At 44.9% G+C, this 109,706-nt stretch overlaps 16 protein-coding genes across 16 annotated transcripts; 6 read left to right on the top strand and 10 right to left on the bottom strand.

Moving 5' to 3' along the window:
* Positions 1-16,909: 16,909 nt before the first annotated feature.
* On the bottom strand, positions 16,910-21,065 carry LOC128727843 (protein ERGIC-53). The gene is made up of 7 exons (XM_053821790.1): positions 20,999-21,065; positions 20,201-20,546; positions 19,624-19,778; positions 19,371-19,543; positions 18,198-19,064; positions 17,996-18,124; positions 16,910-17,901 (listed from the first exon to the last, which is right to left on the bottom strand). The coding sequence occupies exons 2-7, from the start codon at positions 20,406-20,408 to the stop codon at positions 17,865-17,867; spliced, it is 1,569 nt and encodes a 522-aa protein (XP_053677765.1). The 5' UTR covers positions 20,409-20,546; positions 20,999-21,065; the 3' UTR covers positions 16,910-17,864.
* A 3,474-nt stretch (positions 21,066-24,539) lies between these two features.
* On the bottom strand, positions 24,540-27,048 carry LOC128726398 (zinc transporter foi). Its single transcript, XM_053820203.1, has 3 exons — positions 26,581-27,048; positions 24,775-26,505; positions 24,540-24,689 (listed from the first exon to the last, which is right to left on the bottom strand). Exons 1-3 carry the CDS (start codon positions 27,046-27,048, stop codon positions 24,540-24,542), a joined length of 2,349 nt encoding a protein of 782 aa, XP_053676178.1.
* A 10,363-nt stretch (positions 27,049-37,411) lies between these two features.
* LOC128722451 (type 1 phosphatidylinositol 4,5-bisphosphate 4-phosphatase) lies at positions 37,412-41,225 on the bottom strand. The gene is made up of 5 exons (XM_053816114.1): positions 41,150-41,225; positions 40,328-40,494; positions 39,538-39,747; positions 39,280-39,444; positions 37,412-39,205 (listed from the first exon to the last, which is right to left on the bottom strand). The coding sequence occupies exons 1-5, from the start codon at positions 41,223-41,225 to the stop codon at positions 39,074-39,076; spliced, it is 750 nt and encodes a 249-aa protein (XP_053672089.1). The 3' UTR covers positions 37,412-39,073.
* Positions 41,226-42,649: 1,424 nt separating this feature from the next.
* On the top strand, positions 42,650-46,335 carry LOC128723595 (choline transporter-like 1). Its single transcript, XM_053817352.1, has 6 exons — positions 42,650-42,778; positions 43,253-44,330; positions 44,399-44,678; positions 44,757-44,919; positions 44,998-45,219; positions 45,297-46,335. The coding sequence occupies exons 1-6, from the start codon at positions 42,671-42,673 to the stop codon at positions 45,513-45,515; spliced, it is 2,070 nt and encodes a 689-aa protein (XP_053673327.1). The 5' UTR covers positions 42,650-42,670; the 3' UTR covers positions 45,516-46,335.
* Positions 46,336-46,377: 42 nt separating this feature from the next.
* On the bottom strand, positions 46,378-47,510 carry LOC128723765 (zinc finger matrin-type protein 2). The gene is made up of 2 exons (XM_053817531.1): positions 47,402-47,510; positions 46,378-47,335 (listed from the first exon to the last, which is right to left on the bottom strand). The coding sequence occupies exons 1-2, from the start codon at positions 47,505-47,507 to the stop codon at positions 46,851-46,853; spliced, it is 591 nt and encodes a 196-aa protein (XP_053673506.1). The 5' UTR covers positions 47,508-47,510; the 3' UTR covers positions 46,378-46,850.
* Positions 47,511-47,898: 388 nt separating this feature from the next.
* Positions 47,899-49,740, bottom strand: LOC128727769 (peflin). Its single transcript, XM_053821711.1, has 3 exons — positions 49,618-49,740; positions 49,164-49,410; positions 47,899-49,087 (listed from the first exon to the last, which is right to left on the bottom strand). Exons 1-3 carry the CDS (start codon positions 49,627-49,629, stop codon positions 48,717-48,719), a joined length of 630 nt encoding a protein of 209 aa, XP_053677686.1. The 5' UTR covers positions 49,630-49,740; the 3' UTR covers positions 47,899-48,716.
* A 1,904-nt stretch (positions 49,741-51,644) lies between these two features.
* Positions 51,645-52,774, top strand: LOC128723728 (survival of motor neuron-related-splicing factor 30). The gene is made up of 3 exons (XM_053817494.1): positions 51,645-51,766; positions 51,861-52,264; positions 52,337-52,774. Exons 1-3 carry the CDS (start codon positions 51,725-51,727, stop codon positions 52,605-52,607), a joined length of 717 nt encoding a protein of 238 aa, XP_053673469.1. The 5' UTR covers positions 51,645-51,724; the 3' UTR covers positions 52,608-52,774.
* A 252-nt stretch (positions 52,775-53,026) lies between these two features.
* LOC128722725 (mediator of RNA polymerase II transcription subunit 10) lies at positions 53,027-53,836 on the top strand. The gene has a single exon (XM_053816403.1). It carries the CDS (start codon positions 53,081-53,083, stop codon positions 53,471-53,473), a length of 393 nt encoding a protein of 130 aa, XP_053672378.1. The 5' UTR covers positions 53,027-53,080; the 3' UTR covers positions 53,474-53,836.
* A 28-nt stretch (positions 53,837-53,864) lies between these two features.
* On the bottom strand, positions 53,865-57,250 carry LOC128722724 (solute carrier family 12 member 8). Its single transcript, XM_053816402.1, has 5 exons — positions 57,219-57,250; positions 55,632-57,114; positions 55,254-55,541; positions 54,981-55,159; positions 53,865-54,900 (listed from the first exon to the last, which is right to left on the bottom strand). The coding sequence occupies exons 1-5, from the start codon at positions 57,248-57,250 to the stop codon at positions 54,741-54,743; spliced, it is 2,142 nt and encodes a 713-aa protein (XP_053672377.1). The 3' UTR covers positions 53,865-54,740.
* A 918-nt stretch (positions 57,251-58,168) lies between these two features.
* On the top strand, positions 58,169-59,879 carry LOC128723517 (selenocysteine-specific elongation factor). The gene has a single exon (XM_053817271.1). It carries the CDS (start codon positions 58,169-58,171, stop codon positions 59,750-59,752), a length of 1,584 nt encoding a protein of 527 aa, XP_053673246.1. The 3' UTR covers positions 59,753-59,879.
* Positions 59,880-61,194: 1,315 nt separating this feature from the next.
* Positions 61,195-64,252, bottom strand: LOC128723358 (syntaxin-6). The gene is made up of 5 exons (XM_053817089.1): positions 64,224-64,252; positions 62,293-62,462; positions 61,542-62,178; positions 61,362-61,456; positions 61,195-61,271 (listed from the first exon to the last, which is right to left on the bottom strand). The coding sequence occupies exons 1-5, from the start codon at positions 64,250-64,252 to the stop codon at positions 61,195-61,197; spliced, it is 1,008 nt and encodes a 335-aa protein (XP_053673064.1).
* LOC128723360 (chymotrypsin inhibitor-like) lies at positions 63,266-63,771 on the top strand. The gene is made up of 2 exons (XM_053817090.1): positions 63,266-63,361; positions 63,444-63,771. The coding sequence occupies exons 1-2, from the start codon at positions 63,304-63,306 to the stop codon at positions 63,644-63,646; spliced, it is 261 nt and encodes an 86-aa protein (XP_053673065.1). The 5' UTR covers positions 63,266-63,303; the 3' UTR covers positions 63,647-63,771.
* Positions 64,253-65,790: 1,538 nt separating the features above from the next.
* LOC128726981 (UDP-N-acetylglucosamine--peptide N-acetylglucosaminyltransferase 110 kDa subunit) lies at positions 65,791-81,915 on the bottom strand. The gene is made up of 8 exons (XM_053820835.1): positions 81,802-81,915; positions 80,803-80,998; positions 79,854-80,064; positions 79,558-79,741; positions 79,410-79,478; positions 74,639-74,835; positions 66,976-69,078; positions 65,791-66,886 (listed from the first exon to the last, which is right to left on the bottom strand). Exons 1-8 carry the CDS (start codon positions 81,913-81,915, stop codon positions 66,622-66,624), a joined length of 3,339 nt encoding a protein of 1,112 aa, XP_053676810.1. The 3' UTR covers positions 65,791-66,621.
* Positions 81,916-84,074: 2,159 nt separating this feature from the next.
* Positions 84,075-86,241, top strand: LOC128723426 (uncharacterized). Its single transcript, XM_053817166.1, has one exon. It carries the CDS (start codon positions 84,075-84,077, stop codon positions 85,170-85,172), a length of 1,098 nt encoding a protein of 365 aa, XP_053673141.1. The 3' UTR covers positions 85,173-86,241.
* A 743-nt stretch (positions 86,242-86,984) lies between these two features.
* LOC128723467 (protocadherin-16) lies at positions 86,985-99,036 on the bottom strand. Its single transcript, XM_053817212.1, has 7 exons — positions 98,838-99,036; positions 92,595-92,738; positions 90,503-92,495; positions 89,003-90,369; positions 88,691-88,932; positions 87,177-88,606; positions 86,985-87,113 (listed from the first exon to the last, which is right to left on the bottom strand). Exons 1-7 carry the CDS (start codon positions 99,034-99,036, stop codon positions 87,002-87,004), a joined length of 5,487 nt encoding a protein of 1,828 aa, XP_053673187.1. The 3' UTR covers positions 86,985-87,001.
* Positions 99,037-102,820: 3,784 nt separating this feature from the next.
* On the bottom strand, positions 102,821-105,304 carry LOC128726765 (mucin-2-like). The gene is made up of 2 exons (XM_053820591.1): positions 105,223-105,304; positions 102,821-103,891 (listed from the first exon to the last, which is right to left on the bottom strand). Exons 1-2 carry the CDS (start codon positions 105,223-105,225, stop codon positions 102,821-102,823), a joined length of 1,074 nt encoding a protein of 357 aa, XP_053676566.1. The 5' UTR covers positions 105,226-105,304.
* Positions 105,305-109,706: the final 4,402 nt, after the last annotated feature.

Raw genomic sequence — 109,706 nt, forward strand, 5'->3', positions numbered from 1 at the left:
ATCGTGTTATTTGTTGCATTTTTTTCTGCTTCGAACGCAAAGTATCCAGCGATCTGAAAATGAAATGGCCTATTTACTACGATTAAAATACTTCATAGTACTCATACGGTTTAAAGCCCATAAGCGCCATTCAAGGCAATCCACTATGCAGATATTACTCGCCAAACCGCATCGAAGCAGCCCGGTCATTGACACGCCTGCTCGAAAGTGCATGTCTAGGCTCCAAAAACGGACGTGCATGTGGAACGAATGTGTCGGGGCGAGCCTTTATTGGAAGATTTGTGGCACAATAAATTGGCAATAAAAATTTGTACTGCAAATATTGCCCCGGTGCGCATGGTCTCCGGTCCGGTTTTCCCATCGTTAAGAAGGCGAATCGTAAAAAGAAAACGGCCCATCCCCACGCGAACAACGAATGCCCAGCCCAGTCCCAGATGGCGGCGAATCGCGACGCCAATTATTGGTGTGAAGAGTTGTCAACGATTTAATTAACATTCACCAAGGGACTGGGATTGCGCCCCGCACGTCCTGGGAAGGGAAAGAACTTACCAAGAATCGCCGTACGCCGATTCCAGTCGAGCCCAGCGTTCTTCCAGGGAAGCCTTTTTTTTTATTCTGTCTTCTTACTCCCATTTCGAATGCCGGGCTGGGAGGAAAGGCCGAGGTAAAAATGACTCCCGCAATCACGTGAGTGGTATTTTAAATTTTAATCAACTGCATCGACCACGGCCACGATTTACGATGGTCGTGCGGAAATTTATGTGTACCGAGGGCAGCGGTCGGCACGGTACCGTTGCACGGATCCCCGGCTGCAGCTTGTGGTGCGAGAGTGCGGTGAAGGTCCCTTGGGGGTGGTGGAAAACATTTTCATTTCAACCATTCCTTGCGGCTCGCCGTCGGAGTGCGTTAGTCACGCACGGGCGTTGTAGTCGCTTCGTTGACAAACATTGCAGCGGCACGGTACTGCAGGGGAGCGATCGTACACACGTGGCGGGTTTATACTGTATGATCGATCGAGTGGCGGATGAAATTGATTTCGGTCGGCTGGGGTGCGGAGATTATTTACTGGAGTATTTAAAGGTGCGTTTGCGCTTGATCGACAAACGTCGAGAACTAGACGCCTTCGGGTCTACTTTGTTGTTTCAGAAACGCATATTTAAGAATGATTTATTAACGTTTTTCCTTGTAGACGGTTACGGTTTTCCATCCAAGTGTGCGTTGCTTTGATCGCAAACAAGAAACGACAATAAAAACCCCATCATATGCTGATTTTCCGGACGAAAGTCGCCACAAATAAAGCAGAAAAACGACGAATATCAAAACAAAACCCAAAGCGCCATTGTGTGTTCCAGGAATAGATAATTGCGCACCGCTCGGGCTGCAGCACCACAACAAAAAGGCCCATCCGGACAACTTCATCCGCACACACTACGACGCTTCGGCGGTAAATTGGGGCCAAAACGGAACACCGAGCCCCAACGGCATGGCCGCACCATATTAGGATGGCCGTTCCGGGCAGAATTTACATACAATCCTACCCGGTGCGGTGGTGTAAATGAAAAAAAAGAAGAAAAACACAATTTCCCTGTGCAACACATGGCCTTCTTCGCAGCAACCTTCCGCCCGAACAGCTCCTTCGAGAGGGAGAAACGCAAGGTTGTTGTATTTTTTTTGTGTGTGTCTCTCGTACTGCTACGCGTTCGTTCCGTGTGCTGCTTAATTTTCGATACATACCGAGCGGCTGGCCACTTGCGCGCACAGATGTTGCCCAATTAATCTCCACCCATCGTTCGCGTACGCACTTAACGTACGCACGCGGATCGCGCATGCACGCGCTACCGACGCTTTTGCCGCCATCGCGCCCATAAACGCCGCCGAGCGATCGGGTTGTTGGGGTTTTTGTGTGCTTTTTTTTTCTCCTCTTTTTCTCTCTCATTCCTCCTTGAAGCTCCGTGGGGCTTGTTCTTGGCCAGCTTCAGCCCCGAGGGGCCACGGTCAAGGCATCCTCTCCAACCCACCGAGCTTCCGCACTGGACCCCGGCAGGGATGAAGCCGTTCTACGAACCGTTTCGATCTGCCCTCGGGGGTTTGCTGAAGTCCGCCTCTTCCGATCGCACCGCAGCCCCGGCTCGGTGGGGGCAGATAATAAAAGAAAATAATCGTACACATAATGAACAAATCGTTAACCTTTTCATCAACGCCTACGATCGCCGCCATCGGGCTGCCTTAGTGGATGCGGATTTTGCGCCGTGGATATTCTCGAGAGTCATTCTAACACCGCCCGCTGGTTCCATCACCCCTTGGCATCCTCCAAGACCTGGTTTTGTGTCGTATTCAATTCGTGCCTACGCACACGAAAAAGCTCGTCATCGCGACCAGCATACGAGGGCAATGTCGTGAAGTGCCGTCCCTGGTGGCCCTTGAAAGGGGGATGGGACGTCTTCGAGATGGATTTTCTGACATTCTGGCTTGGTCGATCGAAGCGTGGGGTCGCGCTAGTTACGCCGGTCATACGTCAACGTGCTGTGATGGATGCTGCCAGCAAAGAGCCGGGACCAAGAGCCTGCACAATTAGGTGTGCACAAACGTTCCGTTCCGGCACTAACTGACTCTAGTGTTGCATATTCTCGATGCTATTTTTGATGTATTAAGCACCTAATCGAGCTCGCTCAAACAAAATATACAGAAGCGCCACAATCTGGGCAATATTCTCCCTCACGCAAGTAAACCAAACTGATCAAAATCTCACCAACTCAACCCGACTTCGATTCCTTGCCATAGTATTTGCAGAAGGGTGGGATTACGCGCTTATCCCTTAAGCCGCGAGAGTGCATAGAAAATAGAATATGCCCTGCTCCCGGCACGGCGAGAAGCAATCCATCCGAAGACATTCACCGACATTCATCTTCCATTATTTCTTAAAGGAATGATTAATGCCCGCCCGCATTAGAGGCGTACCATTATTATTTTCACCGACCCAGGGCCAACCACGGTGCCGATGCCCGACCGATAGGGCCAGCAAAGCCATCCAGCAAAGGATCGACCCGAGAGTGCGAGTGGCACCTCCCGGAATGCGGACGGAGCCGGGAGTATCTCTTAAGTTGACGTCTTGAGTGGATCAACGGGACGTCCCTTTGCTTGATCGTCTCGCGCTCGATGACGTTCGAGATCGTTCTTCGCTCCTAGGAATGCTGCGTGGTGCTGCGGCTAGAAAAAGGAGTAAAGAAATGAAAAAGAAACCCCCGTTCACACACACACACGTACGCACACACAAAATGAAGAGCTCGCTAAGTGTAGGAGGTGCCGGAATGCTCCATCCGGGATCGGGTCGAAAGCAATCGGCTCCACTGTTCGAGGCGTTATTTATAGCCCTTTTGCGGGTGGATTGGGACGAACTCACGCCATCCCGGCACCGGGGCGAGAGCGCTTTATTACGCCTGCCAAAAAGGCGCACGGGTCGAGAAGTCAACAGAATGCCCTCGAACTTGTGGCCTCTTCCTGGGTGAATTCAATTTAATGGCCGCTTGAAACGAATATTTCCCCCCGAGCCGTCATTACGGGGCGGCATTGAATGGCGGATCGAATTACGAATTACGATCGGATTAGCCGGTCCACAACAATGCGGATTGATATCCTTTCTGCACGCATATCGGTTGGGCGATGCTCACGGTAACACTCGTGCCAGTGAGAAGGGCGTTGGCTATTGGGAAGGGTCACTTTAGAAACCCAACACAAGCTGTGGACGATCGTTGCGCGTGATTACTTCGAATCGTATTCGTTACGAGAGCGTGTTGTTATGTTTAGCTTAATTGAATACTATTTAAAAGGGTGCAAGGTTTGTACGGGGCTCTTACTTTTATATTTTTGTTATAGCTCTCGAATACGGTGCTAATAAATGTATCGTTAAATTATGCATCTAATAAAGGACATTGGGGTAGTAGCCTGTACGCTTTTTATTTAAACAGTTCCCATATTGTGCGCTTTACTAAGAAACGTTTAAAGTTCAACCACACCTGATATATTTTCCCTTATACCTTCCATCCTGTGTGGTTATCCTTTTTACAGACCCGATTGCAGTGTCAGATTTGCAGCGATCTCTTTACCTCCCGGATATTGGTACGTTGACACCTCTATCATGCACCCAAGATCTTCTCGCAAGCCGGATATCTGTCCCATATAATCGATCGCATCCGTCGAACGGTGAACGTATAACTGGTCATTTTCGAGCACTTCCGGGACCCGCGAAAAGTCTACCCCTGAAAACAATCACCGCCAAACTGTCCTCGTCGAGCAGGACGCAGCACCAAAAACGCGAAATGGATTTGCAAAAACCCTTAACGATCGCAGCTTTCGCGTCGTTGGGGAAACATTTTCTCTGAGCCTTCGCCGCGAGAAAACAACGGGGCCAGGATCTTTCGCTGTGGTTGCACGTCGTGGAGGAAGCACCTCGGAATCTTTTTTATCGAAGAGAGCGAGAAAAAGAAGTAAAACATAATAAATAACACACATTAGCTGGCCGCATCCGGCTGGCAAGAAGGATAGGTTTTGTTTAATTTTTTCCTTTCGCATTTTGTTGTTGCTGTTGAGTATTTTGCAACCGAGTCTGATACCGGTTTTTTCTTCTCCCGTACCTCTCTCTACTCCAGCTTCTTCGCTCGCCATGCCCTTTGGCTGCGTTGTCAAAACGTTGGCAAAATGGCGGCAACGGTCCCCCTTTCGACTTTTCGCTGCTCGTCCGTCGCACCGTTCGGTCAGCGCCGGTGAGCGATAGTGAAACATGATAGCATTTCTTTCGTTCTCGAAAATGTCAAGAATGCGAATGCAGCCGACCCGGGAGATGTTGCTTTAATTTTTCCCTCACCAAACGGTGCCCACCCAGCGTAATCGTACCCGAAATAAGCGCACCACGTACCGGTTGGATTCGAGTGGTCCAAGCGGTACGATCACGACAGCGTGGGATCGACACATTCGTGCGACGTTTTTGGATCGCATAGCAACAACAAGGAAGCAGAAGGCAGAAGTCGATCGCACCGAGTGCGCCCGGCCGGTTGTCGTTTTGGCAGTGTTGGCGAAAAAATAATTCGGTACCCTGCCCCGATACCGGTTTCCTTCGGTCGGTTATCGGTTGAATTAATGCCGGTTCCATTCGCGGACGCGCAAGACTCGCCTTTCCGCGCAGTGTCATGCGATTAAATCGCTCGCTTCACGGAACGGTTCTGTTTAACTGTCAATTGATGCCTTCCTTACACGGACCGCCCTACCCCAGGATCGATCGGGGATGCTGTCCTTAAACTTGAAGTATTCCATTTCGACTTTTAAATTGCATCCCACCAACGACCCGAAACACGGCAATAAAAAAATCGCATTCATTCCGACGCTCGAGCGCACGGGAATACGAAAGACTTCAACGCCCGGCCGGGTGGCGGTTTTTGCTTCAATTTCTCAAGCGACGAACCCGCTGTCTCGCGATACTGCTACCGGTTAAAGCGAACCGATCACAATCAGAAACCACCGAAACCGTTGCCTTAAAAAGGCCATAACATGAAATTTCCATTTTGGACCGATTTTAATTTCATATGTTCTCGTTCGCGCATTAAATTGATTTCGGGTGTCCTGCGTGTTTTTTGCCCTTGGCCTTTCGGGCGCAACGGGAAGAACCGGCAGCCGCAGGAAACACCGTGACAGTAAAGCGCCTTCGATTTTCACAGCACAGTGGGGAAAACGTAGGCGAAAGGTACGCCGGGCAGGAATAGTGAAAAAGGAAATAAAAGAAAAACGCACACACACCGGCTCGTAAGGAGGAATCAAATCTTTGAACACCAAAAATAAATCTAAAGGGGCATCAACAACCAAACAAAAAACAAAAAGCAACAACATTTCGCAAAAGGCTCGCAAAAGAGAAACGAAAACGGCAAGCCGGCCGGCTTATAAAATTATAATTTCGCCCATCCCGTCGTCCCGTCGTGAAAACGTGTTCGAGCGGTCGTCCCACGAGATGAAACCGTGCCGTGCTGCGAAGAGGCCACACCACGCCGGAAGGGGTTAAGTGTCAGAGGCTAAAACAGGACAAACAACGAACGCACACATGCTCACAGATCTGTTTGCTCTTGCTCTCACGCAACGGGGTGGAAGGTGGGCCGAAGTGGGGAGAGCACCATCCTCTTGTCACACCCGGAAAAGGTGGCAGGACAAGCGGGGTTTGCCCCACAGGAGACCGGAGTGAAACACGTTCTTAAAACACGGTTTGATGCTGTTGGGAAGCTTCAGCAGCAGGGTGGAGCGATAGGAGCCTTAGGAAAAGAGTTGATACCATCGTTCTTTTTGCTGTCGGCCAGTGAGAAGGTGCAGCTTGCCACAGAATTAAAATACCACCAAAATTTCCAGCACCATGTACGGATCGATATGAAAGACTTCAACAGTCGCTAAAGCGACGAACCCTAGGTAAAACTCAAAAAGACCCATGAATTGTGTTTAACGATGTTGGGGTGAGTTTTTTTTTGCATTTTCACCTTAAAATAAACTCAACAATAACTAAAATAAATCTCTGAAAAAATGTTCCTTAAAAAAAACAAGCGCATTCTACAGCTACTTCCAGTTCAGTCCACTCAATGCAACGCGCCAGCACGGTTTGTTTGCTGAAACAATTGTCTAAAAAAATAAAACCATCCCACCACCCCCAACGAACCCATTGAAACGATCTGTAAGTACTTGCGCTGTAGCTCCCCCAGCAAAGGAGACGTCGTACCGCAATAGAACGGAAGAGAATGAAACGAAATTTCATCCCCAAGCGTTCAGTCAGTTGCTTCGCGTACTGCCGGCGATCGCTCATGTACTTTATGTGCGCACACATTCGTGCCACTCTGTCCATCCGAGGGAAGTGGGAATAAAACTCGCGGAGGATGATGTTATATTGGGGATGTTCGGCTGTACGTCCGTACGGTCGAATTACCCTCCAACCGATGGTAACAACAGAGCGTGGGCACTGGTGCAAGTGTGTGGTTTGTGGCCGATGTAGAGTGTTGTTTCGCAGGTCGTAGCATCAACTCGACGTAGGCCATCGGAGCCACAACCCGCTGCGGTTGTTGTAGAGAAGGTGCGTCGAGATGGAGCCTGCTGCTGTGGAGGAAGTGGTCAGAAGTAAAGCAAACGATGCTTGGTTCGTGTGTTTTTCGCTCTTCCAGCATCATCGTTCTTTATCCACTGAAGATCGCGTCGTTTCTTACGCTTCACAGAGTTTCCCACACGTTTTAGGGGTTTTTTTTTTAAGTTTTTAAGTATCCCAACCTAAACTCAGTACACTAAGTTATGATGTGCTTAGATTTTTGTTGATCACTGATCAGAACGATGGGCTTCAGCGATCAAAAAGAATGGAGAAGTATGAAATCACGAATATGTGCTTAAATCAAAATACAAAACGTTTGCCACAAAACACACACACACACACCAAATTTGGAAGTCACAAACGCACGTGAATTCTAGGACATTCGCGACCAACCGCTAGAACGCTCATTCCTTTTACGGAAACCCTGCACCGTAAAAGAAAGACATCGAGAGCGCTGGGCGAAGGAGCCAGCTTGAAGGAGCAGGAGGAAAAAAAAAAGTTAATGATACAACAACCATCCTCCGCATGGACGACACCGGGCAGACGAGAAGGGAACACGAACGAATGTCCCGGAGACTCCCCAAAAACCAACCCAACCCTCCACCCGGGTTAAGATGAGTTTTGACGATCGTTGCTCGCCTTTTTTTCTCGCTCCCGCTGGCAGGCAACGAGTAAACGGGTTGAGCGCAGGATCGGGTGGTAGCTTCGAGCTTGGGGTGCTCCCGGGTGGACGTACCAGGCTTAAGCTCCGCGTTTCCACGTGGACGAACCGCGAGCAGCACGCCACAAAATGGCCACCATGCGGCTAGGGTGGGTTTTCGGGACGGGCGATGGTTTAAGCCTTGACGAGATTGCACCCTTTGTTGTCTCTCCTCGACCGTACGTGTGTGTATGTCTGGTTGTGTGGATGTGTGGTTCGTGCCAACCCAAACCCCTGGTGGGATGCTGCGGTGAAGCTGGGTGTGCCTGGTTTTTTTTTCCGTGTATATGCTGTCTGTTATTTTCTTCTTGCAACCGATTCTTCTACCACCGTAATGATTCCTTTTCCATATCTGCTGAGGGTGCTGCCTCATCGCACGATGCTTGGCGTCTCTTTTAGCCGTTCTTTAATGGGTTGGGTTGTTTCATTTTTCCATCCTCCCCCTGAGCCCACTTCGATTCGTGCTCCTCTGTGCCTCCGCGTGCCGTGCCTCACTTATGTTGCCATGGGTCTGTTCTGTTCTTCTGCTGGCATCTCGGCCGGCCCCGGCCCCGGCCCGATCCGCTGTTCGTTTTGATAAAAACCTGTTTTTATATTTTTACATTCAAAAGTCAGTCAATTTATTGTACAAAATCCCTTACACGAGAAACGAGTTCCCTGCCGTTCCGGCGCGGCAAGGCAGGGAACTTGATCGGGGATTGTGCCCCTTAGTTTTGACTTTGCGCGCTTAATCCGTTTCGTTTCGATCCGTTCGAACGTTCGTTTTCGGTTGCGTGTTGCTTGGCTTTCGGTGCCTTAATGCCGAGTAAACGAACAGGAATCCACCCGCTCACGCCAGCCCCGAATTGAAGGGGGATGGTTTCTTTTTCGGTATGGGAAGCGATGTAGTATAACAAATTCTCAAGACACGAGCTATCGGCTGAGCGAATCTCGGTGAAGTGATAGGCAAGGGCTTGAACGAGGTTTAGGAAAAAAAAAATTGAGAAATATAAAGCGAAGCACATATGCAACCGGAGGGGATGCTTCTATTAGTTGCTTGTTTGCTTACGGAGCTCAATCGGATTGAGAATGGGATTCAAAAAAACAAATACAACGCCGTTCCACTAATCCATGCCTCACGAAAGACCAAAAGAGTTTGGCTTAACATACTAAAATCTAGAAAATATAAAATTTAACTGAATCATTTTTTAATTGCTAATTGATCCCGCGTCAATATTATGAGATTGTATTATTATGTTTTTGTATATATATATCACCTGATTCCAAGCATCTTTCTTATGTGTATAGATAATGAAAGAGTTACTAAAAAGAATAACGAACGAGCAGCACACAACGAAAAACGTTTTGCAGCAAGAGCATGAAGTAGCTCTTTGATAGATTGTATAAAATTTGATATGCTGCTCATTATATCCACCAACAGGCATCTCGCAATGCAGCACCAGCGGAGGCACCAGCATCAGTCAAAGTTTATAATTTATTTGTACACATTTTTCATCCTTTCGCGAGGATATAAACACCGCCTGCCAGCTTTACCCTGTGGCCCAAACCGCATCCCTCGGCGAAGAGCAAAGGGAATCTTTCGCACCTAAAAGCAAATTTTGCGCAGCCTCCCGTGTACGGCCTCCCGGAAGGTTTGCTGCGGGTTTTGCGTTACCCACACGCATAAATCTGGCCCACTGACAACTCAAGGTTTGCTCTGCAAGCACACAACGCGTCACTGCAGACTTCCGACCCATCCGCGATCGCATTAACAGCCAGAACGCTAAAACCCCATTTCCCCTACGCCGCCACGGCAAAGAACGATCGCAACAAACAAAGTAGATCGGTGCTGTAGTTTGCAGCGCGGCGATAAGATTTATTTCGCATCCAAAACCACCGACACAAACGCTGGCGATGAGTTATTGCTGGATTGGCCCGCCCCAGGATTCTCGCTAGCAGACAGGCCAGGCTAGTTGGTATGAAAACGAAAGCAGCGCGATCCTCGGACGGGATTATCTCGATGCGACATCAAGGACACCGTTGTGCTTGCCATGCCAAGGCTGATTGCGGGACGAGATCACCGAACGATCTGACTCCAGCCAGACAGCTCACCGCAACTACACAAGCTAGCCCTGTCCTGCTGATGCCCCGAGGCAGGGAGCTTGTTAATGGTTGCAATAATTATTTATAGATATGCTTAATGAAATTAATGAAACAATTTCCCAGCCACTGGCACCACACGCCTTACATCCTTCCCCAGTTGTCCTTCGATTGCGCCGCATCACGGCCCGGACCGATGCAATGGATCGGTTGATGCCTTTGTGCTGCAATGGCGGTTAAAAGGGAAAACGAACGCGAGGATAATGGAGAAACCCGTGCGGATGCAGTTAATCCGCAAGAGCGGCAGTGCGAAGGGGACGCATTGGTCACCCTTTTCTGCATGGTCTTGAAAACGAACCTACCTCGCAACGTTGCGCTTGCAGCATTCGGGAGGGGGTTCGTCGCTTGAAAAAATCGAACCATCTCCGGTCGTTGAAGTCTTTCGTTCTACAATCGCCTGCGGAAGGCCTTCGCCAAGCACGTTGTTGCTGGTTTCAATGACGGTGTGTCCTGTTTGCAAAGGCCTATTGCATTCTCTCCTCCCGCGTCCCTCTTCCCCCTCACTTCCTGCCCATTGACTGCATCTCCTTGTCACTTTTTGTGCAAATAAAAACGAAACGAACAGCGGCAGGCGTGATTGTTCCCCGTAAGCTATCTCGTCTGCACACAAACTAAAACACACACACACACACACACACACACAAGCGCGCGCGTGATATTCCACCAATTCCTCGCGTTTCCGCCCGCTACATCAACAGAACTTGCCAGGATTTGTGTCACGCTCTATGTAATGGCAATCAAGGAGATTTGCATTTTCGCTCAGCTCCGCTCGGCTCCCCTATCTAGTAGGCCCTGCTTTTTAAGATTCGTTTCCGTATGAACAAATGGTTCGAGATGCGTCTCCGGTTGCTGCTGCGCATCGACGAAGAGACGATGGGAGCGATTTTGTTGCTGCTGTTGTTGTTGTTGCTCGTATTATTTTTGCTCAACCATTGTGCGCAGCATCGGCAGGTCGACACGAGATAACCGCATTGCCGGGCTATTTGCATATCGGTGCGACAGTGAAAGGATACGGTGATGCGCGGGATAAACGAACCCTTCGGGGACCAGAAGGCGGAGGATGGTACGAACGAAACGCCTCCCGGGTCCGGCAACAAAGGCGAGAGTGTCTGCTTAATGATTCGAGTTCGAGGGGTTTTATTTTCATTTTCTTTTGATTTATTCTTTCACTTAAACGGCGACTCCTTTCGCTCTGGCCTCAATCTCACTCTGGTGGAGAGGAGTGCACAATGGAGAGGAGCGCACGAGGAGGTGTTCGAGGAAAGATTGTAATCCTTTAGCCAATGGTAAGTGGAAACGCCTTGCTTCATTCTTGGTTGAATCGATTTATTTGCACGGCTCATGCAACAAACCGATGGCCACCAGAAACGAGCTAGCAGCCGTATTTTACTCAGCTTTATAATTAAAATAATATTTAACAGCCTCATATAATGTGCACAGCTGGCGGGGTTTAAAACGTAATTAAAAGTTGCATGTATCCTGCAACCCGGTAATTCGTTACCTAATTGACTCCCAGAAGCAATCATACTTACATTAATCCCTTGGAATATCCTTGCGGAAGGAAGCCTTCCTTCAAGCACTGAAGGTAAACATAGTCATTAATTGTAACTAACAGAATGCAGTTAAATGTTAAATCGTAAACGAACCCATTCTCCCTCAGGTTATTGCTGGCGTCGTGATTCGCTCATAATGCGTTAATTTATATACAAAAGAAACGAAACCATCAAACATCATGCTCGTGTACTTACAAGAAACAATATCTCGATCTATGTTTTGTCTTCGAGCAGTGCATTTGCATTACAATTAGACTACCATGTAAAAAGCCATTCTGCATAATGTGCAAAATGTTGAGCTTAAGAAATGGTGTAGATTTTGCATGTATGTACCTGCAAGGAGTTTGCATAAAAGCATAGATAAACATAAAAATTGAGCTTCTGTGAGCACAAACAAAATCTAGAAGCCGTGCCTTCTGCTCTCGAGCCGTTATTTCCCTCACATTCCTTGTACTGAAAGATTTACGGCTGTCCCAATGCCTGGATCATAAAATTTGCCAATTTCCAGGGATCAAGGAGGTCAGAAATCAAATTGTCTAAGACTTTCCAGCAGTCATCATCAGCAACCGGCACATAGGATAGAACGTTTATGCCTCCGTCAGAATCCTGAAGGTTCGCTCGTTCACTTTTAATGACCAAAAATAACTTTTAAAACAACGCCCTTAGCTATCTTCTTCGCCGTGCAGGACATGCAAGGTTCTGCCGGAATCGATGGGCCTGGTTTGTTGGGCTCACTAAAAGTGGAACCCATCATAAAACGTCTCCCCGAACCGGTGTACGTAACCGGTTGCCCGAACGAGGCTCCACAAACCGCAATGGCATTTTTGTGGGGGGCTGTAAATTTGATGCCGCGAAATTCTTCGAAGGCGCAAAAGGGGATCCAGACGCTGGCAGCGGACAGCAATCCCGATCGCGCCCCTTCGTCCGATGGGATGGAAAATTAAAAATTCACGACCGCAAAGAGGTTTTAATTACGGTGTTATCACCGCAAAACAAAAAGAAAACACGCGTACACAGACACACCCCGGTGGAAGGGGATACACTGCTCTCCGGTTCGCTTATTGGGCGTTGTTGTGCCTTTAATTATTCTGCCATCATTCCGTGTGGCTCTTGACTGTGGAATCCTTTTTTGACTCCCATTGCCCTTCATTCGAGTCGTTTTGTGGAATTCGTTTATAGCACCAACCCGGAAAGGATCCTTGCGAGACACGGTCGTTGAACTACGTATAGTATTTAGTTCGTAAGTGATATAAAATTTATGCGCCAAGCGTTAAGCAAGGTTTGTCAATTATTATGATCACAATAGCACTCTTCTACAGCCACGCTGTGGACGAATGTATCATCGTTAAAAGTGTTGTAAAAGCTGTCAAGCGGTAGATGTACGGTTTATCGAGATTACGGCAAGGATTCCTTGTTAAGCTTGTGCTACTTTTGCAAACCATTGTAACAATTCTACACTATATTTCTGGGTTACCTCGAAAAGGAAAAGACAAAACTAATTTATGAAGTGTAGACCGCTCGATGGTTCTGCCTTCATGGGAAAAGGGAAAAGATCAATTGAACACCACACTGTGTGTAGTAATATTAAATGTCGAAAGGTTACGATGTAAGCCATAAACCAATAAATGTAAGTCATCTACGGGTCGGTTTCCTTTTTGCAAACATCGCTTCAAGAGTCCCTGTCGTAGATGAGTACCCTTGAGCAATAAATCTGTATAAGGTTTGTACCTCGCCAATTGCAGGCAAACGACGGATCTTTACCCATTAAGTCCTCATCTTTTACGTACGTGTCGGTGTTATTTCACCGTCCTATAACCACTGCCCAATGCCATTCGAGGGACCGATCGAATATGACAATTAAACGTCCCACATCCATAAATATGCAACCTGCACGAACTCCCCGACCAGTGAAAGTACAAGACTGCGCCAGACCTGTGTCACGAATCGTCACGAATTCCACCGCTGGCTGCCAGCCCAAGAACTAATCGCCCATTAAACTAATTGCCTGCCATCGTACCGTCCATCCGTGCGGCCTACAAGGGAGCGAAATTCAAATTTTCGAATTAGTAGCTCACCGCGACGGGCACTCATCAACGTCAGGGCGATAAGCACCTACTGCAGCGCGGTTAAACACCGCGTCCACTGGACGGTCGACCCAACCGTGCATGAGTGCGAGCCTTTCGACTCATAATTGCGCCTTTCGAAGGGTTGTGCCACGATGAATCGAGCTGAAGCAGCCTCGCACTAATCGTCTAATCGTGCATAACGGTCGAGGACGGTGCCGGTGCCAGGTTGCGGTGGAAAACGGAGAGGGGTCTATTTTAAGGAACGAATGCTACAACGCCCAGAAACCAGCCACATCAGTTCTGTTCCAACAGCTCGCTGGTCGTCGACCTACTGCTACTTAATTAAACATTTCCCAACCCAACGAACAACGCGCATAGGCCGTATAGGTTCATCTCGGCTGTCCCTCAAGATTTGGGTTGATCAATAACCGATTAGTCACCCGGCTTGAGGCTTTAACCGGTAGGGAGTTCGTGTGCGAAAAAGGAAAAACCCCAACGTGACGGTCAATCGAGTAGCCACAGGGTATAATGGTCGAAGGTCCACCGTGGGTCGCCTTTCCACTGAGATATTTAAACGAAACAGCCACCAAAATGGTCCCCAAACTGGACCGTGACTAATTCCTCGGGCAGATTGGCCCGTACCGGCATTCAATCCGGTTCCGGATCGAAAAAGTACACCCCATGAGGAGAAAGGTTGGCTTGTGGCGACATCGCGACACCCCGAAGTGTGCCATGGAGCTATTTTTCAACCGCCAAGATCTCTTTCTCTCTCTCTTTGCCGTTGGCGAAGATCCTAGTAGGCCGTTCGGATAGCACGGCGATTTGTCTTGTTTGGTAGTTTTCTTCTTCCCGCTTAATGCAAAAATTGGTCGCCCCGGTGGGGCGTTCAACGCACGCGTATAAATCACCTCACTGGCCGCCCCGGATGTGCGGGAATTCGATCACGCATTGGGGCTTGGGGTTTTTTTTTGGAGCCAGCACCCCCAGGGAGATCGGTCCACCGATGATCGATCGATTGGGCTTGCGAGAGAAAACGCGAAGGAAAAGGCGATCCCCTCCATTCCTTTCCTGTCTTTGCTGTGGAACCTGGAACGGGATCAATTGGAGGAAGGATGGGCTCTACCAGCGTCCGGCTGTGCGTGCTACGAGCTCGGAGAAGCTTTATCATGACCGGAGCGTGCAGAGACCGGTCGGTATGAATTTTGCGAAAAGGTAGGTATCACGCAAAGGCATAAGGAAAAAAGAAGAAATATCGCAGGATAACTTTTGGCAACACCGGAGAGGATTTTCCTCGTGCAGGAACAGTAGGGACACGCACTCGGTAATTGATTGGACGAGAGGTGGTGGGCGGGTGAAGGTAGTAGGGTCAGCAAGCCTATCTCACCCGAAATCTGAATGGCCGCCAAAGGGCACGGGCGGACGACGAGACTCGGACACCAGCATAAAGCATCGAAACATGATGCCGAAGGAGGAAAGTCGTGCCGGTGATAAAGGGAACAAAAGGGTTTGCAGAGGGATCCGTTGATTGGGCTTCGGGAAGGGAGGCTTTTTTTACGTGCTGCTGGTCTGCTTCATTTTGGCTTACGCGTTCCCACCCGGGAGCCGTTGCAAATCTTGCGTTTCATGTCGAGGCAGACCCGCGTGGACGTTGTGTGCTGCGGGGTTAGGGTTTGAGAATATGCACGAAAAAGATTAAATACGGCCACAAAGCGACGGGCCGTGGCTGAGGTGGCTTGATAGCAAAAGGGCATTTGGGGCTTTTTTCATTCGTTTGGCTTTGGTCACGTTTGGGAGGTGATTCCGATTGGGCATAATACTCGATCCTGATAATGGATCGTCGATCCTGGCAGGAAATGGCTGATTTGAGTTTTGGGTGGCTTTGACGTTTCACTTTAGTCGGTGATTTTAAAAATTGCTAAATTTGAACCAGACATCTGATAATATTCTGTTGGGTTTTATATCTTCAGAGTCGTAAAATTAACAAAAAAGCATTTTCCTTACAACCTTCAAAAGATCCAAAAACCGTTTTCAAAGTGTTACTGAGTAAATAGGAACAACATCCCATTCGAATAAATTTTTTGTCCGAAAATGAGCAACCACACTAGCTTACGGGCATACGTAAACGAGTTTTCCTTCATAATTTAAAGTTCTCATTCGAACCCGCCCACCTGCATCCCTCCCCGAGGGTGATCGAGGATCGGGACCCAGAAGACGACTGCCTCGCAATACCAGTTTCAGAGTCTTGCCATAAAACTTTTTCACTAATTTCTGCCATATCCGGAAGTCATAAACTTCATCAACGCTCGCCCGGTTCTCGTGGCTTTGGGGTACCACCGGTTTGACGTCAGTTTTCGAGTACCTTCCCATCTGAGGCAGACGCGTTAGCCGGACCAACATCTTGGAGCTGATTATAATCGTCCGTATCTTGCTCTATCGCCCCGATGCCAAGGAAGCTTGGTTCGGTAGCAATCCTACCGGTTTACCATTCTCGATAGTGGATCTCTATGCCTCCGATGCCTACACGTCGGTCCATGTCAGCCGCGAGCATCGACGGTGAGATCTCTCGGCAGATTAAGCCAAAACCGTGGTGAGACCACGTTTTACATGTCGCTTTAACGAAGAGCATATCGGTTTTTATGCGCCGTTTTTAGTCATCGCACTACTCCGTCGAATGTTGGGTGTTGCTTTAGCATCTCTGAGATACTGATAGATCGTTGGTGCTGGCTGGTTGGCGTAGTTGCCTTAATTGGCTATCTTATCTGACCATAGGCAAACTAATAGCACCAGAGCCACGATGCAATGATATTGATCCTACGAGCAGACGAGCACTCCAATTTGGATGTCGCACGTTTCGTGGTGCGGCAAATATATAATTTTTTCTGCAGCTCAAATAGGAATCAGCTCAGGATACGACTACAGTACAACCTAAAGAAACTTCCCACGATAACCTATCTAGTTAATGTCGATCGTTTTGTGGATGCAACGAACCGTGATTTGATTAAATTGGTCCTCCCAACAATAAGCCCACACAAAATGCATAGTTTTGGGCAGTGGGTCCGAAGCAAGAATTCTGTGAAGGTAATCGAAGACATCTCATTGAAGATTATTAATTTATGCACCCCAAATTTGAAAAAATCAGCTTCAACATGTGCAGAACTACGATACATGAGATGTAGCGGGAAGTCACAGCTTACTTGCGCGCAAGCGTTGGATCGCACATAGTGTACGATCCGCGTACAAGGCTGGCGGATGAATTGTATGCAAGGCTTGTTTGATTTGATCGAATTGCGATTGTTTCGGGTCAGTTGAATCTTTATGCAACACATTTATGTATATTTCTCCGTAGACTGTTTATTACATTTCTTATGACTCCTGCAAACGAATGACAAAATACTTTTGCTACTCTAATCACCAACAGAAAAACGACCGATAAGAACCAAAACACGTGGTATTAATCAAAACCGTTTCACTACGGTACTATGGTAACGCTGGTGGATAATCGGTATAAATTCTTGTTTTCATTTTTATCAGTATATACTTTTCTGGCAGTCGTACGTAAGTCTTTCTTTTAAGTACATTTCAGCAGTACATGTGGTGAAAAAACGATTAAAATCGAATGCGATATCGAAACATTGCTAGTTGTAAAACATGCATATCAAAGGTTCTTTTGTTAACTTTTGCGTTACTGTCGGTTTGCCGAAGGAACCGAAAGAAACATCTTTTCGAGCTCGGAACGAAAGTTGCTGTTTTTAAAGAACTAACAAAACAAAAATACCCACAGTGCTTCGTTACAAAGAATTTCGTATATTTTCGACGTTTTTACTGCTATATCTCACAATAGTCTAAGCCAAGTACACGAAAAATAACCGAATAGCGACACAACCGACTGGTCACATCGAATGTACTACATCGTTGCTAAAACATTCACAACTTTTCTTTGCACATATTAATAAATGCACTTCTTGCCGGAGAAAAAAAATACTTCGCCAAGGACACAACCGGAACAGAGTACAAATCGATTGAACAAATATGTAGTTGACTATGATGCTATAATTTGAAAAATACACCATTTATGTCACTTTTAACGCGCCAAACCAAAGAAAAAAAACTCTTGAAAAGTGACCTTTGAAAAAATACGTCGTTATGGTTGTGGCTGGCGTTTACTCCCTCGAAACGACTGTTATCGTGCAAAATAGTGCACTCCGAGTTTGCTGCCTGTATTACATTAGCTTTCGATGGATTGATTGATCATTGCCACACACATTACGTTCTCACGATTAACGTTCAATAGGATATTTTGCTATCTAATAAAACTTTTTCGCCTGAGCCTCTCGGCTATCCCTGTAACGCGAAGCAAAGGCAGAAAAGAACGAAAAAAGACAATAAATTTTATTAGAAAAGAGGGCAAATCACGCCGTGTCGTGATCATACTCACCTATACATACTGTAACCTAGCATCACCAGCAGTTGCACCACAATCACTACGAGGAATGCCGTCATACTGAGACAGTTTTGCGTGGGACACGGTCCCGAGCCTTGCCCCTGAGGTCCATTCGACTGCAGTCTATAAGTTCGAAGCAAGCATGTTGATATAAAACATACACACTCCCCAAACGGGCGCTGAGAGTAGTAATTACCTTTGGGCCATTCCTGCCATACCTTGCCGGACTTGATTCATTCCATCGCGCATCTCATTCATCAAGCTTTGTACATCATATCCACCGGCCTGTACTTGCGCCGTTGGTGCACGTGCCTGATTGTTCAAGATGCTGTCCGTCCGGGCGTGCACCTCGCCAATAATCGAACGGATTTCGCGTACCGTCTGCACCATCACGTTCTGGTTTTGCAACAGAGCGTCCACTTCATGGCGCATGATCGAACTTCCACCGGCACCTCCACCGACAGCAATCTGCGGCGGTGGAGCTCCACCTCCGCCAGCCTGTGCCGACACGGAGAGCAGTCCCAGCGTACGTTCCTGGCGGCCGATCACTTCGTCCAGCTTGGAACTCAGCGTGCGCAGCTGCTCAAAGGTGTTCGTTTGTGCTTCCCAAATTTGACGTAATTCTCGTTCGTTAAAGTCTTCGAACAGGCTGTCTAGGTCGTCCTTTTGCTCGTCGGGATGTTCCTTGCGGTACTCCTCCTTCTGCAACTCAAGCTTTTTCTGGTAATCCTGATATTCCTGCGTAAGTTTGGCCGAGTCTTCGCCCTGAGCGGGTTCCTCCTTAAACTGGCCAGGAATGTGCAGAGACGTGGTAAGGAAATGGAACACGTCATGATCGTCTGCCAATCCGCCTGTGGCAGCCGACAATCCGAAGTAACCCATCTTCGGAAGCACCACATTCTCCGCCCGGAAGCACATTTCGTAGTTCTGATCGTTGTTAGTCATACCATTGTGGAACAGAACCGTCAGAATGTTGTTATAATATTCAATCTTCGCTCGTGTTGGGAATGGTTTGTTACGGAAATCACGCAAACAGCCGGAAAGAAGCTGCGTAGAGCCGTCACTGAAAGAAATTTTTATAAAAATTAGTTTTGAAGAAAATTTGAACATAGTGAGACTAATTTTACTGAATTATACACAATTTATAAAGCTCTCAACCGAAATAATTCAGGCCCAACAGATATACCTATCCGTCGACAGTTGCAAACATAACAAGACTCCATTTAAAAAGAAAAATAAAAACGGAAATAAACAAACAAAAAGCAGCTGACCGCAGCAGGTTTAAAAACTTTCATTCAAAACATATGCACCATAAATAACCATTTCTATAGCGTTTTAGCCCAGACAACCCGAGGTTAAATGTACTTACTTTTGATGGTCGAACTCGCGGGTACCATCATTCAATACGGCCGAAATGTACGGATTGTTGTGCTTGTTATCATTATCGAACGAATCGAAGAAGATACCCAGACCAACCCAACGATCGGACGATCCAAACACGTCTCCAAGGTAGTTTCCTTTCTCGGCCGTGTACCAGAAGGCCTGAAATGCAAGAGCGCACACGATAAAGGTCAGGGAAAGAGGTACATTTTCAAAGAGCAGGCTTGTTGTCCAAATCTTACCAAACCGTCAGCACCGATACGACCTCGGCCCGACACACGGAAAACGACCTCTACCTCCCACCAGTCAAAGTTGGTCTTTTGCTTGGTCCAAATTGCTCCCTTTTGACTGCGTAACGACGGCGCAATGCGCACGTTTTCCGAACTGGCAATTGCATCTGAAATTAAAGAAAGGAGTAAATAAAACCTCAACAAACTGAACCAGTAAAATAAGTCAACAGAGTCCGTTGTAGGAATCTTTGCAAGGACACCTTCACTACTGGAGCTTTCCCCGACAAGTGTGCAATATATTGGCTATCTGTGAACTCTGATTAACGACAACATTGGGAGTAAAAAAGTATCGAACAGATTACCGGACGGTACCGAATTTTCGCCACTTCTACTCTGTGCACGTTACTTGAGAAACTCGGAAAACCCTCTGACGTGTAACTGATTGCTACTTCACCAACTCTTATGCTATCTCGCTCTCACATTCGGACCAGATCCATTTTCGGCTGGCTGGATGCCGAAACAGATCCCCCTCCCTCCCCCCCCCCCCTTCTCCACTATCACGCTACTCAACGCTGGGGCAGATACTTACGGCCTCCATACTCCCAGAACGGAACTGTGCCATCCTTTTGCGCTAGATAGGGCGGCTTGAATGAGTATTTGTACTCGAAACGCCGGTGCACGAGTCCCACGTCGCCACTGGCACGGTCCAGAACGGCGCTTAGCGCAACGAACAGCGCTATCAGCAGCAGGTTAGATGTGGAACCGCCAATGCACCACGTCGACTTTTTCAGAGACATTTTCGGAGAGTGCTGTTCTTCTTCTTCACTGTGCGAAGTTGAAGGATGTAGCCTTCTATATAAGAGAAACACGTCACCACTTTCTTGTTGGCTATTCTTCTACCAACTTAAAGTCATATAGCAGCCACCTGTTTCTTCCTACAATGCAGAAACGCTATGTTATAGTAAACCACCACGGGGAAGCTGCCAATTACCGGGATCAAAATTGCTTTTGCTTTCTGTTGGGCACCATATAGCGAGTACCACTAGTCGATACTAGACAAACTGCCGGAATTCCGTAAACCTAACCTAGCACAATTTCGCGGCAACCTCCAATTAGGCTAAAACAGGTAGCTTTATTGAAGAACGGACCGGATGAGGTTTTTGATACAAAACAACATAGCCCAAAAGGCAGCAAAAACAATTGAAAATTGTTGTAAAAAAAGATATAATGGAAAACAAAAACCACAGGATTCCGCACTACCCCCAGTTAGTAAAAGATTTAAATTTTTTTATTCACTATATAAATTATTTTGTTAACATGCTTTAACGCTCAAACCCAATCCACTACACGGGAAAGTGATTGAATTAATACTACATTTAAAAATTACAAAACTTCGCTGCCAACAATTCGGCGACCAAAACAATCGCGCATACACTTACGTTGGCACATACATTCGCACCCTTTGACAAAATCTTTGACGTAACAAGGAGAGCCAAGTGACACGTCAGCTGGCTTTCAAACCCGTGGTTACAACCCGTTACATGGTATGCACTTTTGATACTAATGTAAATTAATAACAAATGTGTTCTGGAATGAATCAGGACTACAAAAAACATTTGCTAATAACATAAAAGCTAACATTTGTACCTAGGATATTTTTTGAAATATATCTACCCCGTATACGGCGTGGAAATCTCATTAAACGCCCTGATATGATTCTCGTTTACTTAGATTAATTCACTGGCACAAACACATTGTTTTAAGAATAGTAAAACGAAAAATTACATTCTAATAAACCATAAAAGAGTTTTCGCGCTATAAGTTTACTGTCATACGTGCAAGAAGAGAAGGAAAAACGTTTGTTTATATATCTCTCTCATTTCCTAAAGGTCTCCTTAAGCTTCGGCTTCTTTTTCTTGCCCTTCAATATCCTACTGAAAATGACAAGTTCGAAAAAGAAACTAACTCTCGATGGCTCAGTGAAATATGCTAAAAATTGTAAAACTCAATTGTCTGTTACATTAAAGGATATGCTTTTTTGAAGATTGGCTCTGGACGCGGCATCCCGTGAAGAATTTAGCCGTAATGCCGCCCAAATGCACAGAAGAAGCATGGCGGTCCAAGTTGATACAGGACAATGGCGTGACTGGTTATATAAATGAGAGATATTTTGGAAATTCAAAGAAATGAATATTGCATTTTTAAAATTAGAAAAATAAAGTAAATTAAAATATCTGGATTGTATTTAAGCGATAATGACTATGGTTTATAATGGCCAGACTTGTCTATCATTACAGGCGGTGTGGATATGGGTGCATGTTCCTTGCCTCTCACGTGTACAATATCGCCCATGCAAGCTTCACGTTTCAGCATTATCGTAGTACATTTATTCGTTGTCTTGGATTTTTCAACCGGGAGAGTTAGCAGTCCGACACGTAGTGATCTACTGTCCGATTCTGGTGGCTTCAGCTGAGCTACACGTGTTGCTCTTATTTTTTCCTCCAAAGCTAGTAAACTTTGGTCGATAATGCGATCCAAATGGTAGTATTGTTTCAAAACTACAAAATTCTTCACGGCATTTACCCAGCAGGATATTTCCTTCAATACGATACCAAGCTTCTCCTTCAGGTGATATTCGGTGGCAATGTCCTGCGCCCGTTGATGAACAATGCTCAATTGCATCCACATTTGCGTTGTGGCGCGGCCAAGCGTTGAATTTGCCAGATTGAATTGCGGTGATATTCCTGACCGAACGCTTTCAAACATTTGTTTGTAAAGCCACTTCTTCTCCGGTGGTGCTGGTGGCTGAAAACTGTATTTTCTGTAATTCTGTTTCGCCGGACCCGCAACACGGTTCCACTTTACCGTGGACTGCATGGCAACAAGGGCAGAATCGCCTAACAATCTGGACATTTCGAACAAATTTGGAGCGTGTAATTTGAAGATCAAACGATTCAACTGTTCCAATTACCAAACTGCGATGGCTACTATGACCACACGAGTTTAAAGGAAAAGTTACATCTATGAATGAGAAAAATTATTTGATCCATCATTGCAAAGTCCACATAAAACGAAATGGTTTAGCTGATCTCTTTATTGTTCGGTATGATTTCGTTACTTTACCTCGCTCTCTTTTTCTGTATTATTGCCCGCTAGTTTTCAAAAGCATAAAAAAACTTAATAGAAGAAAAAACGTAATGAAAAAAAAACACATTCTAATACTAAAACCTACAAAAATTTGTTATTCTACTTAATACCTAAATTGAAGAATAGTGTTTGTTACTGCTTCTGTTGACATGTAGGCATTTTCTTCTTTGCTAATGAACATAAAAATAGTGTGTTGCATTGTTGAATATTTAAAAAATCGCTTCTAATTTAATACGACAAAATGTACTTAAAACCACACCGAGACGCATTCATGTATACCTGCTAAATGCATTTCGTAGATCAAAACCATACGAAAAGAGTAGCAAAAAATAGATCTAGGAAACAGCGGCATTTTAAGATTACTTATCAAAAACATGTTATGTACAGTTGAGAAGAAAATGCCATAATTCGACAGTTGTTGTATGTTGTACAAAAGAGTCTAATAAAAAAGATAACTATCAACTATAAGATCCCTTGTATGAAACTATTAAAGTACAAGCTAAGTACCGCTGTTATACTGCAAACCAATATGAATAACACTTCGAAAGGATCCGACAGCTCCATGCGATTTACATCACTTAAAAATCAAATTTCAAATCATTCGTAATATGTAATACAGAACGAAAATGAAAAAAAAGCACCCAACTCGAACACTATATGAAAGCGAAATAAAAGAGACATAATTTTACGCAAATCGGATGATTATGTGAAACTCAATTGGCAATTAAAGAAAATGATAATTCTCGTGAATCTGTATCCCAATAGGGAAGTATGAGACACATGTTCCAAACCTTCATGTTTCTTGTCCGTCAGTGTAACATACATTGGGTTCAGTAATACTTTTCTTGTTATTTATCTCCGCTTGGAGAAGCATTACGTATTTATATTTAAGAAAACTACCGTCTACCATGCTATCGAAAGGAAAATAAATGTACGAGTTCTATGAATTTGACGCAAATGATGCCCGCGTGATCCCTGTTCAACAATTTTTGATTGAGCCCGGGGGCGGTGGAAACATTTACAATATTCCCAATATTCAATCACATCTATTGCCTAACGTTTGACCAATCGCAAAAACACCACCACCATACTTAGAGCCGAAGAAACACTAAGATAGTACTGTACACAGACCACAGGCTGTACCGCTGACATTCACCTACCCGTTTTTGCTACTTTCATTCAAAATTTCAGTTCCAGGTTCGCATGCATTTGCTTATTTAGTCAGAAGATATTAGATGTCTCACTGTCCTGTTTTATCGAAATGATCACTTCATTAATGACAAGAAAAAACAAATTCTATTTCCACGACCTTATACTGCTCCTAGTTACTTCCATGATATCATTAGATTCCGCAGAGTGACTACCGTTAGACCATTCAGGCGTTAAGATACATTGTGTAATATAACATCACACTTCCTTTCTGGGCCATTTTTCGAAAACTGTACATTACAGGTAATATAGGCGTGTGAGAGTCGATGCGAGTCTAGGACAAAAACTGACGAGCTTAGGAATTAGATTTCTGCCTACGTTAATACACTTCAGAAACCACCACACTTCAAACACTTCACAAAGCACGAGACAACGCTTTGCGTCGACACAATTGTAGCGAGGAACTGATAATAAGCCATAAAATGGATTTTGTTTCGAAATTGGGCTTGGTGGCATTATTTACTCTCTTCCTTTCTTATTCTTTACATTCTCCAGTTTCCAGTGGAAGAAGCTACTCAGACCGTCGTGCATGTATCACTTTTGAGAGCTCTCATCGAAGGAACTTTAGCAGCTTAATCTACAAATAGCTCCATTAGATCGTGCTCATACATGGCTATTATCATCATGATGCTGAATCCGACTGTTAATCCTAGAAACTGCAGCAAAAATTCGGAAGTTTTACAGCGTTTCTCTGCACCGTGGGATGATGTGAGTTCGGGTATCTGTGTGAAAGAAAAGCATGTTTTGATACGGTTCGAAACAAGGCATCATTTCTGTTTTGCCCCTTACACTCATCTGGCCACTTACCATATCCACCATCGCGATGTACAGGAACATGCCAGCCGCGACGGCAAACACCCAGGCCGAAGCATCCGGCTGGTGGCCGACAATGATACCGACTACCATACCGAGCAGGCTCAGCAGCGAAGATAGCAAATTGTAGTAGACCGCCTCTCGTGCCGACATGCCTGCCTTCAGCAGAACAGCAAAGTCACCAAGCTCGTGGGGTAATTCGTGACAGAACACGGCGATCGCCGTCGAAAAGCCACCCGCAATGTTGTTGGCAAAAGCCGCTCCGATCGTCATGCCGTCAGTAAAGTTATGTAACCCATCACCCATTACCACCATCCATGCCACGGCCGACAACGACCCCGGCGGGGAATGCACGTGCCCGTGAGTGTGCGAGTGTCCATGGTGTTTAGTTTCGTGCTCGCGTAGAATGATGGTGTAATTCTCCGGACGAAGCTTCCCAACTGCCGTCTCAGAAGACTTGCTTCCCTGCCGGGCACCGTGGTGATTGTTCACCTGTTCGCTTTCGATGGACCCATCGTCCAGATTCGTCGACACCGTGTTGTTGTCGGTAGCATCTTCCCGCTGCGACTGGTGGTTGTTCATGCCCGAATACTCAATACTATGGTCCGTGGCTAGCTCCCCATTTTGGTGGCGGTTGGCGCACTTTGCCAGCGCGCTGTTATGATTTTCATTCGTGCCCGTATTGTGCTCGTGGTGATCGTCCTTTGTGTCCATCGCAATCTCGTCATAGCAGTACGGGTAGGAGCTGTACTTGTGCTTGCACTGCTTTTCACCCGCACTCGACGCATGTAACGACGTCGATTCTGGATCGCGCATAACTCGCACGCGAGAGGGTGGTTTGTCCTTTTTCGCGCGCGTCTTGTTCCATTCTGCGATCACATTGAGAAAGCGCTCCATAAAGTAGAAAAACACAATTCCCAACACCGCAGCCAGGCCCTTGTACATCATCAAATCATGAGCATTGGCATTGCTCACGGAAGATATCATCGCGTGGGGAAGCAAATGCAACAGCGCATCTCCGCACAACGTACCGACCGCCAGAGCTACCAGGAACTGTAACACGTGGTGGTAGAAATGCTTATCCATGCACGGTATCACAGCTACACCGAGGAGCCCACATAAGCTCACGCCCAATATCGCGACGGAAGAGTAGATCCAGACGGCCGCCTCCGACGAACCGCCCTCGCCGTGATGGTGATGATTATGGTGAGGGTCGTTGTGTTCCAACAAGCTGCTTACTTGTAAGGACGGTACACTGTCCGCATCGTAGCAGCCCGCTCGTTCGAGTGGCTCTTTCGAAAGAAGATGCGCCAATAGCAGGGGACACACATTGTACAGGTCACGTTCACCGAACATGGCAGTCGATTGTACCGCTAGGGGGAGACTGACCGTCGAGTCGGTTTTGCTACTACTGCTATTGATCTTATCCTCGGGCACGTGTACATGTACGATCATGCGTTCATCGCTGCTCAGACTACTGCTATTACTATTATTACTAACGTCACCATTAGCATTAGTATTATTGCTACTGCTGGTACTGTTGCTAAAGCTTAAGTTTAAGTTTTGTATTCTTTCATCCGATACGATTGGTGGTGTAGAATTGCTGCCTTTCTCATCCGTTTCGTTACTACTTGTATCACTTCTAGCTGCCATTGCCTCCTCCCATTCTTGTGATCGTATCCTCGGTGGTGTAACACGTCGTAGAAATTCACTACTGTTAATACACTGAAAATAAAAAAAGATGCAAAACGTTCAAAAGGATTAATCAAATTCCCGGAGCATTTTTGCCTGTAAACTCACCTTAGAAGAGTTTACTTCCAGCGGCTGGTTGACTCCCGATCCAACATCCAGCTCGCTAGCTGCTTCGCCTCCTGATACCAGTCGGTACATGTCCAATTGACGCATCATGCTTTCGAAACCTTTTACACCCATGGTCATCGTTTCCGGATCACCGTAATCGGTAAAAATTTTCAGTACAAACTGCTCTACCTTCTCCTTAAGCAAACGATCGAACTCTGTCGTACTATCGCCCGTTTTCTCGGGCTCTTCATCGTGATCATGATGGTGATGATGTTGATGCCGTTTCACTATCCGATGTTCCCGCTCGTTATGCCGATTCACCGATGCACTCCCGAATGTGGACGCAAGCTGATACTCCCGGTCTCGTTCCATCGATTGGCCACCGTCATCCGAAAAATGCTGCTTGCAGGGCACGTGATCAGCGCAAAGCAAGCACACGACACACACGGCCATTATGTGACGTGCCATCGTGATGCTCTGAATTGACTCTTGGCTGTTCGCAGCCCCACACTTTTAGCTTCCCTTCTAGTTTCTCCTCGCGGGGTGTTCTAATTGAAGCCAAGCGATACACGGAGGAGTTTTCCTGATCTGGATCTACGCCACACCACTACCAGCAGCTCTACCGTTTCTCCAGCACCAGCAATGCAGCTCTCCTGCAGGAACCGCGCTTTCAACACTAGAATGCTCTCCGTAAACCTCTGCTTCTTATCCTCCAGGTGCGTGGTTGCTTCAATTCCATTTATTGTCCGTTGGAATCACTTCAACACTAATCACTACTGTACTCGGAAACCGCGTGAAACAGACCTGCAATGAAGACAACAAAACTACAATAACGTTTTTGTTTTTCACAGATTTCAGAAAACAGATTAAAATTTGTACAATATTCCTTGGTAAGTTTGAGTCGATAGAACACTGTATTGCGTTGTACGAAGAACGTTCCTTTACTATTCGTGTAATCCATGTAGAATATACTTGTAAAGGATCAAACAATCTAGTCGATAAATTTTAGGTTCAATTCAGAGGCAATTTTTATTATTGAGACCCATCACAAGCGAGAACAAGGTGACAACAAAACATAAAACAACAATGGATCCGCGTGATAAATGATCGGCGGCAACATCATGCTTGAGACCAGTCGTGGTTCCCAAAAACGCAATATATTTCATACAAACTGTTGGAACAAACTGAAACACGGTCATTTTCGATCGATGAAACTTCTTGGGACTCGATTAACCACTAAAACACCAAATTCCTACCCTCAACAGCTCGTTACATTCTCGCGATTTTCTCTCATTTTTTTCTTCTCGAATAATTCACTCCAACCTAATCTCACTCGTTATTTCACAAAGTCATCGACAGGGTTTAGCGGGCACCATGCAGAAACTAAACACCACGCATTAGCCAGCAGCGCTGGATCCATGGAGGTAACGTTCCTGCTGCCTATTCGTCGGTACCTCACGGGAGGGCCATTATTTTCGGGCTCAGGTTTACATTCAACAACTCAATAACCTTGACAGTGGTGGCGAAATCGTTGGCGCAAAGGCCATACCCAACCCGTTGCCCTTTTAAGGACCGAAGGAACCGTACCAACAAGGACCCTGGCATTGCCAATCGCGTGCGTGTCCCGGTGGTGGGTGGAATAATTCCGCGCAAGGAGCAGAAAATGAAAGGATGAGGGATATCCTTTCGGGCGGGAGAAATTTGTTTGATCAAACTTTCTGAAACTGTTGTTTATCGTGAACCAGAGCGCAGTGCAGCAACACACATACAAATCGCTGCCTGGGGGAGTTAGCGAACCCTTTCGCGAACCTGAGGGTTGTATTCGTCAGGTGAAAGAAATTTGATGTGTCTGTTTACGAGCAACCCATGGCCATGTTGTATTCAAGAGCCTTCCTCTAGAGCAGATCAAACCTAGTCCATGTGGTTCAATGTAATGTAAATCTTTTCTATTACAACATGGAGTTTATTCGATATCGCTAGTACACTCACAGTCACTTAGCAAATCTCTTTTCATCACAAGGAACTTTAATCAAATTAGCAATACAATACTGACTGATTTAAGGACATCTATCGATAAACCTACTTGTTCCTTGACAAATGCGATTCATACCAATGTGATCTCAACACACACACACACACACGACACGATCGACGAAGGGCGTATGTCGTTTGAAACGGAAACTCAATGGTTCTACATTCACGACCGGCACTGTACCACCAACTGCACCTAACGCCGGCCGTTACCCGTCGTTTTATAATGAAACTCGGCCTACCCACGAATCAGAAACTCGTTGCCAGAATGCTACAGCAGTACCAAAAACTGATGCCAAAACAGCAAAACTCGTCCGCTTAACGACGGGGCGCTTTATACGGAGCCGAAATCGCAACGGCTCCACATTTCACCGACACCAGGCGTTGATCCCTTGCTTAAGCGCACGCGTCCCTACATGTCCCTACAAAACGGTCGGTAGCTCGGTACGCAGCCGGTTTTCTAGACAATGGTTTAAAATTTCCCTCCAGCACGGGCCACTTTGGTTCAGGATTTTGGCCACTCAGCACTACTCAACCGCACACCGTGCGAAGCGAGCTGCATCACGGTGGGCAAAAAAAAAGGATTCGAGCATGCATGCTGTGGGAACGAAGCGCACATTACGAGGCAAATGTTTTGCCGGTTGGCAAAAAGAGGCAAAAATGTACAACGCCGCTTAACGGTTTGCCGTTTCTATGAATTTTTGTTTGCTGCGGCGTTAAAAACATAACACAAGAACGGAGCACCCCGCCCGTTTCGTAGGTTGGAATTTAAACATAAGCAAAAAAAACGGTGCCCTAACAGGCAAGGACAGAATTTCTGCAGGTATCCCTTAAAAATAATTAGGGATATTTCGTACTACCCCAAGAGGGAAAAGTAAAATCAAATACTACAATACATTTTGTACATTTACGCATTGGAAATTTTAATAAAAACAATAACTGCCTGATTGTTCATTTTCTACGGGAATATTAGTTTTATGTAACACATGTAGAACGTGTAAACATGCAATAACGTATTAAACATAAAAATGAAGTAAAACATCCCCAGTATAATAACAAAAAATACACACATACACACACGGATGGCGGGGATGCATTTTGTATTATTTTGCAATCAGCGCCGAAATATGATCGATGCAAAAATTCCTCACATCCCAAGCAGTTTCATTATGAATCAGATCCTACTGAGCCATATCTGGCCCCATGCTGAGTAACATCATTTGGAAAGAATTGGGCCCTGCTGGCAATCCTTGAGGAAGGCAAGATACGACAACGAAAATCGTAAAATATGATGTGCGCCTTAGCAAGGCGGGACAAATCCCTTGTGGTGAAATATATCACGCCACCAAGGGGAAATATTTCAAGGACTATTCTTTCGAGCCCTTTTGCTATGTTTCCGAATATCCTTCCCCAACAGCAAGTAACAACGACCGGAAGACGAGAAAAAAAATTACGAAAGAAATTTTAATTACCTTACGCAAGCACAATCTGAATCACACCGGCCGCAATTAATATGCTGCTAATACGAATTTCGACTCTGGTATATTTATTACTCTCTTAAACCGTCGGGAGGTTCTGATAAGCACACGGGCACGGTTCATAAAACGATATCATAATAAACAACGTTGAGATTGCGACTTGCTCGTTGAAGGGGTCTTAGATTACAGGCTACCGATTGAGAGCAACAAGTGCACCGAAGAGTTAACTAAAACCACCTTTAGCATAAGCTGTAATGTGTGTGGTTAATTTGACTCATAAAAGCTGTTGTTTCACTTCATCCATTTTAAATAAATATGTTGTATGGAATACTATTTCTAACACGTGCATCAAGTGCATAAGTTATCATATCACGTGATAAATTTGTGTTTGACGCTATGGATTACGTAGCACTGGTGTTATTCATAGCATTCTGCGTCTCGGATGAATGACATTCTGTTTCAGGTGTTAACGACACAATAAGAAAGCCTTTCATAAAATTGCTGTTGAATTAGTAAATTAGAAATAAAAAAAAACACTTCAACAAAAAACTCTTTTAAATCAACACACTTCACTCGAAAATTGAGATCGTCATGCTTTCGTCACTGTGCATATGATCAACAAAAACAAAACCTGATGGCACCATTTACACTCGAAGCGTACTATCAACACTGAGTCCCATATTTCCTGCTGGTAGTGATAACAGAAATTACGGTGTTACATGGAGGTTACGCGCGTTATCACATGTGTAGAACTCGACTAAACAGTCCTCGTTCGATGAACAGACCGGGTTCTGAGTGCTTTAAACAGCTGCCAGTATACCGGTACGATGGGCTGCATGGTGCAACCGAACTATCACGGAAGGCATTATGTGCCACGTTGGGACGCACTCAATCGTGACCAAAGGAAAACATTTTGAATGGAGGCATGCAGTGTCTATGCCACCAAATACAATGGCTTCTAGTATTCATCCACCGCCATAACCGCATTAGCGCATTATAGTTCGTTTTCCACCGACCAACCACGTGCCACACTACGTAATATACCGAGTAGTGGCCGTCGTTTGGAGTCGTTTAATTTGTTATTCATTGAAAATGAAACACCTTTTTGTATCGCGCGGCATTGTGCGCAATTTCGTGTCACAAAACAGTTCACCAATCAACTATTTATTCCGACAACAATACAAACCGACAAGGATATGTCCACCTCTCCCACTGTACACTCGATTAATTTGAAGCTGGTCAGCTAGATCGCACCGAAAAAGGTAATCGAATCGGTGTGTTTCGCGCGAACTAAACTCGTACTGACGCACGTGCTTCGTCCGATTGGCGCGCTTTTAAGACGCCCGTGTCCGGAACGCGTTCGTAGCTACACTTTTGGACATTGATCGCACACGCGAAGGTGTCCACGGGCGTACTTAAATGGTGCCCAACACCCGCATGTTCGAAAACAGCGTCCGAATAGAGGAGTTTGTTGGTTCCAAACCGTCACCTTCTCGGACAACTGCCTTCTCCATGTGATCATGCAAATTTGACGTCCCGATCATCACCACCCAATGGCAGCGGAATGGGGCTTGAAAATTGATCACAATTTAGCACATGACGACTCATTTTACATGCATCCGCTGCTCCCTCGGCACTTCTCCGGTTTAACAACACGCGAGATCAAAGATCACGTGGGCAAGATTGGCACAAAATAGACAATTCATAGCTCGCATTCTACCACCACCATCATGGTCATATCTAGTGCATCGCTCCTCGTCAGGGCAAAGAAGTTACGAACCGAACAATTAGCACAAATTAGTTCCGACTAATCAGCGTTATTGGGGTAACGCTTCCGCGGTTTTTCGGTACCGAATCAATGCCTTTTAACGGTGGCGCCAAACGAAGAATTTGTGCGCGGCCAATGACTACTCGCTATCCCATTGAGCAACAGTCAAGGCTGTCCTGTCCCGGGAGACGACGGCTTTGTCCACTCTCAATTGGTATCAACAAGCCTTAATTCGGGTGCTTGGTACGCTCCGGCATTCGTTTATCTACTGCTCGGTGGCCGGCTTTTCAATGGACAAGAACCGCATATCGATCAACCCCCAATCTTGTTCCTTCATGGCACTTTGATAACGGAGAACCTAGCGTCTCGTAAAAATGCTTCGTTCAGGTACGGTCCTAAGCATAACCGGATTTTATTTCAGACCGATGGTACCACATTACCATGACCCTGTCGTGCCGCCGACGCTTGCATTATATTATTAGCTTCAGACACGCAATGTTGCGGGCGAAAGGCAAGAACGTCGTGTATCCGTTCACTCCCTAGCTCCTTACGCGGGGTTTTCGTGTCTCCTTATAAGAGCAACAGTGTGTCAAACGGCGTCGTTTGCATGCGATTGAAACAGGACAACGGGTTGGTGTTGGCTGCCTGGGTGCTTCCCAGGCCGCTACCAAAAAGGACTACTGCGCAAATGTTTGTCTGTTTGCCCTGTTCGATTGTTTGATCGAAGCATTGCCGGTACCGGTTAGTGTTCAGGTATAACTGTAGGTCGGCATCACTTCCGACGCAATTGCGGCGCGCCCGACGATCAGGTTTCGGGCCTTTACCACCGGATAAAATATTAAACATAAACGATGGTTTATAAAACGAACGAAAAAAAAGACTCTTCAAATCACTATCAGCTGCCAAAAATAGGTCTCGTCATTTTCTGCCCCACTCTTTTGTCTTATCATTATGCTACCCGTGCTCTGCACATGTCGGTTGTGTAGTTTGTTTGAACATAAACTTGAAAATAGAGAAACACCCGCTGGGCATGTTAGCTCCAACATCATTCGTGACTACGTATCCTTTTCCTACAATCAAATCAATACACGAACTCTGGCATTATTTCACCGTTTATTTTTGCATGCAAAATAGCTTTAAATATAGCAGTGGTGAGCTTTAGCACACACCTTATGACAATAAAATCAGACTTCCAGTGCCACAGAGCGGTTGAGGATCCGTGCGTCACTACACCATATGCTGCTGGGTGTGTTTGCTGGGAAGGATGCAACAACCCACATTGTTTCGTCTTCAGACGAGATGGGTCATTATGGCGAATTTAAGAGGCATTACACCGCTGATAGGTGGATGGAAATGGCGCTGCCGATGCCGCCGGTTGGAAGGAGCTCAAGGCAAACTTCACACCACCGCACCGCCCCCCTAGTGGCAGGCCAGTGCCCCCCGCGTAATAGCAAACCCCGAAACCACCAGCACACCACCCCAGGCGTATTATCAACCTATCATCCGTCATTGAAGCTGCATGCTGGTGGCCATCAATATTAAATAACATTGCGTCGATTGGTGGATGAATGTGGAATGACTGCAAATGTGGTCCGTGAATACGGTGTGCGGCTTAATTCTGTCGCCTTGTGGAACGTTTATGGCACGAAGTTAATGCAAATTTAATAGGTCACAAGTTTCGCTTGTTTTGTGCATATCAAATAGTATGCAAATAAGAAATCTCAGCATATAGGAGAAATGGAAGAAAGAACAATGGCCTTCAAACGTGCAGAATCAACAAAAGTAAACTACTTTTACTCATCTGCATATATGTTCAACAAAGACAAAGTAGGCGAATATGCGCATTGCTACGCATCGACACGAAACAAATCATAGCCTCGCCGATTACATTGCCCGATCTTTCGAAAGGAGAAAGTACATTTAAACTCTACCAGGCGCTTGTCGGTAATAAAAAAAAACACTAGAGCGGTCACGTGCCTAGCATATTCCTTACAGCCCACGCAACTACACGTGGTATGCTTCGGTAGTAAAAATAATAGCGTCATGCAAACCCGCCAACAGCCACGCAACGAGCAACTAATAACACCGGAAGTGTACCTATTACCATTAGCAAAACTTTATCGACCATAACCAAACGCCAGCGCAAACGTGGCAAGTTAAAAAAACGAGTAACCTTTAGGAGGTGAATTTTTATACACTGTTCAGTTGTTTTACTAGGTGCTAGATTGGCGCAACATTTTACAGAAAATGTTTTCCCATTGCGTGGGAGGATCCTCGTGAATGCAGTGGTTCTGTTCGGGTTCCATGTCACACGTGTTTTTCTTGCGTATAAGAACCAATTACGCACAACACTACGTAGCGATATAACAATCGAATTAATGCTCCCATTTTCTCCCCACCAATGCGCTACATTTTCTTTCTGGAAGTGAGCAACAACAACACGGGTGAAAATAGGAAGTTACTGAGTTGATTCACGCAACCAGCGCGCAACACCAGCTGAGCCGAGCGTGGTACGATGATGTGATCGTTCGTTTGCATCAGAGAAAGATCAGGAGGCCAGATCGAAAATAGAGTGACACGGATTTAGCACCGACCGTGTACCATCGCCACCTCTTTTTCCGTTCCATTTCCACGCTTCCAACGCACTCTTGTGGCAAGAGGGAAATGAGATTTTATGATCCAGGGGCACAAATTTCGTTCAAAAACGAAACACAATCACTAAGCGCACTAATTGATGGTGTGCTAATGGTTAATTTACAATCTAATCGATTGGTCAACCGTACGCTCGATCACTCGAACCGTTGCTTGATGTGGCATTAAAACAAAGAATTCTAGCTTCTTCACAAGTTTTCTCCAGAACTTGTGAGAAAGCTAGAGTTCTCAGAAACACATACATTCAATCCAGTAACACATTAATTTAATCATAAAGCCGTACACTGATTCATTCTCTACTCGGAAATTCCCCAATGGTTTAACGTTCCCGTAGGTTAGGTAAGGAGCACTAGCTACTGCGGCAAACAGACCATACCTAGAAAGATGTGACGCGAAAGCAAAAGTTGCAACCGTTTATAGCATCGATGCACCAATATGGACCCCGTACATTTCCCATTCTCGTAAGTGTGACCAAAGCCTTCCTGCTTAGCTACCACTTTGGCGAAGGGCTTTCACTTTCCGTTTCGGTCAACACATGCTACCGGCCATCCCTACCAATCACGGTTATAATAATCCACGCGGTTCCTTCCTACTCCCGGTGAAATTATACACTTTTCCTGCTTTGCGTCATATCGATGCAGCGGACTTTGCTGCCATTGATGTTGCGTTATGCTTCGCTCCTTGCACATAACAAATGCCCGCGCTCACTCTCTATCTCTTTCTATTTGCTTGCATGCATAGCGATGCAGGATGCTTTCTTGATTCCCACCGGCAAGACCCGTTGCACATATCCTGAACACTTGGGTCAGGAACTCTTTCACGATTTTCATTGATGCACGGGCGTAGGAACGTGAACTTAAATCGTACAATTATATCACTCCTATTACGAGTGCGTATCGGTACACTAGGTTAACAACTCGACAAAACGACTCCATTTTTTACGTTTGGGTTTGCATCAAAGAATGTTCTCCATTTTTAATGCGCTCCTTTCTTTCGCATCTAACTTTGAGAAAAATACCAGAAAACCATCGAAAGCACTCTACTAAGAAGCTCAAATTAACAATATCAAAAACTCATCGGTACATATTAGAGTTGCCTGCAACACGTTATTTTCTTATCGTTATTTTAGGACACACCGCATAAAACACGAGGTCACTGGCTAGACACAGCACCGAGTGGGTGAGAAAGAACAGCACTGAACATATATGGCAGCAATGATCCGGCATTCAGCTGTTCACGTTCAGCGTTTCGTTACATAAAACACCATGCTTACGGATACTTTTCACGCACGATCATCGCGAACGGATGCCACCTGCAAAATGGTTGCCGTAAAGCGGTGGAAATATTTACATTGCACCGCATTCGCAGAGCCGATTTGCCACCATTCTGCGGGTTTTATGATTCTTCTTCTTCTTATTTGATTCGGCTTTTCATTTAAAAATTACACGACAAAGGATTGCGCCAGTTAGAATTTGCTACTTCACAGTTAAATAATGTCACTTACGCACGCCTGTGATACTTTGAAAATACGCTTAATTTATTTTTCAGACATTTTTATCTCTACTTACACATTTTTATCTTTTACAACGTGCAGGCGCTTCGTAGATCAGCCATGTTTTGACGGTAGTTTGGTAAACAGGTATGTTTTGACAGTATGCCACGTGTTTACTTCGCTAGTCTCAATCCTTCCGACCATCTCGACTGCCAACTCGAGTGCCTGCGCATATTGCCTAATTAATGAATTTGAAATGAATTTAAACTTAGATTTATCCTCTTTTCGATTATGATTTCGTGTTACTCCATTCAAATTGCTTTTTGTTTCCTACAATTATTAGTATAACAATGGCAGATTAACAAAGTACGTCGTTTAATGATTAGAAGTTACACAGTTAGGATACAAAATGGAACAATAATCGAATGAATAACGTTCAATGTTGTTACGTTATTTGTTTTATAGTTCGGGTGTAGCTCAATGTGTTGTATTGTGAAATTATTAAAGAATTTAAAAAAAATATTTAAATTTCTGATCACCAATGGAAACATCAAATGAAAGTAACCTTTGCAATAGGTCTCTTACCTAGCAACCGAAATTTGATACCACCAAACTTCAGGTATCTAACAAACAAATAATTCGTCAGCCTTATTTCGGACCTATTCCAACCAAATTATTTACGTACCAAAATTCAATGTCCAATCCACATACAAAAGTAACAGTTCCTACGCTAGCTTCCATGTTCACTTTATTCGCAAAATACCGGCCTGCATTGAACACTTTTCAAGGCGATGGGAAACGTATCCTTTTGTCACAAAGTGATTGCTGGATGCAACAGGCAAACCTCATCGGAACCAGGCACTTTAGTCTCACTCAGACCGGGCTAACATTTTTCGAGTTTAGGTAAGGTCATGGCATGAGTCCTGTAAGGTGGCATGTGCATCGCGTGATTACACGCTTTACAATCCCCTTTCAAGCAACAAACAAGGAATGCGAAGGGTAACCAAACAAATAATACGCATCACTTTCGCTGTTTTCTTTTAATATTCATCAGAAAGTCCTCGCTGGATTATACAGAATATCTGCAATTCCTTTCAATGCTATGCGGTGAAAAACACGATATAGAAGTGGTAAAAGAGCAGTTAACAAATTGCGGCCCACCCGGGATCAACTCCTGACGGTTCGGAACGTATACGTTAATGTCGTACCTGAATAGCATATTGGAGGATAATGCAGGCCAAGGATACCCTCGGCAAGGAATCATGGAATCTGATGAGTGATGAAAAACTCCCGAATGTATTACTTGATTACTTTCGATTGTGTCATTCTCTTAAAGCACTATAATTAATGAAACGGTTTCTCAAGAAAGCAAATAGAAATTAAATTTACTACTAAATGTTAATTACGGTATCTAATTTGCATTTATTTTTTACTTCATGCTTTGTAAACCTCGCAGCAGAGCATGTCAGTTACTTGGTGAGAAATGTGGAAAGCATAATTTAGTTAGTTTTATTGTTCGAGAGACCCATCCCCAGCATTATCCTTTCTTTACCTATGCTCTAGTAATGACCCAGGCATACTACATGAGTATGCTATTCATTTCATCAAAACGTGCTATGGTTCCGTTTGGTTTATTTTACTTACACGCAAAGTACTCCTCTGGTACTCAAATTAGTTTTCCCAATTCTTTTCACGAGTTCACGAGTTCAATCTGCTGTTATGAAAGGTCGTACAAATAATATCATGTTGAACAGGGGATAGTGCATTTCTCAAGTTTAACATTGTATTGGACACCGTTTAATGGGCACCATGCATGGTTTACAAGATCGAGTTTGACATACGTAACTTAATTATGTTTCATCAGTAGTAAAACATTAGCTAGTAACCACTGTATTCTATGTGTTTATATCTTCAATAGTAACCGTGTACTTCCTCAATAAAGAATGGATTGAGAAATCCTTCCATTCAATACATCCTCCCCATTATCCCACTGTCCTTATCATCGTGTTATGATACTAGTATTACATAGCATTGTTCTGACGAATGCATATTATGAAATTATGTATCGTATGTATAATATGAATGAATAAATGTTGCCCCCAGTGAGATGTTTGACTGTAATAGAAACAATCCAACATTAGCATGGCATCCGCCAACGGTACGTCACCTTGCGTTAGTATAACTTTCCTGATCTATCATTCTTTTGCCATTCCTGCACGTACCAGCGTACACAAGCCTGTTTCACCTAATTCTAATATCGAGCCTAATCCATCTGTGTGTCCTTCTGTCTTGTCAGCACATTTCCAATCTTGAGTAACCAAATAACAAAATGATCGTTTGAATTAAGCATTGCAGAAACATTGTTCCATTCTCTCGGGCCATACTCATATTTTACACAATAATATTTATCTGTAATATACTTCCCAAGTGTGATAAAAAAAACTCGAAACTGTAGAATTATTAAAAAACGACATAAACATAACTAAGGGACAGAAACCTGCGACAGATATATCATTATTCATCGATATGACGTTCATAAACCAACGTGCATTTAATCACACCACAAGCTTAACTTTAGAAACTGTAACTCAAGTTCAAACAGCAGAAGAACGAACAACTGATAAATTCTTTTAAAGATCGGTGGTGAAGTTAAACGTTTAGCTCTCTTTCGTTTCATCTCTCCCATCCTATAAGAAACTGTTTTGCTTATCTTGCACTATCATTTACCGATTGACGACGTGTTGCATTAACCCACACCACATCAACAAATGCTGAATAATTTTGATTCCTCTTTTGCGTATTTGGTTTACAATTGTTTTGCCATTAATCTACTCATTCACATTAGCATGAAAAAAAACTGGTAGCAACAACTTTTGCTAATTTTCCTTCGATACAGGATGGTCTAACACACTGTGGCTTTCTCGCTTTTACAAGCATGTTTTTCCTTTCCCAATGATGCATTTTTGTCCACGTTGTTTTATCTATCGCGTTACCACCAACAGCATGTCTGCGTCTGTATTATCTCGATACAGCATCGACGCGCTGGTTACCTTTAGGAATGTTTTTTATACCTTAGGACGCCATATTTGTAAACGGCCCTTCAATGTTACTAATCTTCAGTGAACAGTAGTAAACGGTCTTTGCAAACAGCAGTAAAGAGATGAGATAAAGGGTGATGTATGCCACAAAAATTCCACTATAATCCTACAATAAATATAAAAAAGGCATACATGTTAGCATAAAGAATCAAACCAGCTGTGAACGGTAAATGGCCTTACCCTCACGTAGGTGTAGGTAGCAAATGTAACACCGATACCGATGGCCAAAAATATAATCCCACCAAGGAAGTGCAGATTGCGTCGCTTACGACAGAAGTCAGCTCCGACAGAAGACACCTTACGACAATGCGGACATCTCGCAAGATTGTTTTTTAGAGTGTCAAACTAAAAATAATATAAATATAGATAGTATAATTCATATTAAGCATGAAACGGCACCTAGGCAATATAGTTACGCTTTTTGACAAGGATACGTACCAAAAATGTGTCGTGGCAATGACCACAAGTAACACGACACATTCCCGGCATCGGAAGCAGCGGTGGTGTCACTGGACTCGGGGCCAGGTTGATAATACGCTTGCAGTTGGGCCGCGGACAGGCAACACGTTGGGAAGAACTCTTGCATATCAGCAAGCAGTTGCACGGGCATCGAACGTACTTCTTACCGGCTGGCGCATTTCGAATGGGCTACAAAGAAATATAGTAATCGTTGGAGCAATTGAGCACGATGGACCATCCTTCGAGAGGGGTTTCTCAGTTTCTTGGAATTTGTTTTTCGATCCCTGCTTTAATGCTAGTAAAACCAGGGCTCCATTTCATGTTCTGAAGAAACTTTTAAGGTTTGTCCCAGACGAAAGACTGCCGTCCGTTTAGAAGATTAACCAACGCCTGCTCCTCCAACAAGAACCAGGTGGAAAAATCCAAACATGTACTATTTTCGAACGAAAACTGACTACCAACGTAAGGGACGATAGCCGTCTCCTTCTGCATCGTTGCCAATGCTAAACAAATGTACAACGCAGCGTGTCAGTCAGTATATGATATGCCGACGCGAGACGTTTCAGCAATGGCGCTGACTGGTTGGGTGGATTAAACGGATCAAGTTTCATTGTACCACAAAGCATAGAATCCAACCGTAGAACAAGATTCCGTTCAAACGCCGAATCATGCAGCTCAAGTACTACATATAACGCGATTTCAATGTGTTTTAAAACAATTTCAACAATCGCGATATCTGTAATTTGGTAATTTCTTGTAACATACATACCGTGGCTTCGTTGCATTGCAAACATTTGACGACATGTTGCTCCTTCTTCCAAGAGATGTCGATCAGTGCCTGACAAACGCGGCATGTTACAATAATACTATTCTGTTGCTCCTGCTGGTACGAAGGAGGCACCTCATCTGGACCGATTGGAGATGCATTTACAACCGCTACAAATAATAGAACAGAAATAGAAAAAATTAAGAATTCTCTTGTATGCAATCATTGTTTTTAAACTACATAAAGTCTGACTGGGTTATCATTTGGAAAATCAACAGGGAACGTAATTTCTAGAGCTACAGCTGTAGCTAATATATTTTAAAACATTTTACATCCTACAACCTCAAGCCATACCTTCAAGACGTTTGAAAAGCACAATCTCTAGGTCCGCCGCCGGTTGCTGATAAGCGAGCAAACGTATAAAAACAAAAGAAATAGCATTCCTTTTACCACCATCCGCGTTTCCCTGGCATTCCCCTATTGCGGTTGGTTCTGTGGTTACTTGTCACACTCATGAGCTGAATTAGCCGGTGATTTTCATTTGACAAGCCTACTGCAGTAAGCGAGGCATACACTGCTTGCGAAAACGAGACAACAAACAATGAGGCTGACTCATCACATAACCAATGCCTGAGGTTGAGAAAAAAAATATCACATAGAACCACGACTAGGCTACGTAATAGAATCTCTATTTTCTGTGTTATTGTCAAGCAATTGATAAGACAAAGTGTCGGTTCGGTGGAGGCGATGGCACCGAAATGATAAGCAAATAATCGATCGCAAACATCCTTCCGGAAGTGCGTAGGACCTCGCCTAAATACTTACGTTGCACTGATCCAGAATCTTGCTGTGATTGCTTTAGCAGGGGCTGCTTTTCCGATTCCAGAGTAGAGCCTTCCATTGCTGCTTCCGGATTAGAATTTGTTTGCGCGATGGGAATTGCACTTGGCAGGCTTGGTACACACACTGTGCTGCTAGTGCAACTCTCCCCTATCGCAGTGCTTGCAGGCAGGCCAACACTTCTCCACCACCCCTATATCCACGATGCAGCAGCGACGAAACAAAGGAATTTTCTCTGCCCCTCTAGCGGAAACTGCACTGGTAGTGCTAGAACCGCTTCTTCGAAGTCGCTTTTCGACTCGGCTACTAATCTAATCTGCGCCTGATGCACTCTAGAACACTCGAGCCCTTATGGTGTCCAGCGTATTGTAATCGGACCCAAATTTGATACTTTTCGCCTCACTTTGACATTTGCGCTATTTGTTTGCTCTTTGCTCGCACGAGTATTAATCGAATTTCTAATGCTTCACTTCACACGCACTGCTTGCGGTCACCACTGGTGCAACGCGACCGAGGCTCTTGGTCAACTTTTCCTTTGCAATTCTTCATCAATAACGCGTTATCCCCGCCCGCATTCGTACCAGCTAGTGGCAATGCACCACCATTTCCAAACTAGACTGTCCGATTGCTTAAGCACAGCAGAAAGAGAAGCTTCGACCGCCGACGAGCGAGTAGCCTCTTCCTCTTCTTGTTCGCCTTGCTAGGATAGTGCCCACTTCAAAACGCGTTAATTTAGGTCGGTGTTGGCAAAAAGGAGTTATTCGTTTTGTTTTGCTTTTTAGCGTCGTTTTTAAAGTTTTTACACAACAAGACAAATAACATACTTTGCTTTTATTCGAGAAAATTACACAAATCTTAGGGCAGAATTATTCCAACCAAAACAATCACACACCCGCACATCCTTCGACAACACAGCTGTCAGTAGTCAATCGGTTTTCAAATTTTAGCCATCAAATCACTACCGATAAACTAAGCAAACCAATAATAGCGTTTAAGCTTAGAATGTAGTAACTGTAAAGGAGTTTCAAGTTAAAAAAAGTGTTTTATCCATAGTTTAAAAATGGTAATTCCGGTCTTTTTATGGCCAAAATTCAAATGATTTGCTTGTGGTCATAGATAAAAAGCTCCGAAGATAAATCAATTCTCCAAGTTCTCAAAGTTATTTTATTGGGATAAAATTATAACAATTTTTTTTCTTACAGCATGCTGATGATATTTTTTAATTTACGTTTTGCATAGTTTTGTAGTATTACGGAAAAAGAGGAGCCCCATTGTATGTCAAACTATAATTCAATGATGCTAACCCAAAGTATCTTTGGTCCAACCTCTTTCAAACCGGCTTGGCTGGAAAAAGCGACGCCAGCAACAACAATAACAATAAACACTGCCGGATCGCGTCACTAGGGTGGTATGCAATTAGCATCCCCGTGCTGAAGTGAAACGATAGTAAAGTAAGTTGTAACAGATAGTAAATCTGCACAAAGTGTTTGCATTTTAACCCTTGCAATGGGTTGCTTCGGGAGTAAATCGGACCAGCCTCCTCAGCCGGTCACAGTGAGGTCTGCTACCGACGTCTTTTGGCTGGTGTTGTATGTCGTATTCTGGATCGCTTTGGTAAGTTTTCCATCTAATTTGTCAAGTTTACTCATGAAATTCGGTGCAACATTCAAGTTAATCACTCAAAAACAGATCAGTTTGGGACGAAAACTAATCATATGAAAATATTTTCCCTCACATGATATCTATTATTAACTTACATCAATAAAGGCGCGTGCGTGTAGTTAATTACACAGTAATGACACACCATTGAGCGCTACCGCCCTAACTTAGTCATGCGATCATGCACAGAAAGCTTGATTAATCACGTATAAAATATTGGTTGGTTTTCCCATGCACCATGACCCTGACTATTATGGCGAACATCCTAACACGGAAGGATTGTCAAGGCTTTGTCTTTGTTGCAACCCCTTATTTTTTGGGGCGGTGCCATTGCAAGCACTTTCCAAGGTCAAATTTAATAACATTTCTCAACAGCGGGTCGGATCCTACACACCCTGGTATCTCACGATTTTGTATACCCCTTTGCAGATCGTAATAGCTATATTTTCCTTCATCTACGGAAATCCGCTTCGTATCATCAATGGATATGATTCATTCGGTAACACCTGTGGAGTTCGCAGCAATGACAAATTTTCCAATTTTCCTTTGTCTGGGATGAACACGGAGGACAAGCCGTATCTGTTCTTCTTAGATATCAAAGAGCTGCGCCACACGCTGAAAATTTGCGTGAAGGAGTGCCCCCAGCGAGAAATCGTAAACGCCGCCGAGTTGTACCGATACTACGCGGACCGCAACGCCAAGTACTGCCGATACGACTTCAACATGAGCATGCTTCAAACCCAGGAAGCCAATGGGGCAAAGTATTTTGATTTTAACGGACCCTGTCCCCCCTTTCCGGTATATCAGTCGGCCCCAGTACTGCACCGGTGCATCCCAACCGGAGTGAATGCGCCGCTGCAACACGTTAAAAAAATGTACGCACTCATCAACTCCTGGGAAGCCACACAGCAGATATTTAGCGACTTGTACAAGGCCTGGCCAACGATCGTGCTCGTTTGTGCGCTCAGTTTGGTCTTTTCGATCGTCATGATCGCGCTACTGCATTGGCTGGCGGCGATCGTTTCCTGGCTGATTTGCATCATCGTCATCGTGGCCAGCATCGGCATTACCGGAGTACTGTGGTGGAGCTATTACAAGACAAAGCACACGCTAGACACTGATAAGCAGTTATCCTACTTAGAAGAGCTAGTGCGCAATGAAACGACAATCTATGTGCTCGCGATCGCAGCCACCTGCATTATGATCATCCTTCTCGTGATCGTGTACTACCTTCGCGAAAAGCTTACCGGACTTGCGGCCCTGTTCGAGGAAGCCGGCAAGTGTATGCTTCAGCTGCCAGGGCTGGCCGGACCACCGCTGCTAGCGTTCCTAGCACTGGCCATATTTCTTGCCTTCTGGGTAGTTGTGGTCGTGTGCCTGGCGACGGCCAACTATCCTGGAGTGAAACCTTTGCTCCCATTGGCCCAACTCGAGGATAGCACTTCCGTCGCGAATGATCCAAAGCTGCGGCCCGAGTTGGCTGGAAAAAACGATACCAACTTTAAATGTTTGTATACTCACTGGGAATGAGCAAAAGTGTGTTAGAATTAACTATGTCCCTCTTTCACATTACAGCCTTCAAGCTGGTCGAGTATCACGACGTCAACGTTCTGCAGCACATGCTCTGGATCTACATCATTGGGCTCATCTGGACCAGCGAGTTTATATTTGCCTGCCAACAGTTGGCCATTGCCGGAGCAGTTGCCTTTTGGTACTTCAGAAAGCCCACCGATGCGCCGGTACTGCTCGCGATCGCCAAGTTGGTTAAGTACCATCTCGGATCCGTTGCGAAGGGCTCGTTGATTATAACCATCTTTAAGATTCCTCGTTTGATTCTAACGTACCTTTATGCTAAGTAAGTCAAGAACCCGATCGTATTGAAAAAATTATCATATTAAATTGAATCGAATGATCGTTTATCTTTTACACACAGATTGAAACGCCATCAGCAGGAAGGATCTGAATGTGCAAGTTGCTGCCTGCGTTGTTGCATTTGTAGCTTCTGGTTATTGGAGAAGTTCATTCGCTATCTTAACCACAATGCGTACACTGTCATCGCTATCGAAGGTGTTAACTTTTGTCCGGCCGCTAAGATTGTAAGTGAAACAGTGGAGATGTGTCTCACCGTTCGATGTCACAACAATTTTCTTGTATGCCCATTCTTTTCCCCGCAGGCCTGGAATGCGCTTGTTACGAATGCTCTGCAAGTGGCCACCATTAACGGGATTGGCGATTTTGTGCTGTTCCTCGGTAAACTGGCCGTGGCGGCCATATGCGGGTTGATTAGTATCCTTCTACTACGGGACAACCCAAACCTGCACTTCTACATGGCGCCGGTCATCATTATAACCGTGTTTGCGTTCTTCATCGCCCACATCATCCTGTCGCTGTACGAAGTATGTATCCTTCGAGCGAATAGTAAGTCGCTTCACGATGGAGCACAAATAACCTTTCCACTTGCGTGTCATTTCAGATGGTAGTGGACACGCTATTCCTTTGCGTGTGTGAAGATCGCACCATCAACGGCAACAGTGGCCGCTGGAAGGAAAGCAATCTCGCTCGACTGTTGGGTGAAGCACCGGAATTGGACGCCGTAGAAGCACCGATGCAGGAGGTGCAGCTAACACCCATCACGAAGCAGCCATTTTCGGCACAATTCTTGCAGGCTGAGATGGAAAACAGCAAGGCTTAAATTGGATCGGTTAGCATGTGCATTTGAGGAGAAATCCTTCTATCAGCATGAAATTAACAAATGCTTAAACAAGCTAAGTATGGTCAGTGGTACTAGAGAAAGCTGTTTTAAGTCTCTAGTGCTCTTCAATGTCTTATATACGCACAGGCGTACAAAAATCATATAATCTTTTCATCTTGAATTTTTACGTGGAGAGCCCATCATGGAAAATCTCACTCTCTTGTCGCTCACATTATAACATTGGTGCATACCATGTGAGATAATCTTATTCGAAGTATTGTCGTGCTCTTGCATGCAGCCATCTGTTTGCAAAATTTTTCTATTTATATCATTGATTAGGAACTTTTACTTTTACAAATAATAAGATCTGGTGTGTGCAATCGACCACATATAACATACCGACCAGATTCATCATTGATTCATCTCGATAACCTACAAACAAATGCTCAACCACCAAAGGGACGACAGATTTACTGTTTCTTAAGCCACCAGAAAGGCATAATGTTCTTCGTAGTTTTTACGGCGTGCTTCCGACGATTGTGAACCATAGAGAAGCGTAATTTTTGTCCCTGCTAGTGAACGTAACTAAGATTTTTGTTCGCATTTTAAAATGCGAACCTATTTACAAATTACCGCATTTTGCAGAGTTAATATTGACTGTTGTTTGTTTTTTTCTTTCGAAACATTAGCGTTTTGTATTACCGTTTTTTAAAGTCTATACAATAGTTATAGTGTATACAATGCCTCAAGAGAAATATACACAAAGAAATAAATTTGTATACCGCTACACGAACTAAAACTACGCACAGAAATAAAGATTCGCACATACCGCAAACCATCACTACATTCAAATTCCTTCTGAAGGTTCGAAGATTTAAATAGAGTTTATTTCAATACATTATCAGTTATAATAGGTCAAATATGATTCATGTAAAGACTGAACAACTGATGCACGTTAAGGAGAGCCAGTACGTACCGTTTCAAATATCGTGCGTATCGTTACTTCCCGTTGTAAAGTCCGTCTGTTAGTTCATGCGCCTTTGCAGGCATTCGGTGAGTTGGAACCATGCGAAGAATCCGGAAGATTCCGTATTCCGAAGGCCCTAGAAGCTATTCAGAGTGCAAGCCACAGGCGGATCAACCCATGAGAGGAAGCTCAAGAAGTTCTTGTTTACGGAGGTCTTTGTAACTAAGATGGTACTCGTTGGTAAGATCGTGAAATTTCTTGAGGCCCTATCGTCGTTAGGTTCGCTCTTAGGACGATCCGCCCATGGTCAGAGCCCTTGCCACTAATTGCATGGTGTTGACGCCTTCGCCTATGATTGAGGCTATAATTCAGTTCTTTTTAGACCCTCCGAACCCGGCAAAGCCCATGATGGCGGCCATTTCTGAGCTTCCTGCATCCTGGTCCGGATCAGCATCGTCATCTTCGTGCTTTCGCTTGCGTTCTTTTCTCTTCTCGCGTTTGTACTCTCGGTATCGGTCTTCCTCCTCCTTGGCCTCGCGCACTCTGGACTCCAGCTCGTAGTCTTTCTTCTTCTCTTCGCTTTTTTTCTTATTGATCTTGAAGCGTTCCTTCACCTGATCGAGCGAGCTGCGTTCAACCTTCATCGACATGCCAAGGTTCCGCTGGTGCTTTTTCCCATTGATGTGATCGAGAAAGTTGATAGAATCCTTCACGACACAGTCGCACACGTTGCAATAGTATCCACCGGATTGGGACGAAGGTGTGCTCTTGTTGATGACCATGCTTTTGCCCAGTTTGCTGTCCAGGTCAACTTTGTACTCGCGCTGCTTAAGCAGCTCCTTGGTGACGGGTTCTGTGAAAGCAAGTTCGTTCGTTACACACCAATCTGGACATGACTCGCAAACCTCGCAAATAATACCTTCATCTTCATTGCCTTTATCCTTGGCGAGTATCCGTTCCTGGGCCAATCGTTCGTACTCCTTGCGGTCCCACTTCCGGCGGTGGTCGTCCGGTCGCAATGACATTTTGTGATCTTAACGCACAGCAATTTCGACACTGACTAAAGGTAAACGGTGTTGTACTATTTTATCACGGAGTAAAATCTATTGATGCCGCCACCTTATTCGATTTCTTTCATTTTCATCAGCATCAATACTGCACCACCAAAGAGAGCTAGCGATTTGCGATTTGACAGCATATTTGTTTACCAAATGAAACCGAAGGGAATACAGTGCCTGATAAAAAAGGGCGCCACATGTGAGCCCTTTTCAAAGTTGTGCATTAGAAAAATACAGTTATTGATGTCCTTATCTGGAATAACAAGTAAAATTATACCATAATATAGGATGTTCAAGCTGCTGAATGTCCCATGTTTCGTTCCATTTCATACAACGCTACAAAACTAGGAAGTAGATAATTACACATTTATTTTCGATAGTTAAAATATAGAATGCATTTCTGGTCGCTGTCGATGCCACCGCCAAAGTCACCACACACGATGCCGCGTCACGTTCCGGCGGTTGCGAAAAACTTTTACCACATAAGGCGGCGATGGCCCTAATGCGCAGAAACCATTGCCAATCAACTCAGGGATATAACTTATTCCAGCACACAGAACTAAAGGAACCTCCTTACGGCTACAGATGTGTGTATATATGTCCTTTACCGCCTGCCTTCTCGCCAAGATCTGCTTTATCCATCTAACCCATCCACAGATTTTCTTTATAAAGGGTAAATTATGATGAGCTAATGTTGCTGTCGGCTATAAACAGTGGTATTGTGGTCGTCTATTTGCATGGTTTTTCGTTTCGTAGATAAATGTATAATGAGATGAATATTGGTGTTTCGGTACGGGATAGCTTATGATGTGTTTCTTTTTTTTTCTTCTCTCATTCGCTCTCTCTCTCTCTGCTTCTTTCTCTGTCTCTCCCTTCAACGGTTACACTTTGGACATTTTAGTTGCGTTGATTGTTTCTGTTCTGTAGCAAATATGATCTTACTTGAGTGGATTATTTTGATTCATTCTCACAAAAGCGTATTTCATTCAACTGAATAAGGCTTTACCACCAACGTCCTCATCTCACCCACTTCGTTCTCTCGAATTGCATGTATCCTCTCGCCCTGCCATAGCTCCATAGTTCGTTCAAGATCAGCTAACAGTGTTACACCTCGTGTGCCATAATGCTAGAAGTAGAATTTTCAAACGATTGCGAACGGTCCCCGTCAGCACATCCTTAGGAACACATGGACAGAGCAATCCCAAGAAAGTCTTCAAACCCGATCGTAATGACGCCCTTCTGTTCGGTGTCTCGCACGCGGAACGCATCGGTAAAGCGCTGTATCTGGATGCACGTTACGATGAACTGATCGACCGAAATTTCCTTCCGATTGATTGGGTCGTTTTTGGCGATCAGGTACTGAATGAACTGGGGCGAAAAGCGAAAGCCCATCTGCGTCAGCGCCTGGGTCAGCTCGTTCTCCTCGATGTGGCCGGATGCGTCGCGATCAAAGTTCTTAAACACCTGCAACCACTGGTTGATGTAGTTGTACAGCTTTTCGAAATCGTAAATGTCCACCGTGCCGGTCTTGTTCCGATCAAACATGCCTGAAGCGGATCAAACGCATCATTACGTTGTTACAGTGCAGCGAGCTGCAAACACCGCAGAGAATATACAACTCACTGATCATCAAGTTACAGGCCGTGTCCGAAAAGTGGTCCCCGCGACCGTTGATGAGGGCCTGCTGCAGCTCACGATTGTTGATTCGTCCCGTGTTGTCTTTATCGATGTTGCGGAATATGTTTTGGATCTCGGGGTTAACTGCGGGCTGCTGCGGTGGTGGGGCGTAACCACCGTAACCCCCACCATAGCCACCTGCCGCAGGCGGATGCTGGCCGTATCCTCCATACTGCTGCTGCGGATAACCTCCCTACAAGTAGACACGCACCCGCCAGGCAACGGAAATCGCTTAGATGAGCCAAATTGATGAATCATTCCCTACTTTTATCGCCTGCTGATTCATCTAATTTATATCACAAACATCGTAAATAAAACTCCACAGTGACGAAAGTCGGCTAAACCAAATAAGGGGCAATACACGTCACGTTATCAATGTTCGCGATCGGCGAGTACTCACCTGATAAGCCATCGCACCAGATTCGTATCTTTTCAGAACTGTTTCCTCAACAGATGCACACACTGAACGGATATGATTGGTAATTTAATCACGACGAGATAAAACGAACGCGGACGACACTAACAAATTTGCGAATTCTGCAGTTCTTCTTTTTCCTCTCTAACTCCTACCGTCACAACAACTTCAGCTAGAACGGCTCACGTGTATACCACCGAGTTCGATGGTTGAAAACATTCGCATTTGTTCCAAGATTTGTTGGTTTTGATTTTACCATTGAAAGGCGTATTTAACACATTTTATAACATTTTAAAATAATTTTAGTGTGATTTTCTTCAAAAAGACTGCAAAATAGCAAATTAAAGAAAATAATTGAATACTATCACAGACGATTCTGCAACGGAAAATTAGCCGATAATCAGAGAATCATCACGGAGGAAGTCTTTAGAGTATGATGGAATTACAACCCCCTTTTTTCGTTTCTTCGTCGATCTTAACACTACACACGGTAACAGGGATAGGATAAAGCATTATGGCTCTCTGAGCTGATTTGAAATACCTGCCAAGCTTACTAGGCGTACTAAAATGTCGTTGACGAACCTAGCACGTGGCGATGATTGTTGAGTGGAAAATACTTACGGCGCTTTGCCCAAGGCCTAGATTGAAAATCGGCTGCGTTTTAGCACGTGCTAAGGTAACTAGTGTGAGCATGCTTTTTGAGTAAAACGTAATCAACAATGTGGATAGTTATGCTGAATTTTTTAAACCAAAAATGTACACTGGATGTTGCGGACACAGATGTGGTTATTAAAAGCAAACGAACCTCTGCTTTCAAACCGAGAGTCAAAGGTGAGAAGTGAACATAAATTATTCGCGGTTTGCAGGGGCAACACCGAATCATTTTAAGGCAAAAGTAACAGGAGTACATACCAGCCAACAGGTAACATATTTCCCATTTGAACGATATGCGCAAACTGTGCTACAAAAATATATCGTATAACACAATTTGCGAACCATGGCTATTTTCAAAATTCAGCCATAGAGGGCGCTCTTCAAACGTTGGAAAGATTTCAAAAGATGAAATGTTTCAAGCGTTATTTTAACGCCATCTATGTGTCAACATTATAAGCAATTTTTCAAGTGTATTTAGCGCCATCTATGGACGAGTAGTGAAAGCATAGCTTTAGATCGATTAGCGCCACCTATTGGCCAGAGCTCGAAACTTTCTACTTTTACCAGGCATGGTCTCCTGTTACTTTTGTGAAAAATGATCTCTGTTCTGCCAGAGCAAAGTGAGTCATTTTTGTTCTTCTTTATTTCATGATTTTCAATTTGTATGCTGTTCAAAATGCTAAAATGTGTCAGACCTTCGATCTAGGGACCGATTATATTTTAAATTCTGTTCTTCTTTATCGAAACAAGTTTTTATGAAATGATATATAATTTAAACGGGTCGGCGATGCAGAACTGTTCTGCATTCAAAGTGATGGTGAAAAATGATACGCATCTGGTTCATCGAAAGATATCTCAAACGACGCATCCCTTACAATGAGTTAAGACCGGCCACATGGTCAGAAGAAGCGTGGAAGGCTTAATTTGAGATGGTTTTCATGTTTTGGGACAAATGGTTTTGGGTTTTCATAACCCACATTCTAGCGGCTGGTAAGTAAGTTAGTATGTAATTTAAAAAGGATAAATTTATTGTTTCAGCCCATTTCGTATTGTGTGCATTGAGAAAATTTCAAATTCCTCTGTACTACATTCAATTGTATAACACTTTCTCCGCGCTGAGTCTTTGAATCTCAGATATTACCACACCGCATGGTTAAACTGCAATGGTATTGTGTGATAATGATCTTTTAAAACAATTTATCTTGTTTAGTTTGATTATTTAGCTAAAAGAAACTATTGTACATCTGAGAGTTATACGTGTTATAGTTATCTCCTCAGTGTTCGAATGCGTGTGTACCCAGCGAATGCATTAGTTTGACAGCTGCCCAAAAACTATTGTTTCTAATTTGTGTACGCGATCGCTGTTTTGCTGCTTGCCCGAAAAAAAGCCGTAAAAACGCTGAAGCCAGTTTTCTGGATTGCTTAACATTGTACGGAAATGGCGGATGACTTACAAAACTACAAATTACAGCTACAGCAGGTAGGTTTCAGTGGTAGCCAAAGGAACGATAGAAAAGCCCAGCGGCAGCTTGCCCTCTGCACTGTGACTGTCTAACGCCCATGCATTTATCTAGGTGGAAGCTGCTCTGCTTACCGATCCGGAGAATGCGGAACTTCTCAAGCTGAAGGAGGATCTGGACGAGGTGATCGAACTGACGAAGGATCTCATTAAGGCGCAGCAGGAACCGGAGCAGAAAAAGTCGGCATACATCGAGCCAGCAACCAGCAGCTACTACGACGGTGTGTCGGGCGCGGATAAGAAGCAAACAAAACCGGCGAAGGTATGGAAGGTTGGCGATAAATGTTCTGCTAAGTGGATTGAAGACGGTCAGTACTATGATGCTACCATAGAATCAATTTCGGATACCGGAGAGGTGAGCATAGTGTTTGAGGCATATCAGAATCGAAGCAACACCACCATCAGCGAGCTGAAGGAACCAAAGACTCGGAACGAGGTGTTCCCCGCCAACAGTAACAAGTGAGTTTTGAGTAAAATGTACGGCAGTTTACGGCCAGTTGCTTTATGTATCATGACTCTGTTCCATTTTAGGCGTATGCGGCATAATCAGAAAGAATATTTGAAGAAAAAGAAGATGAAAAAGGTTCAACGATTTAAGGAGCTCGAGGAGGAACGCGAATGCGAAAAGAACAAATGGTTGCAGTTCTCCGCCAAGTCGACGAAGAAATCGGGCGTAAAAGCAAAGAGCATTTTTGCTTCTCCCGAAAATGTGAACGGGCGGGTTGGCATTGGAACATGTGGCGTATCCGGGAAACCGATGACGGAATTCTCGCACGGAGAGAAATACCGGAAAGGTGTATGAATCTGCATCGAACAAACGATTGGCATTGCTACTTTGTTTTATTGGGCTATGTATTTCGATTGCCATTAGCAGCAAGCTATTGGATTCCCCCGGTCATTCAGGTATTTTTAATTATGGTCCCAAAGACCGCGTAGCTGTTGTCGCGAGTAAAGGCACAGTTAATCCTGGTAATCGGTTACATTTTTGATCAAGTTGTAATAAAAAGAATAAGATTAAGGACTGAAAATCGAGTGTGGAGTCATTTGATAAAGTTTTTCGTTGAAAAGAAAAAAACACGGCCTAATAACCAAGGTTGTTAGAGCTCTTGATAAAGTTGGCTTGAAGTAATGTATTGTATATGATAAACGTAAGCACAAACCTCTTAATTGTACGAACCGAATGACACCTACGATCCAATCAAAACACTCAGAATACACAAAGTCATACGTAGTAAATAAGTTTTCCCGTCTCGTAGTGTTTCAGTGCCAAACAAAATGACTTCACCGTTGGAAAATCTGGAAAATCACTTGGAAATGTTCATCGAAAATGTGCGCCAGATTCGTATCATCGTAAGCGACTTCCAACCGCAGGGCCAGAACGTACTGAACCAGAAGATCCAGTCGCTCGTCACCGGGCTACAGGAGATCGATAAGCTGAAGAACCAGATCGACGTGAACGTTCCGCTGGAAGTGTTCGACTACATCGATCAGGGACGTAATCCGCAGTTGTACACCAAAGATTGCATCGATAAGGCGCTTACAAAGAACGAAGAGGTGAAGGGAAAAATCGACTCGTACCGCAAGTTCAAGAGCAATCTAATGAAGGAACTTAGCGACACTTTCCCCGTTGAAGTCAGCAAGTATAAGGCGATACGGGGCGATGAATAGTATTTGTACGCGGGTTCAGGTTCATTTGAAACGAACCAATTTGCTAGAGTCAGAACGTGATGTACATGCCGTTAACGTAAAATTATGTTAGGGAACACAACTGTTAATGCTACATGCGGATGTAACTTGCTATGATGCTATACATAAAATAAATTTTTTTAAACACAAACCCCATATCGTGGGATGGTAAGCGTGGTTTAAGGTTTCAAAATTCTGAGACTAGATGTCATCACATCAGAGTATCCATACGGGGTGATTACAATACATATCGATCATCTTCATTCTTTCGCTTAGTTTTATGTTTTCAGATTTTATTTATTTATCTTACACAGCATTAGTTTATGCCGATGGTATGTGAGGAATTTGTTTGATCATAACAATAAAAGGAATCACCTGCATACTTATTGTTCTCTCGATTTCTAGCCCCCGAAAGGTAACATGTGTATGCGCTGGCTGCTTTTACTTATCCGAGATCATGTTCCGTACACGTGCACGGGACTTCGGATTCAATTTATGCAAACTACCTACTGATACTAGCATTTGAACCAAAGAAAGAAAAACAATTACTGGGAAAGTGTGCACGAGCAATAGGCTTGTACTTTTGAAAGCATTAGAACAACGCCAATAACGACAAATTATTTTAATCTCATTTGAGCATGCACTAGTGGTACAGCCGCTAAACAGTCGTGTAAGGATTTGTTGCCAGGAATTGCATTCATAAATAAGTTTTGTTGGAATTATATCATATAAAAGGGGGAAACAATGTACATACATGTTACATAGCGCTTGGGTGCAGCACATCAGAAAGGAAACTATACCACCTTAGTATGTACAATTTCGAATTGCTCCTATACTACTTTTTGTGTTTATAAGATCGAAAAATTTAAATTTTTCCTTTTAATTCTACTCGTCGCCCACTCACGTGTGTGTATGTATGTATCGAAACGATATCTCGATCTTTTGATGTGTGCTGCTCGATATTGCTTGTTACGAATCATTCCCTTTTAAAGTTGAATATGTTTCACATTTACTTTGAGGATTTCTTGCGAGCAAGTGCTGCAAAATCTCTCTTATAGTTACTTTACAACGGCGGGATACACATGTGGCGAGGGTACATCGTTCGACAGGCGGCGGGCCACCACTGTCTCTGGCTAGTAGGTTAGTTTGTTTGGTATAATATTAAGTTAATTCATCCGCCCACGTGGTGCGCGCTTTCTTCCCCGTCTGCTGTTTCGTTCGCGGCACCGCTTTGTGCTTCCATTTTCATTCATACCTCATCCACGTAGCGACCCTGTACGACCGCAGTCTGATGGTACCGCCGACGGGAGGCAAAGTCTTCGTTTTCCTCATTCAATTGGGCTGACGCGAGGTTTACGTTTGGACAAGTTTGAGTCACCACGACTTGCTCGTAGTCATGGACACGTTTTCTGCGGGAGAATACGGTTGGAAAATACACCGATAGCGACATGACGCATTATGCTACTGGAAAAAAAATTGCTGCACTTACCCAAAACAGCGAAAGACGACATTTTTCAGCCATACGAAGAACCTGAACTCATGCGCAAGTCCTGGCTTCACCGCTGGATTCGCAGTACCGACGTAGAACCAAACGATGAGAACGGTGGCGATGCAAACCAAAGCATACACCCAGTTTACAAGGAGCATAACGAGTATTTTAATTCCAGCCTAAAATAACACCCCATAACACGAAGCATTAGAGAGTGTTTGCCATTAAATCACTTGTATTACAAGCGATGCGATCTGCCTTTTGTGTACTTACGCCCAACAGCGACGCCCATCGGTTGCAGAAACCGGAGTACCAGTTTTTCGTTTTCGAATGAATTGGTGGCCGAATCGGGGCGATGGGCTCGTCGTCTGCCTCGCTTATAGAGTTGGTGTTGTTGGTGTTATTCGTACCGTCCCGGAAGACAACTTCCGAATCGGCACTGGTAACTGACGCACTGTGAGGTATTCCGTTGGGTTGCTGCGACCGGTCGACAGATTCACGATTGCGTACCGTGCTCGTAGCTGCAGTTGAAGGCACATGCTGCGGTGAATTGGTTGGGGTCTATGGACAGCACAAACAAAAATCAAGAAAATCATGGTAGAATATCTAATCAGTGAGAAAAAGGTTTGTTTTTTGTTTTAGACCACTTACTCCAAGGTTTTTGTGACGCGTGCGTTCCGGGAACAGCTGATCGAGATCGTTATTTTCGTGGTAGTCCCCGGTGGCACCGTAATTTCTCGTCTCGTACAGCGGGCTCTGCGCCTGTATCCGGAATCGCTCCTCGCGGTTATTCTGTATATCAAACGTTTGTGCTAGCGCAAAGTACGAGTAGTCGATGCAGGCGTACGTGAGCAGGAAAGGCATCGTCACAATCGGTGCTAGCGTGTTGATGTCGCCTATGATGATGAATGTGGTAGTCACACCGGCCACAACGGCCATCGCATACAGTGGCACTTTGTTGGGTCCGCGACCCTTGCCCAACTTGCCGATGCCGGGGATGACGTTTTCGTTGGCGATGCTCTGCAGGACGCGCGGCGTTCCGTACATCGCACCGAGACATGAAGACATGCTGGACACGTAGATGCCGGCCAGCAGCAAAAACTCCACCGCGGAGACTTTGACCGCGATCTGATAATCCGTCAGCAAGTGCTTCCGTTGGCAGGTGGCCCCGAGAAACAGTATGAACACCATGTACAGGAACGTGGACGTGCTGAGGGCGGCCAGCGTTCCGTTCGGGATGTCCGTCGATGGTGCGCGCAGGTCGCCGCTCATGTTGATCCCGGACAGAATGCCCGTGATCGTCGGAAAGAACACTCCGAACACGGTGAACCAGGACGTACCGTCTGTGTAAGCGGACCAGAGATTTGCTGCCATATTGCCCGAACCCCAGCCTTCGAATCCGTGCTCGGGTGCCTCACCGATGAAGCTGCCGACCATGAAATCCAACGCTGACATCAGAATCACGATTAGCAGGGCGAACTGTAGCTTCACAACCCACTTAACTCCTGCCACATTGATCACGCCGAGCAGCAGGACAGCGGTAATTGCAAAGCCACGAATCGCCCACTGATTGCCCTCCAGCCCGACCAGTCCCGCGATGGACTCTCCAAAGCCGAGCACGTTCAGCGCACAGCCCACGGCTTGACCAAAGCAGTACAGCAGCCCAAGGGACCCGCCAAACCGAGACCCGAGCGTGTGGGCGATCAGGAAGTACACGCCACCGCTCTCCACCCGACAGCGTTCGCAAATGCCGACAGCTGATAGCACTGACACGAGCGCAATACCAACCGCACAGAAAATGATCAGTATGGCGTGCATGATGCCCGCTTCAGCCACGATCCATCCGGAACGCAAGAACACGATAACGCCAAAGATGTTGATCAGACAGGAGGTGAACACACCATCCCACGTGCCGAACAGGACGGGCTGGGAGATGAAGAAGTTACTCCTCCACCACGGCTTATCGCCCTGGTCCTCGGCGAAGATCTCATCCCGGCCGGACGCGTGGTGTCCTCCGGCACCGTAATCGTACTCGTTGCCGAGATCGACAAAGCCTCCACTGCCACCGCCGGTTCGACCGTGTCCGGCCCGGTTCCGTTCGGTTGGTGATGAATCATCGCTACCGAGTCCGTACCTGTAAGGAATGTAAGTAGTCCATGTTAAAAGGGAATGAAATTCATCTCCGGTATCCTCGTAGCTTCACAACGTTTGCTGATACGGGGCAAGGATCGCTCATACCTGGACCAGTCTACATTTGACCCGTTGGGCATACCTTGCCCAAGTTAATACGGCCACGTCACGAACAATTGAGAGTGCAACAAGTACTCCTTTGGCGTTTGCACGATGTTTCCTGTCCCGTGCTAGAAAATAGCAATCGAAAGTGCGTAGAAGCGCACTTCCCACACAAACACAACGCACCGCAGGCTGCAATCTCTCCCTTGTCAGCCGATTAGCGTAATCCGTTGTGGGGTACCCTCCGTGTACAAAACACGATCGCTTTTCCGGTCAACGTATCAATCGCCTTCCTTTGCAACCGGTGGTGAACGTGATGTCATGTTTTTGTAATGTACCGATGCACCTAGCGCACTTTCGTCCTCGAAGGATGGATGCGTGGGTTTTCGTTCGTCATACGATAACGATACTTTCACCTTTCTCAACACAAATGCCACCAACGAGCCGTCGTCACAACAAACAGCGGCAGGGCGAGGAAAACATGAAATTTTCCACCGACTTTGTGTTGCTTCGAGTTCAGTCTTTTGTGTACCGCAGGTCGGGTGGTGACGCATCTGCTGGGTGCCATCTTTGACAGTACAGGTAAAATTTGTTATGCCGTTCGCATCCGATTTTAATGTTCAAAGTTTCTTAATGAAGCCAATATGTTTTACATAAAATACAGATATATTTAATGATGATTTCAAGGGGCTTTAAATAATGTTAAGTTGTCCCCGTTAGTTTGCTTCGACCAATATTGCAGTACAAGATGGATGTTTTGACCTACCTCCTGGTATTTACCAAAACAAACTGTTTGGTACATAAACAAAACAACTGGCGATATTTGGAGCGCTCATGCGATTTGAGCCAGATGTGATTGTTAATAGGCATATGAGCTGCAAAACTGCAGGATAGTGAATTCTTAAGTTGGATAAAGAGTGAAGCTAAGTCAGTCATATCTCACCGACCAACGCACGATGTATCTCAATTTGAACATTGGCATACTAGGCCATGTGGATTCAGGAAAAACCACGCTTGCGAAAGCACTTAGCGGGATCGCAAGCACGGCAGCCTTTGACAAAAACCCACAATCACAGGAACGTGGAATTACGCTGGACTTGGGTTTCAGCGCACTGCAAGTCGATTTTCCGGAACATTTAAGGGCGCAGAGCGCCCTGCAACGATACGAGAAACTTCAGTACACCTTCGTTGACTGTCCCGGTCACGCGAGTCTCATCCGAACGATCATCGGAGGTGCCCAGATCATTGATATGATGCTGCTGGTGATAGATTTGGAAAAAGGAATACAACCGCAAACGGCTGAATGCTTGATCATCGGAGAGCTGACGTGTCGGAAGTTAATTGTGGTGCTAAATAAATTGGATGTGTTGCGAAACGCTACGCAGCAGCAGAAAACTCTCGATAAACTTAAGAAAGGTATTGCGAATGTGCTTTCCAAAATGGCATTTGATGAGACGCCTGTCGTAGCCATTTCGGCAGCAACGGGAGAAAAGATACCACTACTAGTGGATGCCATGAAGTTGAAGTCCTTTATCCCGGACAGATGCACTGACCTGCCCTTCATGTTCGCCGTCGATCATTGCTTCGCCATCAAAGGCCAGGGTACCGTTTGTACGGGCACCGTACTGCAAGGCCAGCTGAACGTTAATGATGAGGTAGAAATCCCAAGGCTGAAGTTGCAAAGAAAGGTTAAATCGATCCAAATGTTTCGCCAAAGCCACTCAAGCATCCAGCAGGGTGATCGAGCGGGCATATGTATTACCCAGTTTGATCCGAAGCTGTTGGAACGAGGCATAGTGTGTGCCTCGAATTATGTCCACTTCGTGTATGCTGCTGTAGTGCAGCTAAACGGCGTAAGGTACTACAAACGACCGATTCGGTCAAAAGCTAAATTTCACATCACCTGCGGTTATGAGACGGTATTGGCGACAGTGCTGCTTTTCGCCGGCGAAAATGAGCCATTTTCATATACGCAACAGTACGAATATTTGGAAGAGTACTCTAGAGACACCAGTGGCCAGCGGTGCATTTTCGCGCTATTGGAGTTTGAAACGCCCATTCTTGCCGCTCCAAATGCGCTCATTATTGGTTCGAAGCTCGACAGCGACCTGCACGCGGCAGACTGTCGGATAGCATTTTCAGGGAGACTTTCGCATATCGTACGAGATAGCAAGTACGTCGAAACAGTGCTGCCCGGGCTGCAAATATACAAAAACAAATCGAAATCTGGCACGATACAACGAGTAGTAAACGAGACTGAGCTTATTGCGGTAGGTTTATTCAAAAAGACGGCCAACAATCGCCAAGCATTCGTTGGGTTGAACATTTCCTTGTCTAGCGGTGAACGGGGCGTTATTGAAGATACTTTCGGTGCCAGTGGGAAAGTGAAACTACGTTTTCCTAATCCGATTGCACCGCACGTCTTACAGCAAGCCGAGCGCAAGGGAACATCATCATTGGGCGATGTTCTAGGGGTGGAGCTTAAATTTAAAAAGTTTCTCTTCCGAAACAACGCTAAAGACAAAAAAATTGTACAATAAACGAAATTACCACAGGTGAAACTGATATCGACATGTTTATTGCGGGTTACAATGCAACCATTACATATGTGACACACATCACCTGCTTATAATGTGACTGGAGAAGAAAAAAAATCTGAAATTGTCTGGAGACACTCTTGCACTTTCAGTTCCTATGTATTTAGGTTGTTATACTCAATTCTACGCGACGAAAGTATTATTTGGAATTTTGAAAACTTGATCACGCCACGATTTGTGTTTTTATCGAACGACGCTCGGTTAACTCACAACGCCCTAACCCTATGTATAGTCGGATCCTTACAGAATTAAAGGAGGAAGACGACCTCCATTTTGCGCCAATCGCCATTCAGCCAACAGGCAACTCTAGCAAGTCTATCAGGATCATTCCGCCTATAGCCACCGGTCCTCTCGATCCCACTACTCGATCAGTTACTGTCTACATGAGTTGAGTGATCCACATTTTTACGTCGTGTTTTAAAATATAGGAAAATTTGGCTGCATCAAACGAGTAGTTCTATCTGAGATATTCAATACGTTTCACGAAAAATATATTCATCGATATCCTTCAAGTTTTAAGTGTCACTCGTCGTTTTCATCTACTTTTTGGTTTTCCATTACATGTTGATCATGTTCTAATCGTTAATAAACATAAATATCGGTAGAAATACGATGACGAAACAAACTGCCATACGGTACGAAAAATAATCGTCGATAAGTCCCTGCCCCGTGGCATATACCATATGTCTAAATATTTTAATTCTACAGTATGGGCGTATTCAATCTATGACTAGAACGTATCCCTTGTGGAAAATAAAATGATATTTTCAAGAATCGTGAAAACATCATTTACAGGATAAGGGCTAGAATACAAAAAGTGTTCCATTATCAAACCCGAACAAAGGCGTTTTTATAAAAAAATGCAAAATTAGACCGGACTATCGAACCTGAGGATTCCAAACGAAATAAGCATAATAATATTTACACTATTTTTTTAATTAGCTGCTGAATATTGGAAACACATTGGAACGTAAGCACACAATTAGTCTACTCAAAAACGCTGGTTATATGTACTGCTATTTTTCCCGCAGTTTTCTTTTGAACACAAATTCACCTTTTTAGTCCGCTGAACCGCTTACGCCAATGAAATCTTTTAATTTGAAATTTTTCCTAATTCGATATTCGGCCAGATTCAATATTAAATCTGCTGCACTTGATATCTGTTTCTGATTGTTGAATGAATATTTCTCGAGAAATTTTAACGGTAGACTATCAAACGGTTGCTTGTTGAAACAATGAAAGAGAAAAAAATCACAACATGTTGTCCTACATAGTTAGAAAAATGGTTAAATATTTAAACCGATACCCAACCACACAATGCCGCACTTGCCTTCATACCCGAGTAATAATTTTCTTTATCATGGGCGATATATATATATAGTAGATTAAAGAATAATATAAATAATTATCACAACTACAAGCGCTATCGATAGAACAACGATGGCCGTCCATTGCCGCCGGTCTGAAAAGAAGAATAGGTAACGTAAATTACTTAGCGTACTGATGAATAATCCTTGGCATTGAGTGATCAATTTATGGAACCTTTTCTTACCATTGGTCATATGTAGCACTTTCGCCACCTTTTTCATGGTAGCATCCAGCTTAGAATCGGTTTGCTCTAGCTCGTTACCAAACTCGTCCAGCATTCTAACATTAGGAAGACATAATAAAAATACAATAAATTGAATATACATCTTCCGCAGGCCTTATGAGCCCTGGAATCGTTTCTTACACAGCTTGCTCATCCAATTCGATGCCGATCTGACGAGAAACGGTTTTAAGCGTGCCGATGGAATCGCTGATTATATCCAACTGCTCATCCTGCCCAACTAGAATATGATGTTGCGTCGCAAGTGTATCCTCAACGAAACGACTCGAACTTGAGTCCAGGATAGCACCCCCCGAAGACGACGGCACGTAATGGCTCGGGCTGTCGTCGAGGTTGTTCTCCAGTTTGGAGTATTTTGCACCACTGTGTCTCGAAGCCATTGCTGCACCGGCCGAGCTGATCAGATGCTTCCCAGTTTCGGCAAGGTTTAAATTATTAGCTTGGCTGTTGTTGTTTAGGTTGCAGCTGAGCGAGTTGTTGTTCAATCCACCGACGGGGCACCCGGTAGCGTTCAGCACTGCGACACCGTTTGATATGATACTGTTGTTGTTGATGTAGTTCTTGTTACACTGGGGAGATGCCTCGACGTCGTTATCAAGCAGGGGCTGACGAGCGGTTATGTCCTGGTCACGATTGCGGCTGATGCTCATGCGATCTTTCATCGATTTCACCTCATCCCGGGTGGCGTCGATGAAATGCCGTCGGCTGGAAAGTTCTCTGTTGTCGATTTTAAATTTGCTTGGATTTTTTTCTACAATACGTTTTTCATAGAAAGATATGTTAAGGAAAACTAGATACTAGGATAGATGATCAATCAATCAAGTCAAGCGTAACAATGCGTTACACGTCGTTAGCGGCCATTAAAAAAGGATATTAATCGTGTCTTCCAAATCTTCCAAGTCCCATTCGATGCTGCGTAGTGAATTTTTCAGTTCAGTTGTCGTCCAATCGGCCTCAGCGGTAGATCCGCCGGAATGTGCATCGCTCAGTTCGCGCCAGCGAATGTACAGACCACGTGTTTTATTCAGTGCTTTGAATACTTCGCTGTAACGAAGAGGGGTATATGAGAGCATAGTGTAATATTTCATTGATGTTTTTTTAGATATCAAATGTAGAAGGATGTTTTTTGATTAGCATAGCACGAAAATGGTGCGATCATTCATCCATTTCCTGCTTATCAGAGCCTCTGTGCATACAGCATTATGGCCAATGAAACCAAAAACAAAAATGAAAACAAATCAAGCAAAGCAGTTTACGCGCATCCAGTCATATGAAAAGTGAGATACGCAAAATATGTTACACGATTGTAAGGTCTATCCACTTTCAATTTGACTTCTTTGCTCTGCGGAGTATTGTACGGATTATCTGTGTTTTTTTGTTACCAGAGAGGGAACCTTCAAAAGGCATGCCTTGCCCAATATACCTGGGGGTACAACCTGCGCAAACAATTATTTCTTCTTAAACGACACAAGTGTTTTTGTATCTTTCAAAGTGCCCAAGGAGAATATTGTGCAAATCTGGATGGCAACGTTCTTGGTGTGGAATGCTCGTGTATGAATAATCACTAGGGATAATGAACAAATTCTCTTCCATGGCAATTAATCAATCGCGCTACATGCCAACACGTTAAACAACATAAATTGATACAAGTTAACTTCTAGATGTTCAAGATGCTTATAGAATCAAAGAAAAATATGAAAATTCGTTATAAATCGCTTAAACGGCCACGTAGTTTACCAAAGCATCAGGTATTTGTAACAGTTGGGTTGATCCACCTGTCTAAATAATGCCCACATGTATCCAGGACAATATATAAGACCGTAAGCAACCGATCTGGTAGTCTGTACCATTCAGCTGCTGAAAGCAATCTAGAACATCCACCAAAATGCGCGCCATCTTCGTTCTTCTCATCGTGGCGGTCATCGCCTTCCTGGGAGTTTCCGGTAAGTAAGATGGATAGTCTTTTGCGTGTCGGCCGAATAAACTAATCGCTATCTGATCGCTGCTTGGCGCGGCTCCTTACAGCCCAAGGAAACAAATGCGCCGATAACGAAGAGTACCAGCGTTGCGGAACCGGTTGCGAACGCACTTGCACCAACGGCGAGTCTTGGGAAAAACCATGCACAGCCCCCTGCGCCGACAAATGCTTCTGCCAGAGCGGTTTCTTGCGTGATAGTAACGGAAAATGTGTTCGCCCGTGGCGTTGCGCTCCCACTGCATCCGATTAATGGGCAACACGCTGGAATAGTATGAATTCGCCAATCTTGACGACCATGCGGTTGTTTGCTTTCGTCAACTTTCGGCAAACAAGCGATAGCTCTTCTTGTATCTGGCTAAATAAAACCTAATTAGGACCGCACGCCCGATGGTTGTTGCCTTCTTGCGTCACTCCATGATTGCGATGAACGAATTCGAGGTGAATCCTGGGGGTGTGTTGGGAAACATATTGCCGATAGCTGTTACTACATCCTGTTTCGCTGCGTGGAGGTTTGCAGGAAGCGCGAAACAATTTTTCGCAGTAACCCACCCCTAGGGAAATCGGACTGTTGTGCTACCGTTGCCTTATCGGTCGTAACGCTAGAAACACATCGTAAATATGTTTCCCTACTGGACGGAATTACAGCATCATCGTTCACCGAATTTTCGTTGGCAAAAGGCCGCCGGACGGCTGGCTAGCCTCGACGCAACACTCCACCGTGCGACGATCAATACGAAATAGGGTTCGCGAGGCAGGCTTGATTGCCGGGAGGGGATGAAACTTTCCTATGGTTCGCACACCGAAATCACCACACTGCGAAAACTTACTCTTTCACCACGAAAAATGGATCTTCCATTCTAGGACTTTAATTCACTGTCGTCATTAAGATGTGCTCTTTCAACAAAGCATCAATCGGTGATGCACGAATATTTCGTTTTCTCGAGCACCGTCAACTAAATCCGAAACGTTGGCGAGCGAAGTCATTGGGCGCTTTTCCCGACCGTGTGATGGCTTTCCCAGGAAAGTGGGTGTTTTGTAGTGCAAATTTCGCATCCGCTATGCCAGCAGCTTTACGTTCGGAATACTTTCGATTCCAGCACAGCACAATGTGATTCACATTCACTCCCAAGCAAAGATAGCAAAGCGTGCAGGAACGTAATTTGATAACTTTTTACAACCACCCTTCTTTAAACTACAGCACTGCTTTTATTTGCATCACAGAAAAGCTGCTTCCTATCCGACGCGAAGACGGCGACGTATCCACTAGTGTGAGAGAATTTTCCTCGCATCCTTCTCGCTGGGAGAAAGAAGGAAAAACGTCACTCTGGCCGTCGGATGCCGATTTTTCATTCTCCTTCTTTCAAAACCTCTCACGTTTCATTTTCCTTCCACTTCCAATCCCGTGCATGAAGGGGAAAACTTCGGTTATTCACATCGGAGAACGACTTACGGAATTGCCGAAGCGCACGCGAATCGGATGGTATTTTCCACACCAATGTCCTTCGTTATCTTCTTCTTTTTGCTAAGCAGGATGTTGCGTTATCGATATGAAGTCCTACCAACCCATCACGTTACGATGGAGGCGTATCCTGTAAGTTTACACAGCAAAAGTAGGTTTAAATTAAATTTAAATTAAATAACCACGAATTCTTCTCAGAGACCAATACCGACCAAAACAAACGTAAACACACACACATACGTTCGCTGACAAATACTTTGACATAAGCAAGTCCAATAAACGACACGTCAGCTGGCTTTCAAATCTGCATTATCCTTGGCGGGCAGGCATTCCTAAACTTAAATCCTACTATTTATTGCAATGCGTAATGGAAATGTACATCTTTAACTCCCTACCGTAAATACTAATATAAACAGTTTACAGTTTCGGTTCACTAATGTCTTGTGCATTAAAGAATTTAGGGTTCAACAATATATTGTTATAAAGATTAAATAGAAAATTAACAAAGTAATACCTCACATAAAAATATCTGCAACAAATTCAAACCCAAATAGTTGTATCTCATAACATATAATCAATTTATACTTTAATCAAAGTTATAATGTGAAAATAACGTCCGTAAAATACATGTAGGCCGTTCACATGGATATGGAAGGCATCTACCATGCAAAACGAAACGGAATGGAATGAAGGCGTTGAGGCGTCCATAAAAACGACATGATTTGTTGACGATAGTGCACGATTAGTACGAGCCATTTCGGTTTCTCTTGGAGCAGGCCAAGACCAGTAACTAACGATTGATTAGTAAGAATGTTTCAAAACTTCGGATATGTAGCATCAAGTCAAATCTATGCAGTTTCAAGCGAGTCTGTGAAAAAATTAGGCAATGCCTAATACCGAATAAATAAAAATAACACATGTAAACTGTTTTTTTTTATATTTTAACATACATTCAAAAACCTTATCTAGTGTTTCTTGACAGCTTGAAGAGAAATATAATCAAAAGAACCTTATACGCGACTCTCTGACCTTCCTACTTCTCAACGGTTCGGTAAAATGTGGACAAACTTTCAGGTATATACAATATGGAACAAAGCCTCGGTAAACCGTTGGCCGCTATATTGTTGAACAGCGAGTTGCAGATAATATATTCATGTCGTAAGTTACAAGCACTTGTTTTAGAAAAAAATGAATCTCATTTTTTTATTTCTGCTTCCATAAAGTATATATCAATCCGCTCAGTACATTCTAACAGTGTTTGCCTTCGGGAATAAGGTCTTGAATTCAGACGCGAAAAATTTGGAACTTTATCATTACTATGTACACATTTAAGTTTGTGTGAAACAAACGATGTCGAACGAAATACCACTGACTTTATCTAGGCATATTTTTATAGGAATTAAATAGAAATTAAGAACAACCAAAAGCGAACCGACAAGAAAATATCAGGTTACCTATTATTGCGATTAAGATTTCTGCATCTAAGTGCATTAACTGTCGACTATAAAATTGTTTGCTTCGAACGTAAAACCTAAGCTTTGCCATACCTGTTTTTAATCAACCATCCCTAACGTAGGAAAATCTGAATAAGAAAAACAACAAAAATCCTACCTTTTACACAAATTCACATAAGCAAAGCACAAAATAGCTTTTCCATTTTTTCCGCTGCAATGAAATGCATTAAGAAAAATGATTTTAAAAATGCTTAAATCAAACGAACAATTAATCTTTTTCATTCTCGCGAAGAATGTAGCTCACATTGCAATCTATTTTTCTTTTGCGGATATGTGGTCAGGCCGTTCTCCACGCGCGAATCGTTCCCACATTTTGTAGAACAGCGCTTCCAGCCCTTGAGCGTACTGTTTGCAATCAAATAGGGGGCTTTCGCAACGAGCCAACCACACTTTGGCTCGTATAGCCTTTAGATATTCTCGATCTGTTCCAAGCTTGATTGCGATATCCTGATACTCTGCACGGGACTTGGCGATCAATTCTGGGCAACCAAGTGTTGCTAGTTGGGAAGCGGCAACTCTACAACCGAAAAACGAATTGGAACAAGGCAATTAAGATATATTATTACAAGAAACAATTAAACGGTTTATGAATGGCATTTTTCTTACCTGGAAGCAAGAGTTTCAGCAGGAAGCGTTACCACCGGTGTTCCTGTCCACAACACATCCATCGAAGTCGTGTGTCCATTACAAAGCGGAGTATCTAGACAAACATCAGCTAACTGACCTCGACGTACATGTTCTTCCTTAGCAGCAACATTGGAGAAGATAATGCGACCCGCTGGAATGCCCAGCTGTTGAGCAGTGGTCTGAATGTTGGCTTCACCTACAGCCGGGAAACGCAACAGCCATAGAACCGAATTAGGGACGTGTTTCAATATCGTAACCCATGACTGTAGCGTTAATGGATCGATTTTGTAAAGCTGATTGAAGTTACAGTACACGATCGCGTCATCCGGCAAGCCATACTGCTGTCGCGTAGTTACAACAATGTTCTGTGGCACTTCTTCACCAGTTGCAGCCTTGTTATTCGTTTGCGTCGTTGCCAACCCGTTCTGCACAACTACACCATTCAAGGAAGTCTGTACCTGTCCGGATGCAATCATGGTCTCAATCGGAGTTGTCGTGGGCAATTCAGCCACTTTGTGCTGGATCTCGACCGGTTTGTTCGCTAGTACAACTTCTCGGACGGTCTTTACCTCGGTGTTCTCCACCAATGGCGACAAATCGGTTGCGTTAATTACGGCCACGTTATCTGCCAATGAGCTGTTCTGTGTTTTGTTGCTAACGATCACGCGCTCTTTAAGGTGTGGGAACATTTGCCTATGGTCACCGATGAAGTAGGTGTGCGGCATGTAAGCGAGTTTTTCACTGTACTGAGACTCGAGAGATAAGGGTGACGTGACAGCGTCCGTAATGATGTAATCCATGAACGAGGCACCGCTCGTTCCAGGATAGCCCAACCACATAACTTGGACTGGCGCTGGTCGCAGGGCAAAGATTTCATTTCGCGCACCCTTTGTGTAGCCGTTCATATTCACCAAGATATGGATACCATCTGCGTGAATGCGATCAGCCGCCTTACCGTTGCAAGGTGTTTGCGAGAGATCGATAAAGTGCTCTGTCTCCCGACTGATTTTTCCACGGAACGTTGTGCCATCATCGGGGCTAAGGGCGTAGCAGAAAATTTCTACTCTTTGCCGATCGTGCAACCCCGGAATGGATTGCATGAGATGCGATGTTGGGTGATTACCGAAGTCACTACTCACGTAACCGATACGCAGTCTTCCTACCAGATCGCGACCAAATTTAAAGGGTGGTTTATGAAGAACGTTGATTTTTTCTAGGCATAGGTTTGCGTGCCGGGCTGCAATTGTCTTACGGAATTCGTGTGACAGCGGATAGAGCATCGAATGATGCGGATGCACCGACGGTAGCCGATTTTTATCCAACTGGTCCGCTACGATTGCCACTAGTTTCTTCATACGCGTCTCATAATCCGTCCAATCACACACGATTTGCAAGCAATGCGCTAGATTACAGTACGCATCTGGGAAGTCTGGCTTTAGCTTTAAAGCCGTCCGGTACGATTGAATCGCCTCCGGGATATTACCCGAGTCCTTGTGGATGCTTGCTAGATTGCTATGGGCGTCCGCAAAGGCTGGATTAATTTGAATCGCACGTGTGTAACACTGCAGTGCTCCGGCTACGTCCTGCATCTCCTTCAGAGTGTTACCCATGTTTGAGTACGCATCGGCAAAAGTCGGTTGGATGCGTATAGCCTCTTTGTAGTGTAGCAGAGCTTCGTTCAATTTGCCCTGCTGTTGCAGCACCGAAGCCAAGTTCGAGTGGGCAGCTGCAAACTCTGGGAATACCTCCAGTGCCTTGAGGTAGAGTCGCGTCGCCTCTTCGATATAGCCCTGCTCTCGCTTGATGTTGGCCAAATTGTTGAGCGAATCGGCATGATTCGGGCAAAGACGTAATGCAATATTGTAACATTCTTCCGCCTCTTTCACCTGTCCCTTTTCTTTCAATGCATTCGCAAGATTACAGTAAGCGTCAGGAAAATTTGGTTGTAAGTCGATCGCCCGTCGGTAGGTATCGATGGCTAAGTCGATCAGCCCCTGTTCGTAGTACACGCAAGCTAGATTTCCGTGCACGACAGCGTTGTTCGGCGATAAATTTAGCGCTCGCAGATACGCAGCAACAGCTCTGCAATTGAAGAAAAAAAATGAAAAAAAAATACTGTTAAATTTCTACCATACTTAGAGCTAATGTTGTTACTCATAAGATATTGTTTCGTTGAACAGAGGTCCCCATTTTTGAAACTTAAATGTTAAAATTTGATCTGCTATTATGAAAATAGTTTTCTCTATTCAGCAATTCTTACATCCTTCAAAATTGAGAACAATCAAATTGAAGTTATCATTCGTTGAGACCTCGCCGTAAGGCACAAACGTGGGTTAAACAGTATATATAAATGGATCAATTGAAAGCAATTTTGCATATTTTGTTGTAACAGGTTTACAAGGATTAAGTGAAGATCAAAATCTCCCAAACGCAAAACTTAAATCTCGTTTTCCAGAAGCTAAGAATCACTTCTCAATTTCCTTCGTTTCCTATCATTTGCAAGGAAAGCATGTCGAGTGGCGAGCATCGACAGGATTCATTCGTTTACGATGAGTGATTGTGTGTTCGCGTTTTCCCAGACGGGTCGATACGGATCAACCCATTTCCTGCCTACTGGTGGAGGTTGACAGGAAGTTTAATAAATTCCATTACATCAATAAGATTATTTTTAGCAAGCGCGCATCTGCTTTGAGGGAAACTCATAAGGCAACTATAAGTAACGGTAATTGGGTCGATTTTTAGCAATGATTTGTGTCAATAATAAATAAATGAAAATACAGATTTAACTAAAATGCATGTTTTTTAAAACATAAAAAAATACATTAGAATAAGTATACAATCTTATCTATTTTAAACAAAACCTTTTTTTGAATACAAATACAGTTATATACAAACGATTGATGAATTAATAACCATAACAAAAGAATCTACAGCTCTAGAAAGAATGTGTTCTCTTCTAATTCAGAGCTTCTGCAAACACATACCAGTCAGCAGTTGCCCAAAATCATTTGTTTTATAGAAGCAAAGCAAAGGACGAAGAATTATAATAAACTGCTCCTGAAAACAACCGTAGCCGATTCTGAATGTTAAAAATTAAATATATATATATATATATATATATATATATATATATATATATATATATATATATATATATATATACATATATATATATATATATATATATATATATATATATATATATATATATATATATATATATATATATATATATATATATATACATATATATATATATATGTATATATATATATATATATATATATATATATATATATATATATATATATATATATATATATATATATATTATATATATATATATTATATATATATATATATATATATATATATATATATATATATACATATCTTCGCACTGAGCGGATCTTAGTACGCAACACCAACGCACGACACGGAGAGGATAATCTTTGTCATACAATACATACAGGAGAAAATGGCTGAGAACAAACCAATTTCAAAGCACCAAATCCACGTGGGCAAAATATTAGCAACATAGTCATATATTCGTACTGATTGTTTTTGTATCAAGAAATTTCTAACGCATTTTTGTCAAGTAGTTGACATTCTACCACGTTCTAAGCTAAGCGACATGGAACTTTCATCTTTATATGGAATTTATAACACAAACCATCAATATCTGCTTTGTCGTTAATCCACATCGTTCCCTCTAATAACGAACACTTTTGCTAACCTTTTGATGTAGAACTTAATCCAATCCAAACAACCCTCTTGGTTTGCCTTCAGCTCGGAGAGAGAATTGTATGGATGGTACGGCGTTATCCGTACGATGGTGTAAATTACAATACACTGGTAATCCATTGCACCTCTACTCGACGTTGCACTGGCTTCTCACGCTGCACAGTTGGCGACGAATGTTTGCTGTACGCACGGATGTTATGTCGTTGAACATCCTCACTGACAAATGCAATTTGGCAGCGGGTCTTTGTACACCGCTAGCGGGAAGATCATGCTTTATCGTTCTACTTTTCTCTTTGGATTATGACGCCGGTTTTCTGTTAATTATTGCACTGTATTCTTAACTGTCACGCTTCAGGAGCAATTCTGGCATATGTACTTAATGAGAGCTAGAAATCGCATGTAATTAGTACAATTTTACAGCTCGTTTGAAAAGCAGTATCTACTCGATCAGTAGTATCTTGAGTAGATTTCACATATACTGTGTTTAACGTTAGCATGGAAGTGGGTTCACAATTTGGCAGCAATTCGCAAATCAGCCGAAACTTTTTGCCGAGAGCATCCACACATTTACGCACAGAGAACCAGACAATCATAATACGTGAAATACCAAAGTGAATACTGGAACCAAATCATTTCCCCAAGGAACAACCCAACCGAAGAAAATAAATAAACTCCGCTCAGCGTCCTATCCTGCTAGCTACAATGGAACGCTTCACTTCACGGATCTGACAGGAAATTACTGTCGATGACCAAATGGAGAACCAAACGCCCTGTGGTGGTAAATGATTTTCTGTGGAACTGCTAAAATAAGATACACCTTTTGTCGCAGCGTGTAACATTTGCTTTTCTTTTTATACGCTAGAGCTACGTACCAATCCCTTGCCAATATGAATAAATTAAATGTCAACGACGATCCAAGCCAAGTATATCAAGGTTTTCTCACGGCATAGAACAGGCAAAATGGAGGCCTTTTTTACTAGCTGTGCAATTAAATTTACCATGCAAACACACCTGTACTCTCCTTTTGATGTTGATCCAATTAGGGTCTGAAAAGGATCCTACTAAACGCACTTAAACGTTACAATTCGATTCTGATTTCAATATTCGTTTATACAGATGCTAGCACACGAAATGTTTCCTGTATTATCATACGAAAAGATATATAATGAAAATGTATTGCTCACATTTTTGCTGTTTATAATTGAAAGAATATTGATTCATATGTTTTCTGATCAGGACGTATATCTCTGTTTACGTTATCTTTCTAATTACAGTGTCTTGCCGTTACAAGTTAATGGCTTCGGAGTAAACTTGTCCACCTGTCATAAAAGTTATAATTAGGAGTCTTTCGTAAGATTTCCGATTCATGATTCGCAATTGCATATGACGGTTCTCCTAGAAATGGTTCGAGACCGTTAAAATTATCAGTCGTGACCAAAATATCTTCTCCCGCCTAGATTTGACGACACATGCAGTTGGATATTTTAAAATAATAGTGCAATGCAGTGCCAGTTGAAATAAAATTAGAACTAGTCACCAACGAAAAACACAAATATTACGCCAATTTCAATGAAATATGTTGATTGATCATATATCAGGAATTACGAAAACAAATTTGATGATATACACTAAGCACAGTTATTCAGATAGAAATTGCAATTTACTTTGTTTCTTTAAAATTGTATAGGGCGTTTAACACCAGACAACTACTGTAAATCGCGTTTGAAATATTCATCCATAGTAGCTTAACAAACTGTTATTAAAACTGAATGTTCCTTTCAAACATCTTAACAGAATATATAACAAAATACACTTTTGCATCAACTTTCATTAATATTTAACGTGCAGTTGTATTGATTGAAAGCACTATGATACCAATAATTCAAGATTATTACAATTTCGTCGTTATAATTCTTAACGTATAATACAGAACACATCGATGATACAGCACGCTTTTTGAAAGTACAACCGTTTCCGGTCTCGGCCAAAACGACACTGTTCCTCCATTTGCACAAGCAAAAGGACAAATCCGTTCTCTCAAAATATATTTCATGTCGCTCTCTTGAAATTTCCCACCACAGTTATTTCTTTTTCTCTCCCATAAACCCCATACTGGTACATACTGGATCTCGATTTCACACATTTTCTCTTTCCCGCGCAGATTATTGTTCGTTCTAGATCCTGATACCGCGAAGCGCGAAGGAGACGCTTTTCAGCCATCTACAGTCAGTCAACTATACTTGTATGAACAACGGCGGGCATTCGCGTTTTAGGTGAACCATGCTATACTGCACGAACCTGCAGCATTTGAAACAAACGTTGGACGTAGTTTTCCAAACGGTTTACAAATCTTGAGTCACCGTGAAACATTCTGTTAAGACGTCTGTTTCGTTACCTGCCATGAAGAGTGGAAATATGGAAGTTGGCGGAAAGAAGCCACACTTGAACAAAATTCACAATTTAGGCGAAGGCGGCAGAGGTAACGACGGTACTGACAAAGAACTCTTTACTCTTTAGAACTCATCGGGGCAAATACATCGTAGAATAATGCCAACTACCGCCGCCGTCGCCCCAGGTGCGTATGAGCACTTGCACTTCAAACTCGAGTTGAATCGAATCGGGGAAGCGTGATTTTTTTGCCGGGAAAAATATTTTACCGTCAGGGGTACGAGTTTGATGGAACGACAGATTGCCGTCGCAATCACGGAGGGGACTCGAACGAGAGTAATTTCCAAAGAAATTGCCTAGGCAATCAGGATGCCAACCTATCCTATCCATTTGACACACGACTCTCTATCATTCCGAATGCAAACTAAAAAACTATTAGTACCATACGAGAAGAAATATATCCACTCATTTATATTAGTGAAAGCACTAAAAAATATCATTAAGAAATCTAAATTTAAATCTTTCTATGGTATATTTTTTGAGCATGAAAATTCTTCAGAAAGGAAAAACACCAAGACCACTAGGAATCAAGGTTCCAAATCCATAATAGCACTGCAATCGACCAGGTGGTGGATAACTAAATAATGCATAAGCAAATATGAAAGTTAATTCCAGTGAATCAACAATCTAGTAACAAAAAACAAGCGATGAAACTGATGTTACATGACAAACTGTTCCATATGCCTGATGAACCATTTTACTAAATCCACGTGGGCATGTCATACCGACACGATTTGGAACATGAAGGCGCAGTTAGCTAAAACCTTATTAAACATTTACCATCTTTGCTTAGGTTATACCTTGTGTAACGCATGCATGGGGGTACGTACATTCAAACAATGAGATACAATTCACGATATAAATTATCTATGGATACATTGGGGGCGGCATATACAAAACTGATTCGCTTCATGGACAACCAAAAACTCTCTCAGGCCTGAAGCGAAGAACCTGTCTTTTAAATTTATACGCTTCAAACACCACGCTGACAAATAAGATAACAAAGCCGAGGTCTCCCTCCTCCTTGTCGAACGCGCTCAGAGTTCAACCCGACTAATACTGATGGACAGAAGAGGAGCCATCGAGAACCATACCCTTGGTGATTGATCATTAGTATGTCATGACATCAAAGCAAAGTGTCCTTCTCTCCTGATTCACATGCACACAGACACGTTCAAAAGCAGACACTGACACAAATCGCGCTGCCAGAGTAGGAGTTGTGGTATTTTTATTTTTTATAATATCGGTCCCTGGTTGTTAGAAGTTGGCTTAGGAAATCGACAAAGTTTGATAATTTCACAACCCCACGAATTATGTGTCGTAAGAACTGCAGTTTAGTCAATGTAAACTGTTACAATGTTGTACATGGCAACAACTCATAGTACTAGTTCAGGAAACAGAATACTAGTTTTAATGATTAGTCATCTATTGCTAATTTTATTTTACTAACCTGTCGAAGATGCGCGCTTCCTTCAGTACATTGCCCAGATTGATGTAGGCATCGAGAAAGTTCGGATCGAGTGCAACTGCTTTCTCGAAGTGATGAATCGCCAGCCATATTTCTCCCTGCGCGTTGAAAACACATCCAAGATTACTCCAGGCCACTGCGAAATCTGGTCTGGTTTCAATGGCTTTCAGATAGCATGCCTAAACAATGTTTTAACAATCGTAATGCACAGACGACATGCATGCACCAAAATGTGTCGCATATTATGTAGGTTTAGTGTTGTTTTCAAAATTGGAATGTTATGTTAATTTTAAAAACAACGTAAAATTATATCGATCAATTGAGAATAAGCGCAATAGAAATTACCAAAAAGAATGGGAAAAAGAGAAGATAAAAAAAAACAGATTAGTAAAGCGCGAAATTTCGTTTTAAATATTTAATACATAATCAATCGATTTATGGATTATATCCTCTACTTTTTTCTCATGAGAATGAACCAAAACCATGTTTGGTGTGATTTTTTTTAATGCATAAATCAAAAATAAATTACTTAAAATGGTGAATAAATCGTATGGTTTATATCACACAAATGAAAAAACATGTGCTTGATCGAAACACGCTCGAAGCTTTTGGAAACGACGTAATGAGGCCAGAAAGTGATTGAGATTCTACGACCGTTGGTATAATAAAGGTTTAGTTTGCATATTATTTTACAAAATAAAAATAAAATGACAATTGATAGTAATAGTATATGAGAGACTATTCAAGAACAGCATCTACTATCGCCGCTCAGTTTATGTTTGTGATAACGCCATTTTTCATGGATAACCGTTGCATAATTATTTTGCCATTTTTTATTTTCAATAGTAATCGTTGAATAACGCAAAGTAGCTCATTCACTGCATACCAGGCTAATCTAACATCATCGTGTGTCGTATGCAACCACTTTCTGGCTCTCATTCCATCAGTAGTCACGTTTTGTCATGTGTAAATGCACTCTTATCCCGCCTACGAACTTCCTCCTCATTTGAAGAGTAACTGATTCGGACCCTTTTTTTCGAGTGTTTGAGTGCAAATCTACACGCACGCACGTATCATCCCTTCGTAGAGCTGTAGTGTCGCCTGCGCCAGCCTAGCTATCGGACCAGTCAAGAGGAACACAAGAACACCATGAATGGAGGGGGGTTTTGGGTTGATTTAGTATACGAATACGGCGATGGCTGCATCATTGCTGTTTCTGTGCTTATCCGCGGATAGCGACCCTATTCTGTAAATGAAGTGGCCCGACATCGCTTTCCTTCATTTTTCTCGTAAAGGTGTATACAGTGAGAAGAAGACATGGAAAAAATGCACGCCGTGCACACGAAATCCACAAAGGTACAAGATGATCGCTGTGAATGGCGAGGCAAGTGAATGGAAATTGTGTGCCGTTGGTGGTTTGAGCGGCAGGACGTTGCAGAACAACCTTAAACAGCTACAATGTGCCTAAGAAAATATTTTGTTTGTTTTTCGCTTTCTATACATTTTTCTATTTTGTTTTCCTCAGGGAACGGGACAGCTATGTTTCCAAAGGTTCTTTTAAGAATGAGATGGCAGGTTGGATAGCTAATATCACTTTCCACAGGAATTATTCAATAGACAAAACGAAGGAAAAAAAATAAATATATGAATTTATGAACTCTACAGATGTGCACTTCGTTAAGAAATGTGAAGCAATGGGAACGATTCTAGTATATGTATTCAAGTACAATTTGAAATATGCAGAAACAAAATGTGACGTTTGACAGATTTTCTCTGGAAATAGGAAAGGCAGTAGATTTTTTAAATATATGATGATTTCCTCTTCTAATGTATATATTTCAAAAGTAATAAGTCCGTTAAGTATGAAAAATATAACATAAAAAATTTTTAAGCATCACGAGAAATTATAAATATTTCAATGAATAATTGAAATTTGTTAACATTTTGTCAACTCTTTGTTCAATACACGACAAAGTAAATTTTTTTCAATTTTACAAAGTAATTTTAACGAAGAAATAAAATAATTACATTCATTTGAAATTTCGTTAAAAATTTACTGAGTTGTTACAATCAACCAAAAACCGTCCCAAAGTAGACTAAAGTTGATCAAGAAAGCTTTTTATCGTTCGATCGCAAATAATGGATTGCGTATTTTACGTTGCTCTTTTAATAATTATTAAACTTCCCTTTTCTTTGTAACATGTTTCTGTTTTTCATAGGCTCGAACTAAAAGATTGACCATAAACTTTAAAATTCTGCAGATTTAAAGAGCTACATAATTTATAAAATAATCATTGAGATTAAAGCTTACCATTGCGACGTTCAATCTCGCCCATCTATTTAAGGAGAAAGGTTTTGAAGAAGAAGATCCATTCTAATCCCTGTAATTGCTACTTCAAATTAACAGCGAAACGATTATCCTTTACAAAACTTATTCAATAAATTAGTACTGTTATTGCAGATTTGCTGAAAACAATTTGATAGCTATTTGACAAATTACATAAGAACATATAGAATATGGAAATCATCATATATTGATACAAATGCAATAGTTTTAGAATAACCTGTAAAAAGCATCAAAAGAGATTGATTGTATAAAGAAAAGAAAAATTTAAAATCAAAGCTACAATATTTATACAATCGATTGATTCAATCAGGTGCTTGAAACCTCAAACAATTCTTTTGAAGAAGTGTGATACATTGTTTGAAACGATAATGCTTTGATGTACTGCTGTAAAAGCTTATCACATTATGCAAAGGTTTGTTTCAGCCTTCAAGCACATGTGAGAAAATGTGTAAAAGATGCCTATAAACTAATAAATAGAAATACAGTTCAGCAGACAAAAATCAGAGAAAATCTGTCAAACAAGACCGGATTCTGCTCGTTCTTCCATTGCTTCATTCATTTTCTATCGTGTCTGCATCTGTCAAAGCTGAAAAACAATTGCAAACTAATCGTCAAGTTCATTACATATCATGCAGATTGTCTCTTCTTTGGGCAGCTGTTTATTAGGTAGGGTTTTGCCGAACGTCCTGCAGCATCAATTACAACCCACAATCAAATTTTAAATAATATATTTTTATATTGAAATCTATTGGACATATTTTGATAATAAAAACTATTAAATGTTTTTTAAATAGATTAGTGGTTTTGTAACTGAAACCTGATGGCGGTGGACAACAAACATAAAACTTGAAATCAGTATCTAATAAACTAATGCTAGGACTTTAAAATGTTTTAAAGGGTGACCCCTTATTGGAAGATATTTGGATTCTGGTAGCCGCCGCATTCGTAAACCGCATCAACGGAAATCTAGAAGGAATGGTGCATAGAACTTCACGTATGGATTTATTGTTAGTTGATTGAAAACATTATATATGCTCTTATGTCAGGTGGTGTTCTATTTCGAAGAAAATGTGTTTTCAATAGTTTAATTACTACGCCGTATTACATCACAGAATATGTTTGTTTTGCAACAACAAAAGAGCAATGTATGTGTTCAATCATCTTTAAATTAGTTCTGATCCCTAGACATGATACTTTTTTAATATATAACGCCTTGGATACCGTTGCATACTCTAAATAAGTATGACTATTGTTAGATGATCAGGCAAGAACGATTTTTGTTGACTTCCTATCGTAATTGTTTGGGTGGATATTTTAAAAAGCTCTTTAAATAGCTCTAGGAGTGTACCACCAAGACATAGCTTTCACATTTTTACAAAAGGAGATTTCAAAACAATTTCTGCCACATAAGCATCCAACACATTACGTTACCTGGTGCAACTGCATCCAGAAGAACACCTGAAAGGGGATCTCAAGTTTTTGTTACGATGTCTCATACGCCGTCGGCTACTTCTGCATACAGTCGTCGGTGCAACAGCTACCATTTTTCTTGTATTCATTGCTGCCGTTTCTGTTCGACTAAATGACGATCGCTTGAATCCTTACGGCAATCGCTATATAACATAAAAATGCATGGAACGCTTCAATCGCTTTATGCTATTTTTAGGAAATACAGTCAAAACAGGTCCCGTTCAGCGCACGATTGAAACGATCACTGCCATGCTATTTAATAAACTAAAGATATTCCGCTTCACGTGCTGAAATAATTTGGGTAAGAACCATATACAATCAATAAGTTTTGTTTTTTTTTTCGCTTTTCGCGCTTCCGTATTTGCGCCACGTAGAAACTGCACCATCTCGTTTGGTATATAAAACATATAAAAATATCTGCAGGGGGCTAATGATATTTAAATGAATTCTAAACGATTTTTCAATAACATGAATGATGAAATGCGACGGTGGTTGTGTTTTATATTGCTTTTGACAACTAACATTCTTTCAGAGCAAATATACAATTACCCCTTGAATATGTGTATTATTAACATAGCACCTCTTGCCCTGTTATAGAAGCAGTACGCATGAACTTGTCATTAAAAATCATCGCCGTTATTGTTTTAAAATTTGCTTTATAGCAATGACTATGTGGAAATACCTTTTAATCAAAACTACTTAGGTTTTGTCTAATGAATGAGTACGAACAACGAAACAATACTTTTTTTCTATAATAATGCACACAGTATGCGAAAGGTAATTGCAGATTGCAAGGCAAATTTGAAGTCGGTCGTGTTTGCCTTCTTAGACTTTAGCTAAACAATTACACTCCCATTGACGCAACGCAATCAGTGCCATGAAGGAATGAAGAATGAAGAGCAAAAAAGGAATAGTTGCATACTTTATGTTACTTACCTTTGCTTCATCTAGGCGTCCTAACGCTTTCAACAAATTTCCCAAATCGCTTCGTACGCAATACAGATCCTGCAATACAGAACATGATTGTTAAAATTATTACCACTGTTCGCAAAGCACGGCAGGATCTGGCGAAAACACTACTAACCGGATTGTATTGTAGGGCCGTGACATATGCTTGAACTGCTTGTTCCATATCACGAGCTGCTACTAGTGCAGCGGCCAAATTGATGTAACCGTCAATGAAATCTGGCTTCAGACGTACTGCATGTCGATAGTTTTCTAGGGCTTCCTGCAGTTGTCCACGCTCTTTATAAACATTCCCGAGATTGCTACGAATGTGTAAAACGACAGAAAAATGTGTCAAGAAGTTGACAATTAGTTGTAGAAACCTTCACAATGCTGTTGAACTGGTCGGTAAATGCCGGTAAACTCCATCCATACCTGTAAGCCTCGGCGAGCAGAGGGTTTTGTTTAATGGCCAGTGTAGAAAACTGCGCAGATTTGTCCAGTCGTCTGCACTGGAAGTGTATTGAGGATAACAGCAAGAGCACCCCAGTATTATTGCTTTCCTGGCGCCATAGCTGCATGCAATGACGCTCAGCGTTTTCATAGTCCACCGCTTGGTATTCGCGATGCGCCAGTTCCAACAAACCTGTAATAAAATAGAAGTTGACAATTTATGGTACATTTAAGAACATATTAGATACTTCATATACACGGACTCAATAACATTAAAAAGTCAGTTAAGTTTAGTTCTAAGTTTAACAGTTGAGTACAACACAAAATGGACAATGGACAAAGGTTAGAGTGGGAACCAACGTAACAATCGTCCGTTACATGGGATGTGTTCCAAAGAATTATTTCGCTGCTTTGTAATTCTGCTATCGCCAAGTTTCGGAGTCACGTTGCAGCGAGAAAACTGCAACATCTGCCAAGAAAGTGCTCACACTAGCGTGAAAGAGAGCGACCCGTTAGCGCGTGACCGGGACGTTAGTGGGAAAATCAATATGCGCGTTGTCGTATGACGACGGTTTGTCCTTGACGAGCAAACGAGAATATCTCGTTGGTGAATTATCATACTTCCACCTTATGATTGCCTATTAGTTTTTCTTTAAACTCCAAATGAATAGTATGTACTTGTTTTCAATGAATCTTTCTAATATACATTGAGCACATAAGAAACAAACAAATTTTGCTTTGTTTTTGTAATTTTTTTTAACTATTACATCAAATCACACTACCCTGTTGATGAACGGTACGGTAAAATAAAACCTTTTTTTTCTGCTACCTATGGTAGTATGGTTTTTTCCCTATTATTACCCATGGTGGCAAAAATGCCACAAACTAAAAACAAAAGATAATTTAAGGCTATCGCACGCACAATGCTTACCTGCGGAAGACAGCTGATTTGTAGGGTCCATTTTCACCGATATATTTTGCGGCTGTGCCTGTTGTTGTTGCTGGGCAGCCATGGCCTGTGGAGAACCGCCTTGAGTTTGTACCGCGCCGGGAATTTGACCCTGCATGCCTACAACCTCTTCTCTGCGACGCTTTCGTGTGATTGCTTTATCGACGGCTGAGACGATCTGTAATCCCAATGGACGAACGTCAAAAATCCGTCCAATGTTGCGGAACCAGTGAAATCGGAGAATTACACGTTTGCTGGCGTTAATACGGACTGTTATGTAAACTGCACTTTCAAGATTAACACCTTTACGAGAACTGATTGCAACGCAGCACACCCCAGTAGACAAAAAGCGTTCCAAAGTGCTGCACTCTTCCCTATTATCGTGGAGCGTTCCCGATCATCGCCATCTTTTTCTCAGAATCATTGTCAATCAAAGGGTGGCTTGCTATGCTGCTCTAAGCGGCAGAGTTTAATGGCAGCTATCCTTCTCTTTGAACGATGACTCTCTCTCGCTTACTCTGACCAGTGGCATGAGAATGGCGCTCTCACTGAGCACTCGTTTTGGAAGTGCGCACGCATTCCGCTTACGTGTGCATAAAAACTCATCGATCGCGTTTATAGTTCTCGTTTCAACTTTCCACTTGCATCGGGTGCAACGAACTGTTCATGCGAACTGTCGCCTAATTAATTGTCCGAGCAGGGATCATTCTAGAAAGCCTTTTAAAAATAACAAAAACCCAACACAGCGCCATTGCCAGAATGCCAGAATTACCAGAGTGTTACTACACTTTTTCTTTATAAAAAACAACGCAACTGAGCTGTGATAAAGGCGTCCTCGTTCAATTCAATAGCTTTTTTTTAATGACCTCAAACAATTCATTTGCTTTTACCTTGCACAACTTTCGCCATTGCAGGCCTTTTCGTTATTTTGATTGGCAAGGCGTTCCTTTCCACCGTGTCGCCACTCTAAATTATTCTTACCGAGTGTAAATTTTCCACTGAGTCCGGCTGATCGCTGTTGTTGTTGGTAATAACGTAGTACACTGTCTGATAATATTTTCCTACGCCATTTTCTGCATTGTCCACTGATGACATTGTTTCTCACGGGGACGCTGTTGCGAAACCGTCACTCTTATGCCACTAGAACTAAATGCAGCAGGATTTTATGGTTGTGCGGTGATGAAAAACTAAATTGGTCCACGAGCTTGCACAAAGTTGTAGCTTTTATTCAGAAATGCACGACGTAAATCGCGATTATGTCAAACCCGGGTGGGACGAGGGCTGCTCTCGTGACCTGGCTGCTGACTATAATCAGACTAGCTGCCTTGAAACGAACAGTACACTCCCTTTCGAACGATCGTGTGTCACTGAAAATCGATTCTATCGGAAAGGATGTGTTTGTGCGAGGCTCTACCGTATTTCCACAGCAACCCGAAACACGCACAGTTGCTAATCAGGGACCAGTGGGAGAAAACACTTGATGCATTCAACGCACTTGCAACCGATTCGTGGCCGGCTCTATACGCTGAAGTAGCGGTGAGACGACACACATAACCATTTGATTTGAGTATTGTGATTTTTGGGACGATTTGTATCTTTGCTAGCAATCGATTCTTGCGCCAGATATATGCTGAAATAACACGTTCGATAGAATCAACTAAATTTGGATAATACTTTAAAATTATCTCCGACATTTATCTCAATACATCGAACTAATTAGAGTTGAACTGTTGAAAACTGTTGTCCAGATTCCACATTATTGATGTGATATACGTAAAATATCAAAAATTCTTTTGAATATAAAAAAAAGGTCAGATTCGATAAAAAAAAACATTAAATCTTTTGAAATAATGGAAACGTCAGAATATTTTGTTTCTCCTTCACCCAGTGTACGGTGCTCATCTGTCATCGTCATTTCCATGAATCATACTGTATCGCATTTTCTACAGCTTACTGTAAGTTTTTTTCGACATGCATGTCGAGCAGTTTGTTTTCATCACAGACTCTGTATTCGATACGAAAGATTTTTCCTTTTTCACCCCATTTGCTCAAAGGAAGGGTAAGTAAAATAGAACAAAAATAAGGTGATAACGTAGCGATTTGCACAGCATGTGAATTTGCAGCTCCACATGGGCTCTACGGCTTAGATTTGGGGTTTGCGTTTCGCTGACGAAATCCCATCCGCAATGGTGTCGTCGTTAGCAGTTCGTCGCACGCTCGCAACCCGCCCCGCGAGTGCCTAGCAAAGGTGAATGTCACAGTCCGCGGACGGTGGGCAGGCGGGCGATCAAAGTGCGCGCAACCAGTTTTGATTGATAGTTTTCGTTGCGTTTTGCGAAACAATTCCGTCCAACTTATGTAAGCTGGCACCCGTCTCGTGTACCAACATTAGAACACCCGATGTGGGTATCTCGATGGAAAATTCGTTTTCCAAGGCACAGTGCGTGGCAAAAGTGGAACAACACCAGTGTTACACCAGTATAGAAAAGCACAACAGAAAGGTCTTCCTGCTTGACGTCACGTTCGTAGCTTGACAATGCATTGGCAAATGGTTGGGTGGTTGCTGGCGGAAAGGGAGTAAAAAAAAACACAACAGAAGTCAATCGCGCAGTTACGTTTCGTAGTGAACGAATCCTTTTTGTGGCATTTATTTGTTTATAGCAGCGAACTGAGAGTGTTTCCCTATGAGTGGTCACTATATCTCACTTTGAGCAAAAGCGGAAACGGGTTCACTGTTGCTCTGTCCGTAAAAGGTAATCACTGTTTGCAGAGCGGATCCTTTTCTGGAAATTTCCACTTCCTCGTTTTGCACATATCGGTGGATGCCGTATGCTGTTGGCGGGAAAAGTTTCGCTTACTTTGTTGTTGAAGTGGTCCATTTCCGATAGTGTTGGTTGCGAATCGTAAAGAACTACCAATGCGGAATATGATTTAAAGTAATTAAAGTCTCCTAGATACGGTTTTTTAGCGAAACAAAAAAAAACTAAATATAACTTGTTCTGATATATGCATTTTTCTATACATTTACAGAATACTAACGCTTCTTAAAACGGTTTAAGGTTGAGAATCATTTTAGCACGATTCGAAACTAAAATTCGCGACAAACTGTTTCGGTTATGTGAGATCAGAAATTCTACGCATCGTCACTCAAGGTTGTTGTCGACACCAGCTACACAATACTTCGATTTGGTTTCACGTTTTAAATGGACGTTATTTTTTACACTCTGCAGCGTCCACAAAGTTTAGTAGACGAAATGGCATCTGAAACAGACGAGCAGCTAAGGCTGGATGAAACGCTGAAAACGTTCGAACTGCTGCATGCGAGCCCACCATCGACCACCAAAGCCACGTCCTTGATCGCAAAGAATCCGTTTCGAGCCGAGTTGGAAAGCAGCGGAGAAACGCGTGTGAAGGATCGGCAGCTGATACGAAAAATATTCGGCAACCGCTGTGAGTGTGGCGCCGAGCGTACACCAATCTCCGCAGCATCGGTGCTTCATGGCAAGCACAGCGCTTCACTGCACATCGAGCACAGCATCCGCAACCAACCTGCCTTCAAGCACAAGCACCGCACCGATCGGAAGACGATCGTTCGCGATTCCATGCTGCGCAACATCGGCAAGTGCGTGCACCAAAGCTTGCGGAAGATGCACGATGCGAAGACCTCGACCGGGGCAGCCGGTTCGCCGCTGAAACCGTCCCTATCGGAGACCAATCTCGCTAAATGCTTTGCCAACGAGACAGGTGATGATTTGCTCGATTTTAGGTTACTGATCACACAGTGCAACGAGCTATCGCTCGTACCAGGAGGTGAACTGTGCGCATTGCGGCAGCAAGAGGACGATACGCCCAACTTTTCGAACAACAGTTTCCGCGCGCTGCGGTCCACAGATCTAACATGGCAGCAGCTCAGCCGAACGTCGGCCAATGCCAGGCACTATCGCAAGCGTCAGTTGAAGAAATCCAACAGTACCTCATCGCTCGACAGCGACGGCAGCAGTGTAGAGGTTAGCTACAAGGGCACCAACACCCGATGTGGATCGTCGTGTGGTCCCGGAGGCCTTGATTCGCAGGGTAGCATCGCGATCGACGGCGAAGGACTGGCGATGGCGTCACTGTTGCCGGCCTTGCCTTCAGCTAGTGGGTTGTCCTCATCTGGCTGCCAGTCCACTGCTTCCGGTGGCAACACGGGTGTACCATCTGCTTCCTCGACTGCGGCATCCTGCTCGCAACAGGCTCGTCTCAATGCCATGCCCTGCGATGTGACGATCGACGAGATGGCCAGCTACTTCGAAACGCTCGTCTACATCCCCAAAAAGATGTCCACAATGGCGGAGATGATGTATATTTAAGGTTCCCGCAAGGGTTGCGATAAACGGCAGCAGGGATACTGGCTCACCCAGGTTTTCTGTTCCAAATTGTGGTAGCGGTAACAGTGTTTTTCGACGTCTACGGTATTGTGTCCTGTACATTTATTTCATTTTCTTTTTGGGTGTTAGTATTGTACGTATACATTTCAAAGTATCCTTAGGTACTTGCCAAACATGCTAGTTGAAAGCGCAGCGTAACTATGTGACATTATATTACACAAAATTAGGGAATCTATTCTGTTGGAATGTACTTTACATGTAGCTGAACCTACGTTTTTTAGGACTCGAAAAAATGAGAGAAGCGGAAGAAGAAAAATTGAACTCGTAAGTTAAATTGCTAAAACCACAAACATCAGTTAGCTTAATTTCGCCTGTATCCTTTTTGCGACTGAGATGAATTTTGTCGGAAGTAAGAACCGCGTATTGTAATGGGTGATTACCAGGAAAATACAACGTCCCCGAATCGAACGACGGTTGGGAGTAGGTTAAGATTTGTGACGGAACACCGAACAACCCGTTTATATCCACGTTCCACTACTGTCTGTCCTTAAAGAGGGATCCCTGTAAATAGATGTATTGTCCTTCGTTCGCTAAGTGGCCTCACGCATGATATGCGTTCACGGGGGCTCCTAAGCGTGTGCTTGTGTGTATGAGTGCAAGCTTTTACCAGTAGTAAAATGTAATCCTCTTTATCCAGGCTCATGGCCGATCACAAATGATAAACTAGGTTTTACTTGGTGGACCACGATTCATCGCGCACCATTGCCGATCGTGAGATCATAATTCTAGTGAAAAGTGTATTTCAGGTACAACCAATGAATGGGATATAACAAAATCAGCAACAAGATAAACTAGTATCCCCTTTCCCATGTTTTATGCCACACCAGTCATATTATGTGCTGTAGTTAATATGTATCTCGAAGCGCGGCTCAAACCAAGAAGAGAGAATAAGCGAGTAACGAGAACAAACGAAAACTGAAAGTGTAGACCGAATTTATTCATCGTTCTTCATTTTGTATTCATTGTTTTAATAAATAAAGGAAACATACGATTCCAGTTTAAACAATTCATTGCGTATTAGCCTTCTGCAGCAAGATGAAGGTGGTTTACCCTGACGAAAGTTTGAATTTCGGATATTTTTTTGTCCTCGTTCGGAATGTTTAAACACATGTAGTACGAGAGCATCATGGTTTCAATCCAACAGTTCCTTTTAATGCTACCTATTTTTATTTACAAAATACATCAACTGAAACTAAAACGCACGTTCTGTTCCCTGCCAAGCGTCCCAGCGCCTCAGAGGTCGCCCCAGCCCTCATGGAGTTGCAGACAACACGCTTCTCCCTGGCGGAACGACGATTGGTGCAAGGTTTTGGCACGTTTCGTTCTGCGAGGCGACTGTGGGTAGACGCATCTTCCCGCAACTCGGTTGGCTAGCGTAGCGCAAGAACGGTAAACAAGGATCCCCTTAAAAGTAAAATAAATATGTCTTCCCCTGTTTTCCCTAGTTTTGTGTTGACGACCGTGATTCTACCACGCATGGGGCGAGCACGCAAAGGCCATTTCTACGATACCGGTAAAGGCGTGCGGTTTTCTTATTCGAACCAGCGGTAATGTTCAGTGGAAGGGTGACTAAACACGCACATGCTTTCGGCAGGCAGGTGCGAATGAATCCGCATGCAGGGAAAGTAAACGGTCTATCTTATGACTTGTTTGTACAGACTTTTGAAGCCTTCCGGTTGAAGAACCCCAAGTAAATGTTACGGCAAGCGTCGACATTGCTGCTTCAGTCTATGACCTTTTAGCCGACATGGTTACAGAGCACCGTAGATCGGTTCCGTGTACAGGACGGGGGTTGCACTGCCGTAAATGTCGGAGCCCACGATCCGCTGCGAGTTGATGGACGATCGTACCTGGCTCTTGTACCTGTAGGGCGGACAATCAATGTTAAGTTCAGAGGATTCAGGCATCGCCGCGGTGAATGCTTACCGTCTCGCCAGGCAACATGCGGTCATAGTAGAGGCAAAGGCTGCGAAACCTATCAAACCGGCCAATATCACCAGCCACGTTCCAGAGGACGCGATCAGAGCGCTAGGAGGCGCTTTCTTGCCCACCGCGCACGAGTCTATCTTGTGTACCGAGTACCGGTGATAGATGTCCGACAGGTTTTCCTTCATTTCTGACGCATCCATGAGCCGCATCATCTCAACCGGGGCGAGAGCCGCACCGTGACGCGTCAGCTGGAAGCAGGAGCTGGTCGAGCTGAAGTCTAAACTGTGATCCGGATGACTGAGCACCTGAGCGTCGAACACAGACAGCTCGAGGTTGGCTCCCGCCAGACGTTGCTGCATTTCCGCGGCGAAGCGATCCAACACCCCGCTGATCTCAGTCGGTGGTTTCGAGAACACAAATCGCAGCAGCGACTTGTCACGGATGACGTATATCTTCATCTGCGTCTCGCTGATGCGATCCGGATCGTCAGAATTTGTCGCCCGGATGCTAATCTGGAAGAACCCATCCACGAAGTTGGACATGCTACGCGTGGTCCGGATCTCGGCCGTGTCCGCGTTGAGGCTGAAAACACCCGTGTGATCCTCGCTGCGGTTGTCCCGTCGGTAGAACTGCGGTACGAAGCTTATACTTTGGATGGAGTACACGATCGGTTTGGCTGTGGGGTCTTCATCAACCGCACGCCCATTCGCAATCGGTGTGTCGATCGGGACGTTGTGTCGGATACCTATTGTTTGATTTTCACGCTCAAACCTAGGCGCGTGATCGTCGATGTCCACCACGCGAATTACCAACTGCTGCTGGGACATGTCGAGGCGGTTGTAGCTATCCTGCACGAGCGGATCTGGCACGGTGTTGAACTTAAAGCAGCGGATCGTTAAGCGAACGGAATCCAGCGTTTCCCGGTCTAAAGGTTGCGTGGTCCGTAACACCGCTTGGTTCTCATCTGTTCGAGCTATAGAGAACAAACCCAGCTCGTTACCCTCGAGGATCGCGTAATCGATGGCACCATTTGCACCGATGTCTTCATCCACGGCTGAGATGTTACCCACGATCGTGCCGGCTGGTTGTTCTTCCAACACCTCCAGCTCGTGCGGTTGGGCTTCAATTTCGCGCGCAAATCGAGGCTCGTGATCGTCGATGTCCAGCACGTTGATTCGAAGCACCACGGTAGATGCTTGCGGTGGTTCACCCATGTCACTAACTTCGATGATCACGTTGTAAGTTGACTTCGTTTCACGATCCAACGAGCGGGTTGTTGTGATGAGACCCGTTTTGCTGTTAATGTTGAACGATTTGGCATCCTCGATGTCGGACTGGATGCGATACCTGAGGGTACCACTGGGCGTAGCCGGACTATCCGGATCACTGGCGATCACCTGGAAAACCGGCGCACCTACGGTTGCGTTCTGCAAAGGACAGCAAGGACACTTCATGTAAGAGACACCCCATGCATGAGTGCTACTGCGTTACGCAGATGCTACCCTACTCACCTCAGTAACGTTGGCCGTTTGGCCGACTTGTGGTGCAATGAAGAACGGAATTCCGTCGTTCGCACTGATGTCTCCGATGTACAGCGTAAATGAGACGTCGTTGTACAGTGAGCTTTGCTTCGGAAGCTGATTGCCACTGTCCTGCGCTCGAATCACCAGCTCATATGGTTCCGAACGTCCCTTACCCGTAAGCATCGATTTCGTTTTGATTTCCCCCGTTTTCGAGTTGATTTGCAGTAGTCCTGAGATGGAACGTACCATCAGTATAATTCATGCTACTTCCTCGTCCTAAGAGGTGTCGGAGATACTCACCATTTGCTTCACCCTCGTTCAGGATGTCGTAGCGTACTTCACCACCGAGTCCTTCGTCAGGATCATGCGCCGTAATGGCGATCACGAACGTGTCCACGAGAACGTTCTCCGGTATTACCGCGGTGTACGATCGCTGCCCAAAGATGGGTGCGTTATCGTTCACATCCAGCACATCCACAATCACCTCAACCGTAGCTTTCTTTGCCTCTTGCGGTCGTCCTGGCGCATCCTCCGCTTCGACGATCAGCTTCAGCACCGAATGCTTTTCTCGATCAAGCGCTTGACCCGGTGCGATCCGGATCTCGCCCGTCTCGTTGTTGATCGTGAACAGACTCGAGTGCGATCCATATAGGCTATACGAGATCACGCTGTACCCAAGTGCGGCATCCTTCTCCGAACGGACGGCGTCCTGATCGGTTGCCTTCACCGTGGCCACAAGGTATGGGTGCCGGTCAGATTCGAGGGCCGTGACACGGTATGACTGACGCTCGAACACCGGAGCGTTATCGTTGACATTCTCCACCGTCACGTTGACGTAGGCTAGTGAATGCCGCTTCCGGTTGGCGGTGATAGCTTTCACGACGAAATCGATCGTGCTCTTGTTGTACGTCTCGTAATCGAGCCGCTGACGGAGCGTGATCTCACCTGTTCGCTCATTCAAACCAAAGTACCCATCAACGTCCGGCATCATGAGCTCAAAGTCCGTAATCGGCACATCAGCGACTGGATCTGTCGCTTCGATACGGAACACTACGCTCCCGATGGGTGCTTCTTCTTTCACCTTTACCTCGACCTTGGGCCGTACTGTGGACCAGCCCTTATTTTTGAACAGCGGATTCGTGTCCTTAAACGACTGCACGTACAGGGTGACCTCGGTTTGGTCAAATTGCCGTGCTGGAGCCACCTCTGCCATCGTGTCGACCGCCCTCACTGTCAGTGTGATGACCGCTGCGTAGTTATAGTTGAGGGTGCTGTTGACAAAGATGGTGCCGTCATTTCGGTCGATCCGGAACGCCTGGCGGTAGTCGTAGGATGTTGTCGTCAGCAGCGGTATGCCACCCTTGGTGACGGCCGTGATTGGTTCAACGAGCGTGTACTCGATCTTGGCGTTCAGATCCGTATCCTTGGCTGTTACGCGCAGGACTTCCGAATCGATCGCACTCCGCTCGGACACGTACGCGGTGTACGTTTGTTGCGTGAATCTCGGTGACTTATCGTTGATGTCCTGAATCCTGACGTGCACTGTTGTGGTGGCCGTCTCTGGGATTGGAAAGCCTGCATCAATCGCGTTTACCACGATCGTGTAGCTCTCTGGGTTGGTGTCTCGGTCTAACCGTGCGTCTCGCGTAACTGTTATCAGTCCAGTGCTGTAGGAGGTTGTAGAGAACACAAACGTTTATTGAAGGCTATTAAAGAGATGTAAGTATTTTGCCATTCAAAAGGTAATGATACCAGGTTCCCAATTAAGTGTGTAAGTTGTGTAAAACCAGCTCTACTTACTGATCGTCAATGATGAAGTTATCGCTCGCTCCCACGATCTTGTACCGCAGCAGCTCATCCAACCCGTCCGGATCGGTCGCACTGACCTGTGTCACATTGTAACCAGCTGGAGCGTTCTCCGGAATCGACGCTCGATATGCAGCCGGTCCAGGGATGTCTCGGTTTGTGGTGGAAGCATGTCCACGGAAGATCGGTCGTTGGTTCCCAGACAACCCGACTCGTACCAGGACACGTGTGTCGTTCTTGAGTGGCGGTACACCATGATCGGTGGCGACTACCAGCAGTTCATACTGCCCACGGTCCGTGTCCATTGAACTTACAGGGCGCGTGATGCGTATCTCGCCTGTATCTCGATCTACCGTGAACACGTGTCCCGAGATGCTGTTTTCCGACTCGATCGTGTAGCTGACACGTCCACCACCCTGTGCCGGTCCGTCTAGGTCGATGGCACGCACGAAGAACTGCGGCTCAAACTCAGTCGCACCCTCACGGATCGTGCGTGTGTACTCAAGTGCTTCAAACGCCGGATAGTTGTCGTTTTCGTCCATCACGTCAATGAAGACATTCGCGTTGGTTTCTCGACCTCCACCATCACGAGCAACCAGTGCCAGGCTGTAGCTCTTCTGTTCCTCATAGTCCAGCTGTCGCTCAACGTACAAACCACCCTCTGAAGGATGTGTACGGAAGAACTCCGCTCCAAAACCCTTCACTGCGTACGTCAGTTGCCCGAACATGCCTGCATCGTGATCTGTGGCGCTCAGATCCGCAATTTTGAAGCCTTGTGGTGCGTTCTCGCGAACCTTCAGTGCGTACGTGGTCTGTGGGAATGCCGGTGAGTTGTCGTTAGCGTCTTGCAGCCGCACAGTCACTGTGGCGGATGACTTCTCCACACCATCCACGGACGCCACTAGCTGGAAGCGGAAGGTTTTGGCGTCCTCATTCGTTACATCGTAATCGAGCCGTGAGGAGTCCAACACCTTCACCACGACTGGTGTGCGGCCTTCACCGTGTTTTGGAACCACTGCGAAGACTCCCTCGGAATTGTGGACATTGCGCAGAGCGAGCGTGTAGCGGCTGTTGGCTCCAAGATCCCGATCTGTCACGACGATCGCCAACCCTGGTAGAGGCGTATCCGGTTCGAGGTTTTCCGGGATGGACACCTCGTACGCGGGCTGGTTGAACTCAGGCACATGGTCGTCTACGTCGGTCAGTACGATCGTGATCTGGGAGGTAGTGGAATCTCCCGGAAGTTCGTTGTTGATCAGCTCGGTCGCGCGGATGGCAAACGTGTACGCACCACCGTTCTGTGTGATGATCGGATCTTCACGATCAAGCGGTTTGCCTGTGGTGATCAGTTCTGCAACGCCCGATCGCGGGTGTCCAATGTAATGCAACCGGAAGTGACCCATCGGTTCGTTCTCGAGCATCAGCATCAGCGGGTTTGGACTACCGGTGTCACCGTCGGTGGCGTTGATCGTCAACACTCGAGTACCCTCGATCGTGTTCTCAGGGATCGTAGCCGAGAAAGGCGCGTTGATGAAGACCGGAGGTTGATCCTGCACATCTAGGATCGTGATGGCGACGGTAGCAACCGCTCGCAGTGAGTTCGTTGGTGAGCCATCGCGAGCTTGGATGGCCAGGATGTAAGACGGTCGTGTCTCGAAGTCCAGTGGACGGCGTAGTTCAATCCACGCGCCAAATTTACCCTGTGCAATCTTCTCCGTGCGTACCGCAAACACTTCGCAGATATCGTCCGCACCCTTGGATGGGTCCTGATAGCAGCTAAAGCTAAGCTCCGCGTTCAATCCCTCGTCCAGGTCGGTTGCAATGATGTCCGGTGTAACCGTTACGTTACTGCCCGGTTTTGTAGATTCGCTGATCGTCGCACTGTATGGACGACCAACGAACACCGGCGGGTTGTCGTTGTAGTCTCGAATCGGGATCTCCCTTCGCAGTGACACCGTGTTTGGTTCCGTCCCAAGAATACCTTCGTCTGGCGATGAGGATTTGGGGGAGCAAAGTGAAAGGTAGACGTCAAAAAAGAAATACCTTCAGCCAAACGGATCCAACCCGTTACGGTAACGACACTCACCCGTGAGACTGATGATGACTTCAACAGTGTCCTGCTGTTCGCGGTCCAGCGATTGCCGCAACCGTACTACGCCGGTGTCCCGATCGACGCTAAACACCGGTCCGGAGATACTGAAGCGTAACTTACTGCCCTCGGGGTCAACACCTGCACCAGAATGGGACGGAACGGGGCGAAGGCAAAAATTAGAACACATTAAAAATGGATTCGTTGTAACGGATTCGCGCAGTTGGGTCCACTTTCATCCCGTCGTTTGGCGCGAGTTCCCCCCGTTGGCGTAACAGAGGAGGCAATCGCGAGCAACATTCACATAAACCTTGGCCAACTGAACTGCCCAGTGGTTGGTCGTAAACGCGAAACGAAAGCAGCGCAAGCGTGCCAAGAATTCTTAGCCAAACCAGCTAGGGGTTTTTGAGCTATCGATCGGTCGATCATACCCTTCTGCAGTGTCAGGTTGATGCTCCTGATGGACCGTTCCAACCGGGATACCGGTTCAGTTTTGCAAGGCAATGCGGCAAATGGGCTCTCAGGGTGGCGTTGAAGCGACCTTAGCTGAATTTTAATGTGTCTGCTGTTTTTTCTCCCTCTTCGCGTAACCGTTTTTTGCGTCACTGCATGCGATGCATGAGAAATGGCACGCCGATTTGTGAGGCGCACAACAGTGGCATAGTTGCATACGCGTTGCGTTTCGCATGCTTCGTTGGGTGATGAATTTTTGACGGTTGAATTTCGCTGCTATCAGTTTAAAAGATGCGTTATGTTTTGTGATGTCATTTTAAAAGATAGAAAAGATACATTGAGTTGATGTACCGGAGCTGCACACATCTACCGGAGTGTGAACGAGGTGTTTATTGAGCACACAAAATGGTGCAATAACACCAACGAGAGGCTAATATTCCGACCGAGTGCACCGCTTGAGAGGTCTTTTTCTTCAACGTTGCCCAAAGACCCAAAGTACGTGACATGTCGAAGAGCGAAGCGTGGCTGTTCGGTGGCACGTGACTAATGGGGAGTATTGTTTCGTGGAGTTTTCCAACCAACAGCATGCCTTCCAGCACTGTCGTTTTCCTATCTCTCTGTGCCGACGTTCCATCAAGCAACAAACAGCGTGAAATGAGCGGCTGGCTGTGAATAAGTTTGATTAAATGTAATGACACAGCCGCAGTGATAATGGAAGGGTTTTGCTTGGCTTAGCTGTCTTTAACACCGAATGGAATTTTCCCTCCTAAACTTTTTCCTCCTTAAGCGTGGAAAGCGAGTCTCTCCCCTTTGGACACTGCGGTTTATGAGCCACTGTAGAAGGGAATTCCACCGACCCATCCGACGCGCTCCAAAGTTGGCCGTGGGAATTCAAGCGTCAAACCGCTGCGTGTGTAACGTATACATTTTCCGCCGTTTGTGTCGCCGGAGCGTTGATATTTTTCCACCCCGAGAACAGAGATAGGAAACGGCAGTGACCCGACAGACAGGGAAAGAAAGCGACAAAAAACGTGTGCCAGAGGGAAAAGAAACGAGAGTGCCTAACACGGCGTGCGGTTGCGCTACTTTTCGCGCTGTTCCTAGACACCTGTGGTAACCTCGGTGGCTTGGGGTTTAGTTCTTTTTTTTTTGAGCGAACGTACCGCAAGACGTTTGCCCTACAGCACACACACACCCTACGTCGACGCTGAACTTCAGAATGAGGGTCCGACCTTGGTTAAGTTCAGCGAGAATGGAAGGCACGAAAACAGGGCACGTTGGCCTGAGGTCCGATGGTTGATCGATCGATCTATCTGCATCTGAGTGCTGCACCTGAGCTGGACCGTTGGTACACAAGAATAGTACTTTCAGCATGCCAGAACGTATCCCAGCCGTATGTTGAGCAGCGAACGAAGGCCACATTGCAGCAGGTTCTGAAAGGCGAAAGGCGCCAATCAGCCTACTGACCGGCACGCTTAACCTTTTGCTTGAAGCATAAACGCCTCGGCGTGAAAGCTCCCACGTTGGGACGCTGCGTGCGTCCGAAAATGGTGCGTGGCTCGTGGCAGCACACATGTAGTACACGTAAAATAAAGCACTCCGTTTCATCATCATCATCTCGCCTTTAGGTTCACTTTCGATTTTTGGAGAAGCACCCGTACGTTTGCTTCACGGTAAATTTAAGATGACCAGATCGTCATCGTGTGGATCCGCTGGTGGTGATGGAAAAAAAAACCAATCTAATGGCTTAGCCGCTGTTGGCCAATGGGGGTAGTACACACACAGCTTCATATGCACAAGCTCACACTAATGATGCATTTGACAGGCTTTTCAATCTCCTATGCAATCCCATGAATTAATTATTGTTCGAAAAACTTCTCTCTAAAGAGGCCTGTGCCTATAGAAAATGGACTCAGTTAAGAGGCTGAATTCAATTGTGTAGACATGTAGCAATATGGCAGCATGTTTGTATATCGTTTTTGTACGAATCATTCCATTCCAAAAGCCCCCAAAACCAACCATGACAACCAAGGCTAGTTGAGTCTACTTAGCTCAGGAAGCTGAAGATTGGAAACAGTACCACAAGATGGCCGTCCAAGCGATTGTCATTGTCACCTAAACACCGATAGGTGAACTTTTCCCTCCGCTTTCGAAAAACGCACCTCGAATCTAATCACAGTCCAGCATAGACACCCTGTCCATACCACCCGGTTCGCGCGCGCAGATGGAACCGAAACAAAAGAGTTTCTCCCAGGCGGAATTCCTGCGCCCCCTTTTTTCCAATCGACAAGGGGGGAATCTTTTCGGGTTTTCCATCTCGTTACTTCCCCATTCACAACAAGTGAAAGCACGCCTCTCGACGGCGCCCGCTGGCAGATGATTCCCAGCGCTCGTAAAACACGGGCACCCTCTCGCCGTTTGGCCGTGAAACAGTTGGCCTCGCGAGGGCGACAATCGAGCGGTGCTGTCTCGCGTCCGATTCACGAGCCGTCGCGTTTCATTATCAAGCCACTTCCCGGTGGAGGCTTTCTGCAGCGACCTACTTCGATGGGTTTCTTCCGTTCGTTCGTTTCTTGGTGGCTTGCGCTTCCCGGCCCCGTGACAGTTTTGGGACCGATCGTACTCGATCGAGCGAGCGATCGAGTTTTGATGCCAACCTCGACGGCTGTGCAAGGGCCGGATTGATCGGTAATTACGGTACGGCTGAGAGGAAGTTGAAAATTAAAAATGGAGCAATGTATGCTTAGTACCTAGACGCACGGTACGGAAATGAAATGGAAGGGAGAGCTTTTCCGCTCGAGGTTTCTTTTTCGAAACTAAAGATAACTCCTAAAGGCGCATGGGGTGATAAAAGTAAAAACATCACGTGCTCCCTCCCGTCGGTGGGGTTCCGGATTTACATCCAATTTCCTCAATCGACTTTCGTTAGTCGAAGCCTTTTCTCTCTGATCCGATGTGGCTCACTACCGGTTTTAAGCTGTGGTCCGTTATTCGATTTGGGTTTCAATTTTTCATTTTCCATACCAACTTAGGCCGCTTTTCACGTTGCGGTACTCGTGTCACAAATCATGGGCACGTACTTAGCCGGGTAGCGGATGTTTCGTTACCTTTTCTATTTGCATGGTAATCGTGAAACATGAAACCCACCCCGATTGGGGTGAAAAATAGGCATCGCGAACGGCAAATGGGAATAGGTACGATCAAAGCGCCAACACGAGGAAATGGTGCCATTTGTTTGCCTTGTTGTGCTATTTATATAACGGGCTCAGAATACCTGTGAGAACCTCTTCATGTGATTCGGCAGCTCAACGTGATTGGAGTCTAATTCCACCTCACTATAAACCGATAGGCTTAATTCAATGAACGGGAGGAATTAAACACGAACCACCGTACGAACCGCGAAAAGAAAGCACCCAAAACAAACACTGCGTTGTTAGGTCAGGCATGCAAAAAAAAATCAAGCTATGCAAATTTCCTCCACTTCATCGGTATAGGCTGGATGGAAAGCAACGAAAATTCCCTTCGCCGTAAGCCGGGCCACCAGAGAAGGGCATAATTGTACGGTATAACGATTCGGCAATACGATTACCGGTGGGGCAATTTTCCATTTCCCAATCAAACACCCCACTAACCCGAGCCACGATAGCACCAAAGTAGGCGATGTCAGGTAAGGGTGCTTCCATTTTCGACATCGGTCCCGACTCCCGCGTAAAGCCAGATGTAAACTCCTACGCTCCGTCTGGCGTGAAATGGCCATTATGGATGCGTACGAACCGCTTATGCAACCGCGCTTTTTCCTCTCGTTTTCGGTGCCAGCTTATCGGAACGAAACGGATAAAGCGTTCCGCCCGGGCCTCGTCGGCCGGCTTCTCCGGCTTTTCTGCTGTATCTCTTTTTTCTCTTGCAATTAATGAAAATGAAAATCTCTCGCCCCGACCAGGGGGATGCTGTTCCCGATCCCGATTCTTAACGGACTAATGAGCGGGACCAATTTTCTGGAACCGGCGGTGTATTGTGCCACGGATTAGCCGTGCCTATTGGGCAGTTTATCGATTTAACTGGTTTCAATCGATGGAGCAATTACTACGAGCTTGTTTTTTTGTGTGCTTCGTTGATCTTCATTGATCTCTTTGGACTAGGGTGCTGAAGACTGTTCAGAGCTCTCTTTCTGCCACTCGCTAGATTTATCCCCACCTCCGCTTCACTTCGTTTAACCGCTCCCGGAGGCTCCGGCGAATCAATTTCCGGAGGATGCTGCACGCCGTGGGGCTGTGGGTTTTCTTATGCTGCAATCGAAACCGGTCGCAATTTCACGATAGAAATCGCATGAAAACAACCGCGCCACGTTCCAGCGGGGAGGTCAGTTTTAGCGAGAGGTTTCTCGATTTATTTTTTACTCGCACACCGCCATCGCTCGTTTATGGCGTTGACCTTTGGAGCCGCCAGTTCAGGGCGGACCGACGGAAAGTTCTCCCTTCGAACATGGTTTGCACCGGGTTTGGTAGGGCCGTAAACCTAAAAATGTCGCCTAGTTTTAACGGCTCGTGCATGTCGCTGAGACACAATGGTCAAATTAAGCGAGATGTTTATCGTTTACAATCCACGAGATGGTTGATGGCCTCGTTTTTGCACACATTTTGGGGCTTTTTGTACGTTGCGTGGACTTTTTAATGGTTATGTCCCCGCGAGTCACTGTGGCGTAAGTAAGGATATTTTTGTGTAAATGCAAAATTTAAATGTACCTTATGCAAAATGATCTTTAATTAATACCCAATAGGGTGTTAAAATGGTGGTAATGCGAACATAAGATGATAATTAGATGCTTAGCAATATGAATAGCTCGTGATTATCATATTTTTCGACTCTTTTACGCAGGCAATCGTAAACCTAGATCTAGTTGAGTTTTTAACTAAAAGCAAGTTCCGTGAGAAATGCATGGTTCATGGTTCTTTCGTGCCTCCAAAATGGACGGCGTTTAGTTCAAACGATACTTCCGTCGCTACGGGAAGGTGACCATGAAATTGTCCTGCACATTGCGATGGAAGTAAGCAATTTTCCTTCCGAGACCGAGACGAAAAGAAACTTTTCACTTCCGTTCTCCTTTTCCCGGGAGGGGGCAGTAATAGTGCTGGAATATATCATTGTTGAGCTCCGCACGACCGGATGCGGTGGTCAGGTTTGCGAAGAACCATCACCAGACCGTGACGGCTTCTCTGGTATTTAGGAGTCAATGAAATAAAGCCTCAAGCAACCTGTACGAGGTGCTACAGTGTGGGAAGTTGAATTGCGAATGGTAAGCGAAACTGGATCGTCAGTTTCGTCCACTTGGCAAGGTAGACGAGTACGATGTATGAGTTGCAATCAATTCTTACAATCAGACAGGTAGGTTTATCAACATTTCTTCATCGTCTAGACGCTTTCAATGTTTTTTATCCCCTAAAGTACGTTGGCGCTTTCGTAAGCAATTTGAAATTCGTTAAAAAAGCTCGCTAAAACGAAAAGAAACTCTCATGCTTGCCCCATGAGAGGTCTGGACGTTGGGTTGGGAAAGTGAAATGAAGCGGATTGCCTCGAATACGACCACTGACTCGTTCGTTTCCTCTCGACCGTGCTCCCTGCCAAACGCAGGAATCGTCCGGAATGCCAACCGGAATCGCAACTGCATAATTAAACGAAACCAAGAGTGGCCGAAAAGGCCAGTTGAATCATCCGGCGACCAGTGCGAGTGTTAGCCCGCTTGTGTAGTAAATTTTGCTCTCCACTTGTTTCCTTCCATCGGTCACTTACCACGCAACTGATAGACCACACTACCGACCGGGGTGTTTTCGAGCAGACTGAACCGGGCCATATCTCCACTGCCCGGGATGAAGTGCGGTGTCCGGTTGATGATCTGCGCCCGGGATAGCCGCACCACCAGCAGGACGGTGATCAGGGAAACCAGTTTCACGCTCGGGTGCATCATTCTAGTGCACGAATGCACCGCCATGGTTGGCCGCTGTCGATCGGCTTCAGGGCGTGAGCAAAGGTGGTACCGGTTTTTTTTCTAGGGGTTGTCTGGTGGGCGATGCCTCGCCCGGTGTTCGCAAACCCTTCCGGAACTGTGCGAATTGTCGCTGCAGACCCTTAACGCACGGATCTGGTTCACTTTTGCGTCACGATCACTTTAAACAGCTCAAGGCGTTATATCACAAGGCATCCAAAAATTAAGCACCTGCTGTCATGCTGCGGGTCTTGTTGATAGCTTCTTTTTTGCTGGCGCTAATTTCGCTCATACCACGTGACCTATACCCGTATAGCATCTACGGTTGGCACATGATCAATCGAAAGGATTTCGTTTATTTTTCACTATCACACCACCGGCATGAATTTGCACCACAAAGATTGCACACTCCGAGAAGCTTGCACGCGTTACATCGAACCGGATTCGGTGTCGCAAGCGAAGACCTACCGTTCGCAAATGGGTGGGTAGATGTAAGCCTCAGCAAAACCACGGCACTTTTCCTAGCCTCGGTTCACGCACGGCAACCAAAGCGCACGGTTGGCTTCCTACTGTGTCGCCCTTAGAGATCGTTGACTCATTTCCAATCCATGCAAAGATCATCCGCCAGCACCGCTCCGGTCAGCAACGACGATGACGACCCGGGTCTGGTTGTTTCATTCGCCTTTCGCCTTTCGCTCACCACCACAGGCACCAGCGTCAGCGATCTTCGCCGACTCCCGTGAGGCACGACGGCGAAAGAAAGGAGAATAAAAACGGCTCGTTCGGTGCCGTGTGACTCACGGCGGCCTGGCAGCTGAAGAAGTTTCTCCGCGTCCACAATGGCGGGGAACCGGTTCGATCCGAGAATATGGGCCAGAGTGTGTGAGGAATTTTTGGCCAGCGTTGGGTTCGTTTCTTCGGTCACCGTTGAAGTCACGCCGATGGTCATTCAATCACTCGATCACGAAAGCTCACCGCCACACCGTAATTGCGCTAATCGAAACGTTTTTTTGTGTGCTTCCTTATGCCCGGCTTGACATTGGCGCACAGGTGCCTTGATGCTGCACACAGACACACGCACCGTCGAGGTGGAAGCTGGTTGCGTTCTCACCACACACAAAAAGAAAAACCCCGAGCGATCGCGCGATCGCGGCTGGTGCTGACAGAAGACGTCCGCTCGGCTCGAACGTGGCTCACTGAATGAGCTTTCGTTGGCTCTCCGACGAGCAGTTGGTGCTGAGAAGGGCCAACTTCCGATGCGAGCCCGGTGGCCGTAAGAAAAGGCACGCTCGGGAGCACCTGCTGGTTGACACGCTCGGGATGCGGCAATATTTTTCCCTGCTGCATGCGTGTTTCACAGACGGCGTTTGTTTTCATTGCACGGTCTCGAGCGCACGGTTGCGTGCTTTCGCGATGGAAAACATCTTCCTAGTTAGTTCGTCTAACTAGGATGATGAAAAGAAGAGAATGAGAGAGAGAGATAGAGAGAGAGAGAGAGAGAGAGAGAGAGATCGGGAAAGCGAGTGAGCTCGAGAGCTGAAGGTGCTTTTTGTTTACGTTTGCGTTCGTGTACCGTGTCGAAAATAAGCAAGAGGCGAACATTTGCTTCCCAGGAACGGTTTATGGACGCACTGATAGCGATGTAATTTTGTTTGTTGGAAGTAAAGTTTTTAAGATTGTCATGTTCGCGTTTGAGCAGCACTGCCGTGTTGCTGTCACGATTTGGACGTGATTTGGGATGGCGCTTGATTTTTAAAAATTTTGCTAACATAACTCGTTTACTTTTCGTGGCTCCACTGGGCAACGGTAACGGAAAAACATTGAGACGTGGTGCGAATTTGATGCTGGCTATACGCGTGGATAAAGCAGTGAAATGCAAACGAACGCTGTATCAATCGATAATCAACGAAGGTATGTGACAGAAGAAATAACACATTTTATAGCAAAAAATGAGTGTTACACAAACCATTTAGAAAACAAATACGAGCTTTCGAATAGGATAATAATATCCTTAAACTTTTTTTAATTTAACACCAACGAAAACCGTTTGATCTATAATTTGATTTAAAAGTTTGCTCTAGAGGTTCGTCGCTTGTTGCATCGTTGAAGTCTTTTGTCCTGATTTGCACGCAAGCTATTGCAAACAAGTGTATATGGGAATATTGCATGCAATGTCTAAGAGAATTTTCTTGATAGTTTTCTACGTACTTCTTTAAATGAATGGGATAGTTTAACTGAGGATATGCTACATGTAATATAATGGACTTTAAATTGAATGCAGCAAAATAAGATATTTAACATAAGGTGTTTTTAAATTCAATTAAATTATTATTTGATTGGCAGCAAGCTATGATTTTATAGGCATTGGTTGATGGTATTTGAAATAGATGCACACGTGTGCTCCTATCTCTTTTTACCTTTGATTTAGGACTGGAACTCTTTCAAACAACCAAATTAACTAAAAAAAAGTAAGTTAAAATCTAGTTAGAGATGTAGGAATATATACAAAAACATCTGCTTGAGTACAACATTGGAGCGCAAAAAGAAACAAGAGTATTGAAAGCAAAATCAAAATTTATTCCTTCATGCTCGATTCACATTTTCCGACAACCTTTAACCGCTAAAATCTAAAGTAATCATCAGCTAAGGGAGGCCGCCATCTCGACCATCAGAACACCTTGGACGTATTTTTTTTTTCACGGTAGTTTTCACTATGGACAAATCGTTAGTCATTAACTAGTTCGCATGTTAATTGGTCGGCTGACAATGCCCACCAAAAGGAAGCGCTCGGGAAAACCTCATCAAAGCTACCCAACACTTCGGGCACGTGCGCACGCGTTGCCGCTAGCAACCCGCACAGCATGCCGATGAAGACGAGATTGGGTGAAACACGCCGGTGGCGCCAATCAAACGGTAATTATAGCAGCTGACATCCGAGTCGTGCCACGAATTTAGACAACAATGTACCAGCCGGACGGGTGGGTAGGTAGGTGGGCGCGTGTGCTAAAAAAGAAAAATGTATATATTCCCACTAGACCCACCAGCTGTGGCAATGATTTAAAACACGAGCAGAAAACATCGCGACAACTATCATCATCGACCGCACTCAAAGGCTAATGGGGAGGGGTTGGTTTTGTATTCTTTTTCTTTCTGCTGCCGCTTTGTAGGCAGGGAATTCCCCAATTTCGTTATGAAATCATAAACCTCCCCTCCTCTCCTGCTCGACGGGGGGTGGAGAGATTTGAGAAAAAAAAATCATATCGGACGACGAACGAACCACCCGAGAAAGATACCAATTTAAGCTACACCGTGGCTAGTAGATGTTTTTTTTTGTATGTTTGGTTAGGTCTATTTAAAAATGCATCCTCAAGGTCCGCCGAACTAGCAGCCCAAGCGGGTCGCGTTCGAATTAGCATTTCGGCGCAGATTTCGGCATTGTGCGGTTTTGTATGGCATTCTGTGTCTTCTTGCTGTTGCTGTTGTTGTTTTGCTCGCTTCGAGGCTCCACGCCGGAGGTCATCACTGGGGGGATGAGGGAAGAAAAAAGAAGCAGGAAGGAGGCAAGTGGCCGAAATGGAACCACCTCGATGGGCTGAACCGTGAATGATTACCGGCCAGCCCGGGGTTCGTCGCTTGTGCTACCGTTGTCGTCTTTTCTTTCGAACAACAGCCTCCAAGCAACGCATGAAAGCGAGAGTCGTGGGGATGGGTTTTTAAATCTCATAATCGCTGCCGAGCGAGAAGCGTGCGCCTACGGACTGCACCATCGTAGCCGGTGTCGATGCGTCGATTAAAACAGCCCGTTCGTGTACCGGCCCTGGTTGTAGTAGGCCTGGGTGTTCTGCGGCGGCAGGTAGGTCGGTGCACAGAAGGTCTTCGTAACGGCAGGCAGCGTTACGGTGCTGTAGATCGTTTGAGCCTGCTGCTGATCGCGTTGCACCTCCGTCCTGGTGACGTAGACCGTCTGGAAACCGCCCGGTTGCGTGACAACCGAGTTGACGGTGCGTGTAACGGCTGGCAGCGTTACCGTGCTGTAGATGGTCTGTCCTGGCAGCTGAACGGGCGGAAGCGTGACCGTGCGCGTATCAGTAACGGTCTGGTAGAAGGGCATGGTGCTGGTGACAACCGAGTTGACGGTGCGAGTCACCGCTGGCAGCTGAACGGTGGAATAACTGATCTGTGGCGGAAGCGTTACGGGTGGTAACGTAACGGTTTCATAGGCAGTTTGCACCACCTGACTGGTGCGTGTTAAGACGGACGTCTCCGTACGGGTCACCGGTGGAAGCTGCACGGTCGAGTAGATCGTCTGGGCTGGTAGAGTAACGGGTGGAAGCGTTACCGTGCGGTAGTCCTGCACGGTCTGGATGACGGGTGTGGTGGTGGTGTAGACCGAGGTCTCGGTACGTGTCACAGGCGGAAGCTGTACGGTCGAGTAAACGACCTGCGGTGGCAGCGTTACCGGAGGCTGCGTAACGGTGCGTGTTTCCGTCAGCGTACGGAAAACCGGAGTTGCGGATACGACGGTCGTGGTGGACACGATCGGTGGCAGCGTTACGGTGTTGTAGACCGTCTGGCCCGGCAGCTGCTGTGGCGGTGCGGTGTACGTGGTGGTGCTTGTGACCGTCTGGTAGAGGGGCACGGTTGCCGTGTAGGTGCTGGTGATGTAGATGGATGACACGACCGTCTGTTCGTCATTGTAGCCGGGTACGTTAACTGTCTCCGTGTAACGCTGATAGTCGGTTTCCGTCTGCGTGACGTACACCGTTTCCGGGAGTGGGCAGCTTGGCTTCGGGTAGAAGTATCCTTCGAACTGCTCCGCATTCGCGCAAGCCAACGTGGCCAGCAGGAGGGCGATTAGTTTCTGCGATAAAAAGACAAAATAAGAAAAGGAAGATCACATACGACGCCACATCGAGCACATTAGTCATTCCGTTGGCGTCGAAAAGGAACCAGACAAGGAACGTCGGTATGCGAGGCCGTTCGGCGGTTTAGTGAACCATTTCGATAAGCGGGAATTCCTCCGTGGGAATGAAGGCGAAAGTGCCCAGCCGTGATTAGCATAGTCGTGTCGCAAGCAGTGGAGTTGTGGAATTTTATCGAAAACTCGCACGGGAATACGACCAGCCTGCTTTGGTCCCGCGGACCTGGTGGGCCGATAAGCGATGCGAGCAAGGATAAACATAAATCATTCAAATGATCGGGGTGTTGAAAGCAAAAGGCCCATTTTTCTTGTCGCAATGAACGATGCCACATGATTAACGCCACACTTTCTGCCCAAACCCATCGGCCACAGGGCATAGACTGCCGAGCCTCGAAGTGGAGACTCCTGCGGTCTAGTCGTCCTTGACCGTGGATTAATTATAGAGCGAGCCTGCGAGAGGCAGAATGATGAGTACGATATTCAAATGACACCGTGAAGGGCCGGCGAGTGAGTCCAAAGCATGCGAGATGGATTAGGTATTCCTTTTCTTGAGCTTATGATAATGCCGCTCATCAGATCTTCTTAGAGCTTTCGAGACAATGGTGGGCTGTTTAGTTTTGAATAATTTTCTATGGCCGTTAATTTTCATTTAGCGTGCTAATTAGGCAACGAGTGCCAGTGGGAAAGTTCGTTAGCGTGGATGGCCATGTTTCTAAGGTGAACATGCTACGAGCGCGTCTTACGCAAGGCGTGTTTGCTGGGCTCAATCAAACGCCTCCGGATAATAGCGGTTTAGCCCTGAATCCTAGTAGACGATTGCAAGACGCCTGAAGGTATGCAATGTATGTCAACGGAGCATACTCGATCTACGATCAATATTTGAATAAAGTGCACGTTACGCAACGAATCCTCGCAGCCCGGCGGGCAAGAAATGTTGGGACTACGTTTCGAGATTTTTGCCAAATACAACGGGTAAACATTGCCAAACGCGTGGCATTTAGCTGCTCACACGGACATCTGCTTCGATTGCGCTCGCCACACGCTACGTCCGGTTGTGCTAATCAATCTTCATTGCACTCCCCTGAGCTGTCTGTGTCAATGCCAGCTCAAAGCATTCGTCCAGGTCTGTGACAGATCTCCCACCATCCGATGGCTCCGAAATTCGCAACTTCACTCTGCACGAAAATTCCTTCACGACACCGCTCAAATAGATCGTCCAAACATGCGCGTCTCCCGTTCCTCACGGATGCACCGCGCGTGCTGCAACTCACCATGCTGGGCAACAGTTTTCACGCCGGATCTCAAATCTCTACCACACCAAGGCACTCGGGACACTCGGGAATGTGCTCCTGCTCGAGCCTTAAAAATGTCACTTGATCACTTTCGTTTTTGACGGATCGATCCCAAGATCGCGGGAAGAACACGTACTATTTTCGCGCGTCTCCGTACCACCGAGCTCGCTTGGCCAGTGTTAGACTGATCGCTTCTCGTCTGCATGCCGATCTTTTTATATGACGATGTGTCAGCTCGCGGCTCGAAGATCGACGATCGACCGCGGAGAAGAGTGCGAATCTCGGCAGGTATTTCTTCTTTTTCGCCCAAAAACGGATGGGGCGCTCGGAGCGCATTCGTGGCTTCGTCCACGATGGAAGCTTCAACGGGGCAATCGACCGTTGGTGGGGAGGAGAGAGGCGTACCCAAGCTGTCCAAATAATGGAGCGAAATAGCACACCGTTGTGGAAAAGAAGTCCACTCAAAGCCCACCGGACCTTAGTGGATGGATGATCAGAAGATCTGTCTTAGATCGCCCTGCCAGGCGAGTTGTTGCTGTCTTTTTCGCACCTGTCACCGGTGGTAGTGTTGGTAGTCGGTGACTTGCGTGAAGATCGTGTAGATGGTTTGTGACGTGCTATTATTTAATTTTCTGATTCCACCCAGCCAGTTCCTGAGCTGAATGGGAGAGAGAGAGAGAGAGCGAGAGGTCACGGGAGTTTCGGAAGATGGAACCGGCCGTGGTGTGGGAATGTCGCTGGTCTTTAAGGTACGGTACAAAAGAAAGAAGATAAGGCCGGCCATATTCTTCTGCTGGCGTGGAAAGATCGCCACCATTTTTCCTTCCCCCCCCCTCCCCCCGGGGGGTCGGTTTTCCGCCTTCTCCACCCGAAATCAAAAGACATGCGTCACGGAATCGTGGTTTGGTGATGATCTTCTCGGCGGTCGCAGGTAGCTACAACCTTTAACGCCAATCGACCCTGATTTACTTCTGTTCGCAGCTGGAACTGCTCGCGAAAGAGCGCACAACGTTCGCGGTACAATATGAAAATATGTCGTTGAGAAACGCATGCATACATACACAAGTACAACGCAGGTCAAATGAAGCATTGGACGTGCGAAACTGCTCGGGAGTAGCAACCGTGCCGAATTGGTTCACATTTTCCAGACGCTGCGAGGCGAACGTTATCCGATTGTCGTTGAATGGATTTTGTTTTCAGTTGCATCTCAATTTGAGGACAAATTGGATCGCGAAACTGATTCAGTGATTTAATTGCGTGTTGTTATAGAAGCGCTCCTCTGATGTTGAATGCTCCCGCAACATTTCTGCAATACAGATGCGGAGTTTGACAGTAAAAACAGTGCAATCACTGCGATGGTTCGAGCACTCCTTTACAGGTGTCAATTTGTGAGCCATTTCCGGTATTATATCACCTCTTCTGCTCGCACATGACAAGTGCCACGGTTCTGTAGATACAGCAGCGTAGTGCAGTTTGCGTTAGAAGTTATCGCTTTAGCAATATTCGAGCAGCAGAAGCAGCAGAAGTATGGGTATGTTTTTTTGCATCATATATTTGTTCTACGAGCTGTGATTTTCCAGGGGAAGTTTTATTTTGGTACATAAGGCACATTTCAAAGATGTGTGGGTTATCTTTCAGAGATCCTCGTTGAAACATGTTTCGTAAACTGTGCTCAAAAATAACTCTTCATTTTTACGGTTATTCCACAAAACGCTCAAAACAAAGCTACGAGAGCCGTGAATCAGCGGTGCTATTGATATTAATATCAGCTAAAATGCTACCAAATGATTAATAGATTTGTGGTCGATGATCGGCTAGCGGGATGTTTTGTATCCTGCTGTGGCCTATGCATTCTTCGAGATTTGAGTGGGCTGAACGGGGAGTGCTTGGCCACCTGCCATCGATTCCGGCACACGCCTGTCAAAATCGGTGGCATTGAGCGATGAACATCTGTTTGCGCATCCATTTTCACAGATCCGGCTACGCTCTATATACGCTGGGTGTGGGATCCGGAGCGAAAAAAACACTGCAGCTGGAAGAAACTAAAACTGTGATAGTTTGTGCAGCAGCTCAACAGTATGCAATAAAATTGTTCTTGATTTAAATTGTAGGTAACACGGTGTGATGCTTCTAGAAATATTTCAAGAAGTTAATGTAACGTCTCATATCTTATCACTTTTGTGATCTAACAGTCAAATAATTGCGCTCAGCTGAGGTTAACGGAAATTGACTCGTGGATGCTCACACGAACACGTTTTCAGCTTCAGTTTTTCAAAAACGATAACACAATGCTCTGCCCGCACGCCCTTTCGATGACAGGGCGTCGGTTGGGCCATCATTTGTCACCCCACCAGCTCACTGGCAAGATGGCCCAAGCGCACAAGGATTTGGGAATTGGTTTGAATAAAGCGCTCCAATTAGAACACCAACAATGGGTGGACCGTGCTTTCGAACGACCGAATGACCAAACCACTATCGGGCTGGGAACGATCGGGCACCATTCATCGGTGGCATTTTCCCTACACTGTGGCGCCCTTCGGTTCGGTTCGGCGTGAAGGAAAAACCTTCGAGCTGGACTAGAGCGCTCGTCATATCAATTATATCTTCATCAGGGCGCCCAGCGGCGCGATGCGTCTGAAGCCGATTTTTCACGGTGAAACCACCACCAGGCGGCCGCTTCGTTCAAAGGTCCGAAGAAAACCCATAGATCGCACGACCCCACGAGCCCTCGGCCCAACTCAAGCTAATCACAGCCCCCAGGTATGAGAGAGATAGAACGAGAGAGAGCGACAGAGAGATCAAGAGAGCCATAACCGGACTGTGCGTACACTTGGATTGAATGTGTCGCGTTGAACCCGGCCAGCGCGGAGAACCATTAGCGATTATAATTAGTTTGCCATACAAACAGCGCCCCGGGACGGGTTGGAATGGGGCGTCAAACGAGCGGCAAGGCTGGATCCGAACGCGGTGCGCATCATTTTCGAGTCTATGATAATGTGAAACTAATTTCAATGCTAGTAGCCACACGGCAGGCAATGCGCCGTTCGATTTAGTGTTGCTTGGCATTGCGCAAAGCCGGCAGCCGGCGAACCCGGCTGGTCAGGAAGATGCTGCTCGTTAAACAAGGTGCTCGAATTTCACGCCATGCTCGACCGCAAGCAGTGGAATTTACCGACCAGCACGGGTGCGTTCGCGTGGCGTAGCGTGTGTGTGAGATTTTTTTGGGGGTTTCGATGGTTTTTTTTGCGTGCTCGGGAAAACACTCGTAACTGCACGGTGGCGACCTTTCGCACGGGAAGCACGATCATGGGGTTTCCCTAATCGCCGCAAAACGATCGATTCGAGCGGTAGCGATCGCGCTATGTGGCCCCCGGGTGAAGTGTTTGTAGAGACCCTGGTCTGCCTCGCGCGTTTGGCTCGAAAGGGGATGTCTTGTGTTTGCTCGATCGAGGAACAATCTTCACTGCTCGGCAGGAGCTCGGTTTTTGATTGAGCTACCCAACGGGGTGTTTGATGGTTCGCAAACACACTCACACGCAGGGAGGGACGCACCCTTCGATCGCGGATTTGTCACGCTAAAACTAGCGCCGGCGTGTGCGGTTCCCCGCTAATGAAAGTCAAGGCCGGGATCATTATTATGCGGTAATTTTTTGGCGCAAGTGAAGCCTGTGTGCGCAAATATTTGAACTCATCCTTATGCAGGGTGTTGATGGTGAAGGGAGAATACGTGGGTAGGAATGGATCGTCCGATAGTGAACGGTATGCGCAAATATCGTTCGCGCGAATGTTACGAGCCGGTTACACGCTGCGGGTGATCGTTCGTCTTCCGTGGGGCGGTTCGTCTTCTGTGCGGCCGCGCAAGTCTTTCATTCGGTTCGGTGCAAACGGTTATCACGACGTGGCAAACCTTGGGTTGGAGTTAACACCCCTGCGTGGGATCTGCAAATTGAGCGGATCCTTGTTTAGTGTGACAAGCTGGTATGGATACTTGACCCGGTAGGCGACCTTGCGAAAAGCCTCTCCACTTAGCACGCTTCGAGTAGTTCTAAGAAGGAATAATGATCGGGGTTACCTGTAATTGATTGTCGTTTTGAGCTGTATTTAGGGATCTAAACCTGCGACAAAGATTTGAAATTTGTAAACATCTGTTACTATGATGAAAATGACCGAAACAGGCTACTAAGGATGCAGTTTAAATGGTTGGTATGATGAAGCTGTCATAAACGAAAGCCCTTCGGTATCAAATGGGAAAGGAATTGCTCAACCGATTGAGTCATCATTATCTCTGAAGCTTCATCGATCTCCTTGCTAAGGGGCTTGTTTCCCCACGTCCTTGCCAAAGGGAAGCTGCGTGGAGAAGCTCTCGAAAAAAAAACAAAAAAAAACCCCACACCAAAAACCTTTTCCCTAACGTGAAAAAGGGCCTCCGGTTGTGTTATCCTTCAATTTGTTCAATTGCCTCT

This window comes from Anopheles nili, chromosome 3 (assembly GCF_943737925.1).
Source record: "Anopheles nili chromosome 3, idAnoNiliSN_F5_01, whole genome shotgun sequence".
Classification (NCBI taxonomy): Eukaryota; Metazoa; Arthropoda; class Insecta; order Diptera; family Culicidae; genus Anopheles; species Anopheles nili.

Excerpts from the sequence above, each read along its gene's own strand:
- LOC128722725 (XM_053816403.1), top strand. The coding sequence starts at position 53,081 with ATGACTTCACCGTTGGAAAATCTGGAAAATCACTTGGAAATGTTCATC.
- LOC128727769 (XM_053821711.1), bottom strand. Across the intron at positions 49,088-49,163 it reads GGCCTGTAACTTGATGATCA|GCATGTTTGATCGGAACAAG; the intron begins GTGAGTTGTATA and ends GATCCGCTTCAG.
- LOC128726398 (XM_053820203.1), bottom strand. The coding sequence starts at position 27,048 with ATGGCACGTCACATAATGGCCGTGTGTGTCGTGTGCTTGCTTTGCGCT. Across the intron at positions 26,506-26,580 it reads TGGAAGTAAACTCTTCTAAG|TGTATTAACAGTAGTGAATT; the intron begins GTGAGTTTACAG and ends TTTTATTTTCAG. Across the intron at positions 24,690-24,774 it reads ACATCGCGATGGTGGATATG|ATACCCGAACTCACATCATC; the intron begins GTAAGTGGCCAG and ends TCTTTCACACAG.
- LOC128723728 (XM_053817494.1), top strand. The coding sequence starts at position 51,725 with ATGGCGGATGACTTACAAAACTACAAATTACAGCTACAGCAG. Across the intron at positions 51,767-51,860 it reads ACAAATTACAGCTACAGCAG|GTGGAAGCTGCTCTGCTTAC; the intron begins GTAGGTTTCAGT and ends GCATTTATCTAG. Across the intron at positions 52,265-52,336 it reads TTCCCCGCCAACAGTAACAA|GCGTATGCGGCATAATCAGA; the intron begins GTGAGTTTTGAG and ends GTTCCATTTTAG.
- LOC128726981 (XM_053820835.1), bottom strand. The coding sequence starts at position 81,915 with ATGTCATCAGTGGACAATGCAGAAAATGGCGTAGGAAAATATTATCAG. Across the intron at positions 74,836-79,409 it reads GACGCCTAGATGAAGCAAAG|GCATGCTATCTGAAAGCCAT; the intron begins GTAAGTAACATA and ends AACATTGTTTAG. Across the intron at positions 66,887-66,975 it reads GCTGAAACTCTTGCTTCCAG|AGTTGCCGCTTCCCAACTAG; the intron begins GTAAGAAAAATG and ends TTTCGGTTGTAG.
- LOC128723426 (XM_053817166.1), top strand. The coding sequence starts at position 84,075 with ATGGCATCTGAAACAGACGAGCAGCTAAGGCTGGATGAAACGCTGAAA.
- LOC128722451 (XM_053816114.1), bottom strand. The coding sequence starts at position 41,225 with ATGGAAGGCTCTACTCTGGAATCGGAAAAGCAGCCCCTGCTAAAGCAA. Across the intron at positions 39,748-40,327 it reads TGCAATGCAACGAAGCCACG|CCCATTCGAAATGCGCCAGC; the intron begins GTATGTATGTTA and ends ATTTCTTTGTAG. Across the intron at positions 39,445-39,537 it reads ATTGCCACGACACATTTTTG|TTTGACACTCTAAAAAACAA; the intron begins GTACGTATCCTT and ends TATTATTTTTAG.
- LOC128723517 (XM_053817271.1), top strand. The coding sequence starts at position 58,169 with ATGTATCTCAATTTGAACATTGGCATACTAGGCCATGTGGATTCAGGA.
- LOC128723360 (XM_053817090.1), top strand. The coding sequence starts at position 63,304 with ATGCGCGCCATCTTCGTTCTTCTCATCGTGGCGGTCATCGCCTTCCTG. Across the intron at positions 63,362-63,443 it reads CGCCTTCCTGGGAGTTTCCG|CCCAAGGAAACAAATGCGCC; the intron begins GTAAGTAAGATG and ends GGCTCCTTACAG.
- LOC128723358 (XM_053817089.1), bottom strand. The coding sequence starts at position 64,252 with ATGGAAGATCCATTTTTCGTGGTGAAAGA. Across the intron at positions 62,463-64,223 it reads CCATTTTTCGTGGTGAAAGA|CGAAGTATTCAAAGCACTGA; the intron begins GTAAGTTTTCGC and ends TCTTCGTTACAG. Across the intron at positions 61,272-61,361 it reads AGTGCTACATATGACCAATG|ACCGGCGGCAATGGACGGCC; the intron begins GTAAGAAAAGGT and ends TCTTCTTTTCAG.
- LOC128727843 (XM_053821790.1), bottom strand. The coding sequence starts at position 20,408 with ATGTCTCTGAAAAAGTCGACGTGGTGCATTGGCGGTTCCACATCTAAC. Across the intron at positions 19,065-19,370 it reads CGCGAGTTCGACCATCAAAA|TGACGGCTCTACGCAGCTTC; the intron begins GTAAGTACATTT and ends AATTTCTTTCAG. Across the intron at positions 18,125-18,197 it reads ATGGCAGGAATGGCCCAAAG|ACTGCAGTCGAATGGACCTC; the intron begins GTAATTACTACT and ends TCGAACTTATAG.
- LOC128723595 (XM_053817352.1), top strand. The coding sequence starts at position 42,671 with ATGGGTTGCTTCGGGAGTAAATCGGACCAGCCTCCTCAGCCGGTCACA. Across the intron at positions 42,779-43,252 it reads TCGTATTCTGGATCGCTTTG|ATCGTAATAGCTATATTTTC; the intron begins GTAAGTTTTCCA and ends ACCCCTTTGCAG. Across the intron at positions 44,331-44,398 it reads AAACGATACCAACTTTAAAT|CCTTCAAGCTGGTCGAGTAT; the intron begins GTTTGTATACTC and ends TTCACATTACAG.
- LOC128723467 (XM_053817212.1), bottom strand. The coding sequence starts at position 99,036 with ATGGCGGTGCATTCGTGCACTAGAATGATGCACCCGAGCGTGAAACTG. Across the intron at positions 92,739-98,837 it reads TGTGGTCTATCAGTTGCGTG|GTGTTGACCCCGAGGGCAGT; the intron begins GTAAGTGACCGA and ends ATTCTGGTGCAG. Across the intron at positions 90,370-90,502 it reads AACTTCATCATTGACGATCA|CACTGGACTGATAACAGTTA; the intron begins GTAAGTAGAGCT and ends AACCTCCTACAG.
- LOC128722724 (XM_053816402.1), bottom strand. The coding sequence starts at position 57,250 with ATGCCCAACGGGTCAAATGTAGACTGGTCCAG. Across the intron at positions 57,115-57,218 it reads TCAAATGTAGACTGGTCCAG|GTACGGACTCGGTAGCGATG; the intron begins GTATGAGCGATC and ends CATTCCTTACAG. Across the intron at positions 55,160-55,253 it reads GATGGGCGTCGCTGTTGGGC|GCTGGAATTAAAATACTCGT; the intron begins GTAAGTACACAA and ends GTGTTATTTTAG.
- LOC128723765 (XM_053817531.1), bottom strand. The coding sequence starts at position 47,507 with ATGTCATTGCGACCGGACGACCACCGCCGGAAGTGGGACCGCAAGGAG. Across the intron at positions 47,336-47,401 it reads TAAAGGCAATGAAGATGAAG|AACCCGTCACCAAGGAGCTG; the intron begins GTATTATTTGCG and ends TTGCTTTCACAG.